We start from the raw sequence: 115,107 nt of genomic DNA, 5'->3' as shown, positions 1-115,107 counted from the left end.
TTAGTATAATTGATTTGAATCGAATAACACATTTTCATGAATATTATTACATTAATAATTCTGATTTAAGAGTAATAAACAAACAATTGAAACAATAAAAATTTTTACAAGCACTACATTTGTGGCGAGTTTGTGAAGATTTAGCATGGGTATATGTTTCCAAACGAGTATAATATTAGATGTAAAAAGCAGACGTGGCGCAAGCTGTGACTCAGACCATCTACTAGTACAGACACGGTTTAGGTGCAAAATCAGTCGACAGGTAAAGGAAAAATATCCAAAGCAAGAAAAACTAAACTTAGATTGTAAGGGGTTAGGGGGTTCTCGTGATATATTATGGCCACGCGGGGTGAAATGGAGCAATATGCAAATGGCGGGAGGGAAAGGATAAGGGTGAATTGCACTAACTCTACCGTTCACAACACATTTATTCCGTTATAAAACGTGAACAAAGAACAAACAGTACAGGTAGTTATTACAGCAGTACTACAAAGAAATATTACAATAATTTAACGTCTCTTTCCACCGTCCCGCTTTGTGTCGGCATCTTGTGTCTTCTCGTCTGGGCCTAGATTCCGTGCACTGTAGATATCTACATGTCGCTTTCTATGGATATTTGAATATCAAAATATTTGAATTTTTAGCTTTAATTGAATTATTTTCTAGTTTTGCTAGGTTATACTCTAATTGATAAACTATAGCAAAACTAGAAAATAATTTAATTAAAGCTAAAAATTCATATATTTTGATATTCAAATATCGATAGAAAGCGACATGTAGATATCTACAGTGCACGGAATCTAGGCCCTGGTTCTGGCGCGCCGCGCCGTCTCTTCGATTTGAATCGAATGAACATTCGATTCTTCAAGGTCGTCGTTTAACCGCTGGGTCGGAGAAGCACAGGGCCGGCTCGTTACAAGATAACCTAAAAGTCTCTGAGGTACAAGAAAGATTTGAGAGAACAGTGGATGAAAAATTACTAGAAGAAAACAGAGCAGACGCCACAATAGAAAATCAATGGAACACCATAAGCAGTATCATAGTATATAGAGAGAAAATATATTATAAGCAGTATATAGAGAGAGAAAAACAGAATTTGAGAACAAAAGACGAAGAGCAGATAAACTGTGCAGGCAGAAAAAGAGAAAGTACGAAAACCAACGGATACTAAACATAGAGAGGGAGTTTAAGGAAAACGAAACACGTAGTGCATACCAATTTATCAAACATTTAAGACAGGGATATAAACCGAAGACTAGCCTCTGCAAAAATAAGATAAGGGTGAAATCATTAGCGATATGGACGAAATTAAGATAACCTGGATGACATATTTTAAGGAAGTATTAAACAAAGGGGCACAACCACCATTACAACAACAGAGGCAGCAGCAGGCACGGCAGGAGGTACGACAACAAGAGCTGGGGGAAGATGGAGAAGAAAATGAATTAACTAGACCCCTAACGCTAGAGGAGGTCCAAACGGCAATCCACATACAAAAAAGCCATAAAGCACCGGGAATAGATAAAATACCGGCAGAACTACTCAAGCACGGAGGAAGGAATTTGACACAACAGATGTACCAGCTAATACGAGAGATATGGATAGAAGAAGAAATCCCCCAACAATGGAAGAAAAGTATAATCTGCCCTATTCATAAAAAAGGAGGCAAACTGTTGTGTCAGAATTATAGAGGCATCTCTTTACTTTGTTCGGGATACAAAATATTCACAAACATCCTTAATCGAAGACTTCAACCTCTCACGGAAAAAATCATCGGGGAATATCAAGTAGGGTTTAGGCAAAATAGATCTACCATTGACCAACTATTTACAGTTAAACAAATACTAGCCAAAGCATGGGAATATGACATGGACGTTTACAACCTCTTTGTAGGTTTTAAACAAGCCTACGATTCAATAGATAGAACAATTCTACCTAATATATTGGAAGAATTTGGCATACCATCAAAATTAATACGACTAGTGCAAATGACAATGACAGAAACAGAAGCACAGGCATTTACGATAACGCAAGGACTGAAACAAGGCGACGGACTGGCTCCAACGCTTTTTAATCTTGTTCTTGATATGTAATTAGACGGTTGACGGTGAGCGGAAATAACATACTTACAAACAAATCTACCCAATTAGCAGCATACGCAGATGATATAAACATGCAGAGCAAAGAATGCAGCGGAAGCAGAAACCTACGTTGAGTTGAAACAGAGTGCAGAAGCAGTAGGGCTAGCAATAAATACAAATAAAACAAAACTACTCATACAAACCAGATCAAATAGACCGGCGCAACAACACTTTATTGACGATATAGAACATGTGAATAGATTCACGTACCTGGGAATGGATCTGGTCGCAAGCAATGAAGAAGAACCGGAAATAAATAGAAGGCTTATGCTGGCAAATAAAGCCTATTTCGCGATTGGCCACATATTCAAATCGGGAGACGTACGACGTACACCGGAAAACAAAACTCCGGGTCTATAAAACAATAATCAGGCCCATAGTAAGTTATGGCTGTGAAACATGGGTGGTGACACAGAAATCAGCCAATGCATTAGATGTGTTTGAAAGAAAAATATTACGTAGGATACTGGGCCCAATAAGTGAAAATAACAACTGGCGAATTAGGTCTAATCCAGTGGCGTGCGGTGACATTTTCGGAAGAGGAAGCGATTCAATAAGGGTTTAACAAATATTTTCTTACGAGGGTCGAGATCAAAATATATACCTACTTAATAGGTGTATATTATACCTAATGTATTACCTGTTAACTTATATCGACTAAAAACAAGAACTACAAAAAATTAGGTATAGTGTTTAACCCAGTCTGAGAGACATGCACACGCCTTGAGAATGAGATTCGGGTGATACAAATTCATTGAGGCAAGGAGGATTTACTCTTATAAGCGGGCGTCACTCCATCCCGCCCCAATGCTTCATACTATCCACTTCCCCTCCGATAGCACTCTGATGCGCTATATGGGCTCTCTATCAGCAAAGTGCTTATTATGTAGGAGTCCTGGATACAAGGACTCACAAACGAAATCCTACCCCGATCAATGCAGGTTAGTGACTCTAGTGACTTAGTATATCGTATATCTAGTGACTTATCATCGATCTGTACTGCTTGCTCAGGGTCGAGTCTCTGCTAAAAAGAAGAGTTCTATTCAAAATTGTTTTTATATTCCGATTTCGAATCACCTTCCATAACACACGACTTTCAACAATATGACACTTATTTACTTATACTTGAGTCCTATTCTCTTATCAACCAATGCAAATTTTTTGTCGATAACATCGTCGTAAAATTTTGGATTTTCTGATAATTGTTTAATAAATGCACTTTTTCAATGGATAATAGGGCTAACTTGGAAAGTCTGTCTTCACTTGTAAAATTTATTGTAAAACTTTTGATACGTTTTAATACTGAAAAACTTCGTTCAACTGATGCACTTGTAGCTGGGATAGTTAGTACCTACTACTTAATTCACACAACTTGCCCACTTCACACAGAGACTGATTTAAACCAGTAGTATTCAAAAAATTCAACCGGTCCCTAAGTATTTCTTTATCACTAATTTCAGGTGTTTTATAAATGACATTTAACTGAGAATGCAAAGCTAGATTATAAAAAAAAATCATAATTTAATCGTACTGAAATAAATAGGTACATACCTCTGTGGGAGATTTTAATGAATTATAATTAGACATATTAAAATTACATAATTCTACATATTTTATTTCTTTAAAATTTTTAAAGTGATAATTCATTTGTTGTAGAATATTATCAAAAATTTCGATGTATAATCGTCGATAGGTCTCTCTTTCGTTGACAATATCAATCATCATTATTTTTCTTTTAGATTCGAAGCCCATATTTTCAGCTTTATCCCAAATATTTTTGAACAGCTCATTTTTTTAATCATCATAAGTCATCAAATTGTCTTATACAAAATGCAATGTCACTTGACTTCGTCTGTAAAATGTCGTAGGTACTACAAAATATCAGTAAAAGGAAAAATCTCAAAATGTCAAATAAAATATTAGTAAAAATATTAAGCAAAAAATTTAAATCGAGCCATTTGTACCTAAATACCTACCCCTTATAGCAGCAGTAACAGACTCCGCATCTAGTTTTCGGAATCGGAAGCAGTCGGACGAGCGCTTCTAGGCGTATCAAAATTCGCGTGAAAGGAACATGACTAGCGGGTGAGGTTATTAAACCCTGACCAATTTTTGAACGGGACAAATGCATGACAAGCAACGATTTTGAGATGCGCTTCCGTCAGGACCGGACTGAATCGTTGAATTGTGTGCTTATTTGAGACCGTTCGTATGCGATCAATTTTTAATAATGTTTCAATGCCTATTAGTTACATAATAGATTAGGGAACCATTGTTGATAATTAAATATTAATTAATAATATATGTATTTTCTTATATGGAAGAATAGGGAAGCGGTGCTTCCGCCGCTTCCATGGACCGCACGCCTCTGGTCTAATCGTTGATTGAGATATTCCAATACCTCAATCAACGGTCTAATAGAGAAATATACGAGCAATATATAGCGAACCAACTCTAGCACAATACACTAAACTGCAGAGATTACGGTGGGCACGGCACGTGGTCCGCATGCATGAGAAGAATCCCCAGAAAATTGCTAAATGCAAGAATGCAGGGAAAAAGACCTGTTGGAAGACCTAAAAAGAGATGGGAAGACGAAGTCCATGAGGATGCCAGGAACTTCCTGGGAACGCGTTCATGGAAAAGAACATCGGTAAATCGAAACGATTGGGGAAGCCTGTTGAAGGAGGCCAAGGCTCGATTTGGGCTGTAGTGCCATTGGATGGGATGGATATTTACAAACAGACTTGGATGACAAAGACCTTAGAATAATTTCGGAGCTCTACTGGATTCAGACCGCATAATATATGAAAATTAGCGGAGAAGAAACAGATCACATAAAAATACTAGGACAGTGGAGTTAGACAGGGATGTATCCTATCGCCGTTGATATTTAATATGTACCCAGACAGAATTTTTAACGAGGCTCTAAACGGAGTAGACGAAGGCATCCTTCTAAATGGAGAAAGAGTAAACAATATTAGATATGCCGACGACAACATGGTGATAGCATATAGTTTAGAGGGACTTCAGAGGCTAATGGACAGAATCAACGAGTACAGTCAACAGTACGGAATAAACATAAATACCCAAAAAATGAACCAAATGATCATCAGCAAGGATAATATAAACGGGGCTCATCTATATATTAATGTAACGCAGATAGAGCACGTAAAACAGTATTGCTACCTGGGAACTATTATAAATGAGCACTGGAGCAATGTACAGGAAATAAAAGTGCCACATAGGAAAGGCAAGAACGGTCTTTAACAAAATGGGCCATTTTCAAAAGACATATAACATATCCCTAGATACAATAATTACACTTTCATAAAAAAGAACTTTTTATAATAAAACGTTTTTATTATTTATAGGACCCAATATAAAATTATTTTGTTGTTTCAATTTCTATAAGAAAAAGAATTTTGTAATCGACTTTAAACTCATATAAATCAAAGAAAACTCCGATCCATAGCGTAGAATACACAGAATATAACACTGCGCTAATATCTAAAATTGCTAGAGCTAATTATATGAAAAATTTAGACGAATTGTTACTAAACATCTATGAAAATTTAACCTTCATTTATCATTTTTATGCTATTTAATAAACTGCACCTCATTGACACAAGATTTTTATAATTTTTAATAATTTCAATAAACTACTTATTTATTTTTCAGAATTTTTATGTAAGCAAACTAGACCTGATAGACATTTAAATATTCAATAGTTTTCACAAATAAATATGAAATTAATATGACATATAAAGTAAAGCCATCTATTAAAATAAAACATCAACCGAGTAAACTAGTAGCGCCATCTTTTGTATAAAGCCACGGCGATATAACGAGAACCAACACATTGGTGTGGTGCGACGATATCTCGAAGCGATAGTTAATTCTGCATTATTTTATTAACGCAGCCGGCTGCGTTTTCTGTCGTCGTAATATGGTCTTTCAACCAATTATGGGATAGGTATATCAGATTTCTATTAACATCCCAAGTGCTCTTTTTGTTGCAAACACACGCTAAACACAGTTACTCAAAATAACATAGTGTAGTTTACCTCCGAGGTCCAGATTATAATTCCAAAAATTACACTAGTATAAAAAGTACTTTTTATAATACCACGGTTGTTTAAAATAGCATATATAATAATTAACTTATAAAATATGAACTTTAAGTATATTAACCTTTAATTATGTATTAAAAAAATTTAAAAAAAAAGTAAGCGACAGGCAGGTTTCGAACTCAGGACCTCTCGATCTCCGGTCTAACGCTCTACCACTGAGCTATCATCTCTCGATGTCTTAACTTACGTTAAAATGGAATTCAAATGTCATAGCATTAGTCACATTTTTAAAATAGTTTGAAATTTAAAAAAAATCCATTTATCCATACAATAGCAGTTAAATATTGCAATGTTAGTCAGTTCCGAGCTATTTTGAAAATTTCAAGTACCTAGTTAGCCTAGAACTATTTTTAAAATGGATTACAAAATTTGCGGAGTCCGTGACACCAACCAAGCCAAGTATATAAAAACGTTTTAAAATGACATATTTGAGATGTTATATTTTCTTTGTATTATTGTACGGAACGGAGGCATTACAGACACCACTATTAAAAAACTTGAAGCATTTGATATGTGGTTTTATAGAAGAATGCTGAAAATATCATGGACAGCAAGGATTATATACGAACAAGGAAGTTCTAAAAAGAATGAAGATGGAACCGGAGATTGTGTTTACCATCAAACACATAAAATTGCAGTATCTGGGACACGTTATGAGAAATCAGCACCGTTACTCCCTGCTACAGTCCATATTGCAAGGTAAAGTCAGAGGCAAGCTAGTACTCGGTAGAAGGAGAATATGAAGGCCGCGGAATTTCAAAACATGGTTTAAGAAAATATCAACGAAACTGTTTCGAGCCACAGCGAGCAAGTTTATGATTTCCAACATCCGAAATGGATAGGAACCAGAAGAAAAATAATATTTCAAATCATGGCTGTTTTTCTTATCATCATCAACTAAAACATGATTTTCGTGGATTTGATTAGGCGTAGGACGCGTTGTAAAACTTTCGTCCAAAAGATGAGTGACAACTTGTTCCTTGAATTTCGTGATGGACATTTTTGTCTTTGTTGCCAGCTAATGTAAATAATACGCATTTATTATCGTAGTTCATGTTAGCAATTCTACTGCTAATTTTCACTACCATTTGATTCCTTTTCGTAAACTAGTAGAATATGCCTTCAACTGATCAGAAAGCTCTACAAAGTCTTTGTGGTCTAAAATTGTTATCGGTTTTTCTATTTCGTCGTCGCGTCTTTTTTTGTATTCTGATATCCACCAACGGTGATATAACTAACTCATCCAAGAAAAAGAACTGAACTTCATTGAACTCAAACTCTTCAGTACCGCCGCAGCGGCCCGAGCCTTTGTTACTTCGGCTGCCTGAATTAAACTCCTTTACTCCTTTTAAGAACTGAACTCAACTGTCCCAACTAAAACTGCCCGTTCCAACTAAGAATTCGGACCTCCTCTCCTCCACCATATTATCTTCTAGACCAATAAGAAAAATATCTATTCTTTCTTTCATTTACCATTAACCAAGTCACCAAATGGACGAAGAAGTATTGGCAGACCAAGAAAAAGGTGGTGCGATAACCTAAGCAATTTAGGAGGATAATATTGAAGAAGAAACAGGCTTTAAAGCCTACATACAAGAAGGAAGAAGAAGATTTACCATTAACCAATTAAAAAATCAAAATACACTCTAAGCCAAACCCACATCAGCCATGCTAATATTTTGACCAATAAAATAATGATAAACGAAGACGTACAGTAGTGTCCAAACTTTCACATGGAGATGATCATCTAATCATTTTTGTACGTGCAGTCTTTACTGGGAACTATTGACAATCTCGAACGAAACCCAAACAAACTCAATTCCAAAATAAACATCTTAACGACAATCACCCACTTGATACTCAATCCTTCTTTGAAAATACGCCGCCACATAACGTTTCCTATAGTACCACAGCGATAAAGCTTAAAAATATTCATATTCCCATCATAATTCAGATATAAACTTGTGAGAAAATTTACGGTTTTCAAATGCGGACTAATAGACTGACAAAATAAAACTTCCATTATACCGGGGGCGTTCAATAAATACGGTCTTATAAAATAGGATATAACTAAAAAAATAAGGGGTGAAACGATAGTGATTTTGGCACCGCTTCAAAGGATGCATATTATTATTATGTATTTGGATAGATAGGCATGAAAATAAAAAATACAATACATTAAACAAGTTTTATTGCAAATATATTTTCACAGCTGTATAATAAAATCTTAATATTCAGTGAAATCCTTAATTTGGGAAATACATATACAAATTTATCTACTTCTAAAAGCTGCTTTATCAAGCACTGCGACGCTCTGTCGTCTAAAGTACAAATAATATAGGATTTCACTAGAAAGTCTTCATGGACGGAAACGTTTTATACAAGTCAATATTATTTCTATTTAAAACCATAAAATGAGATTCTTTAATTGTACGTTTATTTTTAACAATAAGTAGAGATTTTGTCCTGCCGTTTATTATTTTATAGTATAATAGTCAATTTAGGTAATTTTGGACAATTCTTTGTATAGCTTAAACTAAGATACGAAACAAAATATTGCACGAAATGATAATATACAATGAATATTTTCAATATTATATTCGATATTCTACAAATTTTTTATCCTTTTTTATGTAAGAAAATGGCGAATGTTTTAGACATTTATTTTAGGATATATTTAGCTAAATTAAAAGTAAATTGAACTAAATAAAAACAATACGTGCTAGCTGGGTGGAATTAGAGCAGATTATAAATACTAAAAATAGTCAATAAGGAAAATATTAGATTTTATACTTAAATTAGATTTAAATTTTATGAGGATACGTTCGATTATTTATGGAAGAATAAGAAGGCATTGCTTCAAGTCAAGAGACCTAGATGAAACCCAGATTAGATGTAGGAATGCGATAAGTACACTGAGGCACTTCTTAGCTTAAATGTACTAAAAAAATGCCGCGTCCAACAAAGATATTTACGTGGCATTCATTGATTACGAAAAAGCTTTTGGTAGGATGCATCATGGAACGCTTTTGAAGATATTAAGAACCAAAAGTATTTAGGGTAGAGACCTACGTATCGTAGAAAACTTGTATTGGAACGGCGTACGTTTCACTTTATGTTTTGACTTAATTTGTTTGAAAATGAATCGTGACGCATAGGAAAAGATATAGCTGACGAACAAGTTTGTTAAATAACCTCGTATAATATTATGTTTAATTTGTCAGGTTCTGTTACTCTTCAGTAGTACCAAAATTGACTATAACTCATAAATACAGTACAATAATAAAAATATAACTTAGCTAACAGGAAGTACATTTGTTAATATAAAGTAACAAATTATATTTCTGTAAAAAACAAAATAAGATAAAATATGTTAAAAAGTTGTAAACATATACAAAAACTGTAAAAAATTCTTCCAAACCTTACATTAAATATTAATATTTTTTTGTAGCATTGTATGTACAAAGTCCTAACATTTTTAAATTTGATTTCTATAAATTTTGTGCGATAAATGTAGATTGATAAAAATTATATTAGAGTTATTGTTATTGAACAAAATATACAAATATAACCACTTTTCTTAGTACTAAATTTGTGGTCTTCTAAAATCAATACAATCTTTTCTGTGTTCTCTGTCAATATAATCAACTAAATGCTTATTACGCCGGCTGCTTTTTCTCTGCTGCCAACCTATTCTCCCCCCACAACTGTTCAACATTTACGTAGAAAAAATATTTCAACTTGCACAACAGAAGAAAAAGATATATAAATAAATTGTCTTCCTATTGATAATCTGCCTAACAAATGCTGACGATACGGCTATAATAGCGGACAATATAGAAGAGTTGCAAGATTTAGTAAATATCATTAATGGAGTGCGGAATGGAGTACGGGCTTAACATCAATATAGCGAAAGGTTTCATACTTCCATATTCTACGAAATAACAAATATAACCTCATAAATGTTATCTTGACAGGTAAAATTAAAGATCGAAGAGACCCTGGGCGAAAGCCTACTTGTGTATGTGTAGAATCCCCTAGAATTGGGGGTATCATAAGACTGCCCTTGAGACCTTATACTTGATGTACATGACAGGTATTAAAGTGGACAGGAACGCCACCACCGACACTTTTAAAGATGCCACAGTTGTACTTACATCTCATAAAAGTACAAAAACAGCCAGTGAATTTCTTTAAAATTAGTTAAAACACGTAGACACTTTGCCACCCAATTTTAAACTTGGAATAAATGGGAAGTTGGTGCTTTGTTTTGGTAACTAATTTCTGAGAGCATGGAATCAATCCTACTGGAATATACACAGGAGATAGCGAGTTAAATGAAGCGTCAGTTGCTTCTCCGACAAACGGAGGTAAATACGATCTTAGAGCCATCCTGTTGGATGTGGAACCCGGTACTATGGGGTACGGTCAGTACGGCAACTGTTCAAACTAGTTATCTGTTGTGTTCGGCTAATCCGGAGCTGATAACAATTGGGCTGAAGGTCACTACACAGAGGGTGCCGAACAACTACACGCTGTCCTGGATGTTATACGAAAAGAAGCCGAAAACTGTGACTGTCTTCAACCAACTGACACACTCGCTAGGTGGCGGTACCGGGTCTGGAATAGTACTTTGTTGATTTTGAAGATCAGATAAGAGTATCCTGATAGGATTATGAACACTTATTCCGTTATGCCCAATCCTAATGTATCTGACACTGTTGTGGAACCTTATAATGTTTATTAAAATGATGTATCATAATTTGAAGTGGAAATATCGTGGCTGAGCAACATTAGAGAATGGTGCGAATGTACATCAAATGAACTTTTTAGAACAGACGTCTCTAAAGTTAAAATAGCTATGATGATTGCCGACTTCTGACTTCGAAGAATAAGTAAAATATAAAAAATTTGAACTAATGTATAAAAAAGCTTGAAATGAATTTTCATAATTTAGACAATATAATCTACATTTTTAGAGCTGGAAATTTGTTTACTAGTAAAATATTGTGTATGTACAAAGTACAGTGTGACATTACTCTTTAGAATAAGTTTTGGTATATTACAATGACACTTTAGAATAAAAACACAACATATTATCTTATTTATATATCTATATAATAATGTTAACTATCTGCATATTTTTTTGTAAAAGATTGAGAGAACAAATATGAAAATCAAACAAAAAATTGTAGATGCACATAAAAAACCAAAAAATAAGTTAGAAAATCTAATCAAAAGTAGATTGATAGTTGTTGAAATAAATACAAGTGAGTTGAACCGCGAAGAGAGATTCAAGCCTTACCTATACCGAAACGTTTCTAGGAGAATATCAGGCAGGATTCAGGCATGGACGTTCAACCATTAACCAGATCTTTACACTACGACAGATCCTCGAAAAAGCGCAAGAGATTAACATAGATATGTACCATATTTTTGTCGATTTTACAGCAGCATATGACAATGTCTTAAGACCAAGTCTTTACAACGCTATGAATGAATTAGGAATTCCAAAAAAACTCAAATATGTACGATAAAAGTGACAATAGCGAAAATGCTATCAGCAATAAAACGTAGACCCCATTTGACTCGTCAACCCCATTTGAAATACATAGGGGGTTAAGGCAGGGAGATGCGCTGGCGTTCAGCTTTTTAATGAAGTCTTAGAAAAAGTAGTACGAGACGCTAATTTAGATAGCAGGGGAACAATATTTAATAGATCAGTTACGCAGACGACGTGGACATTAACAAGAACCAGGGCGAGAACTGCGGAAATCCTAACCGAGCTAGTAGCAGCAGCAGAACGAATGGGGTTACATAAGTCAAAATAAAACCAAATTCATGGCGACTAACACAAACACAAGAACTGGAAATGTTGAAGCAGATCTTATCATCAATGACCAAAACTTCGAAGCGGTAAAAGAGTTCATATATCTAGGGACATCGGTTAACCTCAATAATAACACATTAGGGGAAATAAAACGGCGAATAATAATTGCAATCAGGTGTTATCATGGTCTATCAAAGTACTTAGCTAAAGGTACTACGCGAGATATTCGGAGCGGTCTGTGAGAACAGAATATGGTGGCGTAGATATAACTTTGAACAGCAGAATATCTACAAGCATACGTTTGGTGGAAAAGATATTACCACTATAATTAAGTGAAACTGCCTGCAGTGGACAGGACATGTAGCCTGGGCCCATGAATCGAACATAATAAAAAAAGATTTTAACAGCGCAACCCGTGGGAATGAGAAGACGGGGTAGACCAAAGCTGAGGTGGATGGACGGGGTAACCACAAGATGCCGAGAAGATTGGAGTCGGCAATTGGAAAATGCAAGCAAGGGACAGAACAAAATGGCGTAGAAAGCTTGAGAAGGTCGAGGCCCTCTAGGCGTAGCACCAAGATGATGACGATGAGTTGAACCGCGAAGATCAAATGAGTGTTCAAGAAGAAAGAAATGATGCAGGGAGCTGATCAATTTATCGACAAATCCCGTTTTGGAACATGGTTACCAAAAAATGAACAAATAGATTTCTTCTAAATAAAAGTATTCCATCTACAATAGAAATGTTCCCGGGTAACTCAATACTTACTATTACATGCATCCAAAAATTCTTAGAAGAGTGGCGTACTGTAAGAATAAATTATTAATACAATAAAAACACAACAGAGCAACAGAAACTAAACAAATTTTCAGACAAAATTCAACAAAAAATATTTTTAACATAGGAAAAGATATTATGTTGATATGTCGATGGCAATAAAAACAAAAACTAAACATACTTCCAGCAAAAATTTATAGAAATCAAAAATTATAAATATCTATATATAGTACGTTAAGCATACGTTTCATCCCTAATTACAATGTCAGAACAAAATTTACACATATGGATGCCATTTTAAAATGTAAATTGCTTAATTTTATTTTGTTATTCTTTTTCTCCTACTTAATTCACTGCATATCATCAACGACAATAATATGTCGTCATAAAACTACCAATTTGTTGTAAACATCACAAGGAAAAATTCCTGTAACTGGCTGTATACCATAAACCACAAAAAATAAAAACTTTATCTTGTAAAAGGTATATTTGAAACCCCCAAAAAGGGTTATATCACAACAGAACGTGTTCGGAATCAATATTACATGATTACATCATCAGTGTTATCACATATTTATATGTTTTAAGCCACCAAAATATATGGGTAAAAACCCTTAAGTTGTTTTAAAATTGAGGCGCTCAGAGCAACAGTGGCCTAAACCACAAATTGAGCATTTTTAGATTAATATAACAATAAAAGCAGCAACATTAAATCTTCTGACTAACAAGGGTCTACACAACCTACCTCTATATTTGGCTAAATGGCGCTACATAATTTGTAGCGTCATCCCATAAGCATAATGGAAATACGAATGCAAAGATTGCATTTATCTCAAAACTTCGTTTTTGGTGTTAGGTCACTGTTGCCCTGAGCGCCTCAATTGTGAAGGTTACATTATGTTATAAAATTTAACGGATGTTAAAAATATTCCCAGATTAATCCCTGGCATCACATGACACCAACCATATTGGTTGGAAAATTTAAAGGTAGGATCTCACTTGGCAGAGTTTAGATGACAACTCAGTTATCCATCCCGTTCAGTTGTCATCTAGTTTAGTTTAGATGTTTAGGTGACAACTGGACTGGATGGACAACTGAGTTGTCATCTAAACTCTGCCATGTGAGGTCCTACCTTTAAATTTTCCAACCAATATGGTTGATGTCATGAGATGCCAGGGGTTAACCTGGAAATATTTTTAACATCCTTTAAATTTTATAACATAATGTAACCTTCACAATTTTAAAACAACTTAAGGGTTTTTACCCATATATTTTGATGGCTTAAAACATGTAAACCTGTGATAACACTGATGATGGAATATTGATTCCGAAAACGTTCTGTTGTGATATATCCCTTCTTAGAGATTTTAAATATACCTTTTATAATATAAGGTTTTTATTTTTTTATAATTTGTTATAAGTTTTCTTGCCAAACATTCAGCATATTAGTGAAAAATGGATTTATAAAAGTTATTCTGATTTTAGTATTGAAAGCAACGATAGTTTACATTAACATAATATTATGTCTTATGTAAACTATGTAGTATTACAATGTTGCGATAAGTAAATGAATATTTAGAATATATCATTCGTAAATTTCCTTACACACTTGACTATTTTGAAGATTCGGTAACACTGTATGGTAGTTATGACACCATGAAATTGTACGATTGAATATTGTTTTGTTCAGTGAAAATTATAGGAAAAATTGTACTAATTTTATTATCGAGTAATTGACTCTGGTCACAATTAAAAGACGCTTCTTTAAGAAACGTCAACAACAAAAACAACAGAAATTATAAAAGTAAAATATGGACGGTACAATTAAAATTGTATATTAAAAAATAATTTGTTTCTACAAGGCACTAAATTTGTGTAAAGGCCCGGTTAGTTTGATTAACCTCTTTCGGTGTGGTCATCAAAGTGTTCGATTTTCATAATGCTGAAAGCAAATAATATTAACCACTGTTTAACCAATTTTCTACTTATTTCAACATAAAAAATTGTAACAATTAGTTTACAAAAATACATGTATAAGTTCAACCACAGATAAATCTCCAATTTTATCACAACATACGACTATGGAAATTAGATTATTATGGAATGGAAAACGAAGTATATGTACGAAATATGTACATATGTGAGAGTGAGAGTATGAATATACTTTCAGAGGGTGTGGACTGTAGTTAGGGGATTGCTAGTTTACTGGTTCAAGTGGGAGTATAAAGGTTTTATACAGACAATATTCATATGTATCATAAAGTCTTACCAAGTTGTGAAATCTTGTCCTGAACACTGAAGCCGGTCACATACGAGATGGCTGTTTCCGTACGACGTGCCTCGCGTTTTGACTGTTGCGAAATCGTGTACGGCGTCATCCCCGAATTACTGTTCGTGCACGTATTGCTATTGTTCGAAACGAAACAGCCCAAAAGAAAGGCTGGACCGTCAACAAGAGATGAGCAGTACCGACTTTATACGTCGAACGATCGTGGCGAAGAGATTGCACCCTCACGTGAGTGGTACTTGTTGACCGTCGAACGGCTGATGAGAGAGAGAGAGAGAGAGGTTCAGCCTTTGGCGGGTGTACGAGAAGAGAGGAAATTCTCAATCCCAAATAGTCCAAATATTGTCTGTCTGTAAGGGTGAGGAGAGAGGGTAAAAAATAGAAGGGTGAAATGGTACTATTGAACAGGGCTCGCTTGAGATTTATTTAAAGTTAAGGGTTTTATTAAGAGATTAAATACAGTAAAAATATGATAATATTTTTGACATGTGAAAATTGAACAGTATAGAAAGGAGAAAGTACTTCTTTACTGGTAAAGTAAAGAAGTAGAAATAAATATCAAACATGACACAGAAGTCCACTTCAATTAATAATAAATACTAATAAAGCTACGCCTGCACTTGACTTAACCGGCCGGCAATGGAACGTACGACGACGATCGGCAATTCAATATTCTCTGTCTACGTCACTTTAAGGCCGGTCACAGACGAGCGACTGTGGCCGGCCACGCTGTGGATCCACAAAAGTAGTTTCCGATGATTGACCGTGGGTTCTTGTGAGGAGTGGCCGGTCCATCACAGACGAGGACTGTGGCCAGCTACAGTCGCTCACATAAGAACCCACGATCAATCATCGGAAACTACTTCTGTGGATCCACAGAGTAGCCGGCCACAGTCGCTCGTCTGTGGCAGGCCTAAGTGGTTCTTATACATTTAAATAAGAATCTTTTTTTCAGTTTTTCTCTCAAATTTTCAGACTGCGCCAGGTATCCCAATGTTTCGTTCTCCGATTAAATATGCGGCGCATATAATCCATACTCTGGATGCTATGTCCTAGAACGTGCTCCTTTCCGGATCGAATCTAATAGTACTAGGGATATCTTCCCTACTCGGTTTAGAACTTTTCCACCTCAGTCAAAAAAGAAAGGGTTTAAAATTTGTAGTTTATTATTTACCATTAACAATAAAAAAGAGGATTAGGTTCCTTATTTTGGTTTTAGGTTCATCATTTTATTTTTACTACTGTTCGACGAACATGTGTGAAATTTAATATAGATATAGATTAATCAACACAATCCTATATTTACAGCTGTTCAAAGTTGATATATCATAATATTTTTTACACTGTAAAAAATTGTAATGTAGATATAATTTTTTTTATTTCTGTTAAGCATCTTTATTTGTTAGAACCAAAACAAATTCATACACAATTGTCTTAAGTGTATAAGAACTTTTCGCTTCAATTATAACAGTACAACGATGAACTCCTGTTGGAGAATATAAACGTACTTGTAAAACTCTTGAAGAAGATGCAAGTAAAGGTTGTCCACAAGTTACGTCAACAATAGCAAGCATAGCAAAAATGCAGGATACGGTTTGAAGAAAAAAAAAAAGAATGTGTGTGTACTTTGTACGCACGTAAGAAGTTATACTTCTATTATATGATTTCTTAAAAATAAATATACTTTAAACAGTTTGTTTTAATTTTTTAAACCGCTTTAAAAAAAAAGTATAGAATTGTTCCGGATTCTAACTCAAGACCTCTCGATCTCTGGCCGAATGCTATACCTAATACGCTACGAGGACTGTGTCTATATCGGTTCGGACGTACCTAATGACAATTCACGGTAACAAACAGGCAAGGTGAATAACTTGAAAGATAGCAACTAAACGCCATAATGTGTGCGCATGCGCGCAATATTACGAAATTTTATTCTCAATCGCGCCTAAAGAAGTATAACTTAAAAAAAAAACAGACCGACAAAATTTGAACAATATTCGGACCCAGAGATCAGAATATACTTTTCAGATGATTTTTTGTGAGCTGAATCCGAATCTGAGCTTCCAACTGACAAATTGGCTCTGGATTCTGAAATACCCTAACCACTAACGCAAAAGTGCAAAAATAGCTGTTTTTGGCCGTTTTGAGGATATAGCATTGTAATATAATTTTTCTTCAAGAAATTGTTATAACCACCTTAAAATTTAAGTGTCAATTTAAATGTGTATGTATTTATGTGATGTACTTGAATTTACTCAAGTATCTTCTTTGCAGAGTATGCAGGTAAGATCTTAGAATATAAAATAAACCGGAAGGAGTCTGTCATATATCAACAACACCTTAAATTTCTAGCGGAATCGGCCATTTTGAACGTCTGTGGTTGACTCATAAGTTTTTGTCAACGAGCTAGAAGGTGTTTGTGTATTGGATCAGCTGTGTGCATAGGCGTACCATCTGGTAAAGCTCCTGTATATGCAATAAATTAACTGAAGTTATTAGTATAATAAAATGTTATTTAACTGACTTTTCAACGAAATATTATATTAATACGTATTTTCTCTTGATCTATAGATGTTTGTTTAACATCAAAGATGTAATAAAATCGTTAAGAATTTCTTTTCTTCCCTCTTTCAAAGGTACGTCACTGAAGATAGAAAGCAAATCTGACAGCTGATCGCCATTTGCAACCTCCTTCCTGGCTCGAAGTCATTTCGCATTGTACTTCTTCCTGGTTTATTTTATATTCTAAGGGCCAGACGATCACAGTCCAATTCTGACGTTACTGCTGCCAATGTCGGTAAGCAGTAGACCTGCATTACCGGCCAACGCGTAGGGTTCAGAACATTACTTAGTTATGTCATAGTCATGGTTTTTAGGGTTATGACGGTTAGGGTGAGTGGTTAGTTTGTTTAGCTCGACTGTGGTCTGGGACCTAATTATTCTTAAGCATAATTTTCGTAGTTCTTTATCAAAAAACCTATTGATTGTATCAAAGAAATTTCAGGTAAAAGAAATTTCAACAGAATGAAAAAAATTGATATTTGAGCAAACTCAACCGCATTTGGAAGAGAAAAACTTATATTTTAAGGTTTTATGCATATTATTTTAGGATAGAAAAAAATTAAAGGGGTCAACATAACACCAAAAATGTTCAAAAACCGATATTTTCGCACTTTTAGGTTAGGATATCTCAGAAACCAGAACAAATTAGGCAATTTGGAGCTGATATTCGTATTCAGTGCACCAAAGTATTCTCTGTTTTCTGGGTCTCAGGCTTGTCGGCCAATCGATTAACCGGAAGAGATTTTGTAGAACACTAAGTATCACATTAAAGACAGTATGGGTAATACTTTTGCTGAAGTTTTGTAGCACTGTAACTTCTGGTTGTTCTCACACAAGGAAGAGCTAATGATAGCGCGGTAGAGGATTTCAGTCTTCCGAATTCTCACTTCAGAGTTTTTGAAATTATCAATGATATATGGAAATATATTTATTAAAAGAGAATTTTTATGTAAAACTAACAATTCCAGATCAACAGTTAAAAAAAAATCTTGTACTTAACTTGTTTTGTCTTACATGTTTCTACAGGGATTGATTTCTGCTGGTCGAGTTGATCTTACAAAAACTATTTCGTATAAATCAAACACATGCATGTCTTAAATAATGAGTATAAATAATTTACTTAACGTTGAAGAACATGCAACATTCAACGACACTTACAACTGATTTTTATACTAGTGTTACATTCGCAGTTCTTAGTAGTTGATTACACAGCAAGTTAATTGTTAAATTAGGTATAAGATAATATTTTTATTATGTTAAAATATAACAACAAACCACATTGTGCTTCATCGCTGCAGGTCTAGGAGAGTCGTACAATAGGTATGTTCCTTGGCTCTCTAGTGTAGCACTTTCGAGTGTAGTTGAGTGTGGCTACACTGGCTAGTGTCAAACGAAAATCTTGGCTGTGTCAGTAAGCAAAGGAACGTTCTAGTGTAGTCAACCTTTGAGTTACAGTTGTAACAAGTCAGGTTAGAAACAACAAAATATAAAATGACATTAAAATTTGTAGTTACTGTTTTAAAAGTACTAAAAGCTTTTTAAAGTTTTTCAATATAAATTGAATTAAAAAGAAAAAGATATTTTTTGTAAACACATACATCTGACAGCTAAACAGTTGTCAAACTAGGTTGGATGATACTGCGCAAGACGAGTGTAGATATGCACGCTCTCAGAAGCTGGTGTAGATTTCACTTTTCAGTGGAACAGAGCAAAGGAATGACTTAGTGTGGCACTTCTACACTTTTTTAGAACTAGTGCTTCAGCAGAAAACAAGGGAACATACCTTTTACTGACGGTTTAGATCAGACTAACTCAACAATGAATGCACTATGTCTTGTTTCACTTTCAGCATGCTGATACGAACACCAATTTGATGAGCCACAAATAATTTCTATTAATTAAACTCTATACAAACCCAAGGAAATCAATAACAACACTACAACAGTCGTTATGCTTACTTCTATACTACCGGCACCCGCCAGTCTGCATTTGAACATGTTAAAGCGAGTTTCGTTATCGTCCACTAGGTTTGTAAACTCTGCTTCTACTAGTTGTCCATCGTAATAGGTTATGGGGTCTTCGAATGGGTATTCATAGCCTTGTTTACATTCGCATTTGTAGCCTCCTGTTTCAAATCCTCTTCCTAAGATTGGTACACACTAAAATTTGGAAAAGTGGTTATTTAAATTTGATAAATAAATTAGTTTAATTTAAGAAGTTTTCGTTTAACCATCAATAAATGCACATATATTTGCCCATAGTTATGATTTTCATGTGAAACCAAAAAGTTTATGCTAACATATGGCGCTCAACATGGGGCCACTAAAATTTCGGCCACACGTTGGGGTGCCAAATTTTAGCAATGTACTTAGTTAATGCTTAGGGATTTTAGAGTTTTACAAGAAAATAATAACGGTGGACAAATAATAGATGTGTCTTTATTGGAGGTTAAACAACAACTTCTCAAACTAAACTAATTGATACTGTCTGTATACATTAAATAATATAAGCACACTTCACTTTCTGCAAGGTGACGATTAGATCATCGTACACTCAATAGGCGTCACAGTTGTAGGGGGTACAGTTTTGATACATACTTTTAACAATGACCCTAATTAAAAGAATATACAGATTGGTACTAACAATATTGTAAAATACACGTTTTGGATAGTGGCGTTTATAAAAATTTACTTACGTAAGATGTTTTCTGATGGCATTTTTCTGTGCTTTCAAAAGCATTCGCTGATGTATCTGGGCATTGATTAATATCCAGTTTCAATAAATCCATAGTAACACCAACTGCACCCCTAAAATAAACGTAATCAGTGAAACTTTATCTTGGGTGACTTTAACGCCAAGTTAGGTAGATGAAAAATTGCTGGATTGATTGGAGACTTCTGACTTAGAGTAAGGAACGGAAGGGGAGAGAGAATGACCGAATTCTGCCAACAACACAACATGGTAGTGATAAATACCGTGACCAGACACCTCGTAACGCGACAGTTCGTAACCGGACAGTTGGTAACGGACAATTCGTAACAGCGACAGTTCGTAACGGAGACACTTGGTAACGGCGACAGTTCGTAACTATACAAATTCGTAACGGACAATTCGTAACGTCCAAATTGAATTATTATGTTTATTTTTGTTAACGTGGAAACTAACTGTTATTACAGTTATAATTGAAATTATGTTTATCAATTTAACGAATCAGTACGGATAAACATGTTTAACAGATTTTATATTTCGTGTTTCAGAATATTCAGAATATACCTAGACAAAGGAACAATGAAGTACTTAATTCCTGAAATCTTTAATCCGTCTTTAGATATTCCAAACTTTTTAAATAAACACTCTGTAAAGGAAAGATTATAATTACCTGTTGCTGTTATTAAAATAAACCTTGTGATTGGTAATAGCTTTTGGGGCATTCAATCAACGGTTATAGTTGATAAGAGGGATGGCTTGTAATACTTTAATACTTGGTTTAACTACTTTTATTATATTCTGAAACACGAAATATGAAATGCCTTAAAAATGTTTATCCTGATACTGATTCGTTAAATTGATAAACATAATTTCATTTATAACTGTAACAACAGTTAGTTTCCACGTTAACAACAATATTCAATTTGGAGGTTACGAATTGTCCGTTACGAATTTGTATAGTTACGAACTGTCGCCGTTACGAACTGTCGCTGTTACGAATTGTCCGTTACCAACTGTCCGGTTACGAACTGTCGCGTTACGAGATGTCATGGAACCGATAAATACATGGTTTAAATTACATCCTCGCAGATTACATACTTGGACTCCACCCCAACACAATGAAAACGGAGTAATCCTAACCAAATAGATTATAATATATTGGTCAACAAAAGATATCACAACGTTATCATAAGTGCAAAAACATATCCTGGAACTGACATCAATTCCGATCATAATCCTGTTCCTGTTGTTATAAAAGTGCGCACAAGATGGAAACTAATAACGAAACAAAAACCTCAAGACAAACTAGACATTCAATTATTGAAAAACGACACCATACAGCAGACGTACACAAAGAATTAAACAAAAATTTAGGAAATATTGACCACCATAGAATTAGCGAGTCCAATGACATAAACGTCCTGTGGAAAACTAAAGAACAAATGAACAATGTAATAGAAAAACATTAAAAGTATCAGCCAGAAATAACAAACAGGAATGGATAACAGAAGAAATTTTACAATTAATGAATAAACGATGAAAATCTAAAGGAAAAGATGGAGAATACAAAAGATTAAAAATAGAATAATTCGAAAAAAATAACCGAATCAAAAGAAAAATGGCTGGAAACAAAATGCGTCGAAATAGAAGAACTGCAACAAAGACACGATTTTTTGAATTTACTTAAAAAGGTAAAAGAGTTTACATCGACAACCAAGAGAACAACCTTTCACACCATGATGAACACGGATGGCAAAACTGGTAGAATAAACGGAAGATAAACTGAAAGAATGGGAAAACTATATCAAAATTAATTTAAATACAAATAAAAGCCCAGGTCCAGATGGAATATACCCAGAAACGTTAAAATTGATCAGCGAAGAAATATCGAAATATTTGTCCTTTTATTCAATCGCATTTATGATACAGGAAAAATACCTCAATACTGGCTATAGTCAATATTCATCCCACTACCAAAAAAGTCAAACCCACAACACTGCTACGAGTTCCGTCTGATAAGCCTTGTGAGTCATGCAGTAAATTCCTATTAAAAGTCGTACATAATCGAATCTATAGAAACTATCATCGGAGACGATCAGTTTTGATTCAGAGCCGGCATGGGAACGAGAGAAACCATCTTCAGTTTACTAGTTCTCGCCCAAAAATGCTACGACCAACAGAAAGATATATTTATATGTTTTATAGACTTAGAAAAAGCATTTGATCGAGTAAGACAGGACCTACTATTAGAACGTCTGCAACAAGTCCGTTTAGATGGAAAAGACAGCAAAATTACTAAAAAACTTGTACTGGAACAAAAACGCCAGAGTTAGGATCGAATGTTCCACATCCGCAGAAGTAGAAATTAGGAGGGGAGTTAGACAAGGATGTGTTCTGTCACCCCTGCTGTTTAATCTTTACTCCGAGTTTCTTTTTAAAGATGCACTGGAGGATTCCAAAGATGGAGTCAAGGTGAACGGCGTAAATAATATTAACAGCATCAGATACGCCGATGATACGGTGTTGATTGCGGATTCCGACTTGGGTCTACAATGACTCATCGACAAGACCAACTCGACCTGCGAGCAATTTGGTATGAAAATAAATATTAAAAAACCAAAGTGATATCAATCCGAAAAAACCTCCGAAGAATCAATTGAACTTATACATATCAGAAATATAGTTGCTTTTATGATAACAACGAATGGTATAACCAGATATTCTTTCACTGAAGTATATGGACCAGAATTAAAATAGTAACAATTCAGTCAGTGAAAAACTGACATGTTCACATTATGTAGGAGCAATACTTACTTGAATTCAAGTTTGGCTTTAAGACTGTCCCAACCAAAGAATGGCGCAACATACTTAATTTTCCACATAGGAACCTTTCCGTAACAATCATAGTACGGTTGCGTCCAATGTCCATGTTCTAATCTTGCACCTCTATAATAGGTCGGAAAGTGTTCGAATTTCATCGTGGTTTCTCCGGTCTCGTTGAGTCGTATCCTAATTTTCAGCCAGAACTTTTCTAAACTATCGAAATTAGAAGCCCATCGATATTTTAAGTCTTTAAACCATATATTGTTCAGGTAAACTTCGGATGGTTTGTCCAATCTGGCTAAATCTTCTACATTGTATTTTCTCGTGTTTAGAATTTTCTTGTAAGCATAAGGAGCAAAGAGCGTTCGATTTGGAAATTTGTTTCTTTCCCAATATGTACCAGCTGACCAAATGCGACTATTTCCTAAAAAATTAACGAATGTAACTTTATTATCCGATAAGTAAAAAATCTGCATATAACGCATAAAACTCAAATAGTAAAGAATCATGAATCATCGAGAAGATATTTTTTTATACAGCTTGGAAAGTTTTTTGGAAGGAAGAGAAACATGTATTTTTGCACTGCATAAAACATTTAATTCCTAGCAGAGTACTTATTACTCTGGGCTAATTACCAAAATTCATGGAAAAGTTATTTACCAGCAATTTTATTGATGGAATCGAATTATAAGATCCTATATATTAATAATATAGGTATGCAAAGTCCGCAGATAGTGTGCTACTTTTTTTATAAACAAAATGGCTCCGACAAATCGTATTTTTTTCAATTATTGCTCTATAACTCCGAAGATTTTAACTTTACAAAAACACCCAAATAAAAATTCACTGCAATTAAATTCTGCATAGAGATATGTTTTTCCCGGTTTGCTCCGACGAAAATTTTCTTCGGAAAATGCGGGTTTTCCCAACAAAATCTTTAATTTTCAAATAAAGTTTTAGGTAATTATTAATCAATAATTAAATAACTTAGTGACATCAAAGCTTTCTTGGTATAGGAAAACAGGATGGATAACCCCAATACACAAAAAGGGTAACAAGGAAGACTGCAAGAACTATCGCTGTATTACTGTAACCAGCACCTTTAGCAGATTATATGGGAAAACTTTAAAAGCTCAAATAGAAAATGAATATGCACCTATAGAGATCGAACAACAAGCAGGATTCCGAGCAGGAAGATCCTGTATCGACCACATCTTCACGCTCAACCAACTCAATGAAAAAAAAGTAGCCAGAGACAGAGAAATACATCTACTATTCGTTGATCTAACTAAGGCATATGATACCGTACCACTTTGTAAATTATGGCAAGTCCTGGAAAAATCCCCTATTAATATAACTTTAATAAAAGCAGTGCAACAATTCTATAACAATATCCAAGCAAACATAAAAATCAACAGCAGATTATCCGATAGCTTCATGGTGAATAAGGGACTACGACAGGGATGCAGCTTATCGCCAACACTGTTTAAAATCTATATAAATGAGGTCTTGCATAAGTGGCGCAAATCGTGTTCTGGAATGGGGATACAGCTAAACGACGACTCAACATTATACACACTGCATTTTGCTGACGATCAGGTGGTGATTGCCCAGGATAAAGATGATCTAATATTTATGACAAACCGGCTGTTTCGAGAATACAAAAAATGGGGCCTATACGTTAATATGAAGAAAACCAAATATATGTGTATAGGAGGACAGAAAAGTGAATTACATCTAGAGGATGATATGGTTATCGAGCCAAGCTCTGATTATGTATACCTTGGAACGAGAATCCAACAAAGTGGAAGGACAGAATTCGAAATAGAGGAAAGAATTATGAAAGGAAAGAAGGTAATAGGAGCTTTGAACTCGCTACTTTGGTCAAAAACCATATCAAAAGAAAAGAAAACACAGCTTTATAATAGCATCTTTAAAAGCGTGGTACTGTATGGATGTGAAACCTGGCAACTGAATAAGCGAACAGAACAGAAGTTGCTTGCACTGGAAATGGACTTCTGGCGAAGATCGGCCTGCATCTCCAGAGTCTCACATATAACGAATGAACGGGTACGAGATGTTATGAATAGAAAAACAAACATAATTGAAGAAGTCCAACAAAAACAACTTTGTTGGTATGGCCATGTACAAAGAATGGAGGAACATCGACTCCCAAAGCTAATAATGGAATGGCAACCCCCGGAAAGAAGGAAAAGGGGCAGACCGAAAACAACCTGGATAAGTGGAATCCAGAAAGCCATGTCTGAGAGAGATCTCCGACCAGGAGATTGGACAGATCGACGCGGCTGGAGAATAGGAACCGGAAGGCGCAGGACGCTATAAACCGGTGTTATATATATATATAGGTACTTTAACAACTAGCAACGTTCTTCATCAATACAAAGTGTTTCTAAATAAGTGCGACAAACTTTAAGGGGTAATTCTGAATGAAAAAATAATGACCGTTTACTTTATAAACATGTGTCCGCAAATGCTTCGTTTCCGAGATACGGGATGTTGAATTTTTTCTTACAAATTGACGATTTATTTATTGCTCTAAAACCGGTTGAGATATGCAAATGAAATTTCTTAGGTTTTAAGAGGTAGTTATTGCGCATTTTTTGACGTACAATTAAGAATTTTATATTCACCATTGGCGTGCATATGGGATGTATCTAAAATGTTAATACCCGTATGCACGCCAATGGTGAATATAAAATTCTTAATTGTATGCCAAAAAAATGCGCCTAACCTACCAAATTTCATTTGCATAATATCTCAACCGGTTTTAGAGCAATAAATAAATCGTCAGTTTGTAAGAAAAAAATTCAACATCCCGTATCTCGGAAACGAAGCATTTGTGGACATATGTGTATAAAGCAAACTGTCATTATTTTTTCATGCAGAATTACCCCTTAAAGTTTGTCGCACTTATTTAGAAACACCCTGTATTGATGAAGAACATTGCTAGTTGTTAAAGTACCTAACTTTTTTATTAACATAAGCGAATGAATCAAAAAGCAAAATGTTTAGATGGCCTAAGGTTACAGTTGAGTTTTAATTTCAATATTTTATATACGCTGGAATATTCCACCGGGTGTTCCAAACTTTGAGGAAAAAAGACACTATCATTGTTACACCCGGTATACAATGACACTTATCTGTTTAGCAACAATATTATTAGATAGATATTCTTGAAGGACATATATTAAAATATAAACTATAACATATAAACTATAACATATTAAAAAAATCACTAAAATCGAACAACAGGTTTAGGAAAAATGTCCCATTTTAAGGTGATGCGATACTTCTTTGATGGAGTGTATTAGATGACATGTTGCCACCATAATAATAGACGCAGTAAATTTTTCTCTTGAGACAGTCGGGTTGAAAAGTTTCATTTTTTATTAGTACATTCTTTCACGGTTTTTGCTGTAAATTTTAAAGAACCGCTTGGATTGACATGAAATTTGGCATAGGCATAGCTAACATGTCAAAGAAAAAAAGTTATATGGTGCCGATGTGTGCTTTTGACCTGGGTGTGAGTTTCACCCCATCTCGGGGGTGACAAAATATATGTCCAAGATAAGTCCCGAAATGGATAAACTGACTAATTTTAAGCAACTTTTGTTCTATATAGATTTTTCACCAAATCAATACTTTTCGAGTTATTTGCAAGTGAATATGTTCATTTTTCAATAAAATAACCACGTTTTTAGACGGTTTTTCGCAAATAACTCCAAACGTAAGCATCTAGGCGAAAAAAATATTATTAGCAAAACTATAAAAAAGTGAAAAAACTGGTGTATATATTAGTTCTCTATACCTAGCAAAAGCAGAGTTATAGATAATGAAAAATAGGTTCATATTCGAAAAATTCCAAATAGAATAATTCAATGTGAAATATCCAAATAATGAAGCATTCTTGGGGAAAACACATTACAGAATTCTTAAAGTGTTTAAAAAAGCTTTTTTTCTGTTTTTATAAAAATAATTTCTAGCATCAAATGTAAGCAAGTTACGCTCAAAATAAAGTTGGTCCTTTTGTTTTGGCAAAAAAAAATCAGGAAGATTACCCCTCAATTAGTAATTTAAATGAAATTAATCGTTACCTCTTCACAAGTTACTTTACATATTATGTCGTTTTTATATGATCTGTAAGTTTCATCGATTCAAAGTGCTTATTTTTGAAAAAATGTGGTTTTAAAGTAAAATTTTAAAAAATTTTAATTTTGGAAAAATTTCTTTTTTTCAAAATAACTTAAAAATTTTTAGAGATACCAAAAATCTTAAACAATAAAAAGTCGGCTTTACTTTTCTGAATATTTTCTATTTTTTGAAGTTATACTTCTTTACGCGCGTATGAGGGTGAATTTTAATAGGATTAAAACCTTTGATCCCTGCGCAGTCGCATTACAACTTTGTTCTGACTGGATGTTCAAATGACATGACAAAAATTATCCAATATGGCAAAATAAAAAAGTTTATAATTGTAGTGATTTTTAAATAGTTTTTAAAGCAACAGGTACGTAATAATTGTAAATGTATCATAGGTACCTACCAAAATACATAGTATGTCATATCATTTGAACCTACCAAAATACATAGTATGTAATACTTTTATTTACATAATTTGATTACCATCAAAATTTCTATCAATATTCACCTAATATATTGTTTTCTTACTCTATGTTTTGTTGTATTTTTTCAATTCTAAATCATTTCAATTCAAAATCAAAATAATTTAATTTACATAATGCAAAAATGTCAAAAGTTTAATCCGTTTAGATAGTCGATCTTTGCGCATAATGACACACTGTCTCCGTGGCGAAGCGTTTAATGCGAGTGAACCCCAATACAACGCCAATACCAGCCGCGCTGGTAAGTTGGTTCAAATCCCAATAGAAACTTTTATTTTTTTATTTTTTTATATATTTTATGATTGTAAGTATATTTATTATATAATTTTATTTTCAGAAAATACGTATTTAGTTAAAAAAATTTCCGACAATTAATGTTCAGAAATCATTTGTGGCATTTTTAATGTGTTTGTGTGTGTTTTATTCTTTTATTATTTTAATTTTTGGCACTGTTTTAATAAAAATGTTTGAGAAGTAGTAAGTATAAATTAGTTTTATATTTAAATAAAATATAAATAAATAGTATATTAAGTATGGAGAACGGTAAGGGTTTTATACCGATCGAAGACAATTGTTTGGAGGAGGAGCGGAGCGACGACTCCAATTATTGTCTGAGATCGGTTACCCTTAACGTTCGACATGCTTATAACGTTTTTTGCACGATTGATACAATTATAAATTATAAAATTAAACATTTTCGTCATATTAACTAGTTTCATTCATTTTATCAAGATAGATACTTTGGTTGTTAGGTAGTAACTAGGGTGCATAACAACAATGGAGAATTGAGTTTTTATTTAGTTGTCAATAATTTTAAGTACAATTTTGATTATTATAAATTAAAATATGAGCGAAAGTGAATTTGAAGAAATTGAACGGGCTTGGGAAGAAGGATGTTCCGCAATTATTCCCGAAAACTCCAAAATCCGTTATCAAAATACCTACCAAAGTTTTAAAACATGGTGCGAAGGCAAGAATTTAAGAATCGAAGAAAATACTCTATTGGCATATTTCATTCAAAGACATATGCAGTTGAAAGCTCCTGGAAGCCTCTGGGCAGAATATTCAATGATTAAATCCACCGTTTTTCTTTATGATGGCATTGATATTTCCAAGTTTTCAACTTTGATCGCGTATTTGAAGAGAAAAATTAACAAATTGTACCATAAGTTTCAATATTAATAAATAATTCGTTAGTTTTCTTTATTCTTTCAAAAAATAAATTAAAATTAACAGATTTTTTAACTCGACGGTAAGTGAATTACTTACCGTCGAGTTGGAGTACTTACCGTCGAGTTGGATTACTTACCGTCGAGTTGCTAGTAAATGTCACCTACTGACGTAAAATCTGTCACGGTAAACAGTCAAAAATGATCAATCGTGCAAAAAAGTATATTAATTTCGTTTATAATCATATAATCATATAATAGAAGTATAACTTCTTACGTGCGTACAAAGTACACACACATTCTTTTTTTGTTTTTCTGTAAGACAAACATTGGTTAAGATTCGGTGTTTCTAAATTTGCATACACTCGTGATAAGTGACTTGTTCAAGCCCTTTTAACTACAGCTCTTTCAAAAATAAGGACTTTGAACCGATGAAACTTACAGATCATATGATTAATACATACGCGAGTAAAAAACTTGTGAAGTGGTAACAAATAAGTTCATTTGAAATGCTAATTAGGGAGTGATTTTCCCGATAAAGGATCAACTTTATTTTGAGCGTAACTTGTTTACTTTTTAGGCTAAAAATTTTTTTTAAAAAAACAAATAAGCATCTTTTAAACACTTTCAAAAATTTAAAATGAGTTTTCCTTAAAAAAGTGCTTTGTTTTTTGGTTATGGCACGTTAAAATATACGATTTGGAATTTGACGAATATGAACCTATTTTTCATAAGCTATAACTCTGCCTCTGCTTCTACTAGGTATAGTGACCTAATATATTATACATACACCATGTTTTTCAATTTTTACGTGCTATATTGTTAAGAATTTTTTTCGACCAAATACTCACGTTTTGAGTTATTTGCGAAAAACCGTCTGAAAACGTGGTTATTTTGTAGAAAAATTAACATATTCACTTGCAAATAACTCGAAAAGTATTAACTTGGTGAAAAAACTTTATAGAACAAAAGTTGCTTAGAATTAGTCGTTTTATCCATTCCGGGGCTTATTTCGAACATATATTTTTCACCCCCAAAAGGGGGTGAAACTCACCCCTAGAGCAAAAGCACACATCGGCACAATATCACTTTTTTTCTTTGACTTGTTAGCTATGTGTATGCCAAATTTCGTGTCAATCCAAGTGGTTATTTAAAATTGAGAGGTTTTGCAATATTTTACCTTTAAAGAACGTACTACATATATGCGAATAACTCGACTCCTCCTGCCTTCAACACACACTTCAAATGTGGATACTCCATTGTATTACATCCCATCGTGAGTGTGTCCAATATCCATAGGCGTAGCGTGACCTAATAATTTGGGGAGGCACGGGGTCTACGGGGGGGGGGGGAGTGGTGGTCCCGTGGAAACTTTTTTGAAAACTACCACTTAAGAACTAAAGTAAAGTATATGTGTATTTTTGTTAAACATTGGTTTTAATCAATTTTTACTATATTGATGGATTGTAAAAAGACTCAATTTCAAAATATACAAGTTTATTCTATTCTAGACATAACTGCATGGACATTTATAACACAAAAACAAATTTGTGTACAAGACAAAGTTTTAAGGTGAACAGAACTACAGTAATGGTTTTCAACGAACCAATTTTCGTTAGTTCTAATGAAGCATTAGCCTCCTATCGGCTAGATTTGAAAATCTGTCAACTAACAGATCTAGTTTTTTATCTTTCATGTATTCAGACGTCAATTCTTGCTCAATAGACATCAGGGCAAGCCCACTTAAGCGGTCTTCTGTCATGGTGCTTCGAAGAAATGTCTTTAGCCTTCGTAGTGTAGAAAACGATCTTTCTGCGCTTGCTGTTGTGATAGGCCACGAAAGTGATATTTCTAGTAGCTGCCAAACATCTGGTGCACTGGCTTGAAGATAATTCTCAATAAAAAAATCAGCCAACTCTTGGAACGTTACTCTTGTGGTTGCTTTGTCTGTTTTGACAAAATTGTTCTTTGCATAACAGTGAAAAAACTTAAGATGTGCAGAGAAACTTAAAGACAAGTTATAAAACTTTTGGATTGCCATAACAGCGTTGTTGTCAATTTCGGTCCAATTAAATAGTAACTGGGCAATGCAGTTGATTTTATCATAATCGTTCTTGGAAAAACGAGATTGCAAGTTTACAATTACTGTGTCTAAAGCAGCAAAGTAAATGTCAGTCTTGAACATCTGTTCAGGTGATTGATGAAATGCATCATCTGAAGAGCTACTACTAGCTTCAAGTTTTTTCGGAATTTTCCGTTTGCGTGGTAGTGAAGGCCTTTCAACTGACAAACCTTTCATACCATATTTGTTACACTTGTCTTCTGACTCATTCCACATCTGAATAAAGCCATCATCATTTCTGTCCAGTTTTAAACAGTCAATGACTGATTCAACTTTTGCAAAAACCTTAGAAATGTCAAGAGATTCACTCTGCAGTTCTTTGGAGAGTATATCAGTCTGACTCAAAACGCTGTGCAATAGTTTTAAACTGAATACAAATTCAAATGTGCTGATTTGTTTGGCTAGACCATCAGCTTCGGCTGCAATTTTACGATTTGATACATCGTTTGCAATAACTTCCAAAGTTTCGTACACTTCAGGGAGCTGCTCTAGAATTACATAGATTGCTTTGTGTCGAACTGTCCATCTAGTTCGAGACAAGCTCACCAGTCTTTTCATTTTTGTTTCTCCGCTTTGCTTACATATTGATTCAAATATTGAAAACCTGTTAGCTGATGCATTAATTAAGTTATACAGGTTATTTACTATGGATAAGCAATTCCGAAGCTGTCTTATTTCTTCACAAAATCTCTGAACAGCCAGATCAAGCAAGTGGGCATGGCAGTGTGTGTACAAAGCTTTAGGCTCTTCTTCTTGGAACCTTGAGGCAACACCTTTGAATTTGCCGCTCATGTTACTAGCTCCATCATATGCCTGGCCGTGCATTTTATTTAAGCTTATACCCAACTGCTGCAGATACTGTTTAATAGTGTGATGTAAATTTTCACCAGTAGTGTCTGACACATCAACGAAGCCCAAAAACCTTTCATTGATTTTAATGTGTCCATCTATTTTAGTAATGTATCGAATGCAAATGCTAAGCTGTTCACGGGTTGAAATATCCGTAGTTTCATCACAAATAATTGAGTAGGCCAAAGCCTCACTCACCTCTTGGACAATTTGTTGAAGCATTTCACTTTTTATGCAATCTATTATCTCATTTTGTACCTGGGCACTTTTGTATGAATGGACTGGGGATTTCATTAATGTTTGGATTCCTTCCTCCATTTCAGTAGATCTCAGTTCTAGCAGTTCTATAAAGTTCCCCCTGTTAAATGAAGCAGTACTCTCATCATGTCCTCTTAAGGCAAGATTCTGTTTTCCAAGGAATAGGATGTTTTCAATTATGAATTTTAAATACCTCCTATTCATCTCAACCATTTTAGTATGTGCCGAGGACAACGAATCTGCTACCGTGCTTCCTGCTTTTCTATACTCATTGAGAAACTGTTTAGATTTTTGATGCATTTCACTCTTCTCATGTTTCCTGAATTTTTCCAAAGCTTTCTTCCAATTGTTCATGCCCAGTTTAGTGAATGACTCCTCCCCGCGACCAGACTTATGTTGACAAAAGAGTCGGCATGGGTAACAAAATGCAGCGTCTGTAATGGGGCTATATTCGACCCAATTAAATTCACTGTACCAGGATTCTTTGAACTGCCTCGATTTGGATTGAATCTTGCTTACCTTAAAACAATCAACAGGCTGAAATGCTCCTTTTGCAATATCTGCACTTTGTACTCCCAATGAAGGATCTCTACTTTCGCCCTGGAATGTAGCATCACGATCTGGGCGTAAACAAGATGGCGATTCATCACCAACGCTACCTCCAGTGCTACTTCCCGCTAAATGTCTATCTTCATTTACACTTTCACTTGAATTTCCAAGTTTTTTAAAGAATGTTAGTACAGAGGACTGTTTCTTAGACATGATAACAAACGAACATCCGCAAAAATTACACAAACAATAGCAGCTCAGCTAGTAACAATAAGCTTATTGAACGAATAAAACGTGGCGACCACCTACACAACACAACACACGCGCACTGAGCTGGGCTGGGCTCGGGTGCCTTCGATCGGCTGCTCCAGCTCGGGCGCAACCGGCCAGAGTCGGCTCACCGGCACTTGTAAATTTAGTTGTAACACGCGCATACTTTACACACACAGAATCAAATTAGATGCATACAGAAAAATAGACTAACGGGGGATCTATATTAGTTATTCATTCGTAACTTTTAGTGTATACATATACGTAATTTAAAGATAATTTATATTATTTTTTTCTTTTTTTGCATAATGTTGGGGGGGGGGCACGTGCCTCCCGTGCCCCCCGGCCCGACGCCACTGCCAATATCAATGCTCTTTTGGCCGTTTTAGCCTATTTTCCTTTTGTTTATTGAATATTTTACTGAAGTTTTACCTTGGTGTTAAGTAAACACATGCCTATTGAAAGAGTCAAATGGAATAAATTCGATAATAAATATGTAGAATAGAAATGGGAGCGTTAAAAACAAGTCGATTGATATTTTTAGTTGCGCATTTATTGCAATAAAAAACTTTTCATGCATGATACATCATGTAAAATTGGCGAACGCCAACTTTCTTTCTGTGAATTTTTAGATTCCTCAGAATATTTTGGACATTATATCATGTACAATGTTCTATACCTACCTTTAGCTGATTTGGAAATAATTAAAAATTTTCAAATTTAATGCAAAATTTGCTACAATACACTTAATGCTTATTATCATGTAGGTGAACCTAACCAAATCAATGTTCGGCAGTGCCTAAACCGATAATTTTTATCGGAGGATAGGGAGGCGAGGATCGATGAAATGTCCAGCACGATCTCTTGATCTGACGCCATTAGACTTCTACTTATATGGATACGTCAAAAATATTGTAGATATCCAAATTTTTATTGCGAAAATGGCAATAGTTTATTCAGAAGCGCTCTAAGAATGTAGTCAGATAAGAAAGTTGTAGAGATGCAGATCTAAGCGTTACACAAAAATTTTAATCACTTGATGCAAGTGCTTTAGTAAACAAATTGTGCCCAGGAACATATAAATTCCTATGAAACTAATACAGTTCACACAACTTAATATTATTGAAAGTTAGCAAAATAACAAAAATAAAGAGGCTTACCCAACACTAAAGCCAAAGTCTCTCCAATCATTTGATCTTCTGTAAGCTCCCTATCGGCTACTCTTTTCCCAGAATAAACTTCTTTTGGGTCGGAAACTTGCAAGAAAGCGCTAATAAAGTTTGCAAGTCTGAGTGCCATTTTCGCTTCATTTTCAAAAAATTCCTCTGCTCCGTGCATAATTCCTCCATAAAGTTGTAGGTCTTCGGGTTTGAATGTTCTGCAATTATCTTTGTTCATACCTAGAATGTAATCTAAAACCCGATGGATATTCATTACTGGTTGGCTCAAACTGGCTGGGCCAATAGTTTGGTTCCAATACTCTGGGTATTTATCCAATACTACTTCTCTTAAATATGGATCAGAACGTTCCCATTGTACGGGTAGTTTTTGAATCCCTATAATAAAAAGTAATTGTTTATACAGGGTGTTTCATTGGGAAACGAAAATACTTTAATGGTGAATAAATTATTCTTTATATTATCTATGTCAAAAAATATGAATTTATGAATATGAAATAATAGTAGTTGTTAATTCCGAACAACTTTTTATAGTATAAGAATTTTCAATATTGTGAAAAATAAAGGTATTTTACTCTTGAGCGAATTTATATTTTTTGACATACCTCGTATAAAATTGATAAAATTTGATATCTTATGATTATATTTTAGTTTTTAGACCATGCAGAACTTTTTATAAAGAATAATTTTTTTTCGTAAAATTAATAATAATTGAGATTTTTTTCAATTAGAAGAATGTAATTGCATATTATAACATACTTTTTAATTCCAAATAACTATTAATAATAATTTTCGATATGGTGAAATATAAAGGTACTTTACTCTTGAGCAAAATTAATATTTTTTAAACATATCTCGTATACATATCAATGAGCAAAATTACTTACATCCAATTTTCTGACAGTCAAAACCGTTGTAATACTGTTCAGCAGTTGCCCTTTCAACCTTCTCCCCCAAGAACGGCCTTCTCGACTGTAAAGGAAGCCTATATCCCGGTAGGCAACGGCATTGATAACCGCCTCTACGGAATCCCCATCCATGTATTGGCTCGCACTACAAAAAGGTAATGTGACTAGATTAAATAAATAATCTAAAAACTTACAGTGAAGTGAAAAAATTTCTATATAGTGTAAAATAGTATACTTATATTAACAAAAAAATTTTAATAAAAAATGAAATTTTCCAAACGGATTACAATTTCATCAGGACGTTTTCGGTTTTATCAGACCATCATTAACGAACACATGTTTGTAGTTAGCAATTGAAACTAGCCACTTACCAAGGTATCATATTTCTTTGATTATATTTAAATTACCTTATCCTTCTTTTGTCCAATTTATTTCACAAGATACATGACTTCAGAATTGATTTTTTTTTAATATTGCGAGCTCTTTCAATGGTTCAAACCTCGGTTGTCACAATCAGCTGTTCTTGCTCTATACAGTTGGCTATCTTTGTTTGATTTAACCCTCCGGTGGCCACACTGCGGTACTTACTCCGTGCCGCATTTTAAAGTTTTAATAAGTTTTACCAATATTCTTTTGTACACACCACTACCTATTTAGCGGTGGCGCCCAAAATCCCGACAGGCAAAATCCCGACGGCCAAAACACCGACACGCCAGAATCCCGACACGCCAGAATCCCGACAGGCCAAAATCCCGACATGCAATAATCCTCGCATAACTAAAAGTTCCGACCACTACATTTTGAATATTTATTGTTTCCTTTTCAAAAGCAATACCAAATCATATTAGAGAGTATTGAAATTGAAAAATGATTACGTACTAATATGTACGGGTACTAATTATTATGTATTTTAAAAGAAAAAATTATTTAAACACTTCATTTTATAATATAAAAGCTATACTTAATGAAATGGAAGGTTGTAAGTGACATGATAATATCTATTATATGAAAGTAAAATTGAATTCAGGATTTGATTATACATATATTATTGGACTATATATTGGCAAAAAAATAATTTAATTCATATAGCCATGTTAGAAATTTTATTTAGAAAATTAGTTCAAATTCGATGGTAAATACTTTGCTTAGTAACACAAAATAAAAACAGATTGCCATAAACAAAAAACAAGAAATATATGTAATTATATGTTAAGACTATTATGGGTACATAATTCGCAAATATTTTACGGCTATCCCTACTTTTTCTGTCTTTACACGGCAAATTACGTGTAGTAAAATTCTCACTGGTATGGAAACTGCAGATGTAAACATTAGGTTGACAGTGACATTGTCATTAGAAAGGTAGAGATGGCTATTTCGGTTTCGTTCAGTTTTTGAATGTTCTTGGATAACCTTTACTTGTATAAAATGATAGGATTATTTTTTCACTAATTATGTATTCAGTGGGTTATATACTATACAAATAGTCGAAAAAGAAAAAAAGTTGGAAAGTTATTTTAATAATGTCCTGTTACCATGGAAAGCTTAGATAAGGTTTGAACATGTGAAGAACTGCGTTGCATAAATGTAGTATTACTCAATTAATTTATAAAGACTTTATTTATTTCTTTATTTGCGCAAATTAAAATATGGCACGCTGTTACAAGAAATGTGTTACTGAAAAGCGAAGAAATAGATGGCAGAAATAAAAAAGTAAGTACTTTTTTACATAAATCAAATTAATTACTTTTGTATTTTTCAAATTAATTTTAAATTTATAGTGAAAATATGATCTATAAAATCTATCGGTAAACCAATAATTTTCGCATTAAATTTTATTCTCGTTTAATGGAGTAAACTATATGTTGGATTGTTGGAAGTTTTTGCCGATTGTAGATATGTTTGTGGTCATATCAAATGATCACATCAAATGATTTATTACTATGATCACTACAAAGCGTAGCGCCAGCCGTGTCTGCATTACACCAATCGTGATGGAATTAGTTTTCCATGTGCTTGTGATTTGTGAATTCACATTTTTACGTACCAAATTATTAGAATTGTACATGAGTAAAAATGAGTGACTCAGATCCGAAGCGACAAAAGAGTTACGCAAGGATAAAAATGAACAATTGTTATTTGTTAATCTTCTTCACAATTATTAAATTTTATTTGATAAAAGAATGACCCCAAAAATTAAGAATCTTCTTCTTAGTTTGTAAATTTTTCTATGACACACATTCATAAATGCTGCCATATTGTAACAAAAAAATACCTACGCCAAAGACGTCCACCCACCAACTTCACTTAAACTGAAGCAAAATACTACTAAACAAGCACATACTTCAAAAGCGTAGTACATTCTTCTATGTAGGCTGGTAAATACAGTAGAAAGTCGATAATCCGGACGTCAAAAATCCGGACCGTCAATAATCCGGATTATTAAAAATATCTGATCCTTTTAAAATAAATTAAGATCTTAGCTGCGAAAAACGAACCTCTACCGCAGTTCAAAAACATTTTACACATTTTTTTAAAACCCCAAATAGTGTCTGATGTAATTACTGTACGCATGCTGCTATTATAAATTAATTACAATACAGTGTTTAAACATAAAAAAATGTTTTGATTAATTTCACCTCTAGACGCTTTACTATACAAGAGAAAGCATAAAATTTTAAAACGTTTGTTGTACTTTAATGTGTATACTGGCCTTGTTTTGAGGTAATTTCGATAATCCGGATAATTTGATAATCAGGATGGGGTCCGGTCCCAATTAATCCGGATTATTGACGTTCTACTGTAGATGCAAATACTACGGAGAAAAGCAAATGCTTTTAAGTGTAGAGAAATCTTCAAAAATGTAGTACGTACTTAAGGCATTAGCATTTACTACATTTTATGCCACCATGGGCACTTTATAGCTAAACTCGTACCTATTTACGGTTATCGGAACACACTCTTATAAAATAATACTTTTATTTGAACTTTAATGACTTGAAATACTTGGATTTTCCATAAATAATATACAAACGATAAATAAATTTTTAGTAATTGTACGCCTTAAATCAATTATTATTTTTCAAATATACTATCAATACTATTTAATAAACAACTCTTTGATTGATTTTATTATCATCGTAAAAGCGTTAAAAAGCAGTAGCAGAATGAACTGCTATATCAAAATAGCGGGTCGGACACATCTCTACTTGTCACTGTCTTGAGTCTTGTCATAACATTATATTCGAATGAGTGCGTTGTATGACAAAGATAGCGAATGTTCGATTTTCACGGACATGTGTCCATTTTTTTCGAATCCTGAAAAAACTAATAAATATTTTTTAAAAATTTAAACACAAAATGAAAGACTAAATTATTATCGAGGGCCGAAAGTCCCTTAGAATCTATAAGAAGTTTCTTTTGAATGAGATATTTGAAATTAAAAATCACACTACATTTTCTCTTAGTTTTTCACCCCTGTAACTTATTAAAAAAAAAAAACAATAATAGAAGTTCTCAGGGACTTTCGGCCCTCGCTAATAACGTAATCTTTCATTCTGCGTTTAAAATTTTCAAAAATACTTATTAGTTTTCTCAGGATTCGAAAAAAATGAATCCCCATTTGAATAACATTGCAGCCGAAAATACGTACCGATCCTCTTAAAAAGTAACTTATCAAACCTGTCGGGATTCTGGCGTCGGGATTTTGGCCTGTCGGGATTGTGGCTGTAGGGATTTTGGCTGTCGGGATTTTGGGGTAGACCCCCTATTTAGATATGTGCGAGTGACTATCTTTAAAATACTGCCTGCGGCTATTGCATTTTCTGAAGTGTTTTATCACTTTGATATTGAGCGTTGAAGTGACAGTTGTTCAATAATTTTTTTTGCAAAAATCAAAATGAGAAAACAATTCAGTGCAATGTGTGTTTATAAGACTAATTCAATTATTTTGTATTTAGGTATTTTACTTTTGGGATGTTTGTGAAATTTTTTTTGTAGTAAACGTTTTCTTTTTTCAGATTACATTGTAAGACTGACGTACTCGTTTTTTTATTTTGCGCCTGAGTCGTTACATTTTGTTAAAGTCATACAATAAAATGGATAGAGTTATTCGAAAAGGAACCAAGCGACAAATTCGAGAATATTAAGAAATTACCACCAACCGATTTCTACTGGAGTATATTGAATATTCTAAAAATATCTAAGTCCCAGAACGACTATAACGACATCTATTAACAAGAACATCAAGCGCCAACACCAGCGATTTATTATTTAAACTAAACTTCTAACGTAATTTTCTCCGAACTACTAAATAGGCGCTTGGTTCCTTTTCGAATAACTCTATCCAAATATTAAAAATAACGCTTTTCTGTTGTTATTCTAATAAATTTTTGATATTTTTAACATCTGTGGTTTGTTTTTTAACCAAGAGAAGTAATTCAAATTTACCGCGCTGTATTGCTTGTTTGTAATTGGTCCAACCGCAGGCAAGTTTACTCCACTGTTATAAAATTTTGACACTAATGACATTTATCAAATTTTGACACTAGTGACATTTCATAGGTTAATTAAGTTATATCGGCGATTTTTTGTGTTTTCTGTGTTATTCCTTTAATTTTTAGATTGTTGTTAGTCTGCTTTTATATAAAAAGCAGTTGTTTTTGGAACTCTTTAGCGAAGTATTACTTTAATATAATATTTATGGATTACCGTTGAGGGCCGACTAGATCAACCAAAAAAGAAGATGTATTTGGTCCAGTATTTGGTTATTATTGTGGTATTATTTGGTATTATGTATTATTTGGTTATTACAATTTTGTACTTATGAATGAATAATAATTTTATATTTAATTACGTGGCTAAAGGTTATAAACCAAGGCCAGAATCAGAACAAAAAAAAATCTAGTGACTTTTTTGGGTGTGAATCTGTCTTTTTAGTTTACTCCTCCTGGTTAAAAAATAAACTATAATACTGTTTCTTATATGTGCGGCATTAGGTACCGCAGTGTGTCCACTCATGTAACTTCACGAGACGTGGCTACCGGAGGGTTGAACCGTTTCAAAGTATTAAGTTATGTTGATTTATTTTCTTGTTCTGTGCGCGCGCGCGTTTTCAAGCCATCAACACAAGCGGTAAATTCAGTTTACCTACTGTTACTATTCTAATAATTTTTTTATGATAGCATATTCAAGTGACTTATTATTATGTTATTTAAGTTTAATTATGCACAAGTTTTAGGCACTAATACTTTCTGGTTTATTTGCAATATACTTTTATAAAATGTATCTTCCAGTACACATTGGGCAGCATATGTGGGAGGAGAGGGGGCGAAAATAATTTTAAATATGATTTTTTCTTAATTGGGTCCTAAAACAATGAAATGCTAAAAGGACATTTTCATCTCATTGCAATACGAAGCCAAAGCCGTCTTATATTTAGTTCGTTTAGAGAGCGCAACAAGCACCCTTACCGAACGGTTTCAAAACTAGTTAGTTTTTCCTCGGGGAATGTTGTTATCTCTAAACTAAACTGAAATAATCAGATGACAAGCCTCGTATTGAAACTAACGAAATGGTCTAGGTGTCATAGCTAGATAGAAGTGAAAGTTGTCAACTTAATAAAATATAAAATAATATTAAATTAAAAACTTTATTGGGACGATTTTCTGGTTACACCTTCGTGGCTCCACTTCGTGGTCCCAATAAAGTTTTTAATTTAATATTATTTTATATTTTTTAAGTTGAAAACTTTCACTTCTATCTAGCAGATGTCGCTATGACACCTAGACCATTTCGTTAGTTGCAATACGAACCTAGTCATATTATTAGAATAGAATAGAATAGAAAAATGCTTTATTGTCACTGAAAATTATACAATTTTATGGACAAAGCTTAACATAGTCACAAAAAAATATATATAACAATAACAAACACAATTTTCTGAAATTAGATAAATCGTCAATAAAAAAAAATATAAACAAGTTAAAAAAGTGAAGCAAAAAACAAAATCAATATATTGCAAAATTGACCATACAACATATAATAAAACACAAACAAAGGAACTAATAAGTTTAAGCTGCTGTATGTATATAGATAAATATACTTTAGTTATTTGTACATTACTGTAATTTCTTAGTTAGTCATTAAGAAACTCTTCTACTTTCTACTGAATAATACGGTCTTTTAGATAAATCAGCTTTTGTCATTTTACGGAACTTGTGGAAAGATGTTGAAGATTTAAGTTGTAAAGGGAGATGGTTGTATAGTTTTTTGCGGAATATATGTATTATTGATTTCTTTACTAACTCAGAAGACGGGATCGGTAAATAGACATCAAAAGTTGAATTTCCTGGTGGAGTAGTCATGATGAGGCCTTGCTGGAAAAACATGCAAGAGTTTACGAATTAAGCAAACGGTTGTTCTTCTGAGGCCAAACAGATATCTTATTGCTCTTTTTTGTAATTTGAAAATAACATCAAATTGGGCAGCTGTCCTAGACCCCCAAAAAGGAAGACCATATCGAAGATGAGACTCGAACAAAGAAAAATATGTTATTTTAGAAGATGCTAAATTAAGTTCCTTCGAAACAGATCTTATGGCATAGCAGGCTGAGGCGAGTTTCTTACTTAACAAATCGATATGAAGGGACCATTTGAGGTTGCTGTCTAAAAGAATACCAAGAAATTTTACTGAATCAACGTAGAGATCTGGCTGTTATTCACAAGCAGGGGTTGAAGAGCACCTTTATACGATAATGCTAGCGTTTTATCCACGTTAAAGGAGAGTAAATTAGAGTCAGACCAGGTTTTTATCGTAAGAAGATCAGAAGTTATAGTTGCATGAAGAGTTGCAATAGTTGAGTTGCTCTAAGTGATACTGGTATCATCAGCAAAAAGAAAAATTTTTCCATCGATTTTTAAATTAGTGTAGTCATTTATAAAGATCAGGAAAAGTAGAGGACCCAATACTGAACCTTGTGGTACTCCACATACAATGTTTTTGAGACTAGAGTCTGTAGATATCATTTGCTCTAACCAGTTGTTTCCTATTATCTAAGTAAGATTTGAACCAATTCAAAGAAATACCTCTAATTCCATAGAAATTTAGTTTTTTAATCAAAATGTTATGGTTTACACAATCAAAAGCTTTGGCATAGTCACAGAAAACAGTGGCAGTATAAACAGTATATATTACAGCCTAATAAGACATACCTTAATGACTACATACCATTTCAGCAAGTAGATTTAATAAAAAAAAGGACAGCACATCTGACCAGAACTGAATATAGACCAGACTGGAAAATAAAACGGTGGTTTGAGTTTGGAAAAACTGGAAAATTTAAGAGACCGAATAAAATTTGTTCCCGAAGAGGGTTTTATGAAAACACGATAGAGGAAGATAAGGATAATACCAAAAAAAAGAAGAACCTACTAAAAAATATGTTTTTATTAATTTTACATTTTGTACTGTAATTTTTTGAAAATAAATGCCCATTTTTGATACTCTTTTATCCACTTATTAACCCTAACAATTTTTAATTATTTTTACTATGTGGATAAAGGTAATCTTTATCCACAAAATTTGAAATATTTGGCTTAAAGTAACTTTTATTAAATTCAATTTAAAGTGTAAAAAAGTACCTTCAGATACCTTTTTAAAAAAGTGTAGCAATCCAAATTTATAAATTAAATAATTAGCTTGGAACAAAAGACATTAAAAGGCTCATTACTCAAAAACATTATTTTGTGACATTTGACTTTTATTCACTTATGTCTTCAATTAATAGAGAAGGAAGGAAAAGTAAGTATAGATGAGTTTTTACCTCTGTCGTTTCCTTTTTACACCTAGCCGTATCTGCAAAGATATTTGGTCCATTATTTCCCATACCTGGTGGACATTGATTAATATCTATCCTATCGAATTCCATCTCAACCACCGATGCTGCTGTATATCTATAAAAGATTAAGACAAAGATTAAAATACGATAGGCAGAGTTTAATATTTTGATACATGATTATTCTTTTTGTCTCTATCGCTAAGTGGGATCGGCTTCCCTAATTATTTACAAATTAGCAATTCTTTGAATTGAATGATTAATACCTCGACGTTGAACATGCCCAAACTACCTTAACCAATGTTCCCGCATTTCGGCATCATTTAGTGTCACCTCGAGACTTCCACCAATATACTCATTCTTAATGTTATCCTTTGTTCCGTATCCTTATAGTTTAGATAATTTTAGTTTTTTCGATTTTATTTTACGATGTAAATTCATATCAGACCATTCTTAAAGTTTGGGTAAATTATTTTCCAGAAATCTCTTAAAAGATTAAAATACATTCATTCTTACCTATAATTCTGGTAACATTTGTCATTTGTATTATAATCCTCTTTAGAAAGTAGGTATTTGGAAAGTTAGACGAGTCAAGTGGTTATTGTTCCCTTCTGAGAGGGACAGTGATGAACGGTTTTGTAATTACGTTTTTTCCAAAGTGAAATTGTGTAGGACAGATATAGACATTTTTGTTTTCCCCACCACCAGGGATTTTTGGTCGAGAGTCGTTTTGTAATTTTATTAGTATTCAGTAGCAAGCGAAAATTAGATCTGTATCAAACTCTGTATCAAATCGTGAGTCAAACATTCTTTTTTGTAACTCTACTCATCCATCTAAGCATTCTCATTTCCGTTCATAGTTTTGAAGAACTGGGTACGACTATTGTCTTGCCACTGTTTATAATTATTTTTTCTTAAACTCTGATTCATAACCACTAGGTTTCTTTATGAGTACTGGACGTGTTCAACTCACGTGGGGAGTCAGATAGAGGGTCCCTAGTCATAATCTAGGATAATTTCAAACATCCATGTTATTTTGAAAACAATAATGTAAATTTTCCCATTATTGTAACATTTTAAAGGGTTTTTACCCTCATATTTTTAATTTTGGTGACTTAGCATGTGAACATCCTGTTCAGCACTGATGATGATCTATAATAGATCAAAAACGTTATGCATTTGTGATGGAGCCCTGTAAGAAGGAACTTTTATTAATAAAATATATACCTTTTATAAAGGATTTTAATAAATATAATTTTTTGTGATATATGGTATACAACCAGCTATAGGAAATAATTTTCCTTGTGGATTTGTAATATCCCTAATATTGGCATATTCCTAGAAATTATATTGAGTTTGTATCATATTCCACCACATGTTTTCTACTATTTGCGCCCTGATTTCTCTCTACGATATTTTGGTTTAGTTTCGCCTTTTTACTTCGATATTCAGTGCAAGCAACTTATGTTGTTGGCTTCCTTTCTAATCATGAAAAAATATTGGCAGTGAGTTTGTTCCCTTTTGTATATGATAAGGTGACATTCTCTCTTTTTGACGGAATATGTTAGTTAACATTCGCCATATCTAATACTGCTGCTAACTCCAGCATATCATTAAAATCACCTCCTCTTATGACTCTCTCTTCTGGTGGATTATCACTCAGTATCTCCTAATTGATCAGAGAAAGTTGTCTTTCATTCTCGTCCAGATGATTTTGAGGAGCATACGCTTACAGCTTACACACACACACACGCACACACAGAGAGAGAGAGAGAGAGAGAGAGAGAGAGAGAGAGAGAGAGAGAGAGAGAGAGAGAGAGAGAGAGAGAGAGAGAGAGAGAGAGAGAGAGAGAGAGAGAGAGAGAGAGACACGCGCGCGCACAACACTTCTTTATCAAGTACAAATTCCACTGTTATTATTCTATTACTCGTTCTTACAACTCATACTACGTTATCTTTCATTTCTCTCTCAGCAATTAGGTATATCAACTCTATTCCTAATTTTACTTTTCTCTACATACCACAATTTATATTATTCACTTAGTTATTTCGCCCTTTGTCTGCTCCACCTCATCTCTTGAATATACGCAATTTCTACTTTCCTTCTTTTTTGCATCTAACAACTTCATACTCTTATAATACTATGTAAGACTTATCCCGATTGGGATAAGACTAAGACCATATCCTGATTGTTCTAACCTACAATGGTTTTGTCCCTGAAATAGTTCTTTATTTCCTATTCATTGACTCATTATTTGGTGGCGAAGAACCAGTATTTTTCCGTTGTTCATTGATCACTATGAAACTGTACAAAAAGGAGTTCGGATTGTTCGTAAATGTGCCAAAATATCGCGAGAAACATTTAACGGGATCCCAATCCCCAACATCGACATATTTTTTTATATTTAGAAAAGATTTAAAAAATACACTGTATGCAAATAAGGATCGATGTATGTATAGTATATTAAAAATAAGAAAAAATATCAAACAAGTGTGTAATAAAATAGAAAGCATCGTAAACGTTTGTTGAAACCGAATACACCCACCCAAGAATTTCCTGGTGACATTTAATATGCGTGCATAAAAATAAAAGCCATCCATTAATGAATTAATCGAGGGTAGATAATACATAAAAGGCAGATTAAATTTCTCTCAAAACTATGCAATTTTGTTAAAAGGAATGCACTTGGTCAACGAGACTGATTTATAGTTTTTTCAAATTAAGTATTTAACAAAACTCTTTGTAATAATAAAAAAAAGTTTTGGCATGTATACAGTGCTAAGGTCTTGTTCATATCCGCTTTTTCATATGCAGGCGGTTTGCCAACGTCGACGCCGCGATTTACCTGTTTCCCCCTGTTTTACTTGATCTCACCCTAATGCCGCCTTTGAAGTCACCAAGAAAAACAGGGGGAAAACAGGTAAACCGCGGCGTCGACGTTGGCAAACCGCCTGCATATAAACAAGGCCTATAAGAGCGCTTTGCCAACGTCGACGCCGTGATTTCCCTGTTTTCCCCCTATTTTACTTGATCTCGCCCTAATGCCGCCTTTGAAGTCACCAAGAAAAACAGGGGGAAAACAGGTAAACCGCGACGTCGACGTTGGCAAACCGTCCTATATGAACAAGCCCTTACTTCCCTCCCCACATGTTTTGAACGGTTATAAAGGGTGTCCCGAAAAGATTGGTCATAAATTATACCACACATTCTGGGGTCAAAAATAGATTGAGTGAATGAGTGAACCCAACTTACCTTAGTACAAATGTGCTCATAAAAAAAGTTACAGCCCTTTGAAGTTACAAAATGAAAATCGATGTTTTTCAATATATCGAAAACTATTAAAGATTTTTTATTGAAAATGGACATGGGACATTCTTATGGCAGGAACATCTTAAAACAAAATTATAGTAAAATTTGTCCACCCATTAAAAATTTTATGGGGGTTTTGTTCCCTTAACCCCCCCCCCCCCAACCCCCAAACTTTTGTGTACTTTCCAATTCATTCATTATTGTGGTACCATTAGTTAAACACAACGTTTCTAAAACTTTTTTGCCTCTTAGTATTTTTTAGATAAGCCAGTTTTTATCGGGATGCGGCTTCTTTTTTAATATGTTTACATAAAAATTTTATGGGGGTTTTGTTCCTTTAAACCCCCTTTTGTTACGTTCCAATTAAACTATTATTGTGGTACCATTAGGTAAACACAGTGTTTTTAAAACTTTTTTGCCTCTTAGTCTTTTTTTGATAAGTCACCTTTTATCGAGATGTGGCTTCTTTTTCAAAATATACCTAATAATATAAATTATAAATAAATTTTCAGATTATTAACAGCTCTCTATAATCGTACTTAACCATATACAAATATGTGGTGGATTCGACAAATATTCAAAATATCTCGATAAACACTGGCTTATCGAAAAAGTATTAAGAGGCAAAAAGTTTTAAAAATATTGTGTTTGCCTAATAGTGCAACAATAATAATTTAATTGGAACGTACACAAAAGTTTGGGGGGGGGGGGTTTAAGGGAATAAAACCTCCATAAAATTTTTATGGGGTGAACAAATTTCACTTTAATTTTTTTTTGAGATGTGCTAATATAAGAATGTCACATGTCCATTTTCAATAAAAAATCTCTAAGAGTTTTCGATATATGAAAAAAAATCGATTAAGGGCTGTAACTTTTTTGTGTGCACTATTATTGTATATAGGTAAGTGAGGTTCAATCAACCTATTTTTGACCCCAGAATCTGTGGTATAATTTATGACCAATCTTTTCGGGACACCCTGTATATAGTGAAATTTGTAAGGAGGAAATAAACGGACGTAGGTTTCTCAACTATACTCTGTTTTTAAACCAGGAGTAATTTGTGTTTTCTGCGTAATTCCTTTAATTTTTAGATTTTTAGTCTTCTTTTATATAAAAAAAACAGTTGTTTTTAGAACGACGTACATATTAATATAAAATAGTGGGCTTGCAACCAAAAGGCACTAAGTCAAAATATTAACTTTTGAGATAAATGGATTTGAAACTTTGAACACTAATGATAATTCATACAGATATAATAAGCTATTTAAAATACTCTTAAAATATTTAAAATTTCAAATAGCTTATTATGTCTGTATGAATTATCATTAGTGTTCAAACTTTCATATCCATTTTTCTCAAAAGTTCAAATTTTGACGTAGTGCCTTTTGTTCTAACCCCACGATATAATATTTATGAATTATCGTCGAATGCCGATATCATCAACCAAAAAAAGAAGATGTATTTGGTGATTTTTCTAGCGACTTTCTTGAGTGTGAATCTGACTTTTTAGTTTACTCCTCCTGGTGCGGGAGCACGCCAAATAGAATTCTATTTGGCTGACGTCACAAAATAGAATTTTATAATGGGAGAATCGACGGTTGCTAGGCAACGTGACGTCACTAAAATAGAATTCTATTTGGCGTGCTCCCGCACCTGGTTTAAAAACAAAACATAGTCATAACAGATGACATATAATAATAGTGACAGACGATAAGAGAGGGATTGTTTGGTATGAACGTACTTGCTCAAAGATGTCGAGATATATCTGTGGACATATACTGTTGTTTTATTGATTTCCAAAAAGCATTTAATCGTGTTAAGCACTCTATATTGATCGAAGTTCTAAAAGACGTTGGCTTGGACGGCAGAGATGTTCGAATAATTGCAAATTTATATTGGAATCAAACAACATCAGTTTCAGTAGATAATGTGGAATCACAAGCTCTTAATATTAAAAGAGGAGTACGGCAGGGATGCCTCTTTTCACCCTTGCTTTTCAACGTTTACTCCGAAAGAATTTTCAGAAATGGTGTTACCCTAAGGGTGTTAATTATGACCTAAACATATAATGTTAATAGGTCAGTGTCGCGATTTTCTCCTTCATGCGAGACAGGAAAATTGCGAATATACCAAATCAATGGCATTCGAGTTCAGCTTTCAAATGGCGCTTATGTGGTCAGAATCGGACATTCGGCTCTCCTTCTTTGTGTGCCGTGCTTGTTTTTAAGCGTTGGCTATCGTCGTATTAACAAGCTGATGAAATGTTTCTCGGTCGGCAGCTATTCGCGGTGTGCAGTGCAAGTAGGTACTTGGAGGGGATACGAGAAACGATAGTGCGCGAATAGCGGAAAAATGTTGCAACTTTCTTAAATAATTCATATTGTCAATTGAAATTGTCAAATTGACGTATATTTCATACCTACTGTCATTGAAGAAGAAAAATTATATGTTACTCCACAATATTGATATGATATGCAATTATTATATAAAAGTAAATTTATTAATTGTATTTTGCTTGTAGTACCTACTGCATTTTAAACCCGCGTTGAGCTGCCCCCCCCCACTTGCAAAAATTAAAAAACAAATAGCGCTGATTTATGAGCTTTCATATTCCGCACGTCAAAAATTTTGAGCTCGTTACACTGAGCAGGAATTTAATATTTTAGTGGGGGGCTGGCTCAGCCCCCCCGCACTACTTAAAAATAGGGATATTGAATCCATGATACTACGACAACCAGAGATAAAGCCACGCGCTAGTGATGTAACGAATATTCGTATTCGCATTCGCGAATATCCGCATCTTTTTGCATATTCGCATTCGCGTTCGTTTTGCGAATATGAATATCAGAGAAAAAATAATTTGAAAATAACGTGAGATTAATAAAATCAAAATCTATTCTCTTTCTCATCTTTTTTTATTAAAAAAAGGTAACTTAACCTCGTATGATCAGATTATCAGGCTTCACGTTGTTTTATTATTTGGTATAATGTAATAAAGCTTAAGATTCAGATTGATTTACACTAAATTATATCAATTAACTTCTCATTATAAATTTAGAAAACATTTCAAAAATAGAAACAAATTTAAAAAAACTAAACATTCGCATTCGCATCCGCATTCGCGAATGTCGTTATTAGATATTCGCATTCGTATTCGCGAATGTTCAAAAAACGACAATCGTTACATCACTACCACGCGCATGAATAAGCCCGTCTCTCTCTCTTCTATACCTACGTCACTGACCGACAAACGCCAGGCCAAATGTTCGATTTTTAACTTGGGTTGTTATTTTTATGCAGTTTGCGAAAGTTTTCGGAAAGCATGAAGCTATATTTTCGGGATAAAATTCTTAAATATAATTAGAAATAGTTATTACTGCCCTTTCAGCATGGTATTATTGTTAGTATTAAATCTTTGTGACTACTCTTTCTAGATGTAAAGAAAGATTTCAACATCAATTATATAACAATATAATTTAAATCAAGATTGCTTAGAAGGACTATTCTCAGTAATACGTGCGATTGGAGCTTTACATGATCATCCGTCTCCTTTGCAATTTAAATACCGTCTTCGTAATTTTATTATGGGTCGGAACGATGAAGTTATTTCACTCTCAGCTAATGTAAGTAACCTACCAGAAACAACAAACATGTCGCTTCAAAACATGAAAGCAGGAAGCTCTTTGAATCTTGATTGTTACAACAATGACGTAGACGTAGTAGATTCAGTGATGATAACCGAACCACTCTTTAGTCAATTAAATCTTCCAGTAACTTCAGAAAATGAAAACCATCAAACAGATTTTGAAATGGAAGAGTGGTATCATGATGGACTAGAAAATTTAGCTGGTTTCATAGCTTTCAAGCTACGACATGAAGAGAGTTTGGGCAGTTCTACAAATAGTAACACTTCTTCCTCGTGGTAAATCATCTCTCAGAAGGGGGTTTGGTGAAGCCTTCAGAAATATTACTTACGAACTGTCGTGAACTAGAAAATATTTTTTGCCAATTCAATGGGGACACTATTAAAGTTGGCATCAAAAATTATCAAAAATCTTTATTGGAAAGATCAGTTCATGTTAAAATATCTGGTGATGTGAAAAAACTATTTTTTAGATGTCGGATGTATTTTCGAATGCGAGTTTTGAACCAAAAGTTGAAAGAAAAGTCTAAATACAAAAAAAATTGCTAAAATCGTTAAGTAAAATGAATCAAACGTAATATTGTTTTTGTTTGTTTTTTTTTGTTTTGTTTTTTTTGGGGCTGAGGTTTTGTTCTTTTTCTAGTCGGCGTAAAGCTGAGCGGGAAAAGAACTAATCTCAGGGGATGAGTTTTGATTGGAAAGTCTTAGTACTTTGCACCTCCTTAAACCATCCCAAGACCGCTCTGTACTCCCAACATTGATTGGGAGTGTGTAATCTTTGATTGCACCCTTCTCGTGGTGGCCCTGTTGAAACTAAACGCGGATCTAGACTACATATGTAGTCGATAAACAATCCCTGCGGTAATATGCAGATAGATAAGGTTATACCTGGAGAAGAGGATAGTAATATCAACTCTAGTTAAAGCAACACTTAAAACTAGAGTAGGTGGAGGCTGTCTACAAGGAGGAGTTCTGTCACCTCTACTTTGAGCAACCTTGGTAGATGATCTCAAAAATCTCTCCACAGAAGACTTTTTTTGTCTAGGATACACTGACGATATATCAACCGTCATCAGGGGCAGGTTTGCCCAGCTGGTGTCTGGAACAATGTAAGCAGCCCCAAATATAGTTGACGACCAGTGTAAATAACAGAGACTGATAGTCAATGCTCGGAAAACAAATCGCCAACTGCACCCAAAGGACAGCACTAGAAGGCTTAAAACTACCGGTGCTGGAAGGAATAGAGATTTCATTTGCCAAAAAACAAAATACCTTGGGGTTTATACTGATCATAGGCTGAAATGGAATACATACTCACATCCTGAAAACCACACAGGAAGCTACTATGTCCTTGGGCAAATGTAGAAGAATGTTCGGTGAGAATTGGGGCTTATTGGACCTTTTAAAAAGAGCCAGACCAAAGAATGTAATCTAGAATTAGAGGACCACAATAGATCTGAAAAGATAGCAGTGGAATAGGCTAAACGGCCACCTCTTTAAATCCATCTAAATCTATCTACTTAATTTTGTTTTTGTAATTTTAATACTTTTTTGATACTTTAGTTTTTTTATTATTTATTAATAAACCATCTTTTATTTGACGCGGTTTATTTAAAGTTTTCCGCATGTCAAGAAACCTCTTAAATTTTTGCAGTGAAAAACTATTACGTTTTTTAGTACAGTACCTACATAATATATTGTATTATTTTACTGGTATGATTATAATAATTCATCAAAGTATAAATTAAACAGTGTAACAGAACAGACGAACGGCAATTTCAGTTATTTAATAACACGAGAATTAATAAAACCATATAAAACTCTATGCTTTCCCATAAGTCTCCGTACAAGTTTGTCGGGCGCTGACGTCATGCGCGCACCGGTTAAAAGTTGTTCTCGAAGTGGCTTTATCTCTGGTTGTCGTAGTATCATGATTGAATCGATCTTTGCGACAGAATTACAAGCTATTTATGAGCTCTTGAAATGATATAGTTTCGATTTTTGAGCTCATCCCCTTCACCCCCAAACAACCCTTTAATTGATTTAACTTCAGAGAAACATGCTGAAAAAAATTAAAATATATCGTATCGCGGATATAATTCCTATAGCTTATATATTCTAAGAATAAACTCTTAAATCAAGCGCATTTCGATTATTCAGCTACAACCCCTTCGCACGAAAACTACCCCATCTTCTAGGCTTAAGAAAGAGTTGTACTTAAAATGCATTAAATTAGTTATTTGGCGACTAAATATCATTTAATAATTTATGAGCTCCCAAAATACGTGCAGTTAGATCATTAAATTGCAATTCTTTTTGCATAGTGCAATCACTGAAGGTAAAAATCAACTATTAACTTCAATTTCGGTGAACCTTCATCGATTTTCACGAAAATTGGTGAGTGGATATATATAGGATACCTCAAGAAACAAAGGTGACATGGTGCTACCTTGTGCCTTTACCCTGAGGGTGGATATCGCCCCTTGTCGGGGGTGAAAATTATTTTATTAAAAATAACTCCACAAATCGATAGAAGGACAAATTATAAGCAGAATTTGTTATATAAAGTTATTAAAATAAATCAATACTTTTTGAGTTATTGAAGATCAAAAATTTGAATTTTTCGTGAAAAAATGCATGTTTAAAGCGGTTTTTCATACATCACTTAACAATTGTAAGTTTTTCCAAAAAAGTTAATAGTAGTTTAATTCGTATAGCTTATATTCTAAGAATAAACTCTTAAATTACGCGCATTTCGATTATTAAGCTGCAACCCCTTCGCAAGAAAATCAAGCCATCTTCTCGGCATAATAGAGAATTGTACTTAAAATGAATTAAATTAATTATTTGGCGACTACATATCGTTTAATAATTTATGAGCTCGCAAGATACACGCATTTCAATTAGTGAATTGCAATTTTCTTTCTATAGTGCAGTCACTGAAGGTAAGAATCAACTGCGACCTTCGATTTATAGGCGAACCTCCATTAATTTTCACGAAAATTGGTGAGTTGATAGAGGATACCTCAAGAAACAAAATTAACAATAACATCTTGCGGTTTTAGCCTGGGGTATATGTCACCCCTTCTCGGGGGTTAAAATTACTTTATTAAAAATAATCCCACAAATAGAGAAAGGGACAAATTCTAAGCAAAATTTGTTATATAATGTTATTAAAATAAATCAATACTTTTTGAGTTATAAAAGATTAAATATTTTAATTTTTGTGAAAGAAAATGCATGCTTTAAAGTGATTTTTCATAAATAACTCAAAAACTGTAAGTTTTTACAAAAAAGTTTTCATCACTAAAATTGAAGCTAATAAAAACTATAATAAATTCCTTACTTGTAAAACCATTTAGTGTTAATTTAAAGTAAGTTATAGGTAATTGCGAATATTCAAATCTAAGGATAAAAGCTTAAATAACGGGAACACGATGCATTTTATAACACTTACTAAATACTTGTCAAAGTTCATAGAAATACTTATCAAATGAGCTCCAGAAAAAGTTGATACAGTATTTCTCATGATCATCTTTCAGTGCGTCACAGTTTTTCGATTTCTTTCTAACGCATTAAATTGTATGTGACAGAAAAAAAGGCACGTCGGTGATTACATTTCGTCGGTGACATTTTTATAACATTTATTCTAGTTATTCTAGTTGTCGATAGATGGCGCCATAATAAAAAAATAATTTTTTTTAATTAGATAACACTATTACAAATATAATCTGTATAATTTATAAGACTATACAAATCAAAGAAAATACAATTTTATAAATGCAAAAAACACATTTGATTTGTTTTTATTCCAAATTGAAAATAAAATGTGACAACTGTCAGATTTAACTAAAATGTCATGTTAGAATAAATGTCATAAATGTGTTATCACGGACTTACCCTTTTTCCTATCATTTGTTACGCACTGAAAAATGATCATGAAAAGGACAATAGCATCAAAATTTATACTCCAAAAGTTTTTCCAAAAAAATTATTTTGTTTTTTTTTTCGAATAACTCTGTTAATTTTTATGGTATCAGGCACATCCAACTATTTGAAAGGTAATTTCAAGAAACTGTATTACATTTAATCTTTCAAATACTTTTTTTTAGGATTATAGGTTAAAGGGCTCCAGTTACATTGTTCTCGCAGTAAAATTTTAAACGTTTTCTATCTTGGTTATTTTGATTCATACATTATGGTAATTCAAATTAAAAGACAAGTAAAATCTTTGCTAATAAAAAAAACTCAAATTTCGTTACCTATCTAGAATTTTTTACGTGTATCGAGTATTGGAGTTATTATCAAAAGCAAATAATTTACGAAAATTTGATTTATAAGGATTACTAAAGATTTTAATATTTGTGGAAATGGCGTTCGTTTTATTTTTCACTGTTTACTAAAAAATTTGAAAGGGTCCTATTATTTTCATTTTCATTAGCTTAACTTTGATCGTATTAACTTCTTTCGGTGCTCATTTAATAGATATTTTTGAGTACTTTGACAAATGTATTGTTATATTCCTATTTGACATAAGAAATAAAAGTCTATAGTTATATTTAAAATTCAAATAAAAATAAAGGTTTTCGTTTTTCTCGACCGCGGGCATGTAAATTTGGAACACCCTGTATAAAACAAATTTTGTATAGGTAGTTTTTAAGAAAGTGTTTCGGAGAAGTGTTTACGAACCCCAGGAACAATACGACTCAAGTAAACAATTAGAGTGATGTTTAAAAAGAAAGTGTTCGTGGAAAGGTTGTCAATAACCACCGATAACTCATATTCTAGTAAATAATAGGTTATTAAATTTGGAAAGAGGATTAATGTGGAAAGTAAAATTGAAATGGGGAATATTATTTTTTCTTGAAATCCATTAAGATATTTAGAAAAAGGAAAGTTTGTGTTGGTAAATACGGATAATTGAAAGTTGCTTTGGATTGGTTGATTTTTGAATGCTGGAAGGGGTATTTGGAAGGAGGAGAATGAATGAGCAATGAGAGTCAGTGTGTTTTGAGCGATCGAGAGGCGAAGTCCAGTTTTCGAGAAGAGTGTACAAAAAAGTGAAACGCCGGGTTGGTTAGTTTTGTCTTTAAAAAAAAAATAAAAAGTGAGATATCGTGGAACGAGTGATAGGCTGAGTCGAGATAGTATATAACTCCTTGAGTCTAGAGTATCCCGGTTTTGTTGAAGTGTTTGAAAAAGGTAGAACACGGCATCAGGATAAGGCAGGAACGAGGGCTGTACGAGGCTTAGTTTTCAAAGGAGCAGAGGCATTACTGGAAGACTTTGGACGAGTCTTTGGATCGCAACCCAAGCCAATAGGAAACGTGTTTTGTGTGAAGACATTGTCAAATCATCAGTAAAGGTCAGTCTATTTTGTTATGACATGAATGTATGGTTTATGCATTAAATAACACATTGAAAATTGAGCTACACAATCACTATAAAAATTTCATCAAACCTCAATCAATTTGTTACTGATAAATCATAATAGTTCATTATAAATAAAATAAATTTGGAGACAAAAAGAAATAAGATTCCTATTTTTGTAATTGTTGTATTAAATAAAGAAAGAAAGATAAGATATTAGAAATATTAAGCAGTTATTGCCATTTAGAGAAAATAAACGATTTTTATAATTTCTAATTGAAATCCGTATGTGTGTATTATTTTACTCTCTTTTATCTATCCCGATTAGGAACCCACTGAGAAATACCTTGAAGCCACGAAAGTAAGTAATTGATATTATAATTTAGTCCTGAGATTGACACTATATTGGTATTTGATCTGTTTGATTAATGAGATAATTATTGATTAATTAATTAAGATAAATTACATCTGAGAACATCATTAGATTTCAAAAGTAAGATCACAACAAATGTCGCCCAAAGTGGAAAGCATTGAAAAGTATTTCTAGTGGCAAATTTGAAGGAATAGAAAGGGAAAAGCCGGTGGTTGGAAATTTATATGCCCGTGGTAAAAAGTGAGATATTTACATTTGATGACATAAAATTTTAGAGCTCTTTAGGTACAAATTTGCCATAATTGATTTAATTTATCGATATTTACATTTGATATATTTATTGACAATTTATTAAATTTGGGTGAGAAAAATTCGTCTTGGTAACATACTATTCAAATTTCATATTTGGCGGGGATAGTACTTCTTGAAAACAAATGTCTGTGACAAGAAGCCAAAGCAAAGACAACAAAAAACAAGAAGAACATTCAGATCAAGAGGAAAATTTAGACCAAGAAGATATTTTAGACACAACAATCATGGAAACAGGAAAAAAAGAATTATCAGAATTAGAAAAGATATTACAACTGTTGCAACTCCAGTCAAAAAAAATGGATAAAGTGGATCAAAAAATGGATGACAATCAACAGGAAACAAAACAAGCAATAGAAGAGAACAATAAGAAAATAGAGGAACGCATAGAAAAGTATGAAAAGGAAATAAAAGCATGTTTGACAACAATGAAAAACGAGATAAAAGAACAAGAAATGAGAATGAAAGATCACATGAAAGAACAAGAAATGAAAATTCAAAATAAAATAGGAGTTAACAAAGTGCCAGAAAAAGGAACTAGAAAATTTGGAAAAGAAGTTGGAAAATGCTTTACAAGAAGACAAGCGAGAAATGGAAAGACAAATTGAGGAAATCAAAACGCAACAAAATTTCGGAGAAAGAAGAGCAACTGTTATACATAGCACAGATGACGTGAAAGTACGGTTTGGCGGGGATGTAAGAAGATTACACCCAGTGCCGTTCATAAATAGCCTGAAAAAGACAGTACAACATATTGGAAATTTCGAAACAGCGAAAGAAACAATCAGAAACCATCTTAAGTATGAGGCAGGTCTATGGTTTGATTGCAAAGAAGAATTTGACAGTTGGCAACAATTTGAACAAAAATTTTTGAATTATTTCTGGGGAAAAGTCCAACAATTGGAAATTAACAAGGAATTGCAAAATGGGAAATACAATGATAGGATGGGTATCTCAGAAAAGACATATGCATTACAAACTTACAATAATGCAAAACATTTTACAATATAATTATTCATCAGCACAATTAGTCGAACTGATTGCAAGACATTTCGAAGAAACGCTGGAAGACCATATCACATTGCAAAACTACAAAGACATATATAGTTTATGCCAATTCCTACAAATAAGAGAATCATGTCGAAGAGAAAGAAAATCAAGAAGGTCGCGAGAAGATTACAGGCCCCGAGAAACACAGGATTACAGAGATCGAAATCAAAATAGGAGGGACTATACAAGACGAGATTTTAATCCCAGAAGGGAAAACGAAAATAGAGACAACGGAAGAGGAAATTATGAACAAAGAAATAGGCAATGGAATGAGGACAGAAATCGAGAATACCAGAATAGAAACACCACACGCTCAAATCAAGAAAACAGAAATAATGGTAGACAAAATGAACAGGGATATCGAGAAAACCGAAACAGATCCGACAGACCAAGAGACAATAGAAGAGAGGTAAATAATACCCAGACAGAAGGATATGACGAAGAGAGACATTATGACGAAGATATAAAAAACGAGGAGCAACCGGCGTCTTTTCACGGAGGCGTTCACTAAAAACAAAAAACCAAACAGGAATCCTTTGTCACCCCAAGGAGTTTATTAAATTGGCAGGAAACAACGAAAAGAAAAATGGAGTTAATTTAAAATTTGTGGATGGATTTATCAACGAGAAACCAATTAAAATTATGATAGACACTGGATCTGAAATAACACTGGTCAACAGAAAACTAATTGAAGAAGTTAACTTAACAAATTTAATTTACAAAATACCTAGGGTAAATTTAGTGGGCGCAAACAAACGGACATTGGCAACTATAAATGAAGGCATACGAGTAATGGTACGATTAGGTAAGAATAAGTATGCACTACAATGTGTAATAATGCCAAATATGTCACATGACATGATAGTAGGAGTTGACGAATTGGCAGAAAAACATGTAATGATAGATTTTAAAAATAATACGATGAAACTAAAAGAAGAAAAAGAAGAAGAACAGGACAAGGAACAGGAGAAACAAAATACGGACGAATCAGGTAAAGAACAAACAGTGGAAATGAATTTGACAACGAAGCAAGGACAAAGAAGAAAAAGGAGAAAAGGTCAGAAAAAGATAAAGGAAGTTAAAACCTGGGATTCCTCAAAAGAAGAGACGAGCTCAGGAGAAGAAGAAATAAAAATATTAACAACAAAAGAAAATAAAACCTGGGATTCCTCAAAAGAAGAGATGAGCTCAGGAGAAGAAGAAATAAAGCTAACAAATGAAAGCGAAAAGGATATGATTGAAACAGTGGTATTTGAAGAGGAGGTATATGAAAACGAGGATGCAGAATGCACGGTAAACGTATGTGAAGAATCTGAGGAAAAATACAGAAAATTGATATGTGGAAAAGGAAAAGACAACATAACAGCCGACGCTCTAACACGGGATGAGGACATTGAAAAAAAGGAAACAATTACTCTACAGGTGGGACTAATTAGAGTAATACAAGAAGAAGGGGTATAAGACATAGATTAAAGCAAGGTAATATACGGGGAGTTGGTTTGCCTCGAGAAAATTTAGTTAAAGATGCAGATAAATTTTATCGAATACAAAGGCGGGGATTTGTTATATTCCTATGTGACATAAGAAATAAAAGTCTATAGTTATATTTAAAATTCAAATAAAAATAAAGGTTTTCGTTTTTCTCGACCGCGGGCATGTAAATTTGGAACACCCTGTATAAAACAAATTTTGTATAGGTAGTTTTTAAGAAAGTGTTTCGGAGAAGTGTTTACGAACCCCAGGAACAATACGACTCAAGTAAACAATTAGAGTGATGTTTAAAAAGAAAGTGTTCGTGGAAAGGTTGTCAATAACCACCGATAACTCATATTCTAGTAAATAATAGGTTATTAAATTTGGAAAGAGGATTAATGTGGAAAGTAAAATTGAAATGGGGAATATTATTTTTTCTTGAAATCCATAAGATATTTAGAAAAAGGAAAGTTTGTGTTGGTAAATACGGATAATTGAAAGTTGCTTTGGATTGGTTGATTTTTGAATGCTGGAAGGGGTATTTGGAAGGAGGAGAATGAATGAGCAATGAGAGTCAGTGTGTTTTGAGCGATCGAGAGGCGAAGTCCAGTTTTCGAGAAGAGTGTACAAAAAAGTGAAACGCCGGGTTGGTTAGTTTTGTCTTTAAAAAAAAATAAAAAGTGAAATATCGTGGAACGAGTGATAGGCTGAGTCGAGATAGTATATAACTCCTTGAGTCTAGAGTATCCCGGTTTTGTTGAAGTGTTTGAAAAAGGTAGAACACGGCATCAGGAGAAGGCAGGAACGAGAGCTGTACGAGGCTTAGTTTTCAAAGGAGCAGAGGCATTACTGGAAGACTTTGGACGAGTCTTTGGATCGCAACCCAAGCCAATAGGAAACGTGTTTTGTGTGAAGACATTGTCAAATCATCAGTAAAGGTCAGTCTATTTTGTTATGACATGAACGTATGGTTTGTGTATTAAATAACACATTGAAAATTGAGCTACACAATCACTATAAAAATTTCATCAAACCTCAATCAATTTGTTACTGATAAATCATAATAGCTCATTATAAATAAAATAAATTTGGAGACAAAAAGAAATAAGATTCCTATTTTTGTAATTGTTGTATTAAATAAAGATAGAAAGATATGATATTAAAAATATTAAGCAGTTATTGTCATTTAGAGAAAATAAACGATTTTTATAATTTCTAATTGAAATCCGTATGTTTGTATTATTTTACTCTCTTTTATCTATCCCGATTAGGACCCCACTGAGAAATACCTTGAAGCCACGAAAGTAAGTAATTGATATTATAATTTAGCCCTGAGATTGACACTATATTGGTATTTGATCTGTTTGATTAATGAGATAATTATTGATTAATTAATTAAGATAAATTACATCTGAGAACAACATTAGATTTCAAAAGTAAGATCACAACAGTATATTAAGTATATTTTATAAAATGCATCGGTTTTCTGTTAATTAGGCTTGAATAATTAGATTTGAGTACTCGCCGAAAAAAAAATAGATTTAATTACATGTAACTCCCTTTGAATTCATAACAAAAGGCTTTCCAAAGCTTTAATTTTGGTAATGATAACTTTTTTGTAAAAACTTACAATTTTTAAGTGATGTATCAAAAACCGCTCTAAAACATGCATTTTTTCATGAAAAATTAAAATCTTTGATCTTCAATAACTCAAAAAGTATTGATTTATTTTAATAACTATATAACAAATTCTGCTTATAATTTGTCCTTCTATCGATTTGTGGAGTTATTTTTAATAAAATAATTTTCACCCCCGAGAAGGGGCGGTATCCACCCTCAGGGTAAAGGCGCAATGTAGCTCCATGTCACCTTTGTTTCTTGAGGTTTCCTATAACCACTCACCAATTTTCGTGAAAATTATTAAATATGTAGTCGCCAAATAACTAATTTAATGCATTTTAAGTACAACTCCCTCTTAAGCCGGGAAGATGGGGTAGTTTTCGTACGAAGGGGTTGTAGCTCAATAATCGAAATGCGCGTGATTTAAGAGTTTATTCTTGGAATATATATAAGCTATAGGAATTATATCCGCGATACGATATATTTTAATTTTTTTCAGCATGTTTCTCTGAAGTTAAATCAATTAAAGGGTTGTTTGGGGGTGAAGGGGATGAGCTCAAAAATCGAAACTATATCATTTCAAGAGCTCATAAATAGCTCGTAATTCTGTCGCTAATATCGATTCAATATCCCTATTTTTAAGTAGGGGGCTGCTTCAGCCCCCCCCCTCCCCCCACTAAAATATTAAATTCCTGCTCAGTGTAACGAGCTCAAAATTTTTGACGTGCGGAATATGAAAGCTCATAAATAGCTCATAAATCAGCGATATTTGTTTTTTAATTTTTGCAAGGGGGGGGCAGCTCAACACGGGTGCATTTTAATAATTAACTTTATTTGCTACATACAATTGTTTACCTTTTAATAACATAACCTCAATATTACTTTTTCTTCTTATAATTTTTTTGGGCTATGGCCTTGACAAGTATTCAGCAACCAGGACTAATATAATTGGTCAATATAATTAAAAGTGCGAAAAATGTTGCTGAGCTATGAAATCAGGGGTTGCTTTTCCGAACTTGCACGGTCTCAATATGAAACAATTCCTCGACCGTTCGACCTGTCCATTCTCTAAAGTTACGCAGCCAGGACAGTTGTTTTCTTATAACCCAGCGTTTTCCCAGCGATGTTTAGGTCCTGTCATTATAAATATGACCGAAGTATTGAACCTTTCTCATTTTTATGATATTGATCAATTCTCGCTCTTTGTGCATGGTCTCTAGCACACGTTCATTATAGTCCAGTCGGGTTAGACGAATAACACGCCTAACCTTGCATTATAAGTTGCCAAAATTTTTATTTTTTTTAATCTTTAGGGGGAGTCAATAGTAGTGTAAATTCAAAATCTCGACTGAATTCCGCCATTGCGTTAGCCGCCATCTTGATTTTAAACGAGAACCGTTGTTGCTTAATATCTCTGCCATTTTCAACTTTTCGACAAAAAGTATCTTCTTCTTTAGGTGCCGTGTCTGTATTCAGACGTTGGCCGTCATCATGTTTACAATTTTCTGAAATTTCTCTCTATCGGCTGCTGCGCGAAATAATTCTTCTACTGTGCAGCCACACCATTGTCTAATATTACGCAGCCATGAAAGTTTCTTTCGACCAATCCATCTCTTTCCCTCCACTTTTCCTTGTATTATAAGGCGAAGCAGATGGTATTTAGGTCCTCTAATTATATGGCCGAAGTATTCTGTTTTTCTCCTCTTTATGATGCTTATGAGCAGACGTTCCGAATTCATCATTTGAAGAACATCTTCATTGGAAGTGTGCGAAACCCATGATATCTTTAGGATTCGTCGATAGCACCACAATTCGAAGGCTTCCATTTTGTTTAGCATTGTGGTTTTTAACGTCCATGTCTCACAGCCATACAATAGGATAGACCACACATAACATTTCAGCACCTTCTTTCGAATATTCATCGACAGGTTTCTATTACATAAAACTGGTTTCCAGGTCATACAAAAAGTATAACAACCAAAATTGTTGAAAATGTAGTTTTCTATCATTTCTATTTTTACAATTTTTTCGTGCCATCTATATTTTCCGAGTTATAGCAGAAAATAGTGACAGTTATATATAAATAGAGCATAATTATTATTGAATTACCTCGTTTATTGTTAGTTTTACGACAAAAATGTTCCTATACAAAAATAGGAGAATTGAATTCTACACAATTTTAGTTTCTTTCATTTTTTTGCTAAAGTTAATATTTAAGGTAGTATGTATGCGATGAGCGTAAGACCTGATTGATTTTGTAGCAATTGTTTTTGTTCAATATCTACGCCATTTTCAACTTAAATAATTGTTCCAAATATGATTTCCTACAATTTCTTTTTAACAATTTTTTTTCATGCGGTTGATATTTTCCGTGTTAAGTGGGGAAATAGTAAAAAGTGGTGGGGGGAGCATAATTACTGAATTGAATCTTTCTTCCGAGCTGCCCCAAATTTTATAATTCTAACCTTTAGGGGAGATCAATAGTAGTGTAAATTTAAAATCTCGACTGAATTCCGCGGTTGCATTAGCCGCCATATTGATTTTAAAGGAGAACCGTTGTTGCTTAATATCTCGGCCATTTTCAACTTTTCGACAAAAACGGTAGGAACTAAAATTGTTGGAAACGCAATTTCCTACAATTTATTTTCCTCAATTTTTTTTATGCGATCAATATTCTCCGAGTTAAGGAGGAAAATAGTGGAAGCGGAGGGGAAGCATAATTATTGAATTGTCTCATTTATTATTAACTTTACGACATAATTGTACATAAATAAAAATAAAGAGAATTATATTTTATACAATTTTGGAAACTTCCAATGAAACACTAACCAAACTAAGTACATAAAAGACATAAATAATAACTTATATGCATGAAGTTAACTTATGCCCGATTTCACCAACGATACCTAAATATTTAAGAATTACCTAAGTGGGTTTAGGTACTTCCTAACTCTAAAACGGATTTCACCATACGATAAGAATTGCCTAAACCGCTTAAGCATTACCTTACGTTAGGACACGGATTTCGATCTCCCTAAACTTTAGGTATTACTTATCGTTGACAGTCAGGTTATATTTTTACAATTTTGAACAAATGTACTTGTGACGTTTGTCAATAATTTTCTGCTTACCTTAATTTTTCTGTTATTCTGTAATATTAGGTATATTAGTTGTTATTTTGTATTTTCTTTTATATTATTAATATAATATGTGTTGGAAAATATAGAAAATCCTTTGGAGTTTTTACAGGTCTGTTGACAAAATTATGTAGTCTACCTACTACCTAACAAACTAGTGTTGTGTTTCAAAAACCCATTCATGATCTAACTAAAAGTGTGTTATTAAAAAATTAATAATAAAAAGCAATTTTCAACATATTATTTATTTTAAAATTATTTCATTAATGACAATTCAACTAACTTCAATTTTTCGTCATAATATGTGAAATTTAAACTCTTTTCTTTTCATCCATTTCACTGTACATATACAAATAACATACAAGACTATAATTTATTATATACGAACTTCGTGTATAAATAACTAACTACTAAATAAAATAACTATAACAGTAAAAAACTGAATAAAACCGAATTGTCAAACAAACAATAATGATAAATAATCGAAAAAGTAAGGAAATGTCATCTTATTCTTCTTTTTATTTATCAAAAATAGTTCAAACGTACCCTAGGTAATACCTAGGAAAGCATTTCCTAGATAAGCAGTTCTTTTAGTTGTGAAATGCGATTGTTCCTAAGTATTGACTTAAGAAGTTCCTATCGATAAGAATTACTTAATAAGGCAACTGTTTAGGTATCGTTGGTGAAATCGGGCATTATTTTATTAACTAACGGGTTTTATTGGTTGAATTTGTCTGTCAATAATTAAGTTTCATGTCAGCTAACATATTTTAATATTTCAACAATTTTTTTTAATTTTGGACCCCGTTGGGGGGAATTTTCCCCGTTCCCCCTCTTAGACCCGCCACTGGTTCTCTCGAAAAATTGTAGTAAATCGTAATTGCAACAATTTCAGTCCTTACACTTTTTGTCGAAAAGTTGAAAATGGGGAAGATATTGAACAAAAACAATTGCTTTAAAATCAATCGGGTCTTACGCTCGCGCCTTTACCGCATACGTACTACCTTAAATATTGATTTAATAAAAAAAAATGAAAGAGATCAAAATTGTACAAAAATGAATTCTCTTCATTTTTGTATAAATTAAAATTTGTTGTAAAAGTAATAATAAACGAGATAATTCAATAAATCAATAATTATGCTTTAACTGTCACTGTTTTTCCCCATAACTCGGAAAATATGGACCGCACGAAAAAAATTATAATAAACGAAATTATAGAAAATTGTATTTTCAACAATTTCAGTTTGTATATTTTTTGTGGAAAAGTTGAAAATGGCGGAGATATTGAGCAAAAACGGTTCTCGTTTAAAATCAAGATGGCGGCTAACGCAACGGTCAAATTCAATCGAGATTTTAAATTTATACTACTATTGACCACCCCCTAAAGATTAGAAAAATAAAATTTGGGGCATCTCCTAATGCAAGGTCAAATGGTATCCCGACTGGGCTATTAGATATATGTCGTGTGTTGTCCAATAAATTCTGAATATGCGTGAATGCTTCTAATTTTTTAAGACTTTTTATTTTTGTTGCCCAGGTTTCCATGCTCTTCTTCTTCTGTAGCACTTCAATGCTCTTAGACGTGTGGCCAATGACAGACTTCTACCGCACAATACAAAAAGTTTTTTCATACAAGTTCTATTCTGGTCGAAATTTCTTCATCACTTCCAACCTTGCAGTCAATCCAGCTTCCCAGATATCTAAAGTGTTCCACCAAAGGGTGGAACACTTTAGTACAACACGGGAAAGTATCAAATGTATAAATATCAAAAATGTCAAACTTCCGATTGAAGAAAAACATAGTTGGACTCTGCGTGTACATAAAGCAATGTTAGAATTCTACCCAGAATTTAGAAATGACTTACGTACTTGCCAAATTCATTTCAAAATTGCTTACGACCATTGATTATAGACACGGAATGTTACGTGTCTATAATCAATGTTACGACAGAGCAGAAAAAATCGTTAAAAATAAGAAAAAAAGTTGGTTTTCAAGAAAAATGTCTATCTATTGATTACTTAGGATTACACATTACTATTCATATACACTCGGGTGCAAAATTAACCGGACACCTTAAAAATGGGTAATTTTTGAGGTCTCGCAATTCCCAAACCTGTTGTCCGATTTAAGTGATTTTTTAATATGTTATAGCCTTATTCTTTAACAATACCGTTTTAATAATATTGTTGCTAAACAGGTAAATTTTCATTGTATACAAGGTGTACCAATGAAACTGTGTTTTTTTCTTAAACTTCGCATCACCCTGTGGAATATTCTAGCATTTATAAAATACTGAAATTGAAATCTAACTACAGCCTCATGTTTTCTAAACATTTTGCTTTTTGGTTCATTCGCGTACATTGGACCATAAAAAAGTTAGGTCATTTAACAACTAGCCATGTTTTTCATCAATACAGGGTCATTTTAAATAAGTATGGCAACCTTTAAAGGGTAATTCTGCATGAAAAAATAATGACAGTTTGCTTTATAAACGGTATGTCCGCAAATGCTTCGTTTCTGAGATAGGGGGATGTTGAAATTTTTCTTACAAACTGATGATTTATTTATTGCTTTAAAACCGGTTGAGATATGCAAATGAAATTTGGTGGGTTTTAAGACGTAGTTATTGCACATTTTTTGACATACAACTAAGAATTTAATATTCACCATTGGCGCGCATACGGGTAATATGACAGCTCATATTACCCGTATGCGCGCCAATGGTGAATATTAAATTCTAAGTTGTATGTCAAAAGTTGTATAATAACTACGTCTTAAAATCCACCAAATTTCATTTGCATATCTCAACCGGTTTTAAAGCAATAAATAAATCGTCAGTTTATAAGAAAAATTTCAACACCCTCTATCTTATAAATTAAGCATTTGCGGATATAGGTTTATAAAGCAAACTGTCACTATTTTTTCATGTAGAATAACTCCATAAAGTTTGCCATGCTTATTTAAAAACATACTGTTTAGATAAAAAACATGGCTAACTGTTAAAGTACCTAACTTTTTAACGGTCCAACATAAGCGAATGACTAAAAAAACAGAATGTTGAGAAAACATGAGGCTATATTTGGGTTTAAATTTGAATATTTTGTAAATGTTAGAATACTCCACAGGGCGATGCGAAATTTGAGAAAAAACACAGTTTCATTGGTACACCCGGTATACAATGAAAATTTACCTGTTTAGCAACACTATTATTGGAAAGATATTGTTGAAGAATAAAGCTATAACATATTAAAAAATCACTCAAATCGGACAACGGGTTTAGGAATTGAGAGACATCAAAAATTACCCATTTTTAAGGTGTCCGGTTAATTTTGCACCCGAGTGTATTTACAATATAATCGAGGTAGTTAATAGATAACTCAAATAAATAGATTTATTAATTCATTTATAGAATTTAATCAAAATCCACTGCTTAATGAGAATGCTAATATGAGAATGTCAATGGCCTATTATTTTAATTAAATTGAAAATCACTATCATAAAAGATATGGTTGTTTTGTTAGGATCACGAACTATAAATATAATTGTATACAATATTCAAAAAATATATTTTAGGAAAAATAATATGACTGTTAATTTACGCCATTTACGGTATGCATTGCAGCATTGCGATGAAGTAGAATATACTTCAGAAATGCCAAGTTAAGTAGTTAACTAGAAGAAAATACTCAGATAAGTATCCCCTCTGAAGTTATTAGCAACAAACTGATACCACTACACACAATCATAAATAGCATAATTTGGCTGCACCACTAATTATTCCCTATAACAGTTGTAAATAGGGTAAATATAGTCTTGATAGTTTGCAATCTCTGATAAGAAAACAGCTTAACAAGAAGAGAATAAAAAATATATTTAATGTACTTACGTTGGATATTCTATATGTCTAAATCCAGTATGTCTTGGATATATATCAGCTATTGGAACAACAGCTGCCACTAACCATCTATTTGATCTTCCACAATCAAAATATGGTCTTGTCCACTTAACAGGCCCTGGTGTTTCATCTGCACCTGGCGGTCCATGGAATGTAAATGTTTCGTTTGTGTTGTTAGCATATCGAATTTCCACTTGGTATGTTGTTTTTGTATCATGTCTTTTATCTACATGATCTGGTAACCATTTTTTGTACCACTCATTTATACGATAATAATCAGATGTGTAATCACTACTTGTATCAGGTTTGATAGCACCCAAATCATGGATTGTAAATGTATTTAATGTTGATATTCGTTCCAAGTGAATAGGGTCATTAAAATCATCTGCTCTGAATGCTCTTGGTGCAAATCTGCAATAAAGAAATTATAAACATAGTGTAATTGATATGGTACTTTCAAATATAAAAAATATTTTTTGACCAAAATGTCTTGCTCAAATTGAGACCAAATCTTTAGAAAAGCTTGGTGCAAATTTACATTATGTAAAAGAAATTAAAAACATAGTGTAATTGATATAGTACTTTCAAATAAAATTTTTTTATCAAAATTTCTTGCTCAAATTGAGCCCAAATCTTTAGAAAAGAAACAAATTTTATGGATTGTTTTAATCCCAATATTGTATATATCCACCTCTGCTTCTAATCAAGTTCTGCATCTGTGACATGCTTGAAATAAGATTTTACATGCTATTATGGTCTAGGCCATTCCAAAGTTCAACCAGAAGTCACCCCAAGTTCTCTAAGTTGTTGGACTGGTTCAGTTGAGATCAAAATTCACAATAAAAATGAATAGAATACAGATGATATTAATTTAAGTGAAAAACACAATTGAAAGATGTTCTTGTGGAACTTTCATTTGCCATAAGGTTCTGACTACAAATAATGAAGAAACTAAAAGTGCGAATTTTGTCATGAAATTTGGTATGTGGGGTTAGAATAATATTTGGAACAACCTATTTACATAACTTTTTCCTATATCTCTAACGCGAAGCAAAATATCAAAAATTTACCCTTGTGGGTTCACAGAAGGCAGCATTTAAAATTTAAATTTCAGTTGAGTATCTTAAAAAATGTGAACCTTCAACCTGTAGGACTGTGCAAAACTTCAAATATGTATTTATTTTGATAGCCAAAATGTAGGGCTATCTTTATCTTAAATACAACATACTGTATATATTATGTAGAATTGAAAAGTGAAAGAACACCAAACGTGAGCTTTTTTTAGCTAATCGTAAGAGACAGGAATGCTATTCCAAGTATTGAAAATGATCATGTCTTCCATCTCCAGGTGATTCAATGCAAATCACTTGTGTTGTGACTAAGATCACATTTTTTCTTCTCCAATGTTTCCAATTCAACATAAAGACGTTCAAATCTAGAGCGCCATATCTCCTTATTATTGAAATTCCGCAATTTTATTTCAAAGCTACCAATGTCAATTTCAAAGGAGAACATTTTAACTAGGTTATTAACCCTGCATTAGTATGGTGGGTAAATATTACACATTTAGTGCAGTGGGGTGTGTAGAACCCCAATAAAAATAATCAGGATTACAAAGAAAAATTTGAAAACATAAAAAAACTAGCAGAAATGAGATAACCGTAATTTTTACTAAATGCGTTTATTGTTTTGATCTAAAAAATAACAGTAAATTGCAAGCATACAAATAATATTCTGGATATGTCAACACAGCGGAATCCGGTCCTGGTAAATGGACAGTTAACACGCAGTTAGAAGTAGCTCCTGTTAAAAATTAAAATTCAGTGGTTTAAACGAACAGTAAATTAATGAAATTTAATATAGAACAAAATATAAAGTGCAGTGAATTAGTGTGTAAAACAACAGCCAGAATCTGTAAGTTATTGCATGCTTTTTCTCAATTTTAAAACTCGTAAACAGTAGAAAAATAGAAATTAATACAAATTACATGTCATTAAATTCCAATTTATTCATAAAAAGAAAAAGGTGATTAGTACCTAATAATAGAGATAAAAACCGTCGTACAAAAGTAGAAATAATCACTTCAAAATTTTTGAGATCTAAACAGGTCAGGGCTTAAAAATTCAAAATAATAGTCAAAACGTTCAGTAGGTAGAAAGCACTCTTCCGCGGGGTTGAACCGAGGGTGTTTTCTGGCGCCAGCTGTAAAGCACAAAGAAATGGATAACATGAAAGAGATTAAAAACATGTTTTCGATAATCCAGGAGAAATTAACAACGATGGAGGAAAAAATGGATAAAAATTCGGAAATAATAATAGGTCTCAAAAGGGAAAATCAAAAATTAAAAGAAATAATAAATAATCAAGAAAAAAGGCAGTAGAGAAAGAAATAAGAAGAAATAATATTGTATGTGTTGGCATAGAAGACATAAATAACGAAACACAGAGAGAGGTGGAAGATAAAGTACAGAAAGTTTTCAATAACATCGGAGCAGAGGTCAATGTGAAAACTGACACCACAGAAATATGTAGACTGGGAGTATTCAACGCAAACAAAAACAGACCAATTCTAAATAAAGCTGCAAAACTGGGCAAAGAAAAGAGATGTGTTCGAAAAATCAAAAAAGCTAAAAGGCACCGATATTTGGATATCTGATGACTTCCCAAAAAAGGTGCAAGAAGAAAGAAAAATGCTGCTACCATATCTCAGAGAAGCAAGAGAAAATGGAAAACGAGCATATCTCAGACAAAATAAATTAATTGTAAATGACAAGAGCTATACAGTGGAAAACTTTAATGAACAAGAACAAGAAGAAAATGAAAAATACTACAAACGCTCTACAAGTGAACGATCCCCAGAGAGTGATCGGCTAAATGAACAACAAAGGAAATTTACTAAAACAGACCCAAAAAACTAGCAAGTGATGGTCAAAGGGTGGATGTACAGGATAATGACCAGGCATGGATACGGAAAACGAATAAGAGAGCACCGAAAAGTAATAGAAATAAAAAATTGAAAGGTTTAATAAATATAGGAACGTGGAATATAAAAACTATGCTAGCAAGGGGCAAAATGGAAGAAGTAGCAAAAGAAATGAGAGATTATAAGATGACATAATAGCATTGCAAGAATTGAGGTGGAAGGAGAAGGGAGGATCGACAAGCAAAATTACACAATGTACTACGGAGGAGAAAATACACAAGGTAGAAATGGAACAGGCTTCATGATAAGTAGAAGATGGAGAGAATATATATTAGAATTTAAAAAAGTAAATGGAAGAATATCTTATTTAAGGATAAAGAATAGAGCTGCTAATATCTCAATTATAAATATCTATGCACCCACAGAACAAGCCGATGATCAAGAGAAGGATGTTTTTTATGAAGCTCTAGAAAGGCTATGTGAGGAAATTAAAAATCATGACACACTTATAATTCTAGGAGACTTCAATGCAAAGATGGGTAAAGAGGAACATTGGAGATCGGTAGCATGGAAAGAAACAGCACATGACACAACAAATGAAAATGGGACAAGAATGGGCAATCTAGCAACAGATATGAATATGTTTGTAGTAAGTACTAAATTTCGGCACAAGCTAGAGCATAAAATAACATGGCTTATTCCAGGAAGAAATACAGGAAACCAAATTGATCATGTTCTAATAAATAAAAAGAGAACAAGAATGATCCAAGATGTAAGGTCATATCGAGGCGCGGATGTGGGATCTGATCACTTCCTTGTAATAGCAAAGCTTACGCTAAGAATGATAGATATGGAGAAAAAAGAAAACAAAAGGAAAATATGGAGAATAGAAGAGTTAAAAACAAAGAAACGGCAATATCAACAAGAAATGGAACAACTATTGGAAAATATAGAAAATGAAAAAATTGAAACAGACTGGGAAAATATACGAAGAAGTATACACAGCAAATACAATGCTAGGAAGAAAATATGTAGAGAAAAGGAAGGACGGGTTCGACAATGAGTGCGAAGAAATATTAAAGAAGAAAAAATCAGCAAGACTCAAATGGTTAAGAACGGGATGCACAGATGATTACAGAATATACCAAAAAATCAGAGGTGATACCACAAAACTAATAAAACACAAAAAGGTGAGGTGGATTGAAGAAACCATGGATGCACTGGAAAAAGACACAAAAAACAACGGCAAGCTGTATAAATATATTAACAAGCAAAATAAAAAATTAAATATGGCAACAATAGAAAAGAAAGAGTGGCAAAATTATTTCAAAAATCTCTTAACGCAAGAAAACATACAAGCAAATGAAGATGAAGTTTTGGAAATAACAGAAGAAGAACGGCCTGAACAAAACATACCAACGGCAGAAGAATTTAACGAAGTGATAAGCCAACTAAAACAAAATAAAGCAGGGGGAACAGACTGTTTAGTTACATGAGTTGATTAAACATGGAGGGACAGCAATACAGCAAAGATTGTATAACCTGATTAAACAGATTTGGATAAAAGAATCAATGCCTAAAGAATGGGAAAAAGGGTTAATTATTCCGATATTTAAAAAAGGAAACCCAAAAGTTTGTGAAAACTACAGAGGCATTACTCTTCTAAATGTGGTTTATAAGATCTTGACCACAATGATAAATAAACGATTGATGGAGCATACAGATATAAAAATAGGGGATTATCAAAATGGTTTTAGGAATGGAAGATCTACCGTAGATGCCATACACATAGTGACTCAGACAGTCGAGAAATTCTATGAATATGACATGTGGCTGCATATCCTCTTTATTGACTTCAAGCAAGCATTTGACAGTATTAAGAGGCCAGAAGTAGTAAACGATATGAGGAATATAGAAGTGCCTGGAAAGATGATAAGACTCGTGGAAATGACGATGAAAGAATCAAAGGCATCCGTATTAACGCAGGAAGGAACAACAGAAGAATTCGAATACAATGCAGGAGTAAGACAAGGAGATGGGCTGTCAACTACGCTCTTTAACATAACTTTAGACGCCATAGTTAAGACGTGCAAACTCAATGGGACGATCACCAACAATTCAGTCCAGATAGTAGCATATGCTGATGACCTAGCGGTGCTGGCGAGAGACAAAAGAACCTTAAGGCGGAGATACATATGCGCTCTGCTCGGTGTGCGAGCCGCTCGCGCGCAGCGTATTCGTCAGATTAGTACGTGTTTTCAAGTAACGCACAAACGGCACGCACACGGCGCACCACGATCTAAATTCTGTCGGTTTTTCAACAAACGCTTTGATGGTTCGCAATACGTATTTGGACGGGTTTGCGAGTGGTTTGTTGGTTTTGGCGCGCATGAGTTGAATATTTGTTAGTAATGGAATGGTCGGAACTGTCGGAAGGAAATTGATGTTTACCGTGGAAAATCATTATTGTGGGATCCTCAATAAAGAACCATTTAATTTAAAGAAACAACTTAAATCCGATCTTAACGGAAATAGAAGCTGAAATAAAAAAATGTACATGCGGACCTTTTTAAAAAATGTTAGTTCATTGTTGTACTAAAAATAACATGTATTAAAAATAAGATTTATTATTTTATTTGGGCATAAGCCACAATTCGAGTTTGAAATCAAGTTTACTTGACCTTTCGACTTTCACTTCGGAAATAGTTATCAATATCAAAAAAACATTCATAAGCAGATATATATTATGTGTCACCGGAAAGCGAAATAGGTAACGCACGACTTGGAGAACCTATAGTTTTCTAACTTCGTGTCTGGTGAAGCAACGGAGTTGGAACAAGCAGATATATTATAATTGGGTCACCGGAAAGCCAAAAAGGTAACGCACAACTTGGAAGACCCAATAGTTTTCTAACTTCGCTTCTGGTGAAGCAACGGAGTTGGAACAAGCAAATATATTATAATTATGTCACCGGAAAACGAAAAAGGTAACGCACAACTTGGAAGAGCCTATAGTTTCCTAACTTCGCTTCTGGTGAAGCAACGGAGTTGGAACAAGTAGATATGTTATAATTGGGTCGTCGGAAAGCGAAAAAGGTAACGCACATCTTGGAAGAGCTTATAGTTTCCTAACTTCGCTTCTGGTGAAGCAACTGAGTTGGAACTAGCAGATATATTATAATTGGGTCACCGGAAAGCCAAAAAGCTAACGCACAACTTGGAAGACCCAATAGTTTTCTAACTTCGCTTCTGATGAAGCAACGGAGTTGGAACAAGCAGATATATTATAATTGGGTCACCGGAAAGCCAAAAAGGTAACGCACAACTTGGAAGACCCAATAGTTTTCTAACTTCGCTTCTGGTGAAGCAACGTAGTTGGAACAAGCATATATATTATAATTGGGTCACCGGAAAACGAAAAAGGTAACGCACAACTTGGAAGAGCCTATAGTTTCCTAACTTCGCTTCTGGTGAAGCAACGGAGTTGGAACAAGTAGATATGTTATAATTGTGTCGTCGGAAAGCGAAAAAGGTAACGCACATCTTGGAAGAGCCTATAGTTTCCTAACTTCGCTTCTGGTGAAGCAACTGAGTTGGAACAAGCAGATATATTATAATTGGGTCACCGGAAAGCGAAAAAGTTAACACAGGGCTTGGAAGAACCTATAGTTCTCTAATTTCGTTTCTAATGAAGCTACGCAGTTGAAACAAGCAGATACATTACAATTGTGTCACCGGAAAACGAAAAAGGTATCGCATGACTTGGAAGTACCTATAGTTCCCTAATTTTGTTTCTAGTTGTAGGAACAAGCAGATATATTATGGTAGGGGAGCAAAGTATGCTAAATGTGCAGTCACTCAAGCGCTTTGGCGACCTATTGGGTTGTGATTATTAGGTCCTAAAACCAAAAAAGTTAAGTAAAATTTTCCATTTTAGTGGGGACTTCCCATTTTTTAATTTAATTTTCCATTTCCAACAATCTTTTTCCGATTATAGCGCCATCTATCCATAAATCAAAAAAATGTTTCGAATAAAAGTTGTTTATTTTTATACAAACAATCCAAATCTGCAATAAGAAACGGGGTCTACCATTTAAGATTTTAAAGTAACCCCCCCTCACCTCCGTGGGGGGTCGTGTTTGGAACCATTCGATAGATTTTTCAAAAACATTGATAAAGTGTATTTTACAGTTTTTCGATATGATGTTTATTTTGCGAAAGATCGCGGGATTTGTATTTAAAATTTTAAATTTACCCCCCACCCCTCTCCGTGGGGGGTCAAGTTTGGTATTTTTCGATAGATTTTTGAAAAATATTGAACACGTAGTTTTTAGTTTTTCAATCTGACGTTTATTTCGCGAAATATTCGCTTTTTTTTGTGAAACTTTTTGACTCACCCATTTCCGTACGCCCCGCTCAAATCGTCATATTTTTGAAATATAGACTCTTTTGCATGTACTTAACTTACCTTATCTTAATCTGACAATTTCGAATATTTTAAGGATAGATTTTTTTTCGGGCCCCCCCGAACGAACTCCCCTGTGTTAAGAGCCAATATATGGTGGAGGTACATCTGCAGGGTACCACGTTTCTCCCCATATGATAATCTGACGCGCTCGAGTAACTGCAAAAATCCCCGCTTGGGCTCCCCTACCATTATATTTGTGTTGTCAGGAAGCGAAAAAGGTAGTTCCCGAAATGTTCCCAAACTGTGGCTTATTCCACATAAAATAGTAAATTGCATAAGATGACACAAGAAAATAGTTTCAGAACAATACCAAAATAAGATGTAGTAGAAGTACAGGACAGAGACATGATTATCCACAATTACTAAACGTTCGTAAGTTTCCTCTGGATCGTCAAAATGAAAAATTTTAACGAACAATAACCGCGCCACGAACGCGCGGCTCACACACGGCGCGGAGTTCGCGGCGCGGATATGTATTTCCGCCTTTAGATGACATAACCAGACAAATTGAAAAGGAAGCGGTGAAAAGAGGCTTAACAATAAATGAAGAGAAAACTAAATACATGAAAATAGAGAGGAAAAACAAAGATACAGAGGAAAGAAATATAAAAATCGAGAATTATAATTTTGAAATAGTCAGTAATTTTCAATACCTAGGAGTCACAATTAACAACAAAAATGAAAGAAACATAGAAATTACCCACAGAATACAAGCGGGTCATAGAGCATATTATAAGTACAAAAGTATTTTAAAAAACAAAAAAATCAGCAGGGTTACGAAAATCCGAGTATACAGAACAGCAATTCGAACAGTGGTGATATATGGGGCAGAAATCATGAGCCTAACAAAGAGGGAAGAAGAAATGTTAAAAATATTTGAAAGAACAATGGTAAGAAGAATTTATGGACCAAAGAAAACAGTGCACGGAGATTATGAAAGGCTCTTGAATTTAGAAATAAGAGACATACTAGGAGGCGAGGATATAGTGAAAGCTATAAAAACCCAGCGACTACGGTGGTATGGACACTTAAGAAGAATGGGAGAAGAAAAAGATGTAAGAAAAGTTACAATGTGGAACCCAAATATAACAAGGGCGAAAGGAAGACCAAAAAGCAGGTGGGAAGACCAGGTATTGGAGGACATAAAAAGATTGGAAGTGCCAAGATGGAGACAGAAAATACAGGACCGGGATATATGGAGAAAAATAACAGAGGACGCAAAGAGGAACCCTAGATTAGACTAGTTAACTTGAGAGAAGAAAGAATGTGGAGTGACTCACCACAATAAATGAGTCAATGAGCTCAATAAGAGTGGCTCCAACTCCGCACGGAGTGTATAGCCTGTATATTTATATATGTCAACACAGAACTACAAAATATTTCCGGCTGGGGTGTACTACACTCCACGCACTAATGTAGGGTTAAGAAGATTTTTGATAAATACTGAAGTTTGCAAATGCTAATTTATTAAAATAAGATGTAATTTTTTTCCTACAAAGTTTTTTTTAAATAAAAAAATATTGCACTTTTCGTGGAGAAATAGAAAGATGAAAGCGGAAATTGCTCTTACCTGCGAGAAAACTATGCTTGCAGCATTGCGAACTGTTTTCAATAGCAGATGGTCAATTAAACCTATTACAATGCAGTTTTCTATATTTCTATTGGGCACCACAACAATTGATCAACAGAGAACACCTAAAAACGGCACCGTAAAACAAGATTCTATAATTACACTAGCAATGACTATTCCGTTACCAAAAGCTGTTCAGTGGAAATCAAAGTCTACAAAACGCAAAAAGACTACTTCAAAAATTGTAACGGATACCCCAAATAAGATACATAAAAGATTAAGAAGAACATAGAAGAGTAAGCCGATAGAAATGTAAAGAAGGTGCAAAAAAATTAAAAGAGTTACAGGAACTGAGAAAATTAATAATGTTATGAAGACGCCTGATTATGACACAAATGACTCAGCAGATGAAGAAGTTGACATGATAGATACTGAAGACCATATGGATGATGAGTGGTGTGCTGAGACAGAAAATGAAAAACATTGTCTAAATTTTAACACCGATAAGGTCAAATGAATAGCTACATTTTAGTAAAGTATGTGAAAAGGGAAAATGGTCAGGTGTTTTATTGGCAAAGTACAAAAAATCATCTAATTACACTGTTAATTTCCTAACAAGCAAGGGAGCAATAATCTACATGTTTCCAGAAAGTCAATACGTAGATGTTATTCATAAAAGTGACATTGTTGCATGACCGGATCCAACAACACTAGGGAGTACGATGAGAGCACAAGGACTCTTATGTTTTAATGTCAATTTTATACCTTATAATATACCTGAATAATATTGTATGTGTCGACTTAAGTCCATTTGCTGTATTGTTTTTTAGTAATTAACTGAACAAACTCTAGTTAACATTAATGTGTTCACTGTACCCCGGTGCTGTGACCAGTGTACTCTGCTACTACTGGGTACACTACATTTTTGCATTTTTTTCAAATCAATTTGCAATTTTATCGCAAGATATTAATTTTTGTGTTAGATGATGTCTATTAGATCAAAGTTTATTTATTTATTTATTTATTTTACGGGCAAGCCCAATAGGGAACTTGCATAAATTTTTAAATTCGAAAAAAATGTTATAAATCACAACAGAACATAATTTAAAACATGTATCAAAGATAAAAAAAGTTTTGTTTGTCTTTCGTTTGGCCCCTAAAGACGATTAAAAATTCAAATTAAAACAGGTGGTCCAAAACGCATAGTGACGTCATATAGTTGTGCATGTACATTCTGCACCAACAAAGTAAACAAACTTGTATATAATTTTAAATTAGACACTATAAACGTCAGTAGAAAATACAGTTATGTAACGTCACAAGCGTTTTTGATCGTTTGAACTATTTTACATTGGCTAAGGGTTCTTCTAAACCAAGGCCAGAAAACAGAAAAAAATATATAGATTTTAAATTATCTTCTAAGTTATTATGAGGTTTTACCGCGTCAAAGTTTGGAAATATTATTTTTAAAGGAAACTGAATAATATTACGTAATAAAAAAATGTGTAAGTTCCCTCATAGGTTTAGCATTCGTTTTGACACTGACACTAAGTTTTATAAATATATTTGATAATTTCTATTTCTGATATATTTGAGTGTTTTAAGATATATTTTTTAAAATGACCGAAGAGGGTTTTTGTAAAGGGCAGTCTGATAACTTACCTATAGTTGATATGTGTATGGTGGCTACATATTTTCAAAAGAGTGAAAATTTTTTCGTCGGAGAAGTTCGGGGAGTTAAAGCAGATAAGTAAGTACATATATTATGTATATTATACTCCCATTATACCTACTAATTTTATACTGTGATTTTATTCTGATTATTTTTCTCATAAGTATTTAACGATAAAACTTAGTAGGTACACACTTCCTATTAAGTATAGTGATCAAAAAATATCATTACAATATAAATATTTTCCCATAATATGGGAAATATGGGAAATATTATTTCGCGACGATGCTGTGGCCAAATACCCAAGTAGGTGGAGGCCAATAAACTAAAGAAGAAGAAAAGAATATACTTACATATAACCCTCCCACATCACTGATATAACCATATAAAAAACTAATGTAAAACTATGTGACGTCACGGGCCGTCTGAACTACTTTAAAATAAAGAAGACTTTAAATTTGTATTTCTAAGTTATTATGAGTTTTTGAAGCGGGAAATTTTGGAAATCTCATTTTTATACAAAACTGAACATTATTATGTAATAAAAAAAAATGTGCAAGTTCCCCATTCTATAAAAATACATTACATTTTTTAATTGAACATAAAGTGTTACATAAATACATAGTGTACAGATAAAAACAATAACATAATATAATATAAAAAACAGACATACAGAAATATAAATATAATATAGAAGTAAATATGTAATAGGAAATAATAACATAAAAACAAATTAACAAATTACAGAGGTTTCAATCAAATATTGATCCCATGTAAATTTCTTTTAAAACGACTGATGGAGTTGTCAAACAGTTGAAAATGGTAAAGGGAGTTTGCTAAATTTAAGACTCTGGGTACGAACCAAAAAGGTGAATAATTAAACCTATGGAATGGTACATAAAATGTTCGCACTTGTCTAGTGGTGCGAGGTGGTACAAACAGTGCGATCTTATTAAGTAGTTGAGAACAACTGCATATACCATTTAAGATCTTGAATAATAGCAAAAGGTTCCTTTGTTTTCTCCAGCTTGCAAGAGAGGGGACCTGCAGTTGATGCTGCCATACAGTGTAATCTTGATAGGTATGAAGCTTAAAAGCAATGTAACAGAAGAAACTATTTTGGGCTTTGCCCAATACCAGCGGTGCTCAAAAGGTCGATCGCGATCGACCGGTCGATTGCCAAACTTTTTGAAGTCGATCGTGATTCACTGAAAAAAATACAAATGGGAAAAGACGGCGACTGTGCTGACTGTCACCACACTTGCTGACTCTTTTGTCAACAAATTGAAATTATTGATTGACCAAACGAAGAGAAATGAGTTAAACAACTTTCCATTGATGAAAAAAGGGTAACCGCTCATTTGAATTACGTTTATTACGAGATGGAGCTGCAAGAAGTTCGTAGCGACTTTGAAAGAAGCTTCGCTAATTTTTAAAAACTGACAGATATTGTAACATTCATGTCTAATCCATTTTCTTGTGAAGACGTGGAAAAAATTGCCACTGAAATATCCGTTGCTTTCAATATGGAGATCATTTCCGTCCAAAATGAGGAACTGAAAATAAAAGTCCAGAGCGACTGATACGAAATTTTGGTCTTTCATATCTCCTGACAAATATCCCTCTTTGAGGCAAGTAGCTCTTCAGCTCATAGCATTTTTTTTTATCAACATACTTGTGTGAGAGTCTGCATTTTCCCAAATGAAGTTGGTAAAATTAAAGTGTCGTAATCGGCTAACTGAAGAACATCTCTCATCATGCTTGCTTTTGGCAATTACGTACCATCATATGTATATGAAAAACTTATGGATGATATGCAGTGCCATGCTGCCATGCATAAACATCCAAATAAAATTAAGATGAAAAACATTGCAGTAATAATTACAACTCTATGTAGTAATTACAACTTTTTATCAAATAGAAATGTGCAATAAAGATTTTTATTTTCAAAATTGCTTTTTTTCCTAGCAGTTGATCGCTAGTCGCTTGCAGTTTATGTGGTAGATCCCTCGCAGTACAAGTCTGAGCACCACTGCCCAATACTATATACGTTTGTAAAATCACGAGTTGTTCTTTTTACAAAAGCGAGCATTTTCATAGATGTTTGAATGACATTAATGATGTGAGTATTGAAACAAAGAGAATTTTCCCGTGTAAGTCAAGTCCTTGATTTTATTTACAGTGTTGAGCAATTGGCCATCAATGTAATACTTAGGGCCGGTTGTTCGAACGCTAATCAACATTGATCACTATCAAATATTGAATTACTGTCACAATTGTCAATGTCAACTTTGGTTGGGTTGCTGAAAACATAGTTAATTATAATTATGAAATTAGTTAGTCAATTAACATAACATTTATTAACATAATTGATTAACTAATTTCATAATTGTCATTAATAATTATGTTTTCGGCAACCCAACCAAAGTTGACATTGACAGTTGTGACAGTAATTAAGTATTTGATAGTGATCAATGTTGATTAGCGTTCGAACAACCGGCCCTTAGTTTGATAATATTGGGTAGTGAGTACCGTTAAAGTTAATTACACGACATTTGCTGGAATTAAGGTTCATACCGTTAAGTGAACACCATACAGAGAGGTTAGTCAGTTCTCATTGCAATATGGCAGCATCATAATTCTCAAAAACCTTTGGTATAGCACTAAGAATAGATATAGGGCGGTAATTACTAATATTAGATTTATTACCAGATTTATATTTTGGTGACATAAGAAAGTTTCCAAAAGTCTGGAAACTGACCTACATCCAAAGATTTATTAAATATATGAAACAAAGGTCGCGATAGTATAAAACTGAATTCCCTAAGAAAATTAGGTGGTATACCATCAGGCCCAGGACCCCTGTTGACACTTAATGATGAAAGCTTTTTGTAAATTTTGGAAATCTGGATATAATATGATGACATATTGAGTTTAGACTGAATATGGTCAACATTGCAATTTAAATATCACTATAAACTGATGAAAGTGATCTACAAATAAGTAGGCAATATCATTGCCACATGAAGCTACAGTCATTCAGGGTCATTGAGTCAGGTATGCAACTGTTTTCACACTTGCTACCTACAAATTTCCAAAAATGCCTTGCGTTATTTTGTATAGAAAATTCGGTGAAACGTATGTAATTGTGATAACAACAGTTAGATAGATTTTTACAATTTGTTCTCAGATGACAAAATGCAGCATAGCTTGCAGGAGTCTTTAAAGTTTTATAAATTTTATGAGCTTTTATTTTTTCATTTAACAATTGCTTAAGCTCAGAAGAATACCAAGAAGGAAATTTCTTAGTACTAAAATATTTAATTGGAGTAAAATGTTCAATAAGAGAGTAAATAATGTTATAAAACATAGCAATCATGTCGGAAAGATCTCTACCACGAAACAGGTTATCCCATCTTATATATTCTAGACATTGGTGAATTGCTGGAAAGTTTGCGTTATGGAAATCATAATAATATTCGTTACCAAAAATTGACCTATCAAAAACATTAAGCTGCAATGATGTTATCAGAGGAGGATGATGAGAGTCAGGTGAAACTAGAGCATCGTTAGCTTCAGAAATGACAAGCTCTTCTGGGGCCAGGATACGATCCAGAATAACACTCCTGCTATTAAATATAAAATTACATTGAAAAAGATTATGATAAGCACACAGATTTGAAACAACCTCAATGGCATCAACTACAGCTATAGCAGTGATGAACTTTGTGAGGTTGCAGAAGAGCAATAATCTTCAACTCTCCACCTAGCTGAGGGGAGATTATAGTCACCAAATAAGTGAAATTTCAGGGATGAAAATTGTTCACTTAGAAGCATCAGTTGGTCAGCATGAACTTGATAGGTGTAGGCTGGAGATTGAGGTGGAATATATAGAGCTCCCAGAATGTTTGCCATGAAACCGTACAAACAGCTGTTCAATAGAATGATCAGATTGGATTCGTAATGATGAATATTTCTTTAAAATAGCTATCAATACTCCACCCCCTCTAAGAGATGAACTAGAGGCAGGTGTATGATCCTGTCTATAGATATTGTAATTGACAAGACCAATTTCAGTATCAGCAATGTCACTATTGAGCCAAGTTTCTGTTAGAATGATAACATCATAGGTACAATTAAAAATATTGAGGCTTAATTCAGTAAGTTTTGTTCTGAAATCCCAGACATTTTGGTAATAGACTGTAAACTTGTCCAAGTCAGTAGAGTTTAAAGGTTTTTTTGAATGATTTTAGGTATGTTATTAAAATACTTAATCATGAGATTAGCTTCTCCAGGCGCTTTGCCAACGTCGACGTCGTGGTTTACCTGTTTTGCCCGTTTTACCATATTAGGGTGAAACTTCAAAGGCGGCATTAAGGTGAGATCAAGTAAAACAGGTAAACCGCGCAGTCGGCGTTGGCAAACCGCCTGCATATAAACAAAAACAAGCCCTAAGACAGGTATTATTGATGACTGTAAATATTTTAAAAATTTTGTAAAGAACCATAATATAGATCAAAACAAAAATATGAATTAGCTGTAACTTGGGTTAAACTTTCACATTATGAATCATATTGGTAAATACTGTTGTAATTAATTTATTATGGTAGGGGAGCAAAGTATGCTAAATGTGCAGTCACTCGAGCGCTTTGGGGACCTATTGGGTTGTGAAGAGTAGGTCCTAAAACCAAAAAAAGTTAAGTAAAGTTTTCCATTTTAGTAGGCGCTTGCCATTTTTTAATTTAATTTTTCATTTCCAACAATCGTTTTTTCCGATTATAACGCCATCTATCCATAATTCGAAAAAATTTTTCGAATAAAAGTTATGTATTTTTACGTAAGGAGTCCAAGTCTGCAATAAAAAATGGGGGCTCCTATTTAAGATTTTAAAGTAACCCCTCACCCCACTCCCGTGGGGGTTCTGTTTGGTGCCATCCGATAGATTTTTTAAAAATATTGAATAAGTGTTTTTTACAGTTTTTCGATCTGATGTTCATTTTGCGAAATATCGCGGGATTCGTATTTAAAATATTAAATTTACCCCCCACCCCTCTCCGTGGGAAGTCGTGTTTAGTATTATTCGATAGATTTTTAAAAAATATTGAGCACATATTTTTTAGTTCATTGATCTGTCATTAATTTCGCGAAATATTCGCTTTTTTCTTGTGAAACTTTGGGGCTCACCCATTTCCTTACGCCCGGCTCAAATCGTCAGATTTTTTAAATATACACTGTTTTGCATGTACTTAACTTACCTTATCTTAATCTGACAATTTCGAGTTATTTTAAGCATAAATTTTTTTTTCGGGCCCCCCTTAACGAACTCCCCTGTGTTAAGAGCCAATATATGGTAGAGGTACATCTGCAGTGTACCAGGTTTCTCCCCATATGATAATCTGACGCGCTCGAGTAACTGCAAAAATCCCCGCTTGGGCTCCCCTACCATTAGAAAGAGATGGAATACCTAGAACTATCAATTATGATACTATGACTAATTGAGGTAAGGTAATGGCTTTTTTAAGTAACAAATATTTTTATTATTTCAAACTTTTAAAATAGTTACCTGGGAAAGGTTTTATTGAAGAATCCTCTGTAAGAACTGGAATAAGACATATTTGCTGAGAAATAAATGGCACTAGCATTAATGTGTTTATTAGTTGAAACATCAGCTACAGCAGAAAGAAAATAATACATCATGCCAGGATCATAAGTATCATTTATAGCTGGCCTAATAAATCTGCTCTGGAGAATATAGGACCAAAAGAAGGCCCTGTTCATAGCTGTATTGTGTAAATGGAGCAAAAGAGTCCTGTTAGGGAACACTGGATTTATGTTAATGTCTTTGATGTCGGGAAGATGAGATACCGATTCCTCGGGTAAGTAAAGATCTCCAACATGTTGGATTTCGCAATTGTCTTTTGTTACCCTTTGCATATTACGTGAAATCTCATCAAAGGAATCTCTGGCTTGCCATTCATATTGTCCAGACACGCCCACCGCTAGTAAACAAAACAAAAATATTTTATATCCGACCATCTTCATGTTAACACTTTGTATCGCGCACATTTTTAAAATCACCGAAACATATCAAAGTTTTTTTTAACGTTTTGATTAAACTGACTGCCACCAAATCTAACCAAGCCCACCAAACAATGTAAATAGTACAGTCATCGACCAACCTCCTTATTTCTTTTGATTTAATGTGTTGCGCTGTTGGAGGGAGGTAAATTAAATACACCTGTGTGTCAGTGGGTGTTTCTTTTAAAAACAGCAACAAGTGGCGAAGTTACATCTAAGTTAGATGGCTCAATATACACTAAAGCGTATAATTGGTTGCCAACTAGAACTGTTTGTGTAACTTATACTACTGATTAAGAGATGGGACATGGGACTGTAGCGCAAGAGAATAAAAATTCAAGGGAGTGCAAGCAAATACTATATTTGGTGCAAGTAATCAAAAATCAAATCTTCCTGGCACAAGATGGGAAATTAATATTTCAATTTTTTATGTACCTACGTTAAAAAGAAGTGCAACTTTTATTAACAAACATTAAACCTATAGGTATATTTGAGACAGTAGGTACGCTTCAGTGGCGGCTGGTCAGAGGAGGCCAGGGAGGCTTAGCCTCCCCATAAATTATTTACACATGCTACACTGTTTTGTTTACTTTGCTATTTTGCTTCGCGTTAGAGATATCGGAAAACGATATTTGAACAAGTTATTCCAAATAATAACCCCACATACCAAATTTCATCACAAAATTCGAACTTTAAGTTTTTTCATTATTTGTAGTCAGGATCCTAAAATCGCAGAGGAGGCTGCTGGCCGGAAAATCTCACTTGCTAATGCTCCGCGCAGCCCAGCAGCGTTTAATAATATAGGATGGTTTAAGAAGACCCGGTCTCCTTAAGGGCCCTATTCACATGCGTATTTGTACGGCGGATATGTACGGCGGATATGTACGGCGGACAGATACTCCGGACAGATCCTCATGTGTTTATCCGGGCGTACGCCGTATGGTAATGTGTCTTGCTCCCTTGCTCGCCGTCTGTGGTTCAAGACGACGACCACAGACAGCGAGCCAATATACGCATGTGTGTGAACGTTTCAAGGATTTGTTCGCCGGATGAGTTTTTGTGTCAATGTTCATTCTAACCACGGTAGTAGGCGTGTATTTATATTACATTAAAATGGCATTTTTGGATAATAAAGTATTTTGGGAAAGTTTTATTTCGTTACATAAGTTGAAGCCATGCTTGTGGAATGTAAAAAGTAAAGAATATTCTAACAGGCAACTGCGAAACAACGCATATTATGAAGAATTAGTGGAAAAATGCCAAGAAATTTGTCCAGATGCAGATATAAAGTACGTAAGAAAGAAAATAGATTCCTTGCGTGCTGGATTCGACGTGAATTAAGAGAAATGAGGAAGAGTAAGAGAACTGGGTCATCTACAGACAGTATTTATGCCATAAATATTTCCCAACAAGTTTCAGGTATTATTTGTCCAAGAAGCTGTGGGGACAGTGGTGGATTTAGGGGGGGCTAGAGGTGCTATAGCACCGGGCCCCCAGGTTGAAGGGGCCCCCAGAAGACCTAAACATTTGTCTAAAATTACGTATTTGGCATTCTGACGCGCCGTCGTACTTACCCTACCAAACTCCTCTTATTTATTGTAAAAATTACTTTGAAATTATTGTTGTATTGACAATTTCATATAATCTTTTTTCTGGGAGAAAAGGAAAGAAACACCCGATAACCACCCTTTTATGACATGACATAAATGGCAACAGATTAGCAGGTATACTTTTGCATCTCCTTTTCGGAAATCTTACAATACAATGCTTTTAAATCGCTCTGAAAGTTAAAGGTGTTTGACAAAAATAGATGTCTTTCAATGGGTGCCATAAAGTTAAGAAATTAAATATAAAATATACCTACTTTACCCTTTAAGCTTAACAACAAGTAAAGCTTTTGTTTACAACCAAGTAAAGTACCTGAAGAACGTCAAAGACGACAATTAGTAATTCATACCTACTTGTGTTGGCGTTAGCTTTTAGTCATTTATCATTAGATTGTGAATCGTGAGTTGATGCTGGTGAATTTTATTTATTCGGTTCGGATTAATTTTTAGTTCTAGTGTTTGTGAGTGCTAATTAATATTGTTTAAATACATTACGTTTATACGCTTGTAACTACCTATAATGTCACTTAAGCAGCATAAAAGCGGAGCCGCTAAGCGAAAGGTGAGTTTATTTACTTAATTTATATTAGCGCAACTTTTAGCCTAATCAAATAAAAAAACATAATTTAATTCCGAACAGTTTTTGTCCTTTTCTAAAACAAATTTTTAAAGTGCCTTGTCAAAAAAGAGTTGGGTAGGGCCCTCTATATACAAGAATTAGCACCGGGCCCACTAATGAATAAATCCGCCCCTGTGTGGGGAGATTGCACAACTGAACTTTAAATCTTCACCACTTCGTCCAGTTGTTAAGTATCGTAGCGTGGCGATTAATCGCTCTCTGCTACTTACTGATTCTCTCATGTGTGTGTTATTTCTTTCGATTCTAGGACCAACATATCCTAATAATGTTTCAAATGCTTTATTATCTATTCGCAGAAAATTAATAAGTAAATCTTCGGGTTCGCTTGTTTCGAGTTCTCTAATTAAATTCATATGTGAGTACTTTCTTCTTTCCAATAACCATCGTTTGACCATAGTCTTTTCTTTTTTCTATCATCAAATAAAACCATATATCCTCCAATTATTGCTAGTTGTTTTTTATTATTCATAGCACAGTGGAAAACAGATAAACACACAACGCGGGAACAAGTACAACTGAGAGATTTGTCCGTGCGAATGTGTAGCACCAACGAATTTGTCTGGAGACACATCTGCCTGTATATAGCTAACAACGGATCTGTCCGCCGTACATATCCGCCGGACAAATACGCATGTGAATAGGACCCTTTAGAGCTGCATTATCGCTTAACGCACACGCTGCCCGGAGATTGGACAAGGGCGACTAATCGGCCAGCAGCCTCCTATGCGATTTTAAGATCCTGACTACAAATATGAAAAAACTAAAAGTGCGAATTTTGTGATAAAATTTGGTATGTGGGATTAGAATAATATTTGGAACAACTTGTTTAAACAACTTTTTCCGATATCTGTAAAGCAAAGCAAAATATCTGTAATTTACCGTGTTTTTGGATTCGCAGTAGGCCGCTTTTAGAATTAAAAAAACTCAGTTGTTCATCTTAAAAAATGTGAACCTTCAACCAGTATGGACTGCAAAACTTCAAATCTGTATTTATTTTGATATGCATATCTACTTACACTTACAGAGATAGAATTATTAACAAATAAACGACACAAACTTTGGTAATACACTTTTACAATTAGACTAACTATTTTTAAAATGATATGATATTATGAAATTGTGAATTATGATGATATTATAAAATGTAAATAAAACATGGTCAAAAAATGGGGCCTTAAATTAGATTTTTTTTGACGGATTTTTTTGCTAGTGCAAATTTGTCTAGATATTTTACAGTTAGGTATAATATAATAAATCTATAACGCAAAAATTGACTGAAAAAAAATTATTGGTGTTGTACAGTAAGAAAGTGCTGGACCTTCACCCTGGGTTACACCTTCTGCTACAGCTATCATGGACCCCTATAATGATCATATATTTGGTTTTGTCTTCATTTATAGCTCCAATCCGAATTTCTGTGCTTCATCAATAATTTTCTCCACATATCTTTCTTAATTTTTTCGCGGATCTTGCTAGAATCGTTAGATCATCAGAAATGCCATACATATTGAGAATATACTTAATACAACAAAAAATCTAATTCAGTTTACTACATTCTAAAATATCTATGTAAGATTTTTCTTTCAATTTAATCAAATTTTAAGGTATGAAACAAAAATATAATTTTCAGTGATCTATAAATTAAATAGGGTTAAATGAACTGTTCAACTTCATAAATAGTTGGATTTCGCGTTTTCACTTTTTCACATTTAGATATGTTCATGCCTAACCCCATGCCCCATGATTCAAGGGTCGAATCAACAACGATAGATGAAAATTATTATGCAATAGGTACTCTGATATTAATATTATTTATCGAAAAGTAGGTACTGTTTATCATAATTAATTTTATTAAATATAAATATATACATATATTCAGAGTTGATGAAAAAGAAATTTTTTATGCGTAGGATTCGAACCCACACCTCCGATACATCGATCACATAATCTACCATTTGTGTCAAGGTTCCCTCATACTAATAGTAATACAGTTGTTATTTTCAGAAATTATAATATAATATTCAATCATTAGTTTCTTTTCCTAAATTATTCGGTCTAACTTACATATTAGAATATTTTTAAAACGTGTTAAAGTGTTACAAGGCTTAAATTGGAAAATAATGTCAAAATGTATTGTTTATTATTTTTTAACTGTTACATAAAACTATTAAATAGGAACGGTTACATCTCCAATTCGAAATTCGTAAGCGTCGAACGTTGTGCCAAGGTTCCCTCATACTATAATAAATATGGTTTTGAAGTTATTTTCAGAAATTATGTATTATTAGTAATATATTCAACCATTAGGTTTTTTTTTTAATTTTTCGGTCTAATTTAAATATTAGTAGTATTTTTAATAAAACATTTGGAAGCCTTAAATTCGAAAATAATGTCAAAATTTATTGCTTATTATTTATTAACTGATACATGAAACTATCAAGTAGGAACGGTTACATCTCTAACGGCCCGCTTAGAAATTCGTAAGCGTCGAACGTTATAAGTCGTCGACACTGTTTTTGAAATTATCGGAATATATACGGGTAGCTAAGCGGCGCTCTATGGATGTCCTCTCAAGTCTCACTTGCGGTGTTACGTACAAAGTTCTCGTAGCTTTTCATACACTGAGAAAGGTCCCCGGATCTCTGGTAGAAAGTACCGCCGATCGTTACCGGTTAGCTGCAGCCGACGCCTATTCAAGATAGGATATGATCAGCGAATTGGTATGGCTGCGGTGTTGGTCACAGCAAAGGCATGTTGGGAATCCAACAGGATAACTAAACGGGGCCCACTCTGAGTGGACTTTTTAATTTTTTTTATTTTACTTTTTTATTTTATTAATAATAAATGAGTTATAAACAAAGGATATGATCAGCGAATTGGTATGGCTGCGGTGTTGGTCACAGCAAAGGCATGTTGGGAATCCAACAGGATAACTAAACGGGGCCCACTCTGAGTGGACTTTTTAATTTTTTTTATTTTACTTTTTTATTTTATTAATAATAAATGAGTTATAAACAAGTAAACAGCTAAACTACACATTTTTAAACGAGCTATAAAATAAGGATATGATCAGCGAATTGGTATGGCTGCGGTGTTGGTCATTGGTCACAGCAAATGCATGTTGGGAATCGAACAGGATAACTAAACGGGGCCCACTCTGAGTGGACTTTTTAATTTTTTTTATTTTACTTTTTTATTTTATTAATAATAAATGAGTTATAAACAAGTAAACAGCTAAACTACACATTTTTAAACGAGCTATAAAATAAGGATATGATCAGCGAATTGGTATGGCTGCGGTGTTGGTCATTGGTCACAGCAAATGCATGTTGGGAATCGAACAGGATAACTAAACGGGGCCCACTCTGAGTGGACTTTTTAATTTTTTTTATTTTACTTTTTTATTTTATTAATAATAAATGAGTTATAAACAAGTAAACAGCTAAACTACACATTTTTAAACGAGCTATAAAATAAGGATATGATCAGCGAATTGGTATGGCTGCGGTGTTGGTCATTGGTCACAGCAAATGCATGTTGGGAATCGAACAGGATAACTAAACGGGGCCCACTCTGAGTGGACTTTTTAATTTTTTTTATTTTACTTTTTTATTTTATTAATAATAAATGAGTTATAAACAAGTAAACAGCTAAACTACACATTTTTAAACGAGCTACGATACAGTGTGTTCAGAATAAAAGTTACAAAGTATTTATTATGTTTGTAATAAACGCATCTTCCATTATTCCAACATTATGAAAAAGTACTAACTGTTATCATATTCATTTTATTATGTATAATATACAATATATTCGTAGATTATGAGAATGAACTTTTTTGATTTAAAAAATAAAAAAATTTGGCTGGCGAAGGATTCGAACCCACGCCGCCTCCGATGTATCCATCACATAACGTGCATAATATTATACAATTATACACTATAAAAAATATATACAGTATGGTCACATAATACACCAACGACCATTGGTGTATTCTGTGGTATGGTGCAAATGAAAGAATGCATTTATTTATTCGTGAAAGGACCATTTTGTCATGTCTCGCAGGAATATGTTACTGTGAATCTAATAATTATTACTGCCTATACAGGGTGATTCATTAAGAATGTCCAATCTCTGAGTTGTAGATTCTAGACCTCAAAATATTAAGATTTAACCCAAATCACTTAGATAAAATGTGGCTCGTTACTGAGTTACAGGGTGTTCTATTTAAAAATTTAATAACCATTTTTACCCAGTACTTTAAAACTATTTGACATATCCTTGTCATACTTTGCAGAAAGTGTAGTTGCCGTACACCCTACCAAATTATGATAAACAAATGTTTCTGGCTACTACCAGAGGCGTACGACAGGGGACAGTGCATGGTTTACCCTTCCCAAATTCTACGCCACTGGCGAAATTGCTATTTTAGCACAATATTTCGATTTTTCAATACTTTCTATGTAAATAATATACTCTTCATTCGTAACTTTAAGGTCATTAGTTTTCGAGATATTTGAAGTTGAAAATGAAACTTTACAGTTATTTTGATTAATGTATTGTGCCCCTTCATTTTTAACTTCAAATATCTCGAAAACTAATGATTTTATCGATACGAATGAGGAGTATATTATTTGCATAGAAAATATTGGAGAATCTAAAAATTATGCTGAAATGGCAATTCCATCAGTGGCGTAGAATTTGGGAAGGTTCAACCATTCATTTTCCCCTGTACGCCTTTGGTAATAGCCAGAAACGTTTATTTAACATAAATTAGTAATGTGTGCAGTACCTACACTTTTTGTCAAGTATGATATGGCAATTTCAAATACTTTTAAAGTACTGGGTACAAATAATTTTTAAATTTTTAAATCAAACATCCCTATTACATAAATATTAACTATTCAGTATTTTAAATTTTTCAGATTTGTATCCAGTATTTTAAAAGTATTTGATATATCCTTATCATACTTAGAAGATAGTGTAGATACTGTACAACCTACTAAAATATGTTAAATAAAACTTGCTGGCTAGTACCAGAGGTGTACGACAGGGGAAAGTGAATGGTTGACCCTTCCCACATTCTACGCCACTGGCGGAATTACCATTTTATTGCAATTTTTCGATTCTCCAATACTTTCTGTGCAAATAATATACTCTTCATCCGTACCGATAAAATCATTAGTTTTCGGGATATTTAACCTTTAACTTACACGCGCTGGGGTCTTTTGTACGCCGGATATAAGAATTCTACTGCAAATATATTTAAAAATTTAATTTTTGACCTTGTTTATCTCTCTAACCTATCACTGGAATGTTCTTTACAATTTGGTTTTAGTTTCGTTATAATCGGAGTTCTGGAAAGATCGTAATTTATAGTTTATTATTTGTTGTTTCCGGTGGTGGACTATATACGCCACAATTATATTAATATAAGTCGTAATATAAGGACATATTTCAATTGTTTTTTAGTCATTATGGCACAAAATATATTTTTCTTTATAAACAATACTTTTTCTCCTGTAAAAAATCACATTTCAAAAAATTTTTTATTAGCAATTTTATTTATCATGGAATCCAGTTATTCCATGATTCCAGTTATAAATCCCAATTGGCTTACTGAGAAGGAACTCCAAGTATTCACTGATGCCGAATAAGGTTTATAACAAACAACTAAGTGTATTTTTTCAAAAAAAAAATAAACAGATCCGCCGTCTTTAAGTGTATTATCTTGTGGCGTATAAAGTACGCCACGCGTGTAGTTATGTTATAACTTGATGCACGGGTAGTTAAAGGTTAAAGTTAAAAATGAAGGAGCACAATACATTAATCAAAATAGCTATGCCGTTTGTTTTTCAACTTCAAATATCTCGAAAACTAATGACTTTAACGTTACGAATGAAGAGTATATTACTTACATAGAAAGTATTGGGAAATCGAAATATTGTGCTAAAATAGCAATTTCGCCAGTGGCGTAGAATTTGGGAAGGGTCAACCATGCACTTTCCCCTGTCGTACGCCTCTGGTAGTAGCCAGAAAAGTTTATTTATCATAATTTAGTAGGATGTACAGTACCTATATTTTCTGCCAAGTATGACAAGGATATGTCAAATAGTTTTAAAGCCCTGGGTAAAAATAGTTATTAAATTTTTAAATAAAACACCCTGTAACTAAGTAACCAGCCACATTTTATTTAAATGATTTGGGTTAAATCTTAATATTTTGAGGTCTAGAATCTACATCTCAATGATTGGACATTCTTAATGAATGACCCTGTATATTCCAATATTGCCTTAACATAATTTTGAATTCATTAGGGCTCTTAAACTGTCTAATTTTTATTCCCTTTGATATTCTGGCATTGATTTATCTTTTCCAGCTTTATTATAGCTTTTATCACTTACATACCGCACACTAAAATATTTTTCTTCTTTTTTCGTCTCTCCCTCCCATGATCGTATATTTATATTTGGTGTTGTCTTCATTTACCTCCAATCCGAATTTCTGTGCTCTTCAATAATTTTCTTCACAACTCTTCTTAATTCTGTTGCGGGTCTTGCTAGGATCATTAGATCATCAGAAATTCAATACATATTTTAATACAACAAAAAATATAATTCAGTTTTCTACATCCTAAAATATCTATGGAAAATTGTTCTTTCAAGTTAAACCAATTAAGGTATGAAACTAAAATAAACTTTTCAGTGATCTATAAATAGGACGCTTGCCTATAATAGGTTAAATGAACTTTTGATCTTCTTAGTTGTATTTCACTTTTTCTCATTTAGGTAGATGTTCATGTCGAACTCCATGATTCAAGAATCGAATCCAGTGGCGTAGCTGAAGATTCGGGGGCCCCCCCGCGACAATTTTTGTGGGCCACCGTATTATAAACATAACGACAACTAATACCAGTATAATTACTAAACTACCTATGTGTAAATGACAATATTTGGCTTTTCCTTAATAAGTCTTTATCAGTTAGTGTTAATAGATTTTTTGGAAATAGACATGAAAACCTATTATAGATACATTCTCTTAATGCGACAAACCTCTTACTAAGTTGTTGCAATATTATGTATATCCATGTATATCTAAATTTTCATTGAAGACATTAACTTCAAAACTGTTTTTGTCGCAGCTGAAGTTATTTTTTCGTCGCAGCTGAGCTCATCGTAAAATTTTTTATACGTTTTATCCGTTTATTTTTAAATTCCGGTATGGTATAGTACCCCACTATTCTGCTACTCCTGCTGCTTTTGCTAAAATCTCGGAAAACGAATTTCTCATTTCTCGAAGATTAGCACGAGTTTTTTCAAAAAGTTGAAGGCGACCGTTAACTCTGCCGTTTTAGATTGCAAAAATTTTGATGTTAGATTAATAAAGTTAAGTATTTTAGATTGAATGGTAATCTTAACGGCAAATTCAAAATTATTCATATGCTCTTATAATGTATTACCTTCTAATTTTTTATCGTTTTTTTAGATAGCAATGAAATTTTCGTTAAAGATTTCATTTTTTGTCAGAAAGCTCGAAGCAAAGCCATAACAGCATTGTTCCGGAAACGCGTATTTAAAATCTATTAAATATTAGCGCGCCATACATTGAACTTGTCGATTCGTTGTTCCATTTTTATTGGCCTGACGGGCGAGAAATTGTCCTCGTCTCGTCAACTCGCTAAAAAATGTATCGCCAGTACCCTGACTCAATTAGAGTTGTAGACATATATTATGTGTGGTTAAAAATTTGTAGACCATACGTAAAAATTGTATTTTGTTGTTTTGAATAAGTGTTTTTAATCATTTATTGTTTCTTAACTCCTTTATTTTATACAGGAGTAAATACAAAATTTCACCTAACTGTTCAGTTTGTAGTAGACTATATTGGAGTCTACTTATTGTATTTGTGATTTTATTACCGCCAAATTCAGCGAAGAACTAACAGATTTGTGGTGTTTGGGCTAAGTTTGAGCCGTGGCCGTTCGAGACCAGCAGATTACTTCGACCAGCAGAAGTTCCTTGACTTGAAACCAGCCACCGTGAAGTGCAATAATGGGACTATGGTAGCTATACAAAACTTTTTGAGTAAACATTTTCAAATAAATTTACATTCATAGACATTTTGAATTTTGACTCCATATTCAGTAAACGTTTAGATTGGTTCTTTTTTTTTAATTTAATTATTGTTTTATTTTGTAACCTTTTTTTTATCTAGGATAATTAAACCTTTACTTTCTCAACTCGCTTTATTAATTTAATCTTAGTTAAAGGATTAGATATAACCTTTTACCACCTCTTTATGGGGTGTGATTTTTGAACCAAAGCGTTGGTAACTAACATACAGTCCACAGAGGTCAGTGGGAGCTTATTTAGTCATTAACAAATTGGGAATTTAACCCCCAGTTTGTCCATGGTCCTTCGAGCCGGATCTAAACGTTAGAGTTTGAGAAATAGTACAGGTTTTATATCCAATTTTCAATTTATACTTATTTTATATTTTGGTTGATAAAAATGGATGAAGCAACGGCTCGTTCAAAGAAAAAGACGGGTAAATCGAATATTACTCGCGTAGAAACTTGGATTCGTGATCATTTAGATCAAATAAATAGTAAATTTGCAATAGCCGTGAAACTAGATATGCTAAAAGAAGCATTTCATAATTTTAATGACAGTTATAACTACTTAGAAGGCACATTGCCCGATGGAGGCAAATTAGAAACGCGAGAAGAGACAGACGCGCTTTATTTGGGGTGTTTTGACATTTTAAGCACGAAACTAGATTTATTGTCTAAAGATAGTTTAGATTTAGAGTCAGTTAGCACAAGCTCAACAAAAAATGTATCGCCAGTAGCCGTTAGACTTCCGGAGTTTTCAATCCACCCGTATTCAGGTAAAATAACGGAATGGGACTCGTTTTTTCAAATATTCGATATAACAATTTTAAAAAATGATTCATTATCAGATATTCAAAAACTGATGTATTTAAAATCTTATGTTAGAGGTGAGCCGGCTAAATTAATATCAAATTTTCCGGTTGTTGCAAAAAATTTAAAGTTAGCTTTGGATACTCTAGTAATAGAGAGGTATGGAAATAAATATAATTTGACTAAAACATTATTTTTGGAACTACTTGATTTTAAACCGGTACCACAAAATGCAAATCACATACAACTTAGAGATTTATATATTCATGTGTCTAATAAACTTAAAGCTTTGGATAATTTAAATCTAACTGATAAGGATAAATTAGATTGGATACTTATATTGTTAGTAGAACAAAAACTTGATATTAGAAATATTAGATAATAAAAGGTACAAATAATAGTAAACAAACTATTTATTTTAACCGAAAAACCGTAATATTACAATATACAAAGAAATTAAGATACGTGTTTCTACAACGAGATATTATTCTAGACTACTGTATCGAACGCAGAACTAACACTAACATACAGTTCTGACATTCACATCCCTTGTAACATGTGCAACCTTAGGTAAGAGTTTATCGCCCTAATGCATTCGGAGAATTGGCCCACCCATGAAGGAAGACCCCACATGTGTATTATAACACTTAACAAAAATAATAAAGTTGAATTCCAACATCCCCTCGCAACTAAAATTATTTTTGAATTAGTCAAACAGACCCCCTTTACTACTTAAGTACTCTAACTTAACCCTATTCAGCGGCTTAGTCAACATATAGTCTATCATATCCTCGGTAGGACAATACCTAAAGTTAACAACCCCTTTTTCTATATAACTAATTCCGGCTCTAAACCCACAAATTCCTTTATAACCTGTTTTAACCAAATTGCTTCCTGACATCCTTCAGCCAATGTTATGTACTCTGCTTCAGTTGATGATAGAGACACGCAATTCTGTTTTCTACATCCCCAATTTATAGGCGAACCCCGTAATAAAAATATATACCCGCTATTTGATTTTCTGTTCCCCTTGTCTTCTGCCCAGTCAGCGTCTGCATAGCCGTATAATGCACTATCTGTCCCTTCTTGTCCTAAAATAAGCTTTTTATATTTACTTTTATTTAAATATCTTAACGCCTTCTTTGCTTCGTTCCAATCTACTTCATTTGGATTTTTATTCTGTTGGCTTAGTATGGTGACGCTTGCCAATATATCCGGTCTAGTATTTACCGCAATATATAATAAACCACCAATCAATTGTTGATATATTTCACTGTTTTTCACCGGCTTTTCTCTGCTAGGCTTATAGTATCCAACATCCAGCGGTATATTGAACTCTTTTCCATCTTTCATCATAAACTTGTTCAGCAATTTGTCAATACAACTGGCCTGATTTAAACTACATATCCCTTTATCGCACATTTCAATCTTGCTACCTAAATAATCTTGTAATAATCCCAAACTCCTTATATAAAAATTACATTTTAGTTTCTCTTCAAATATATCAATTATTACCTGTGAATCCTTTGCTGCTATTAAAATGTCATCCACGTATATAAGTACGTAAACCCTTTCATGGTTTATTACCTTGATATATATAAATATATATCAATATTGCTTTTACAAAAAATTTTCCGTAATGACGTGATTTTCTCTTGCATAGCTTGCTTCCAGTTTTCACTATCACTTCTTTCAAGCGCTTCTTTAAAGTTTCTTGGTTCTTCTTCTTGGAATTTTGTCAACTTTGCTACGTAGCGCTCAGGTGGGATACCTTTATTTATTCTGCTAGATCTACGATCACCTGAATTCTCTATATCGAGATCTGTATCTAATTGATAGTTAGAATCACCGTCATCGTCATGGGATTCTTCCCAACTTAAGCTCTCATACGTGTTAGATGTGTCCGTAGAATTTTCTATTTCCTCCGTGTTTTCAAAATTTGCAACCTCTCTGTCTTCTACGTCGTTTGGCTCTATTTTTTCCCGTTCCATCATGGACCCAATGGATATTTCCTCACTTTTTGCCTCCTTTTTCTCGACGCATATATTTCTCTTGGAAAACACCACACTACGGCTAATTGTAATACGTTCTGTATCTACATTTAACAATCTATACGCTTTTGATTCATCAGAGTAACCTACAAATATCAGTGACTCACCTTTTGGATCAAATTTATCCTTCATTTTTTCTTTGGGAATGTGGCTATAAACCGTAGACCCAAATATTTGCAAATTCGACACATTCGGTGTTACTTTATGCCACAATTCATAGGGCGTTTTTTCTTTCGACTTAGTAGGTAATCGATTTTGCAAATAATTGGCTGTCACTATCGCTTCCCCCCAAAATTTCTTTGCTAAACCCGCATCGATTAACATACACCTAGCCATTTCAACTAGAGATCGATTCTTTCTTTCTGCAACCCCGTTTTGTTCTGGAGAGTACCCCGCTGTATATTGAATTTTTATACCTTTACCCTTTAAAAATTCCCTTAAATTATTATTTACGTACTCGCCACCCCTATCCGACCTAATTACTTTTGGAACCCTACCTAACTGATTACTCGCAAATTCTATAAACTCTTTTATACATTTTACCGCTTCATTTTTATGATTTAATAAATATATAGTTGTATATCTAGAAAAATCATCAATTAAAGTCAAAATATAACGTTTACCCCCTGGAGTAACAGTCTTCATGGGCCCGCAAATATCCGAATGTAATAAGTCAAGAATATTAAATGTATTGCTATGAGAAAATTTTGGAAAACTCTTACGTAAAATTTTACCTTTCATACAGCATTCACAAGTTTCCCTAATCCTACAGTCTGTCATATCAATCCCGACTGCCATTTTCTTTTCCATTAAGTGTTTGACTGCATCCATGTCCCTGTGTCCAAACCGTCTATGTCATGCATGTTGACAGTTGCTGGAGTGCTCCACAGCACTCAATCCATGGTCCACAGTTGAAAGTTTGTATAAGTCCGGTGAAGGCACCGCACCCGCGACGACTTTTCCGTGTAAAGCGATTTTACACTCGTTTTTATCGAATTGCACATTATGTCCCGCACTTGTTAGCTTTTTCACCGAAAGCAGATTTGAGTCTAATCCCGGCACATACAACACTTCGTCGATTTTTAAATTTTCCACTCCCGATCCAGTCACGCACTCAATAAGTCCTGTCCCTATACCCTGAACCTCGGAGGATTGCCCTTTCTCCGCCAAACTTACAACGCCTTTTCTGCTACCGTCAAATTGGGTATAGAATCCTTTGTAATTAACCATGTGGCTCGAAGCTCCTGAGTCCACATACCACGAAGCAGAATCCCTTTTTCCGTCCCTTGAGCTATAATTGACCATAAAACATGCATCATCAGTACCTTCAGTGACTTTATTGGCCTTTTCCTTCTTAAACGCTTTGTACTTAAAGCAATCTCGTTTAAAATGGCCCTTCCGGTTACAAAAATAACACTGCCTTGCTTCTGCCCTTGCAGTACCATTATTTTTGTTACCCTCGTATACTGACTTCATCACCGACTCATCCTGATTTCTTCCCAAAGCTCCCTGACGTCTCCTGTACTCATCTATTAATTTACTCGTAAAAAATTCTAGAGTAAATTCACTCGATGGCCTACTTTCCAGCGCTGTAATCAAAAAACTGTATGAGTCTGGAAGACTTCCCAGCAAAATTCCTGCTGAGAACGATTCTAGGAATAAACTAATGTGTGCTTCCATATCACCATTCTCCTCTAGCGATAGCCTACAGATTTGCTTTAACAAAAACACCATACTAGACAAACTTGATTTCTGATGATACTCCCTTAGCGCTATCCACGCATCGCGCGCGAATTCCCTGTTCCGGATATGCACTAATTGATTAACGTCAACAAGTAAGGCTATAGTTGACAAAGCCTTATCATTTTGTTTTTTCCAAGAACTGCTTCGATCTGCTTCTAATGGTAACTCACTCGAAACTATTTCCCATAGATCAGCATTGATGAGTAACATTTTCACTAAATAACTCCAAGATTGATAGTTCTTGCCGTTCAACTTTTCGACGTTATATTTCGCACTCTCCGCCATTATGTATTCGGTTAACACGAAAATTTCGCGACTGTACACTTTTAATTATTATCTTAATACAGGTGAGCTAACAACGTAACTGAGCCCAGAACCTATTAAAAATAGTAGATAATAAAAGGTACAAATAATAGTAAACAAACTATTTATTTTAACCGAAAAACCGTAATATTACAATATACAAAGAAATTAAGATACGTGTTTCTACAACGAGATATTCTTCTAGACTACTGTATCGAACGCAGAACTAACACTAACATACAGTTCTGACATTCACATCCCTTGTAACATGTGCAACCTTAGGTAAGAGTTTATCGCCCGAATGCATTCGGAGAATTGGCCCACCCATGAAGGAAGACCCCACATGTGTATTATAACACTTAACAAAAATAATAAAGTTGAATTCCAACACTTGATAGCGCTACGCTAAGGTCTTTGGAGTTTTCACGGTAACAAAAGGCAGAAGTTACCTTTGAGAAATTTTTAAATAAAATTCAGGAAAGAGCAACACATCTCGAAAATTTAGTACCGGTTAAGCATTCTGATGCATCTACATCGAATGCTCCCACTTATAATAGAATGAATAATAGAGTTTTATCTGCCACAGACAGTGGAAAAATATCGTGTAACTTCTGTTCATTACAGAATCATTTAATTTGCGACTGTAGAAAATTCAAAAAATTGTCGGTCTCTGATAGATTTAAATTTGTTAAAACAAATAAACTTTGTATTAATTGCCTTGAAGGCCAACATTACGTCACAGCCTGTCCCAGTAAAAAATCTTGCGTAGTATGTCAAAAAAAATCATGCGACATTATTACATTTTTCAAAGAGATCGTTGTCGCCTTGTTCCCAATTAGAAACATTAAATTCTTCTCCGAGCCTCGCAAACGATAAAAATGTTAGTACAATGGTAATAACGCGAGTATCGAATTTACGACTTTGACAATGTCTAATAAAAATTCGGTTGTCCTGTTGGGAACTATAAATGTTTTCTTATATTCAAAATATGGTTGTAAAATTTCGGTCAAAGCGTTAATTGATCCGGGTAGTCAATTATCTTTTATAACCGAAGAGCTTGCAAATAGATTAAAATATCCTACGCAGGAAAAGAATATGTCGATTTATGGTTTAGGAATTAGTTTAACGAGGTCACAAAAGACGGTCAATATCGTAATAAATTCGTCGGTAAATTCAGAAAAAATGAGAATGTCTTGTGGTATTGTGAGCAAAATAACAAATCCATTACCGCAATTTGAAATTGATAGTAAAAAACTTTGCATTCCCTCTCATTTTGTTTTGGCAGATTCTCAATATTACGTGACGTCGGATATACATTTGTTGATTGGAGCAGATTATTGCTATCAATTATTGGTAGATGGTATGCACCACATGGGAGAAAACATGCCAACCCTTCAAAATTCAAGAATGGGATGGATTATAGCCGGTACAATACCAACTTCGTTTATAAAAAACATAGGCGTAACCAGGATGATCCTAAGGGGTGGGTTAACTACTGGAAAGGGGGTACAACTACAGGAAGGTCTCTGAGGGGTATGGTGTTAAGCGTATAGAGCTCAAAGTCAATCCCAATGGGGGGGTTATAACCCCCAAAACCACCCCCCGGTTACGCCTATGATAAAAAACCCTTCGAGTAAGAATTCACATGCACCTCACGCATGTTTTGGAACTAAACAACTGGAGTCTATTCACACAAGTGAAGATGCATCACCATGCGTTTCATTGTGTATCTCTTCGGGAAATTCTGAGACTCTCGAGCACATTGTACAAAAATTTTGGTGCACTGAGGACGTTCCGAGAGAGAAGCCAAGTTTGAACTCCGATGAATTAATAGCGGAGAAAATATTTGTAGATAGCACAGTTGTACTTCCAGATGGAAGATATCAAGTAGATATGCCTTTTCGTACTCCTAACCCTTTTGGAAAGTTAGGAGATTCGCTGGCTATGGCTAAAAACCGTTTCTTTAATCTAGAAAAGAAGTTAGGTAAAAATAAACCTCATTTCGACGAGTATAAATCGGTTATTAACGAATATTTGCAACTAGATCACGCCAAAGTGATTCCCTTGAAAAAATATAATAAAAATTTTAATAAATATTTTTTGGAAAAGACTAAGTTTTCACTCTAATGGCATATAACATATCCCACCAGAATGAAAACAATGGGAACCTTCTCTGGTTACACCTCCGAGGCTTCTACAATTTGCAAGCCATACGGATGCTGAGACTAAGGAAGATGAGGGAATTCTACAATTTACAATTCACGTCACATCTGCTCAGCGCGGTAAAGTTCCAACGAGACTGGTTCCCTTCATACTCCACACAGAGTAAATGTAAATCAAAAATGAAAAATTGTATTGAGCGTGAATTGTAAATTGTAGAATTCCCTCATCTTCCTTAGTCTCAGCATCCGTATGGCTTGCAAATTGTAGAAGCCTCGGAGGTGTAACCAGAGAAGGTTCCCATTGTTTTCATTCTGGTGGGATATGTTATATGCCATTAGAGTGAAAACTTAGTCTTTTGCTAGCAGTTGCCGCTAGGGCATCTATGCCATTTCGTTCGTTGCAATTCGGGACTGCACGCTGGGGTTTGTTTTGGTTGGATCAGGGAGAGCAGCATATGTGCCTCCTGATGAGAGACTAATAAGTTTCGAAACCGGTAGAGGTGCTTGCAGCACTCTCTGATTGGACTGGAATATGGTTCGGCTGTATTTTCGTTTTGCAACGAAATTGAAAATGGTTATTCATTTTTGATTTACATTTACTCTGTGTGGAGTATGAAGGGAACCAGTCTCGTTGGAACTTTACCGCGCTGAGCAGATGTGACGTGAATTGTAAATTGTAGAATTCCCTCATCTTCCTTAGTCTCAGCATCCGTATGGCTTGCAAATTGTAGAAGCCTCGGAGGTGTAACCAGAGAAGGTTCCCATTGTTTTCATTCTGGTGGGATATGTTATATGCCATTAGAGTGAAAACTTAGTCTTTTGCTAGCAGTTGCCGCTAGGGCATCTATGCCATTTCGTTCGTTGCAATTCGGGACTGCACGCTGGGGTTTGTTTTGGTTGGATCAGGGAGAGCAGCATATGTGCCTCCTGATGAGAGACTAATAAGTTTCGAAACCGGTAGAGGTGCTTGCAGCACTCTCTGATTGGACTGGAATATGGTTCGGCTGTATTTTCGTTTTGCAACGAAATTGAAAATGGTTATTCATTTTTGATTTACATTTACTCTGTGTGGAGTATGAAGGGAACCAGTCTCGTTGGAACTTTACCGCGCTGAGCAGATGTGACGTGAATTGTAAATTGTAGAATTCCCTCATCTTCCTTAGTCTCAGCATCCGTATGGCTTGCAAATTGTAGAAGCCTCGGAGGTGTAACCAGAGAAGGTTCCCATTGTTTTCATTCTGGTGGGATATGTTATATGCCATTAGAGTGAAAACTTAGTCTTTTGCTAGCAGTTGCCGCTAGGGCATCTATGCCATTTCGTTCGTTGCAATTCGGGACTGCACGCTGGGGTTTGTTTTGGTTGGATCAGGGAGAGCAGCATATGTGCCTCCTGATGAGAGACTAATAAGTTTCGAAACCGGTAGAGGTGCTTGCAGCACTCTCTGATTGGACTGGAATATGGTTCGGCTGTATTTTCGTTTTGCAACGAAATTGAAAATGGTTATTCATTTTTGATTTACATTTACTCTGTGTGGAGTATGAAGGGAACCAGTCTCGTTGGAACTTTACCGCGCTGAGCAGATGTGACGTGAATTGTAAATTGTAGAATTCCCTCATCTTCCTTAGTCTCAGCATCCGTATGGCTTGCAAATTGTAGAAGCCTCGGAGGTGTAACCAGAGAAGGTTCCCATTGTTTTCATTCTGGTGGGATATGTTATATGCCATTAGAGTGAAAACTTAGTCTTTTGCTAGCAGTTGCCGCTAGGGCATCTATGCCATTTCGTTCGTTGCAATTCGGGACTGCACGCTGGGGTTTGTTTTGGTTGGATCAGGGAGAGCAGCATATGTGCCTCCTGATGAGAGACTAATAAGTTTCGAAACCGGTAGAGGTGCTTGCAGCACTCTCTGATTGGACTGGAATATGGTTCGGCTGTATTTTCGTTTTGCAACGAAATTGAAAATGGTTATTCATTTTTGAAATATTTTTTGCCTCATTTCGCAGTCATACGCGAAGACAGTATTTCGACTAAAGTTAGAATTGTTTTCGATGCTAGTGGGAAAACCTCTACCGGTCTCTCACTAAACGATATAATGCTAAAGGGGTATCAGGTACAACCTAACTTGTACGATATCTTATTACGATTTCGCACTTTTAAATTTGTTTTAATAGGAGATATTGAAAAAATGTTTAGGCAAATAAAAGTTAATCCAAATCAAACATTTTTGCTAAATATTTTATGGAGAAATAACGTTAGTGAACAACTATCGTGTATAGAGATGCAAAGATTAACATTCGGCACGAATTGCGCGCCCTTTTTGGCTACTAGAGTACTAAAAGATATCGCAAATAAAAATCAAGCGAATTATCCTTTTGTTTCGCACATTTTAACAGAACAAACGTATATGGATGACATCTTGGCGGGTTGTGATTCTGTTAGTGAATTGAATAAGCTAAATAATGACTTAAGTACAGTGCTTAATGGATCTGGATTTACATTGCACAAAATTGTTTCAAACTTTACTGAGTTGTTACAAAAGGATCAGAATGTTTCAAACAGTTTCGAATTACAGAACATAGATCTGTCAAAGGAACACTCTAATAAGGTGCTTGGTTTAAGATATAATCCAGCTACTGATGTTTTGAGCTTTGTAGTACCGGAAATTGCGGAAAGTAAACCGATCACTAAGAGGAAGATTTTGTCGTTGGTTGCTCAATGTTTTGATCCATTAGGTTTGTTGACACCATTTATCGTTAGAGGAACAATTTTAATACAAAAGCTTTGGTTATTGAAAATTGGTTGGGATTCGGAAATCACAGAACCGCATTTGTTAAGGATTTGGGAAGAGTTTTGCTCGGACTTTATTCAATTAAAAACAATAAGTATTCCTCGTTACGTTTTAACAAATTCAGACACTTGTAAAATAGAATTGGATGTGTTTTGTGACGCAAGTGAAGCGGCATATGCAGCAGTTGTATATATGAGAACGATTTACAGTAATGAATAAATCTCTTCGGTATTAATTACGTCAAAATCACGAGTCGCACCTTTGTTAAAAATGACGATTCCCAGATTAGAGTTGTGTGCAATAAGTTTGGGTACGCAGTTGGCTAGTTCTCTTATAGATATTTTTAAGGATCGTGTTAGGATTGACGAATGTCATATATGGTCGGATTCAGAGATAGCTTTATATTGGGTTAATTCAAGTTCGTCAAGGTGGAATGTTTTTGTGGCAAATCGGGTAGCAGCTATACAGTCAATAGGGAAAAGTTTTCTTTGGCATCATGTTAAATCTAATTGGAACCCAGCAGACTTGCCTAGTAGGGGTGTAGTAGTGAAAGAGCTGTTGGTCCCTTCCAGTGTTGCCAATCGGCGAATAATTATCCGATTTGCGTACCTTTTTGAGAGTTGTCGTATCTTCTTCGTACCTTTAAATAAATCGGATATTTGCGTATATTTTTCAGTGTATCTACCATCTACTAAATCTTTCTCATCCATATATTGCCAACACCAACAACACATTAATTTTCTTTGGTTCCACCCAAATTTTAATACTAGATGAATGTTAGTGACATCCGACATCCGATACTTTTCATCTTTTGACAAAAGGGACATGTGCCAATTCTTTTGTTTAGAATTTAAATGCACAATTGCCTCCACTTAAGGCTTACTATACTAATCCAATTCAAATTTCAGAAACCGTCTGCCCTCCGATGTTATTTATGAGTTTTTAGTTTTTAGTCTTTAGAAAGCTAATTCACGCACGATTTAGTTTTATTTTCATTTTATGTAGTGCAGTGCTTAAGTAAACGTTTGTTTGAAATAATCTTTAAACGTATTCATTTTTTTCGAATCCTGAGAAAACTAATAAATATTTTTAAAAAATTTGAACGCAGAATGAAAGATTACATTATTACCGAGGGCCGAAAGTCACTTAGAATAAACAAAATGTTTCTTTTGAATGAGATATTTGATATTAAAAATCACACTCAATATTCCCTTTTTCTTTCAGCCCTGTAACTCATTATAATAAAAATTATCTTCAGGGATTTTCGGCCCTCGGTAATAATGTAATATTTCATTCTGCGTTTAAATTTTTAAATACTACTTATTAGCTTTCTTAGAACTCGAAAAAAATAATTCATTTTAAAAGCATTGACCAAAATTTTGCGCCTATGCTGTTAATGTAGCTGTAGTTTTTTTTGTATTGATTTATTTATTATTTATTTTTCTAGTACCTAGTTTTAGGTAGTTATTACGTTTTAATAAAATAATATTTAAAAGTGTTTTTTTTTACTTAAATAATTATAATAAATATAACGATCCAAATAATGAAATATTTAGATTTATTTATTTATTTAGAATTTAACACTTACGATAATACAAAATACGAATAATATAATAATAGTAAGTAAATAGTATTTACATACATGAATTAGGTAATCAGCTAGGATACGAGATTTTCATCTATAAACGAAATTTTTTAAACTGTGAAACAGAGAATCCAGCAGATTAAAGGGCCAGTTGTTCGAACGCTAATCAGAAATGGAATCAACTGATCATTATCAAATATTTAATTACTGTCAATGTCAACTTTGATTGGGTTGCTGAAAACATACTTGATTACAATTATGAGATTAATTGATTAATTAATTAATTATGTTAATAATTGTTACGTTAATTGATAATTAATAATTAATTAATGAATTAATTATGTTAATTATCATAATGATAATTGATTACAATCAACTGATTGGAGTACGAACAACGGATTTTGTTATTTCATGGTAGTTAAGGGGACTAACAGAATAACATTGGCGACATTGATTTTAATAATAGAATAATTTTGGACCTAGCGTACCTTTTCGTGACAAATCGGATATTCTTCGAGCGATCATCGGATAATCTAGAGAAATGCGATTGGCAACACTGGTCCCTTCGCATATGTGGTGGCGTGGTCCTCCATTTTTATCGTCATTAGAGATAAATTATGAACAATTCAGAATGAATTTTGATTTGGAGAATATTTCCGAAGAAAAGAAGGTCGTATTGTCTAATATTTAAGTAGAAAATAGCTTCTGGTTATTAGCTTCGGAAAGATATTCATCGCTTAAAAAGACTCAACGTATTTTTGCATACGTTTTACGATTTGTAAAAAACTGTAGGTTGTCGAAAACTGATCCAAATCGATTAACGGAGGTTTTAACTCCCAGAGAACTAGATAGTGCAACAAATCTCATAGTACGGGAGCTTCAACAACAATATTTTAGTAAAGAAATTTCTGACCTTAAAGTAAATAAAGTTTGTTCAAATAAAAATTTAGCTGCATTGACGCCCATGTACACTCTAGAGGACGGCTTCTTACGTGTGGGTGGACGATTGGAAAATGCTGACCTTCCATATGATCAGAAACATCCTATTTTGTTGCCAGCTCATAATCGTATTGTTTGGCTTATGTTGAAAGAAATGCATGTAAAATTAGGACATACAGGTGCGCAAACCACTCTGTCAAACTTTCGCCTAAAATTCTGGCCTCTTAATGGTTTAAGAGAGGTTAAAACAGTGATACACCGCTGTATGATTTGTTTTCGTTTTAAGTGTCAACCAATGACCCAAATTATGGCAGACATTCCCAAAGATAGGGTAACTGTCTCTAGACCTTTTCGCAAGGTAAGCATTGACTATGGTGGATACTTTTTAATAAAAAGCTCTAACCTTAGAAAAGCACCAATTACAAAAGCTTATATAGCTATTTTTGTTTGCTTAGTCACTCACGCAGTCCACTTGGAATTGGTTTCAAGTCTGACTACTCAGGATTTTCTATTAGCCCTGAAACGTTTTATTTCCCGGAGTGGAAACCCTACCGTTATTTATAGTGATAATGCAACTAACTTCTTTGGAGCACATAATCAGCTTAAGGAATTGCACGAATTTTTGATAAGTAAAGAACAAAATAGTAGTATAAAAGATTATTGTCTAGAGAATTTATTAGAATTTAAATTTTTGCCTCCAAATGCTCCACATTGGGGAGGTTTACATGAGAGTGGAATTAAAAGCGCTAAGTTTCACATTTATCGATTAATTGGTAAAAATGTTGTTACCTTTGAAGTGTTCTATACAATGATCGTGCAAATTGAAGCCATTCTAAACTCACGACCCCTTACACAATTATCGAATGACCCAAACGACATGGCATGTCTCAACTCCGGGACATTTTTTGATTGGCACAAGTTTAACTGCATACCCGGAGATGGATGTTACCTTGGTCAACGAAAATAGATTGGATGTGTACCAAAGGATTTCGCAAGCACAAAAATTGTTCTGGAACAGATGGGTTACTGATTATTTAAATCAGCTACAGCATAGACCAAAGTGGAGAACATGCACTAAAAATCTTGAGGTCAATGAATTGGTTCTTGTTAAAAATGAGGAAAATCCTCCATTACTTTGGCCTCTGGGCCGTATTGTTGAAACATATATGGGACGAGACCAAAAGGTTAGGTCCGTCAAGGTAAAAACTCGGACGGGAGAATATGTGAGATCAATCACCAAGATTTGTCGATTACCTTCTTCCGATTTGTAGTTCTACAGAATTTTGTACATATTTATATTTTATATATATTTTTTATCGTTTTAGTATAGTTTCGTTTTGTAGGTTTAACGTAATTCAATACATAATATAGTAAGGCATTCTAGTTAGTATATTTTGTAAGCCCTTGAATCAAGTCTACACTTAACTGGACAGGGCCGGACTCGGAATAATTTTGGCGGCTTCTGGTGAGGCATATATTATGTTGAGTTGAATATTGTTTTCTCTGGTCAAGCCAGCGGGGGGAGAATGTTCCGGAAACGCGTATTTAAAATCTAAATTAAATATTAGCGCGCCATACATTGAACTTGTCGATTCATTGTTCCATTTTTATTGGCCTGACGGGCGAGAAATTGTCCTCGTCTCGTCAACTCGCTAAAAAATGTATCGCCAGTACCCTGACTCAATTAGAGTTGTACACATATTATGTGTGGTTAAAAATTTGTAGACCATACGTAAAAATTGTATTTTGTTGTTTTGAATAAGTGTTTTTAATCATTTATTGTTTCTTAACTCCTTTATTTTATACAGGAGTAAATACAAAATTTCACCTAACTGTTCAGTTTGTAGTAGACTATATTGGAGTCTACTTATTGTATTTGTGATTTTATTACCGCCAAATTCAGCGAAGAACTAACAGATTTGTGGTGTTTGGGCTAAGTTTGAGCCGTGGCCGTTCGAGACCAGCAGATTACTTCGACCAGCAGAAGTTCCTTGACTTGAAACCAGCCACCGTGAAGTGCAATAATGGGACTATGGTAGCTATACAAAACTTTTTGAGTAAACATTTTCAAATAAATTTACATTCATAGACATTTTGAATTTTGACTCCATATTCAGTAAACGTTTAGATTGGTTCTTTTTTTTTAATTTAATTATTGTTTTATTTTGTAACCTTTTTTTTATCTAGGATAATTAAACCTTTACTTTCTCAACTCGCTTTATTAATTTAATCTTAGTTAAAGGATTAGATATAACCTTTTACCACCTCTTTATGGGGTGTGATTTTTGAACCAAAGCGTTGGTAACTAACATACAGTCCACAGAGGTCAGTGGGACCTTATTTAGTCATTAACAAATTGGGAATTTAACCCCCAGTTTGTCCAAGCATTATGTCTGGATGACCACCGGGTTTCACATAACCTTTTAAGTGTTGGCAAACGCGATGAATCCAAAGTCGCAATAGTACATAGTAGATCCCATTTTTTAATATTTGCACTAAAAAAATCATATAATGTCTTAATCATATCGTAAAAAACCAACCAGCAACTACATCATTTAACAGTATGTCTATTTTTAAACCAAGAGGAGTTATTCAAATTTCCCGCGCCGTAAAGCTTGCTTGTAGTTAGTCCAACCTCAGGCAAGTTTACTCCACTGTTATCAAATTTTGACACTAATGACATTTATAAAATTTTGACACTTCTAGCATTTCATAGGTTAATTAAGTTATATCAGTGATTTTTTGAAGTTATACTTCTTTAGGCGCGATTGAGATTTAGGGTGAATTTATATTAATCTGCGCGCATGCGCACACCGACAGTATGGTATTAGTCGTTATACGGGCTCTGATTGGGTGTTGAAATGATCTGTCAATAATAAATAATTGTTCAATATGAAGGTAAACAAATGTATAATATATTAGTTTTATTGTTGTGAGGACAGAAACAAAAAAGTTTATAATTGTAGTGACTTTTTTTAAAGCAACAGGTACGTAATATGTAATTGTAAATGTATCATAGGTACCTACCTATTTGAACCTACCAAAATACATAGTATGTAATACTTTTATTTACATAATTTGATTAACCATCAAAATTTCTATCAATATTCACCTAATATATTGTTTTCTTACTCTATGTTTTGTTGTATTTTTTCAATTCTAAATCATTTCAATTCAAAATCAAAATAATTTGATTTAATTCAAAAATGAATCCGTTTAGTTAGTCGATCTTCGCACATAATGACACATTGTCTCCGTGGCGAAGCGTTTAAGGCGAATGAACCCCAATACAACGCCAATACCAACCGCGCTGATAAGCTGGTTCGAATCCCAATAGCAACTTTTATAATTTTTTTTATACATTTTATGATTGTAAGTATATTAACTATATAATTTTATTTTCAGAAAATACGTATTTAGTTAAAAAATTTTCCGACAATTAATGTTCAGAAATCATTTGTGGCATTTTTAATATGTTTGTGTGTGTTTTATTCCTTTATTATTTTAATTTTTGGCACTGTTTCAATAAAAATGTTTGAGAAGTAGTAAGTATAAACAGAGCCGTGCGGTACATTTTTTCAATATGATGCAAGTCTTCGAAATGCCGCCCCTTAAATATAACTTAACTTTTATTTTTATTAAATGCAACTGCACAAAATGAACACACTTTTATTTTAAAAAGAAAACATAATTTAAATTAAATGAAATACGTATTAACATTAAATGACATTTACAAAAATTACAATTTTACCCTTCTGGCTTTAATTTTGGCAAATTCGTCAATCAGATTGGTGTAGTCTAAAGTAGCAGCCAGTGAGGACTCTATTGAAATGAGTGCTATTTTTTTTAGTTTTGTTTGTCTTATGGAGCTTCGTAAACAGTTTTTAATAATTTTTAATTTTGAAAAACTTCTTTCCTCACTCACTACCTAGACAGAAAGTGTTAATAAAATTGTTAGCGATACAACTACATTTGGTACAGAAATAGTTCAAAACTTCTAACGGTTTCATGGACTACATATTATGTTATCATTTGGGATATATCACACAATTCTTCTAGAAGATCATTTGCCTGTATATCCGATTATTTTTTTATTGAAAGTATTGAATGCAGGTTCATACAATATTTTTTTAGTGTTTTATCATTTATTTTCCCCAATTTAAAAATATCATCAAACATTTATTTATGAATTTCTAGAAGCGAAAATCGAACAATCAAAGAATTAATGGTCTAAAATATAGATGAAAAAAATTATTTTAAATTTATCTTCTTCTGTTAAGAGCTCATCCATAGATATTTCGTCATTAAACTGACGCTTTTTTCTCCTAGCTCGAATTTCATTTTTCGCTGGAAATTCTGAGCTTATATCAAGATTTTCTGCAATTTCATTAGCAGTAATTTTCGTTTAGTCATAGCCAGATTATCTGTAGCTATTAATTTTTTTATTGTTTCTGACAACCTTTTTGCACAATCTAACAAATTTATAGTTACATGTTGCAACATCTTCAAGACTGAGACCGAATTTATATGAAATAAAATATCATGCAAAAGAACTACACCGCATATAAATTTATAATTTTTAATATGTTTTGCTAATCCTCGTGCTTTGACTTTAGTTTCTGTATCTTTGTTGACTTCTATTATTTCGAATAAGGCATCATATTATTTCACAAAATCTTAAAGGTTTCAATGCATCTATTCGACTTGACCATATACTAGTATCGCTTAATGGTTTTAAAGTTAGTTGTGAAACATGTTTTTTCAGAGCTTCCCAACGCTTTGTAAAACCAGAAAAAAAAAGTGTACAAAAATACAAAAATAATATAAAAAAAGGGTATTGTTTCTGTACAAGAAGACGATTTCACTTTTAAAACTAAGTTTACAGAGTGGCATGCTTTAGCCTAAGGTCAGACAAGCGATCATTTACGGCGCCGTAAGAGCAGTAAAATGAAGCGCGAAAATGGGCCCCACGGTGAGAGTAGTGGATGGCCAGACGAGCTGTAAAATATCGCGCAGCAACACAGGATAGTACCCATTCTTCGCGCTCCATTTTACTGCTCTTACGGCGACGTAAATTATCGCTTGTCTGGCCTTAGCCTTAAACTCGAGTGACACACACCATCGGATATTTTTCAAATGTTCTATTTTGCACACCCTTTCTTATTCCTATGATTATTTTGATGTATTTTCATTTTACTGATTATGCCGCCCCCTTGTGATGCCGCCTGATGCGACTGCCTCACCGCATCATAGCACCGCACGGCCCTGAGTATAAATTAGTTTAATATTTAAATAAAATATAAATAAAAAGTATATTAATTTCATTTAAATCATATAATAGAAGTGTAACTTCTTACGTGCGTACAAAGTACACACACATTCTTTTTTTTTATTTTCTGCGTTATTCCTTTAATTTTTAGATTTTTAATCTGTTTTTATTTAAAAAAAACAGTTGTTTTTAGAACTCTTTAGTGACGTATTAGTATATTATAATATTTATGGATTACCGTCAAAGCCCGATATGATCAACCAAAAAAGAAGATGTATTTGGTGATATTTCTAGTGACTTTCGTGGGTGTGAATCTGTCTTTTTAGTTTACTCCTCTTGGTTTAAAAACAAAGCTTAGGTTCAGTTATGGGATGCAGAATGAACATAGGAAGCTGTTGTTTCAATGTCAGTTATGAGCCTTTTTACGCCTGAATATACACCACTCATTCAACGGCAGCATAACCCTTGCCCCATCATACTCCTTTCCTCTGCAGTTGTGTACAGAAAGGTGCTTTGATTGTATAGAATTTAAAATGTCATTTACAAGACCTGCACGTTGGTTTAAAATGCGAATATATCCCAAAAAACTTTCAACAACTTCTGCTTTGGAAGGTAAATTCTTTTCATCGCAAGTTATTTTTACCTACCGAAAAATAAACTAAGCTGATCGTGTTTTGAAATAACTATCTTGAGTGGTGTCAAAAATTATTGAATAAAAACAACTTTTTTAATTAAAATAATCAAAGTATTTTCAGTTTCTTGAGCCAGCAAATTTATAAATTTGTTTTGTATTTGGGGGCCCAAGTAATTTGTTTTTAAGTTATTGGTTTTATCGATTAATTTAGCTAAAACAGGATCATATTTAGCTACATAGTAAAAGAACCACCGACAAAAAAATTACTTTTTATGACTTTACTTTCATCTAAACCACCAACCTCCAGGTGCCGACATAGGATCAGATCACAACCCAGTAGTGACCAAAATTAGGCTCAAAATGAAAATAATAAAACGCAGAACAACAGATGTAAAAATCGATACAAGTAAACTAAGAAACCCACTCATAAAACAACGCCTGACATATGAAATTAATGGCGAAAAATATGAAATTAATAACCGTTTAATGAATGTTAAAGAACAAATCCAGCAAAATACTGAAACAGAGACAAAATGGTTATTAATAAAGACAGAAATAGATAAATGTCAAAAAGAAATTCTTACACCAACCAGATACAAAAAGAAACAATGGATGACGGAGGAAATCTTAGATTTAATGGAAGAAAGACGTCAGCATAAAAACAAAGATAATCAGATGTACAAAAATGTGGATAAACAAATAAAATCCAAAATTAAACAGGCTAAAGAACAGTGGTTAAAAGAACAATGCGCAGAAATAGAAGAACACCAGAAAAGACATGATAATTTTAACACACATAAAAAAATTAAGGAATTAACGCAGATCAACAGAAAAAGAAAACCGGGAATACTAAAAGATACAGATGGGAAACTTGTGTTGAGTACTAACGAAAAATTAAAGAGATGGACAGAATACATAAATGAATTGTTCAAAGACAATAGAACAGAGCAGATGGAAGTCGAAGTAGAAGATGATACGGTTTTGAAGATATTAAAAGAAGAAATTAAATCGGCATTAAAAAACAGCAAAAATGGTAAAGCAGTAGGTCCAGACCAAATCCCAGTAGAAAGCTTAAAATGTATAAATGATGAAACCTTAGACATGATCGTAGACTTGTTTAACACAGTGTACAAAACAGGAAACATACCAAAACAATGGTTACTCTCAACCTTTTGTGCTATCCCTAAAAATACAAACGCTAAAGATTGCAGTGAATACAGAACAATATCATTAATAAGTCACATTCTCAAATTATTCTTGAAAATAATACATGGTCGTATAAACAAAAAACTAGAAAAAGGAATAGATGATAGTCAGTTTGGGTTCAGAAACGGACTAGGAACCAGAGAGGCGTTATTTGCTTTTAATGTGTTAGCTCAAAGATGCATGGACATGAATGTGGATGTGCATGTTTGTTACGTTGATTTTGAGAAGGCTTTTGACAAAGTAAGACATGAAAAATTAGTCCAAATTCTAAAGACAAAAAACATAGACAAAAGGGACTTACGAATAATAACAAACCTTTACTGGAATCAAAGAGCACAAATTGTAATAGATAACGAACCCAGTCCAGAAATTGAAATCAGGAGAGGAGTTCGGCAGGGATGTATTATGTCTCCATTACTCTTTAATGCATATAGTGAAGCCATTTTTGAAGAAGAATTGCTATCTCAAAGTGAAGGAATAATAATTAACGGAAGATCTATTAACAACATAAGATATGCAGATGACACCGTGATTATAGCAAGCTCTGCTGAACAACTCCAACTACTACTGAACAAAACAAACAATTTCTGTAAAGAATATGGACTAAAAATGAATATAAAAAAGACCAAATACATGATAATAACTAAGAAAACAAACATACAAACAAGCATACATTTGGGAAATGTACCGATAGAAAGGGTTGATAAATACAAATACCTAGGAACCTGGATTTCAGAGAAAAATGATCAAACAACAGAAATAAGGACCAGGATAGAAATAGCAAGAAATGCGTTTGTAAAAATGAAAACAGTTCTCTGCAACAAAGACCTTAGCTTAGAACTGAGAGCAAGAGCTTTGAGATGCTACGTGTTCTCGATACTACAATATGGACTTGAAAGCTGGACATTAAAGCAAGAACACATAAGTAAGCTACAGTCATTTGAAATGTGGTGTTACAGAAGAATGCTTAGAATAGCATGGACACAGAGGAAAACGAACACGGAAGTACTGCGAGAAATGGGTAAAGAATGCGAAATAATAAACACAATAAAAATAAGAAAGTTACAATATCTGGGACACGTAATGAGGGGACCGCGATATGAAATGCTAAGACTGATAATACAGGGAAAGATAAGAGGCGGAAGGAGTATAGGAAGAAGGAGAGTGTCATGGTTAAAGAATTTAAGGGACTGGTTTAGATGCAGTTCTATAGAACTCTTTAGAGCAGCGGTGGATAGAGTAAAGATAGTGATGATGATATCCAACCTCCGATTAGGAGACGGCACTTGAAGAAGAAGAAACCACCAACATGTCCACGAAAC

The 115,107-nt window shown here is 33.8% G+C and overlaps 1 protein-coding gene and 1 pseudogene across 1 annotated transcript; one reads left to right on the top strand and one right to left on the bottom strand.

Moving 5' to 3' along the window:
• Positions 1–8,448: 8,448 nt before the first annotated feature.
• On the bottom strand, positions 8,449–84,099 carry LOC114342200 (uncharacterized). The gene is made up of 8 exons (XM_050650144.1): positions 83,422–84,099; positions 67,217–67,636; positions 43,033–43,162; positions 35,190–35,355; positions 34,285–34,680; positions 23,256–23,688; positions 20,428–20,539; positions 8,449–19,891 (listed from the first exon to the last, which is right to left on the bottom strand). The coding sequence occupies exons 1-8, from the start codon at positions 83,922–83,924 to the stop codon at positions 19,631–19,633; spliced, it is 2,421 nt and encodes an 806-aa protein (XP_050506101.1). The 5' UTR covers positions 83,925–84,099; the 3' UTR covers positions 8,449–19,630.
• Positions 10,364–11,021, top strand: LOC114342199 (tubulin beta-3 chain-like; annotated as a pseudogene).
• Positions 84,100–115,107: the final 31,008 nt, after the last annotated feature.

Source organism: Diabrotica virgifera, chromosome 5 (assembly GCF_917563875.1).
Source record: "Diabrotica virgifera virgifera chromosome 5, PGI_DIABVI_V3a".
In the NCBI taxonomy this organism is placed as follows: Eukaryota; Metazoa; Arthropoda; class Insecta; order Coleoptera; family Chrysomelidae; genus Diabrotica; species Diabrotica virgifera.
The sequence above is the reverse complement of the archived record's forward strand: the minus strand, read 5'-3'. Positions and strand labels throughout refer to the sequence as shown.

Coding starts and splice junctions, on each gene's coding strand:
- LOC114342200 (XM_050650144.1), bottom strand. CDS start 83,924: ATGTGCGCGATACAAAGTGTTAACATGAAGATGGTCGGATATAAAATA. Junction 43,163..67,216: donor AGACATATAGAATATCCAAC/GTAAGTACATTA, acceptor AATCTTTTATAG/ATATACAGCAGCATCGGTGG. Junction 19,892..20,427: donor GCCATCAGAAAACATCTTAC/GTAAGTAAATTT, acceptor TCCAAATTTTAG/TGTGTACCAATCTTAGGAAG.